Here is a 131,426-nt window from a genome sequence, read left to right on the forward strand (position 1 = left end):
ATTACCAGCGAACAAGTTAGAAGAAGGTCGAAATATGGGCATGTATCTCCGCACTATTCGCTAGCGCGATGGACGTTCAGTCAGCCACATTTCGTCTCCTTGTTCGTGTGCGCGTGCCTGGCACGTGTTGCCTGGTGCTATTTCCAATCCGACCGCAATGTGTTCGTGTAGACGCTGTGACGCCAAGCAAATGTGCTGCTTTTCGCTCTCGTAAATTTCGGTGTTTATAGTGCCTGTGTTACGATTAATTCAACACCAAGTGCTGCGAAAATGGATACCTGTATTACAGCGAGAGCAATTCCACCGTACGCAAAACGAACTCGGGGGTGAGTGATCTTACGAACTGAAGAGTGCGAGAAATATAGGACTTATTTCGTCATCAAGAATACGTTTCCAAACTACCCTGCACTACATGGGCATTGCAACGTACTTAGGAGTGAAGATTTGGGTGAGGCGATGTGACAAAGATAATTATTTTTTCACGAACTGAAAAATCTTTCAAGTAACTAGCTTGGCGGACTTGGAAAACGTTTTTTTATTTTTGCATTGTGTGCAACCTTCTTTATTGATTGATTATATTAAGAGTGCATTTCAATTTTAGCCGCCGTACTTGCAGCTTTATTTGTTAAGTATTGAGTGTAATGAACGGCTTCCGAGTGCTCTTTTTTTTCTGTGGACTACCGAGTACCTGTAGGTATTTGTGTCTCGGCGGGCGTCCGCAGAGATTGGGCCGCGTAGTGTGGCTGTCGAGCGAGTAACGTAAAGCGTGAGCCAGAGTGTTGGAATGCATGTGCTGTGTGTATCGATCGACGTATGTGAACAATATTTTACTGGCGCCGAAGTGGCGAAGACAGTAGCCCTGTATGCAATGAATTGGATAAATAAACCCCTTGGGTTTACTTTCCTTGGATGCTATGTTTAAGCCTTTTGGGAATGAAAACTGGCGAAGTGTTACCAATCACAACCTTGTACTCCCCCCATTTCGCTGAAATGTTCACGGGGCAATTTTACGGCATGCAGCGAGGCACACAACCGAAGAAGTACCACCAGATCAGTTCTAGAAATCCGTAAGACTGCATGCCGGCATGGCAGCGTGCTGGTAATTTCTCAGCGGCTGCTGTCGCTGTGTTTTAAGTAGCGGTTGCAGTGATTCTCTTCTGGCATGCAGCAGCCCATGCAAACATATCGTATGATCGTCTATTGAAAGTCCTTTTTATTGTTGGCTTTAGCTATTTGGCACAATAAACTACAGCCGTTTCTATGGCTGTCTTTATCTATTCGTATCGAAATTCCCATGTGTGTCTTAAGCCTCTTCTATAGCCGGTCCTATGGCTATCTTTAGCTATGACATACCACAGAAATGTCTTCAGCCTCCTATAGAAAGAGTTAAAGATTACTATAGAGAGACACTGATAGGATCATAGAAGGCACTAAAGACATCGATAGGGATGTCGATAAGAAGAGCTAAAGACAGCCACACAGCTGTTTATAAAGGAAGCTAAAGACACCCATAGGCATGTCGGTACAAATAGCTAAAGGCAACCAAAGAACCGGTTAGAGAAGAAGCTAAAGACACCCATAGGAATGTCCATATATGAATAACTAAATACAGCCATATAACCGGCTATAGAAGAAGCTAAAGACACCCATAGGAACGCCGATACGAATAGCTAAAGACGCCCATAGGAATGTCGATACGAATAGCTAAAGACAGCCATAGAACCGGCTACAGAAGAAGCTAAAGACGCCCATAGGAATTTTGATACGAATCGCTAAAGACAGCCATAGAAACATCGATAGCTAATTGGGCCAAATAGCTAAAGGCAACCATAAAATGATTCACTACAGCCGACCATACGATATTTTTGTGTGGGGACATGGTGAAATTACGCATTTATATCTGTCCCATATATATTCACATGTGAGTCACGCGTTGGGGACCTCCTTCGTTCAAAAAACTATAACATCTTTCATTGGGAACATTTGACCGGCGTAAGCGGTTGTTTATCGGTTTCGGCAACGACGTGTCCGCTGCAGCAGTGGCCGTCCCACACCGAAGGATACGTCCGCGCTCAGACTGTAATTGCTACACAGCCATTTACACTCATTGGTGCTTACCTGGAGCCAGGGTCGGCCTTTGATGCTTCCAGACTAGAAAGCATAATCACCAGCAAGCCCACGCCTCACATAATCTGCGGTGATTTTAACACAGACACAGAAATTTGGGGGAGGGCTTCGACGAACTCTCGCAGAGCAAGACTCGCTGAGCTGATGATGAAACGCTCTATTAAACCGCTCAATGACGGCAGCGTTATACAGCATGGTGTTGGGCTAGTTTGTACTGCATTTCAAGAGTAGAAAAAGCTACTCATCAAAGAAAAAAACCTCCGCAGATGGGACAGGACGGGCGCAGTCCTGCACCCGCCTTTCCCCTTTGTAGTGGTCTTGTCTTTGATGCGCAGTTTTTTCTACTCTGGAAATGGCAGTGTAGTGTTATTAAGAAACCCTGGAGACACAAGCTGCATTGATATTTCCGACATGTCAAGCCATTTTATCCAAAAATTCGCTCGCTGCACAGAATTCAAAACGAGAGGGAGTGATCACTACCCATTCTTATATCCTCTCTCAGCGCAGCTATGTTTCGCGTGAAATGAGGGTCAAATGCACGGACTGGGAAAGCTACAGGGCGTCTGTAGACTTTGGAATCGCAGCAGCAACTGCGGACGAAGACCCCATACCATCTTTAACGAACTGCTTTCAGGGATCCACCCGAACAGTGACCAAACGACTCAACGTGAAGAGCGACCAAGACTACGAAAGATCACGAGCCGTTTCATGTGGGCAGAACGAAGGCGCAAAGCGCTAAGGCGTTAAAAAACGCACGAGAGGCTCGAAGAGCACAGAGGCAGGTGAGATGTCGCTTAGACAAGTTGAGGAGGCAGCCACGGCGGGATTTCTGCTCGACACTAAGCATCCGCAAACCTCTGTCGCGCATTTAGCGCGTTGTTAAGGGAATGCGCTGCAATGTTCAGCAGCTATACGCCTCAAGCGTTCATGTAGGGTCGCCACTGAAATCTCCCCAGCGGCACGTTTGTGGGAGGCTCCGGCCCCTTCCCCACTGCCGCCGCTGCTTTCGCGGCACGTTCACGACTGAGATTTACCGTTCGCATGCGTTGGGAATACGTAGTTATGTAGAGCAGTCACTGTGTTCGCAAATGTGGCGCATGTTTTAGAGTGGGAATGGTTCTGTCGCCGTCTTAGTGTGGTGCATTCTGTCGTGATAAGTGTCAGGTGTGTGTCACAGGTAGGAGTCGCGACACCGACATATGCATAAAGCTTATTGTAGTGCCACCCCCTGAAATTTACCAACAATGTCTTCGTAAGCAGCGTTTCCTCAGGTGGCCATGCTACAGTAATATACTTCGATGTAAATCGGTTTTGTGGGCTTACATAATCTAGCGGAGCACTCAAACCTGACCGCACGCCAGCTACGCCTGTCAATATCATACATCAGAAATTGATCAGTATACAAGCCAATGTGGCCTGAATTTCACGAACATTCTGCGAAACAAGTACGATGAATAATACAAAATTACACTCGTCAATCAGCCCACGACAAAGATATTATGCTGGGTCGTGTTGTCGCGAGGTGAGCACTGACAAACATTCTTCTGCTACATATATCCTCCGCGAGCAGTGCGGAGACGGGCTTACAGAGTAATCCGCGCCCACGACTAAACGCTTTTAGGGCGCATTTTTTTGGCGGCCGTCTCTACACTCTAAGCTGGGTAACCCTTAATAGAGGTATACATTTTCGAATTTTTGTAACCTATAATTTATAAGGTACAAATGTAACCTATATCTTCGTAACCTTTATATACGTATACACGTAAGGGTTACTCAGTTATGGGTTACTTTGCAGCTTTCAGCATGTATACCTTTATATAAGTTACATGTACCGCCGTCCAAGGCCACACACCTGGAAGCTGTCATGTTGCGCGCCCAGCGCGCTTTCGCCGGCGCCGCTGTGGCGGCACCGCGAAGGCGCCTTTCCCGCGTGGTAAACAAACATCGCGTTAGTGGAAGACGATATGTGCGACCTTGCTGTCCATTGCGCCGTCTAAACTTTTGCGTCGGGTTTCTTTTGTGCGTTCCTTGAATAAACTTTTATACTTTTATAATTCCAGAAATTGCGGCGCCAGAAAGCTTGAAAATGTTCTCTTAATATATATGCATTGCATTATCTGTTCGATAATCGTTACCCAGGTTGTCACCCAGAAATCGTAGTGAGCATTGGCAACGCTTAAGTCTTATAAACAGGCCTAACTAAATTTGATATTTGTATCAGCTTTGTGCCGTTTAAGAAACCAGTATCAAACATGCATGATAGGTCTTTTAGAAAATTGCGGGTATGAATTTGAGCTTTAGTTAAACAACATTAGGTTTTAGTGAAAGCAAGCTTTAGTGGAAACATGCACTTGATAGCATACTTCAAAAGGACGCTAAAGTTGTGATAACATAGCCTTAAGCCAAGAATTCTTGTCTGACAACTTGGGCCATGATTATCAAAAGAGAATTGCAGTACATGCACACATGTTCGCGCATTTAACAGGAGCACATTTCCAGAAGTTTGGCATCAGTAGTTTTGAACATTCACATTTATTATTATGAAACACCTGTGGACTATTTATTAAAAAAGCGAAGCTGCGAATCACCCCAATGTTATTATCGTTCCTTAATGAGTATTAGACGAGTGCGGATTCCTGGGCGAATTGGTGTTTCCTATAATGCTTTAGACTTCCAGGTAAAACTCAGTTTATTCATATATCCTTATTAAACCAATTTAATAAATGTTGCGTGAAAAGCTTCACAAACATGGCCAAGTATACAGATTCTTCGCCTCAATAATTGCACGGATGTATGCAAAGTATTTCGAATTGTTTGGTACTGCAATTGAACAATTTCAGACGAATTCGAGTTTGAGCTACATTTATAAGATGGTTCTCAGAGGTGCACTTTCCCAGTACAGCGTTATTGTCATGGTTCCCCACAGAAAAAAACGCAGAATGTCGGAAAGTAGAAACAACATTTATTACAAATTCACTGGTTCATACAAAGCAGTGTTTATGGCTATGTTCCCTACATTCTCCGTTCCACTCAGAGTCTAATATTACACTTGGAATTCACTCGTCTTTACATCTTTACACTTTCCTCTTGGGTTCCTCTTTACAGTTCCACCTGAGTTGTGATTCCCACGTTAAGTTACCGTTTTTTATGCAGCACTAACACGTTTCTAAGCAGATTGCATTCTGTCTTTTGGACAAACTTTAAATGGGATCTATAATTTTCTGCATGAAAAAGGCGCTTGGAAAAATTCAGAGATAAGCTTCGCAATTTACTTGGTACAGAAGCAGGTACAAAATCAGGGCACGCTGAAGATTTCCCGAAGTCGTCTGAATAACTTGTTCACTGCGCCGCAGATGGAGGTATATATGTGAGGGGCCGTCACTTGGATTTCCCCACCTTGAAGAGCCATCTACAGAAAATTTCAGAAAAAGAACAAAATCCAGTGCAACTATAAGCCCCTCACACCAAACTACAGGCATGAAGTACAAAAAATATATTGCACGGAGACCAGATAATGAAATGAAAGGCCACACCAGAGAAGGAGTGATTTACGGCCTTTCGAATAATTTCACATCATTTCAGTAATCGTTACAGAGAGTAATTTGGCCGCATTGTTCAGGACAACGCGAAGCCACTATAGTCATACCGGCCAACCTTCCCGAATTTTAATCGTGCCGTGTTCCAGTTTATCTCACGAAATGTTTCTGCAGGCTCACCCAGAACAGGCAGAAACTTTGGGCTACGAGATAAACTCACATACATTTGCAAAAGAGAAAACAAAAACATTTCCGCGCCTTCATGTCGAATCACTAGTACACGCAACAGAGCGAACGTCGCACTAAACTCAGGAAACGCACTAAATGTCGCACTAAACTGAGGCCTTCGCGCCTTGAAGGTACAATAAATGAAATGAAATGAAATGAAACGTGCTTTCACGATGCTGACGCCGTCTGCTTCGCATTTTTGGCTGTACTTATACATCTCCCTTACCTTTCCCCCTCCCCCCCCCCCCCCCCTTGTACTGGCAGTTTCATTTTGAACAAGGATCCCACGTGGAAGCCGAAACGTTTTCCATTTCAGTAAAATGTTCTTATCGGTGGTTTCTTCCTCGGCTATCAGTAAAAAGGAATCGCCAACTTACATTTTTTCTTCGTCCAGATGTGTTGTGGCAGAGGATACATCTAGAACTTGCACCGATCTTCAAGTGGCATTCCCAGGAGGTTTGTGCCTGTAATGACTCGAAGGGTTATTTGAGTTAAAATGTAATAGGCTTTACAGCTGGGCAGTTGGTATACATTCATAATGAAAGAACACCTCAAATTTGACTAGGCGAAGAAAAGAACACAGTACAAGCACCCACTAACAACTGGAGCTTACTTAAAGAGCTCTTTTCGAAAAAGAGTTCTTCTTGTTGGCTCTGCAAAACCACGCATCTTATAGAATAGCTAGAGTTGCTGAAAAACTACAAAACTCCATGCGGAGGAAATCATTATGTGAATTCATAAAGTTCCTGTAGTAACGAAAAAAAGAGTCACTAAATATGAGGCAAAATAAGCTACGAAATATAACATCATAACACTTGAATAAAAGCCTCGAATTTTTACAAGTGAATCATACTTTTTTCTGTGCAGGCCTGGGTGCCATCTTTATAAAGAATATTTGAATGAATGAGTTTTAGTTATTGCATTTTCATACCGTTGTTTCCACGGAAATCAGACTTCATTTCAACTTGTGTCATACGCAGGGGAGTCCTGGTTGTCAGCTCAAGGAACACTGACTGCAAGAAAAACAGTAGTGTTGATAAGTCATAGCATAGTTAGCCATATGCAACCACACGTTCCGAACAGCCAGGAACCGATGAGGGTGCAGCACCCATTTTTACACCTGCACCTGTCTCTGTGTAATTCGTCACAATTTCTGTATCATCAAAAAAACAACAACAATCAAGCAGCCTGCATGCCGGCTCATACATACCACCAATCTGTAAAGTCGCTTTACTGCACTACCCTAGGATCACGCGAAACAACCATTTGCCCTGCAATACCACGCGAATAAATAAACGACTGGTTTGTGCGAATGAGAATAATAAACCCACTTAACATGGTGAAAATGGCCCGCTGTCTCAAAATGACCAACGCTAAGTTTACCCACTGAAGGAAAAGAATTACAAAAATGAAGAGTGTTGTACATATGAAAACTTTTTATTGTACGGTAGGACAAACTTTCACAAAAAAGAGGCTTGTGCTGGACAAAAGGGAGTTTAGAAATTTCGGGCAGCATTTAGTGGACTACTTGTGTTTATCCGAATATATTACTACAAGACCAATAAACTCGACACCATTCCGAACATATGCAGCGAGAAAAATGAACATTTCCCAACGGCTGAAACAAAATGGTAATACCTAGAGAATATCGCGATAATATAAGACTTTAATGGGAAAAAATTCAATTATTCAAACAGAGCTACCTGACAATTACATGGGCCAATAGCTCGTCAAGTGCGCCCGATGCAGCCAACAGCGTAAATAAAACGCTCAACACATGACTAAGGCGCGCAAACAGAGCAGAAAGCAGGTCACGAGCGCCGTTACCTGTTATAATGTACGGGCTTTCCCGATCGTCCGCTCTAGTCTGACGCAACGAACGCAAGCCCGTGATTTCATTCCGTTGCCGTCGAGGACAACAGAAAACGTCCAGCGAAGCAACCAGTCAGGTAACGAAAATCCCTCTCGAATGCTGCAATTTCAAATTGAAAAGCCCCCAGCGAAAATATACATCCAATGAAAACACGGAAACCGTTACGGGAATATACTCACCGAGTTCGCTTTCACTGGCACCGGGGCATTGCGAACTTGATACTGGTCGTAGAAGAACGGGCCGTGTAGCGCTGCCAGTCACAAATGGGCTCGCCGCAGCCTCCCGGACTCACGCCGGCAAATAAGTCTTGTAACAGCAATCCTCGCGTCATCGTAGGGGTATCACAGCGGTAAAAAGGCTCGAGCGGCGCGAAAACGCGGCCACCGGGCCTGCGGGCGCCGCCATTTCTCTATATCCCGTCATGCAACAGAGAAATCAACGGCCGTCTGGAGAGAAGGCGCGACGAGCATCTCTTATAGGTTACAGGGCGGTTTATAGGTTACAACGTAAAGGTTACATGTCAGATTTTGTTGATGTAACCTATATGTCATTAATGTAACCTATAAACCGCTTTTAACTTCACGCTTGTAACCCTTAGAATGGACTGGGATAAAGAAAACATTAAAATGGATCCGTTGTAACCGTTATTTTATAGGTTATTTCCGTTTAGAAGTTACATTATGGGTTACCAGGATTAGAGTGTACACTCTAAGCTGGGTAACCCTTAATAGAGGTATACATTTTCGAATTTTTGTAACCTATAATTTATAAGGTACAAATGTAACCTATATCTTCGTAACCTTTATATACGTATACACGTAAGGGTTACTCACTTATGGGTTACTTTGCAGCTTTCAGCATGTATACCTTTATATAAGTTACATCTACCGCCGTCCAAGGCCACACACCCGGAAGGTGCCATGTTGCGCGCCAGGCGCGCTTTCGCCGGCGCCTCTGTGGCGACACCCTGAAGGCGCCTTTCCCGCGTGGTAAACAAACATCGCGTTACTGGAAGACGATATGTGCGACCATGCTGTCCATTGCGCGGTCTAAACTTTTGCGTCGGGTGTCTTTTGTTCGTCCATTGAATAAAGTGCCGGCCACACAGCTGGGGCTAAAAGAGAAGGTACTTTTATAATTCCTAAAATTGTGGTTCCAAAAAGCTTGAAAATGTCCTCTTAGTATATATGCATTGCATTGCCTGTTCGATAATCGTTACCTAGGTTGTCACCCAAAAATCTTCGTGAGTATTGGCAACACTTGTCTTATAAACAGGCATAACTAAATATGATGTTTGCATCAGCTTTGTGCCGTTTAAGAAACCAGTATCAAACATGCATGATAGTCTTTTGGTAAATTGCTGGCATGAATTTGAGCTTTAGTTAAACAACATTAGGCTTTAGTGAAACCAAGCTTTAGTGGAAACATGCACTTGATAGCATACTTCAAAAGGACGCCAAAGTTATGATAGCATAGCCTTCAGTCGAAAATTCTTGCTGACAACTTAGGCCATGACTATCAAAAGACAATTGCAGTACATACACACATATTTGCGCATTTAACAGGGCCACATTTCCAGAAGTTTGGCATCAGTAGTTTTGAACATTCACATTTATTATTATGAAACACCTGTGGGGTATTTATTAAAAAGTAAAGCTGCGAACCACCCAATGTTATTATTGTTCCTTAATGGGTATTAGACGAGTGCGGATTCCTGGGCGAATTGGTGTTTCCTATATTGCTTTAGACTTCCAGGTAAAATTCGGTTTATTCATATATCCTTATTAAACCTATTTAATAAATGTTGCGTGAACAGCTTCACAAACATGGCCAAATATACAGATTCTTTACCTCAATATTTGCATGGATGTATGCAAAGTATTTCGAATTGTTTGGATACTGCCATTGAACAATTTCAGACGAATTCGAGTTTGAGCTACAATTATAAGATGGTTCTCAGAGGTGCACTTTTCCAGTACAGCGTTATTGCCATGGTTCCCCACAGAAAAAACGCAGAATGTGGGAAAGTAGAAAGAACATTTATTACAAAGTCACTGTTTCATACAAAGCAGTGTTTATGGCTATGTGCCCTACATTCTGCGTTTCACTCAGTCCAATATTACACTTGGAATTCACTCGTCTTTACGAAATAATCTTTACACTTCCCTCTTAGGTTCCTCTTTACAGTTCCACCTGTGTTGTGATTCCCACGCCAAGTTATCGTTTTTATGCAGCACTAACAAGTTTCCAGGCCGATTGCAATCTGTCTTTTGGACAAACTTTAAATGGGATCTTTAATTTCCTGCATGAAAAAATGCGCTTGGGAAAATTCAGAGAAAAGCTTCGCAATTCACGTAGTACACAAGCAAGCACAAAATCAGGGCACGCTGAAGATTTCCCGCGGTCGTCGAATAACTTGTTCCCTGATGCTGCAGATGGAGGTATATATGTGAGGGGCCGTCACTTGGATTTCCCCGTCTTGAAGAGCCATCTACAGAAAATTTTAGAAAAAGAACAAAATCCAGTGCAACCATAAGCCCCTCAAACCAAACCATAGGCATGTGAAGTACGAAAAATATATTGCACGAAAAAGAAGACGGAGACCAGAGAATGAAATGAAAGGCCACACCAGAGGAGTGATTTACGGCCTTTCCTAATAATTTCACATCATTTCAGTAATCGTTACACAGAGTAATTTGGCCGCATTGTTCAGAACGCGAAGCCACTATAGTCGTACCTGCCAACCTTACCGAATTTTAATCGTTCCGTGTTCCAGTTTATCTCGCGAAATGTTTCTGCATGCTCACCCAGAACAGGCAGAAACATTGGGCTACGAGATAAACTGACATACATTTGCAAAAGAGAAAACAAAAACATTTCCGCGCCTTCATGTGGAATCACTAGTACACGCCACAGAACGAATGTCGCACTAAACCCAGGAAACGTGCTTTCACGATTCTGACGCCATCCTCGTCATATTTTTGGCTGTACTTAAACATCTCTTTCCCCCCCTTGTACTGGCAGTTTCATTTTGAACAAGGATCCCACATGGAAGCCGAAACGTTTTTCATTTCAGTAAAGTGTTCTTATCGGTGGTTTCTTCCTCGGCTATCAGTAAAAAGGAATCGCCAACTTACATTTTTTTCTGCGTCCAGATGTGTTGTGGGAGAGGATACATCTAGAACTTGCACCGATCTTCAAGTGGCATTCCCAGGAGGTTTGTACCTGTAATGACTCGAAGGGTTATTTGGGTTACAATGTAATATGCTTGAGAGCTGGGCAGTTGGTATGCATTCATAATAAAAGAACACCTCAAACTTGACAAGACGAAGAAAAGATCGATTTGATTGATTGTAGTGTTTAACGCGCCGACGCAACGCAGCCGATGAGGCGCGCCGTAGTGGAGGGCTCCGGATCACCTGGGGATCTTTAACGTGCACCGAAATCTCGTTCACACGGGCGTTTTTGCTTTTCGGCTCCATCAGAAAAGGGGCCGCCGCGGCCGGGAATCGAACCCGCGACCTTGTGCTCAGCAGCGCAACCAGCCACCGCGGCGGGTAAGACGAAGAAAACATCACAGCACAAGCACTCACTAACAACTGCAGCTTTCTTAAAGAGCTCTCTTCGAAAAAGAGTTATTCTTGTTGGCTCTGCAAAACCACGCATCTTATAGAATAGCTAGAGTTGCTAAAAAACTACAAAGCTCCATGCTGGGGAAATCGTTATGTGAATTCATAACGTTCATGTAGTAACGAACTGATAGAAAGAATCACTAAACATGAGGCAAAATAAGATACGAAATGTAACATCATAACACTTGAAGAAAGGCCTCGCATTTTTACAAGTGAATCACACTTTTGTCTGTGCAGGCCTGGGTGCCATGTTTACAAAGAATATTGGAATGAATGTGTTTTAGTTATTGTATTTTCATACCGTTGTTTCCACTGAAATCAGACTTCATTTCAACTAGTGTCATACGCAGGGGAGTCCTGGTTGTCAGCTCAAGGAACACTGCCTGCAAGAAAAACAGTAGTGCTCATAAGTCATAGCATAGGTAGCCAGATGCAACCACACTTTTCGAACAACCAGGAACCGATGAGGGTGCAGCACCAATTTTTACACCTGCACCTGTCTCTATGTAATTCGGCACAATATCTTTATCATCAAAAAAAAAAACAATCAAGCAGCCTGCATGCTGGCTCATACATACCACCATTCTGTAAAGTCGCTTTACTGCACTACACTAGGATCACGCGAGACAACCATTTGCCCTGCAATACCACGCGAATAAATAAATGACTGATTTATGCGAATGAGAATAATAAACCCACTTGACATGGTGAAAATGTCCCGCTGTCTCAAAATGGCTAACACGAAATTTACCGACTCAAGGAAAAGATTGACAAAAATTAAGAGTGTTGTACATATGAAAATTTTTTATTGTGCGGTAGGGCAAACATTCACAAAAAAAAGAGGCTTGAACTGGACAAAAGTGAGTTTAGAAATATCGGGCAGCATTTAGTGGACTACGTTTCTGCAGCACACACCTTGTGTTTATCCGGATATATTACTACAAGACCAATAAACTAGACACCATTCCGAACATATGCAGCGAGAAAAATGAACATTTCCTGACGGCTGAAACAAAATGATAATACCCAGAGAATAGCGCGATAATATAAAACTTTAATGGGAAAAATTCAATTATTCAAAACAGAGCTACCTGACAATTACATGGGCCAATAACTCGTCAAGTGCGCCCGATGCAGCCAATAGCGTAAACAAAACGCTCGACACATGACGAAGGCGCGCAAACAGAGCAGAAAGCAGGTCACGACGAGCGCCGTTATCTGTTATAATGTACGGGCTTTCCCGATCGTCCGCTATATATAGTCTGACGCAACGAACGCAAGCCCGTGATTTCATTCAATTGCCGTCGCGGACAACAGAAAACGTCCAGCGAAGCAACCAGTCAGGTAACGAAAATCCCTCTCGAATGCTGCAATTTCAAATTGAAAAGCCTCCAGCGAAAAGATACATCCAATGAAAACACGGAAACCGTTACGGGAATATACTCACCGAGTTCGCTTTCACTGGCGCCGGGGCATTGTTCCAACATGCGAACTTGATGCTGGTCGTAGAAGAACGGGCCGTGTAGCGCTGCCAGTCACAAATGGGCTCGCCGCAGCCTCTGCGACTCACGCCGACAAATAAGTCTTGTAACAGCAATCCTCGCTTTATCGTAGGGATATCACAGCGGTAAAAAGGCTCGAGTGGCGCGAAAACGCGGCCACCGTGCCTGCGGGCGCCGCCATTTCTCTATATCCCGTCATGCAACGGAGAAATCAACGGCCGCCTGGAGAGAAGGCGCGACGTGCATCTCTTAGAGGTTACAGAGCGTTTTATAGGTTACAACGTAAAGGTTACATGTCAGATTTTGTTGATGTAACCTATAAATTATTAATGTAACCTATAAACCGCTTTTAACTTCACGCTTGTAACCCTTAGAATGGACTGGGATAAAGAAAACATCAAAATGGATCCATTGTAACCTTTATTTTATAGGTTACTTCCGTTTAGAAGTTACATTAAGGGTTACCAGGATTAGAGTGTAGGTTGAGCCGCGTTGTCGGCGTAACCGCGTGAACGTTGGCAAGACCGACGAGTGAAAGAAAAAGTGAACAATGAAAAAAAAGCAAAGTAGGAGAGTGTCGCGAAATTGGAAGGGGAGGGCGGTTCGCCGTGGCGGCGCGAGCCAGCGCTCTCCGAAAGTGTGCGGTGGGGGGGTGTAGAGGGCGGTATATGCTGTGCCCGCACGAGGCGCTCGACGGCGTGAGAGAAAGAGAGAGAGAGTTAGCCGCGGAAGCGCAGCTCTGAGGGCCCGAGCCCTGTCGACCAGGGCGCACTGGCATCCGAGCGCGCGACCGCAGACAGCCAGGAGTCGGGGGGGGGGGAGGGGCAGGAGAAGAGGAAGCAGGGCGGGGCAGTGCCAGATGGCGGGAGGGGGTGTCTTCGTAGTCCCCACAGGGTGGACAAGCGGGGGTTGGAAAGAGGGATGACAACATGTGGGTGAGGATGGATAGAGTGAGGAGGAGGGAGTGGGTTTAGATCTGCTTCCAGAGTGCTGATACAACGGAGGAAAAGGAGAGGTGAGGTACTGGAAGGGTGGTGCGTGAAAGCCCTTGATGGAGGGTGATATCACGGAAGTTGAGCAGTGGTTCTAGGGGAGGAGGTGGTTGGGAAGCGGGGAGGGGGCTCTGTCGAGGGTGTATCAAAGCTCGGGCCGCCTCGTGAGCCTTCTCCGAGCCGCCAAAGCCCATACGGCCAGGAGTCCACAAAGGGGAGATGGTGCGTTCAGGAGGGCAGTGGGAGCAGAGAATTTTGCGGGCGAGGGGCAAAATGATGTCCCAGCAGAAATTTCTAACGGCTGTTTGTCAGTCCTTTAATATGAGAGTAGGGGTGGTGTGGAGGGTGCTGGCTTCCACCGCCTCGTGGGGATGGACAGCGCGGATGGTGGCTGAGGTAGAGGGGGTTGGGGTGCGGTTTACTGCTGCTATGAAGTATGGCGGGGTTGCTGTACTGCAGCATCAACGTATACCGTGTTCGAGGAGGGAGGGAAGTTTTTGGTATTGTGCTCACGACAGGCGGTTTGTGTGATAGGTGGGGTGCATGATGTGGGAGATGAGCAGGGGGTAGAGAACCTCACGTATTCTGGAGGGATGGGGAAGGGGTGGGGAGTGGTGAATGGGCGGGTTAATTTTGAGGGAGGATAGGCTGGCTCTGCCGGTGTGGGTTAGGGCAAGGCGGTATAGTTGGGCTTGTCGGTGTGCTTCTATAATCTCGGATGGCGTGTTAAAGGTGCCCGTGTGGAGGAGAGCGTCGGAAGCAGCGCTGGGGGGTAGCTGCAGCGTAGGGCTATATAGTGCGCGTTGTATGGCCTCTGTTCGTATCATTTCGGTGCAGGTGATGGCGAGATATGGTAGGGTATACGTGATGCGTTGGGTGAAAAGGGCGGGGGTAATCTTGAGGTGGTCTGACTCCCTAGGGCCATGTGCTCGCGCGGTGACGCGCCGTAGGAGTACCGATAGTTGGTCTGCGTGGTTCTTGAGTTGGTGGATGGTGTGTGTGTTGAGTCGATTTTGTTGGATAGTGAGCCCTAGTAGTTTAATCTGATTTGCTAGTGGTATGGCAGAGCCCGACAAAACGACTTCGATGTTGGGTGTCCATTGTTTGTTTCGGTTTTCGGTGGGTGGGTGGGAGTCGATGGAGCTGTGATTTGGGGGGGCGGCAGGGTAGCCCGGCTGGCGCCGCTGTCGCTGTGATTGTTGTGGCCGCGAGTTGGAGTGTGTGCTGGATCGACGGCGTGACGCTCGGCGAAAACGTGAGGGGGGCATGCGCGTGCCTATGATGTGCGTTCGCTTAAGACGCAGTTCGCGGTCCTTTCCTGAGACGCACTTCTTGTTGCCGACTCAGAGGCTCATCATCGCTGCCGTCGAGAGAACCCACGAGTGAGTGCAGCCTTAGCACACTGCTTCTGCGCCCAAATATCGCATTAGGGAGTATCGTAATCGCCAGCCAATTTTTTTCGAAACATCGTCATATGGCAAATGGAGACTGCAGAGTCTAGCCCAAGCTGGAACCAGAGGGCCTTATCAGATACCACACTCTTCCAACGACACATTTTATCGCTTGTGAACTGCCTACTCTGCATACTTCAAATAGCGCGTCCGTGGAGTGATCATTGAAGTCGAAAAACAAAAGGAAAGTAAACGCGCAGCTTGGGTGCGCGATTACTAAAGAGTTCATTCGTTGATATCGCTCAGCGTTTGTGCACTACGATAGTTATGCGTCCTCCTCCTACTACACTCCCCCCATCCGCGGCCATGTTTCGCATCTCGTTTGTCTGGTGAGTCGTACCTGGCTTAAATTTAGTCGAACGTCTTTAGCATTTCCGGCGCTGCACTGTTTTTTTAACATGACAGTGTTTTATTCCCGGACACAGAAAGATTTCGCTGACGTCATATCCGTTACGGAAGTGACGCTAGTACAACGAAGCAAGCGGCCTGTAAAGGGTGCAACCCTGCACGCAGGGTCTTCTTGCGGAGAAGCAACCTTTAGTACTAAAGAGTACATTATACTTAGTATTGTTCGTCTTCGGGTTTAATATTTTAACACGAACGTCTGGGATAGACCACGATTTCACGGACGTTATATCAGTCACAGAAATGACGTCCAGTACACATTTTCTGAAGCGACCCGCCAGCATGACGCCGCTCGCCAAGCACACCCTCAAAACAGCCGCCAACCCGGAGATCATCCTCACCTGGAGATTTCGCTGCACATTTCACTTTCGTGTTTTACCGATTCCTATGACACAGGAATCAACCACAGTTTTTTTTTTCATTCCAGTACGAGCTAGTCTGTTCCTTCCGGACTTGAAGACCATTTGAGGCGTTTTTTTTTCGAAATTAGCCAGATACAGAAACCGAAACTAACCCGAATAAAACTGAACTGACAAGAAAAACTCGGCAACTTTCCCCTAAAAAAGGAGTGGCACCAAAATAGTAGAGATAAAACGCACTGAGAATCCGTACGCAGATCGTAGTTCGCATCGAAAATGTGCCAGATCCTGCGGTTTCACGGATCAAAGTGAGTCAAATCCCTTTGCCCAGTGGAAGTTTGCTTTTCGCTTGACTGTTCAGACTGTTTTGTGGGCGTTTCCGGAAGATTTTTTTTTTTTTGCTCTTCTGAGCTTGCTTATAAGAAATTCCGACGGCAATTACGAGATCGGCAAAATATCGGTCACCAGATGTCAATGACGAAATGAACGGAGGAAAAAGTGAACATGTAACTGAGAGATGGCAAACAATGATTTCATTTCGTCTCATCCGTCTCAACAAAAAAACTCTGGTTATATTTATGTTTTACTCCCATATCATTTTGCTACTTAACTATGATAGCCGCCGCTTGCAAGCGCTGGCAACCCCCCCCCCTCCCCCTCCCTCTGAAAGTACGAACCCCTTTATTGAGGTGAAAAAGATATGAGGAGCCTCCCTGTGAAGCGCTCTATAAATTCAAGACAAAGCAATGAAGACCTTGCTTAGTTCGTGGGGGCCAAGCGTGCCCAAGAAAGGTATCCTAGGAAAAATTCGAAGAGTTGCGAATGGTGCCAAGAGGATTCACCTGCTCTCCTGGTATAATTTTGCGAGTATTGAGGCCCTGCTGCATATTTTTAATGCATCTTTCACCTAAACTCAATCGCTCCATGCTTGAAAGTCAATTTAAATAAAGTTTTCTTAAGAATGCCGCATTTACTTGAGAATTTCAATTCAATATGAGCCAGCTCCAAAGTTGTCACGCCAAAATTGCTGAAATTTACGGCATAATTTTTAATTACTAGTAGCCACAAACTTCCCCTAGCTGACGAGTAAAATATATCATACAATAGCTTGGACGGCGCTGCATGTCGGTTCGGCAACAAACTACCGATTGTGTCTCGAATTCCCGTTAGGTGGATCTGGCTCATTTTGAAAAAAAAAAAAAAAAAAACGCCTCATTTATTTTTCCCGGGATTCATTAACTTTCCTTAGTTCCTGCTATAAGACGGAAGAAGGGAAATATTAAACGAAATGCTGCCTTTGAATATACCTAACATTTTGCGTGGATTACATACACATAACAGGCACAAGTGGTTGTCAGGTATTCGGGAATCACATCCAGAAACATATTTTTGTACGACGTAGATATTCGAACCAAAGCCGCATTCGTTGTCCGCGCTGCTAAACGAAACCAACCTCTTGCTGTGCCAGTGTCAGTATCAGGTCTAAGCGGGGCGGCAATAGAATTCACTTGTGCCTGATGTATTCGGAGGTGACAGTGGTGATATGCTGCTTCCGTCGCCGACGCCCGTAAGAGCGTCTAAGAAACGCGCAGAACCGCGTGCCCGGATAGCCCTTGTTAACGTTGGATCCCTCTAACAAGCCCTACTTTTTTTGAATGGCCCTAAACGCACTATTTCCTTAGAGATGTCAGCAATACAAGTTGTTTAGTTCGCCTAAAGGCAAAAAGAAGCAAAAGAGAACCAAAACACTGCATGAGCCGCTATCAGCCGCGCAGCGCTCATCCCGTAAGCGCCGCGGAGAAGTGGCGGTGGGCGGCGCAGCGATCACGAAGCTCGAGGCGTATAGGGACCGGGCAGCTGGACGGGTGGCGCCACCACTCGGCGCTCCCCTCGTCAGTGGAATGAGCCGGTGCATTGGACTACACAGCCTCCCGTTATTTTTGTCGTGTTTGCTTCGGTGCTTTGTATGTTTTGGTGGCGTTGTTAGCAGACATGTGAGATGAAACGAAGTCTAAACAGATGTGTTGGGTTCTTAGATGCAGTAATGACTACGTAAATTTGTCGGACGCGTCTAAAGTTGGGTATCGGCTGCAATGGCATGAGCGCTTTTTGCAGCGATCTGCGCTTGGCTCCACCCGTTCTGAGTACGAATAAAACTACTATTATTAGTATTATTTTCTTCTTAAATACACTCACGGCTACGGAAACTTATTGGATGCTTGAAGGCTGGGGAAGGGCTACATTGACACGAGCGCTTTTTGCAGCGCTCTGCGCCTGGCTGCGCGCGATCTGAGTAGGAATAAAACTATTAGCAATATTACAATTGTTTTCTACCACTTTAAATTATCTTCACTGGTTTCAATGACTACGGTTTCCACGCCAGCCTCAGCGCTGGGATACCTCGATACGTGCGCTTTAAATAGAAAGGCACCTGCATACGAGATGGATTTCCGTGTAGCCGTAGAAATGTTGCGGTAGTTTACACTTTCTGTAACCGTGATCTTTGTACCTTCGGTTTTGGTGGGCGACACTGTGACAGCATAGGAGCCTGAATGCCGAAGTGGAAATCCCACGTTTGTGGCGGTCATTTTATCAAGAGCCAAAGTTATTCCCCAACTCAACAGCCCAAGCTACAAATCATCCCTCCTCCCCTTCCCGTTTTACCCCCTGCGTAGAATAAAGGCTGGCACCGATAGTTAAAAAATGTGGCAGTGTTAACGTCAGTCGGTGTTTTTTAATGCTTAAGTATTCTTTACAGATTACCTATAAAAATCGGGTAATGTCTGGTGAAGACACCAAAAACGCGCGATTAGTTGCCTCAAATATAGGTGCATGAGCCCGAGTCCTCCACCACAGACACATTTCCGATACACTGGAAAAAGTTTAGATTTGGAGAGGGGGCATGGAAGTTCAAAATTAAACAGCAAACTCATCTAGCCCTCGGTCTAATGATTATGGTGGTTGAACACAAAGCTTTCTTTGTGCGAAATCGAATGGTAAATGGTCAAAGTCAAAGACGCTGCGATCAAAAGACCAAACTGCGTGCTGGTCAAATTCGACGCTTATCTAGTCAAAGTTTAAATCCAGAAGGCAACCAAGGAAACCCATACGATAGAGCTTTGCGATAAACAATCATCGTCGTTAGAAGGAGGTGTGCATGATTTTTCAAGCGTAGGTAGCAGCTTGTAAACCGACCGCAGCATTCAGTTGTGATGCTGAGTACAGGTTTCGGGCACCCTCCTGTCTTGCGTCCTTCAGGCACGCAGGAATTGGTTTTTGAAAAACCATTTAACAACTAGCCAGTGACCATTGCAATTCTTGTAAAGCAATGCTTATCCACGACAAGCAATAACATTCTACTATCATGCGGTGTTTATTCTATCAATGATTCCCGATGACTGTAGTAAGAGCATTTCTGTGAAATTAAACACGTTTCAGCCGTAGGTAAAGAAGATACGGAAGCGTCGTCCGTCACAATTTCTGTTTTGAGGTAAATCTTCGAAGACACCCTCCAACTTTGTCTTTCGCTTATGCACGACGTCGGCGCCGTTTCGTCATCAACTGCCAAAGGCCAGCGCCGCAGCATTCCTAGATCGGTTGCACACACCGGCTTTGTGGGAGCATTTAGCGGCAATATACTCCTCGATTCGCGAAACTGCATGCAGCATGAAAAAATTACATGAAGCAACGAACTTTCACTTCCAGCTTGACTTCCAGCTTGGCGCATTGAGCGTCGTCTGCTATTTGTAAATACTGAGTATGGGCGTAAATAACACACGTGGCATGCCTCGTAAACATCACATCCACACTCAAGATTTACTGATCTGAAAAATGCACGTGGGGTTACGTTCGCTTTGCAATATGCACCGAAAAAAAAAAAAAAAAAACGAAAGAAAGCCATGCACAACTACGCTGCGCTGACCGCCACCGGCATTCCACTGACGAGCGGTTCGCCACGGGCGGCGCTGTTTGCTGAAACGACGGTGGTGCCATACAACGGCCGCCCGGTCCCTATACCCATTCAGAGCGCTGTCGTTGCACGATGGCAGTTCCCCGAAAGAGGCGGCTGGAAAGTACTGTAGGCTCCTGTCCACAAGATTAGCACCTCCGACATGCCGTAGAAGTGGCCCCTCCGAAATACCGCCAGCTGCTTGCCCCGCCATCGATTTCCGCTTTTCCGTGCAAGATCTCAACGCAGCGATTTCCCGTGCCAAAAAACATTCTGCGCCAGGTCGAGACGAAGTCTCCTATGAGGCCATTTCTCGCCTCTCCTACCACTTCTAATTCTATCTCCTAGAATAGTGCTATTCAATTTGGCTCGCTGGCACCGTACCTTCTGAATGGAAACTAGCAAAACCAGTGGCCCTTCTTGAAGCCTGGAAAATCTCCGGCGAGGCATGATTCCCTCCGACCTATAGCTTTGGTAAGCTGTGTCAGACAAATTAGGGAAAATTTTCACAATCTTCCTGTAGGGGAACCCTGAGAATTATGCGAAGCAACCATGGGGTCGACTCAAGTTCCCATTAGTTTTCAGTTCGATCGCGGCGTTGCGGGAGGAGAATGAGGGGAGTGGAGCGCGCGCGCGCGTCAGTTATACCGCGGAGCTACAGTGGCGCCCCCAGCGGAATATGCAGCGGATACCGTCGCTTCTCTAACCCTAAGCTGCTTCGCATTATCGCGCGCGGAACCGCAGGTGTTGCCATTCATTGCGCAATCCCGGAGAGGAGAGGAGAAATGCCGAAGAGAAGAGCGGCATCGGAGAGGAGAGGAGAAATGCCTCGCATAATACTCAGTGTTTCCCTACGGGAGGATGACGATGGTGGTTGAACGTGAACCTATCGCGTGATGGATTGTTTGGTTGGCCAATCCCTAGGGGCATCCTGCCACAATCATCATCAGCGGTGCCTGGCCAGACACGCGCAGTGGGGATGCGGACGGCGGACAACGACGAGAGAGGTAGGGACACAGCCCCAAGCATGAGATGCTCATCTAAAAATGATATTCAGGAGAATGTCCTGGTACCTTCGGAGCAAAACATTTTATTCACTTCATATGAATGGTTTTCCGAGAATAGAGCAGTCGTCGACAACGTAATTTGACTGGTGTAGTCTCTAGAAGGTGACTTGCTTAACGGATGGGTCACCATTGCAGTATTCTTGGACATACCCCTTACGCCGACATGGATTCACAGGCGCACTTTCCTCTCTCGTATACTTGCGGAGAAACTCTATGGTCTATATATGCCGCAGATTTCGGGATCAGCAGCGGCGCTGCGGCAGGGCTGATCGCAGATTCCGTGGTTTGTGCGGGGGAATGACGCCACGTGGTAAAAGTGGCGCTGCAAGCGTTAGTTCTCGCCTCTGCGCGCTGGAGAAAATGCTATACCCGTCCTTGGGCCCCTTGAGCGGATTTGCAACAGCTCGTTCTTTCTTTATATCAGCCTGTGGCGCTGATGCGCTGGATGCATGTGCTATACAGAGACGCTGCTCTGGAGTCGTGTTTCATCCATCACCACGCAACCCAGCTTCTATGAATAGCTTACTTAGCTATAGCACTGCTAACGGCACGCATTCATTCATTCCTTTCTTATATCGGCGTGGCCTTTTTAATGAACTCTGTTCCTACATTAGCTCCTGGTGGGCACGTATCGTCAAGATATAAAAGTGCGCTTTCCCGCTGAGCTCCTCGCTGACACCCTAAAAATACTAAGCAGAAGCTCACAGAGCTTCTATATCAGGTGACGGGTTCATTTTGGGCGCCTGGGAAATTTCAAGCCGTGGTTCAGAAACACTAACTTCCTTTTAAAACTTACTCGTTTTTAAACGTATAAATGTGTCTCATTGCAGCGAGCAGTCTTTTTAGGCACGTGGTTGGACAAAAGCAAAGAACAAGTGAACGCTACGATTTAAATTCCTCGTGTATTTTGAAACCCTGGAAGCAGGGACGTTTTTTAAGTACGCGTTCCAGGGCACCATCCAGGGACGTTTTTTACAGTTTTTAGAGAAACTATAGCTCCAATTCAGGAGACACTTGAATACGCTGTCGAGGATAACAAGCTGTGCTTTCATCAAAGTTTCATGTGGTCGAAACCATTAAATTTTTACACTCGTCAGAGCCACGTCCATTTCTAAAGGCATGTGTCTTTTTCAGTATTATCCGCCCGCCCATTAGCTTTTACCCCTAAAGAATAACGCGGAGTTCGTTATTTTTTTTCTTCCTGGTGGGAGCTTTCAAAATCCACCCTTGTTTTTCTTCAAAGTGGCTGCGTGCACTATAGCTAAATAAAAAGCTAGTTGCCTGGCGTAGGCAACTAAATGCAGTGCTGCAATTGCTCACTCGAAGCTTGGGGAGACGAAAATGAATACTCGAATGCAGACAAAAACAAAAACGTTGGTAGTTTGCGTTCTTTATACTCGTCCTAATGACCCGTGCGTTTGCTAAGTGCAGTGTTTAGAGTTTTAAAACTGCTACTCTACCTTAGTTATATCTTCTGGTCTGCGTTATTGACAAAAGAAGCCCAGCTTACTTTATTTGAAAAAAGAAAAATCCTTGTTGGGGAGGCTGAAGCTCCGCCGTGGCCTATTTTGTCTGTGCCGTTTGTGAAGATAATTAGACGCGTGACGGTTAGAGCTCTGTGTACGCATTTGCCCTGCGTCTCTGGGTTGCTTAGTTGAAATAACAGGGCTTTCATCACGCAAAGTGGATTATTTATGTGGTGCTTATCCATTAATGTCGAGCGCTTCATTATTTCGAAGATGGAGTATTTAGATCCACGTCACTGACGTCGTGTCGTATTCAGAAGGGATCTAAATGGTTAGAAAGGCGGGTCGTGATTCCATTTCCCGACTGCAACGGTCTAAATAGTTTCACTGCTATCAACAACGAAGTATTTGAGCAAATTGTTTGTGTATGGTATCCGCATTTTTAACCGAGCGCTCGTGCTTCTGTGCCTCGAGCGCACGTTCGTCAAGCCAAGCATACCACTTAGGGAGATTTGCCAACCTTGGCCACGGAAAAAAAAACTCCAGCGTTCGCCGTCTTGGGCCAACAACGAAGCTGTTGAACAAATCGTTTCTGTATGGTGTCCGCAGTTTTAACCGAGCACTCGTGCACGTGTCGCTCGAGCGCACGTTCGTCAAGACAAGCATATTCACTTAGGGAAATTTGCCAACATTGGCCGTGTTATAAAAACTCCAGCGTTCGCCGTACTGTGCCAACAACGAAGCTGTTAAGCAAATCGTTTGTGTATGGTGTCCGCAGTTTTATCCGGGCGCTCGTGCACGTGTGCCTCGATCGCACGTTCGTCAAGCCAAGCATATCCTCTTAGGGAGATTGGACAACATTGGCCACAAAAAAAAAAACTCCAGCGTTCGCCGCATTGTGCCAACACTTCCTCGGTACGAGATAGAGCCATCCTAGTGTATGCCTCTCGTTCGTTCGTCCACGTGTCATCGTGCGCATGCGCTCTGTACGATAGAAGAGCCGCGACGTGAATGTCAAAGCTGCTGTAGGCGACCATTGACTCCACATTGCCCGGCCGCGGATAGTTCGCCCGGCCGAAGAGGCCGCGCTTCGAGAGGCTCGGCTTGCAACGCATCCGCTAGACGAGAAGTTGCGCTTCCAGAGTGGCGTACCAAAACATCGACGAAAACGACGAGCTCACTCTGGCCTTGGTCAACATAACTTCATTGGAATTCCATGCCGCCGACGTCAGCCACGACACCACAACGATACTCAAACTCACATTTGTGTCCGTCAATGATCACCTACAACAGCATCGCCATTCAAGTCTTGCGCGTGAGTGCAGGCTTCCCCGAATTTGTTTTAAATGCAGAGCATTTCAGTAACTCACGATGTCACCCGCGTGGACGTCCGTAATCGTAGTCCGCACGCACCCCCCCCCCCCCCCCTGCACCATATAAGAAAAATACTATCCGGCGCCTGGTTTCGATCCCTCGACCCTGCGGGCGGAACGCAATGTACATGGTGCTCTACCCACTGCGCCACAAAGCCGACACAGAATGGGAGGCTATGAACACGCCTTATATCCTTGACTCATTCAAACTACGTCAAGAAGCTGCTGATACAACGCATTCACTACCACCAACTCCAAAAAAACTAAACGTTAACGCAATGCACCCACCCCTTATGCGACGCATTTACTCGAGTCCCCCTCGCGGGGAGATGGGCCCAATTTACAAGCTTCACCGTTTTCAACAATGTCAAATAAAAAAACATGAGGCTATGGTTGTATTTAGCTGTTTACAAAGCCATATTTTTATTTTATTCTTCACATTTGTATTTCCTCCCTGGTGTGGGCAGCCATATATAAGGTTCATCGGAGTCTATTGAGGGAGTTAAAAAAAGTTGATGTCTGCGGAGTCCACAACTATAAAATCCAAATAAAAACGTTTAAAACCGCATGTTTAATTACGAGTGCTTGTGCATTTTTTTTCAGCGCCTGTCGAGATTCGCCTTCCGATCACAGTTGGGTTTCCTGCCACATTATCGATCAAAGCCGGTTCACGGTACAACATCGTGTCATCCCTGCCCTATAAGTAATTCTAACTCTTCCTCTTAACCCACTATTGCTTGAGGCAATCGATAAATCTTACCCAAAATTAATAAAGGCAAAGTATGAAAGTGTTCATTTCATCAATTATATAGGTGGTTTAATTATTAAACATTTACGAGATAAATAGATCGATGCATTTTAGCTCTTCGTCGTAACCTTACGAATTGAAGCAATTAAACGTCATGGTTAAGGGCTTTTTTCTTTAGCACTTAGGACTGAGTCCTGGCATGATTCTCTCCTACTGAGCTCAGTATTTTTTAAATGCTATGTTGACACACCGTGAAAAATGCTGCCGCCTTCGTCCTAATTGTGGGGGAATTTACTTAGGCTGGTTCGTGTTTTTTTACGCTTTCCAAACAGGCATCTCTGTTGCACCCGGACGCAACCAGAGGCGTTACGCCGAAGGTTCTGCAGACTGAGGTGACTCTAACTGCACGGAGCCGGCAGAGCAGCGCACCATCCCGGCGCCACCGTTAGTGAAGCGGCGACGCCAGAAGCCTCTGCATCGGGCAGTAGCCATCTGTCTGAAGCTTCTCATGAGCCTACTGGCAACTCCTAAGGGGACACAACCGGCAGCGAAGCTCAGTCCTAGGAGGTTAGCATTCCCTTCCCGGTGACAGATCAAATAAACCAAACACAAGTGCTGACGATGGACGCCTAGGCCAATCTCTCCCGCGCTTTCCCGTTATTGGTGACGGACGACATAAACGCCACGGAGGTACTGACGACACACGGAGACGTCAATGTCTCAACGGCCTTTCCCGTACTCGTGACCGACGGGCTAACCGTTGAGGAGCAGGTGGGTACAAACTGCGCCGGAGCGGGCTCGGAGGCCATCATTCCGGTCACAGCTACAGACTCGATTACGCTGACAGAGCCGTTGCCGACGGGTACTTCCGGGTCTACTGGGGAGACCACGGAAGATGTTATTCTCATCCTCCCGACTGAGAACATCTCGGTTACGGAGATCCTGAATGGTAACTTAGCCGCGACTCCTCACACAGCATCGTCCATTGTGTGTGTACACCGCGCGTATCCCTTAGAACGTGGAAAGCAGAGTGAAGTGTCTCATATTTACGGAATATTTCTAATGACAAGATGTGACGCGCTATCTTTTAAGGCCTCCTCACTAGAATGGGCGCTGTGGTTAGCTCAGAGGGAAATAACTTGTCCAAAAAAGGTGTTGCTTTAGAATCATGGAATTGTTGGCCTCGAGAGACGCAATTAACCTTGCAAACAACGTGTTTTTAAGCGTGAAAATCGTAACGTTTGCAGGCAATGTAGTAGCCCCTACGATTTTCGCAAGTTCGAATATCTGCTCCACCGAGTCCGTAAACGAAAAACGCATCATCTAGTGCAAGCCTTAGTTGGACATTGCTCTGGTAATAGCCTGGAGGGTGAAATTTATAAAAGTCATTCAATTGTTAGACACGATTATGAGTAATATTAGAATAAAAAAATTCAAATGAACAAATTTGGGGGCTGTATGCATAAGAAGGCGTTCTTTCAGACGTTATAATTATATGTAGCGAGGACTGAACTTCATAAAAACTGAAATTAGTGTTTAGGCATGTTCATGTGGAGCGTTTAGACGCAAAAACCATTTACACATTACCTAATCTTTCGCAAGGAAAATATATATGGCGTATGCATTAAACTCTAATTCACTGGCTAGGACAGAAACTTGTAGAAATACTGGAATCTGTCTACATACATTTCTACATGTTATGTTTAAAGTACAAGTGAATGGGATAACATAGTGGGCGTAAGAAATATCGGTTATCAGCTGAATTTCGTTTAGGCCTTTTTTTATAGTCGTATTGCTTGAAATCTCCAAATAAACCCGCCGCAGTCAGTCTCTTCATCAGAGGAGGAGCGTACTCTTCCCATTTGGCACTTTCGCGGGCAAACTGATTTGACCGCGGTGATGATGACTCAGTCTCTCAGTCAATGACCCCCGTATTCTGAATCCCTCCTCCACTCAAAGTGCTTCCTCCACTCCGTTGAGTGGAGGATAGGGCAACACCTCCACTCGAGGTCTCCAGGCATTTCATAAACGTGCTGACGCCGACCCTCCGAGGAAATCCTTCGTTTGGAGGGACCCTCGAGATCGCAGTTTCGGAGGAGCAGCGAAAGGCATCTGGGGGCGAGGTTATGGCAATTTTTTTATTCAAGACATGAAAGTACGCCTAAGAAATATAACTTTTTAATGTTTTTATTTATTGTTAAGTAATTATACAGCTCTTTTAAGAAATATTAGTTTGTATGGTTGAGAGGAGCACGAAAATAACATGAACCAGGTAGACACAACTAGAAATAACTGTTTTCTGGTCTGGCCACACTGCACACACACTTCGGTAGCAGACGATAAATCTGTTTTGTTTTTGTGCACGCTGCCCCATGTCTGCACGTATCCCGTTGTGTCTCCTGTTCTTTCTGATCCTATCGATTACTATAAGTTTCAGGGCCCCCCCCTCTGGATGACAGCCAAGATAACGATATGTCAGCGGAAGGGCTGGAGGTATTGGCGGTGAGATCTTTGAGTGGCGCCCCCTGGCTCTGACGTCGGCTTAGGGATTCGCGCCGCAGTCGTCTGCTACACTCCGCTTGTGAGGGGCAACAGTGCCTGGGCTAGAAATCGCCCGCTTCGTTGCTGTAGTGCGTTAAAAAGCGTATTTCTAGCGACTCAGTTATTTTGCCAGCTTCTGACGCATCTGAATAATTTGAAGCTGTATCCCCCACAAGTTTGCAACACACGAAGAGATAGAGAACAACTTTCTTCAGAGTATCGGTCAGAAGATCGTGTGTAACTCGTCCTTTCTTGCTTATTCGCGAGGATCAGCGATCAGAGCTTCTCGATAAGTATTCAAAATGCGTAGGCTTCCCTGCAGTATTTTTGAAATGCTCCTATGAAGACTCAACAGTCTAATACTACGTACCAAGCAGCGGCCTCTGCACGCTCATCGCACAGCAGGAAATAAAGCGGCTTTCTTCTGTTTCTTTCGTTGTTGTCTTGTATCGGATTAATGTTTCTTGTTTTTTTTTTCTGCCCAACGCATTAATTTTTCTTCGCCGTCACCAACTTCTTATTAGGAGGTTTCGGGATGTTTGGGAGCCTCACAAAGGTCGTATGGATATTTCCTTCATTTTGTATGGCATACATTCCCTTCTTCACAAATTGTCTTTCATTACGGCTGCGTGCAAGAAGGTGCATATCCGCAGCGTGCTTTGTTTATTCACGTGCAAATACAATGAGAAGGTATGTGCTACGCCACCGCGATCGCGCCCTAAACAACGTGGTCCACAGTACTCGAAGGCGGCTTTTGCGCTCCGAATTTCTATCGTAATTATATCGTTATCATAACGAACTGACTCTCAACTCGAACAATGATGACATGATTACGGTGTTGAAGGCATGATATACTCGCTAACTAACGTAATAAATAGTATACCTGCATATATTACAAGACTCGAAACCGAAGAAGAATTCCAAGTAGCTCTTTATTGCTTTTCAACCCTTCCAGGCGCGAAGAACAAATCCAATTCTACTCGGGATGGCGTTCTATGATTTGAAGAAAATTACTTTTACTCTCTTGTCCTGGACTGAGGACCCGGCCCACTAACCAGATCGATTTAATTGTTAAACAAAGTTTTCCCCTCCTCCCCTTACTCCTCTTCCTCCTCTTGAGTGCAGTTTTCCTATAACGCATATCCGAATATCGGGAAGATATGGCTGTGCAAAATGTTCCGAAATATCCCTCCAGGTCTTAACAAACATATATGTGTTACTATAAATTTAACGAAGACGTGACTCGTTTTGCTCAATAAACCTTCATACTGGTTAGATGCCTGCTATAGAATCAGCACGCGCGTATATACACACTGGGTTATTTGGAACTCAACCTACAGTTTTTGCAGCCTATAGTGCATGTCGGCAAACTTTCATGCCTTGACAACGTAAAGTGATGTGACAAAAGGCGTTCGAGCGTTCGGCAAGGTTGCAAAAACTGTTTTACCTTACATATGATTACCGGGAGTCGTGATGCCTTCTGCCAAAGCCGACAGCCCTGAAGGCCTAGAATTTGTTTTGGTCTTCCATTTTCGCTGTTGTCGGTTATTAGCAGCTGACTGTTCCTTTTGTTCGAATGCTTACATGAGAAGCTGACGCCTAGCTCTGACTCTTCGCGCTCCGCGCAGGACCGGCTTCGCAAGGAATGGGGTGGCGCCGGCAATGTTTCTCCCGTAGCGGTATCCAAAACTATACTTTAATTGACACCATGAGCTAGTGTATGCGATTTTAAGCCTATTATTAGGATAAAAAAGTTACCCACACGCCAATTCTGGTGCGGACAAGCATCAGAAGTTGACCGAGCGCAAAGAAACAGCAGGGGGAGCGGAGCGCTCCTGAGTGAAGCAGACGACAAATGCGAGAATCCCTAAGCTGACGTCACGGAGGCGCGCTTCGCAGCGCCGCCTGTGTTCGCGCTCACCGCCAATAGGGCGGTTTGCTTCCATGCGTGACGAGCGCATATCATAGACCGGAATTGCCGACACAGTGAGCGCCTAATTATTTGTTCTTTTCGGTTCACGCCACTATCGGCAGCTCAAAGCCGACATAAAGTTCAAATTACAAAGTAGTGCGTGTGTAATTTTACAGGCACCACGGTGAACCCGGTAGAAATGTCCCCCTTCGACAGCACGCAAGCGCGAGGTAGCAGGCGAGCACAAAGCGACGGGCACTTGGAGAGGGGCGGAGCCTCGCAGCGCCGGCGGCTCGAAGAAAAAATAAAAAAAGAAAACTGGGCTTTGGAGCAGACGACCCGCTCGCTCGCTTCCATACGGCGATCGTCTGCTTCATACGCACTGGAAGCAGCTTACGGTAGGCCGTGTCATAGGTTAGTGTGACACCTTCATTACAGAGCGATGACTTTCGGTACATGACAGCGATAACCTTGTCATTGCGAGGATAAAGACAAGTCCGCACAGATATCTCGGAGCTCGCCCGCCGTCGCAGAAAACATCACGACGCTTCGAATTACGAGTTCCAACCAACGCCTGACGACGCGGATTGTCGGCGGCGAAACGTTGACGAAGGCACCCATCACAACTTGAAATGTCCCGGTGCCATAACATCGCAACGTAACCAGCAGCCGGAACGCAGGGAGCAGTGGGTGGCCGCGGTTGCTGGCGTTTGGCTCGGCAGCTCGGCGTTTGGCTCGGCAGCCACCTCGGCAGCTCCAGCAGTGACCGATTTGGTAAAGAGGCACCGCGACACGAATTCGCCCTTGCTGAAGTGCTCAAGCGTATTCAGCCAGTACCTGATGCGCTGACACGGCAAATTCACGGTGCGGAAATCCCCTGAAACTTCAGTATATGCCTTGTCAATGCGGGATACATGCTCTGCGAAAGAGGTGAGCGAGCACAGCCGGCTCGAACCGAGAGGAGCGTAGGCGGCCATCTTGGAAATAGTACTGGAGGGCTGCTTCAAGGTAGCACAGACGACACCTTGGAGTTGCTCCTCCAAATCGTGAGCGGCTCCTCCAAATCGCTGAGCGGCTCCTCCGTTGGAGGAGACACTCGAGTGGAGGTTAGTTTATGAAACCGAAACTCGCTTTCAAGGGTCTTCTCGAGCGGAGGCTCGAGTGGAGGAGGGACTCAGAATACGGGGGTGAGTCTCGCTATCTGGAGGAGCACTTAAAGAACCAGGAAGTGGTTACTCGTTGATACTCGTGGTATCCCTGGAGGGTGCAAACAGTACCATGTGGTGTTCCGAACTGCTCGATCGCGTTAGGTTAAGAAAACAGATTTGCATCAATGAAAACCAGGCTTCTAATTGCCTATTACCGGCTTGAACTACCACTGGCCCTTACCACATCCCGCACCTGCCGTGTTCTTTGTAATGGTTACTTCGGGCATTTATCGAAGTAACTCATCATTTACTCTGGTGCACATGACAAAGAAACAAAGTCCCGTGTGTTGAGAGTTCGGCGCATGTTAAACGTCATCAGCAGGTCAAAATTAAGCAACAAGCTGTTTTCCCGATTCATTCCAGGGGTGGTGCGGCGAAGGTAGCGTATGCAATTTTGTGAATAGGGAGCCACTCTCATCAAGCGCGTTTCGCGCCGACATGCATCGGAACAAAAGTTCTCCAACTCCCGCTGCTTCCATTGGGTTATGCGGCAGTCTATTGATAATGCAATATAATGCCAGCAGATGCATGGAGTGCGACGAAGGAATGCCAAAATTGGGATTCATCACAATTACATAGCAACTTTTTTGGATACTGGAGGAACCAGAAGTGTGTTTGCATGATGAGATACAGGGAGTGACAGCCTGGAAATGTCCCATTCGGCTCCCCTCCCCCCGTCACCATGGTAGCTTGCCCTCCATCTCCTACCTGGTCAGCATGTCCGGCTCCTCCTATCGTCTCTTTAACGCCACTTTTATTGCCCTCCAACCCAACCTTCCTTCCTTCTATCTTCCCCGAGACGTAATCACCCTCTCTCCTCTATTATTTCCTCTTCCATCGATTCTCCACCCCACTCCATCTCCTCCAATTCACTCATTTTAGCATCCCTTTCCCTGGTTTCATTTCTCTACCCCTACCAGTGGCTTTTATTTCCCTCTTTGCGATTTCCTGGTATATCCCTCCTCTATAATCGGTGTGTACGCGTGCATGTGTTACACTAAGGCCATTGTTTAGAATTTTATTGCGACAGCATTACGTTCCCCTTTACGCGAAAACGCGGCACCGAGCGTCTGCTTGACCAACGCATGGTCCAAAAACATGCCGAAAACGCGAACACAATAAACGTAAAGAAAGAAAGTGGCATGATCCCTGCCTGGGATTCCAACCACATGTGCGTTGAATACGCATCGCCTGCGCTTATCTGCCTACGAATACGCATCGCCTGCAGCCGATGCTTAGCTGTAGCAAGCAAAGTTGGACCAAGTGATATTGTTGTGGCTTTCGACTTACAAATGTGTGTAATGGGCGTACATTGAGGCCTACAAAAATAATTAAAACATGGTAAATGCAGAACTGTAAAGCAATGGGATAAAATGAGCGCGTTAACCAGACCATTGCCGGAGCAACAGCAAGCTCTCACGGTTATAGAGCCCTAGAAGCAGCGCAGGCTCGCAGCGTTGGGGACTAAGCAACATGAACCCACGCCCCTACCCTCATACTTACGTCAATAAAGGTTTATAACTGCTACTATAAAACACGTTGATACTAATATAGAAAGTGCAGGACTTTCAAGAGTGTGCATGAAGAAAACACAAAATAGGCCAAAATGGCGCAAAAGGGAAAAAAGCCATGAAGATGCCAACACGGTAACACAGTCACACCACTGGAGACGTACGCGAGTAAATTGAGCGTGCTCATTCCTTTGTTTCCTTGGGCACACTTGGGAAACTATTATATTTAAAGGAATGTTTACCAGGGAATGGGGAACGAGACAGCAGAACACCAAGAATTCGATGGGGGGATGAACTAACAAACTTCGGGAGGATACACGGACTCGGCAAATTAGCTACATAGGAGTGACTGAAAATATCTGGGAGAGACCTCCGTCCCGCAGTGGGCACTGAATGGATTGTGATGATGATGATAATAATGATTACTAAGATGACAATGTTGATGGCAGAATGTGATTATGCTAATAGTGTATCTGTGCTAATAATGGGATTGTCCAAGCCTCTGAGGCATTATAAAAAGAAAAGAAAACGACGGAATCGGCAAATGACAATGCGGACAGAAATGAGGCAAAATACTCCTTTCAAAACACCTACTGAATGTCTATGCCGTGTCTAGTGCGATGGGCTCAGAAGCATCTCCCTCAACGCAGGTGTGGCACGTGGTTACCTAGTCAAGTAGTCATCAGAAACAGATGCAGGCAACACAAAATTGTCGCACGCTGAGAGCATAGGCAGGCGCTCGCTGCACCAGGAAACTCGGCACCATTCCAACCATTACGACGCGAAGATTACATGCCAGACGTAGATCCCTCTATGCACAAAGACAACAGGTGACAATTACAACAGACATTCCATTCAACATTCAGGATCGCATAGCTTAAAATTAAATGAAGTGCTTTCGCATTCTAACTCGGGAGAAGTTCTTTAGCCACAAGAAAGACCACGGGGCCCAAAACCTTGCCCTGAAAAAAAAAAAAACAATTACGACATGACTCGACAGGTGGATCGTCGCGTTTCACTGAATTCGAATAGCAGTGCAGTCGAGAGTTCGCTACCTTTCATTTTTTGTTCGCGGTACGAAATCAGTGAAGTATAACATTGACATTCCTCGAAAAGAACATCAGAGAGAAGTGAGTCGCGGGATTTGTCACTGTGCGCTGGATTAGCGTCAGTGATGTTGCATCTTGTATCCACTGGCATAGCCAGGGGGGGCACACTGGGCCCGTGCCCCCCCCCCCCGAAATGTTTCGTGCCAGGAGGGGGTGCGGTTCAAGTAGCCTGAAGAACCGCCTGATGTCGCCTGCAGGCGTGGAACCTGCAGTTTTATACACATTCTTGCTCATTTAAATCTGAAAACAAGGGCTACGTCAACGTCTGATCCCTGTGCCCGCTCTGGATGCTGTACATGTCAACATATAAAGCCCGGATTCATTTCGCGCCGGATACACCTAGCTGCGCCGGGAACCTACCGCGAGCCGATCGAGGCAGTCCCACTGTTTCGCAGGCGGAACAGCACGGCCGGGAGATGACGGAACAGCAGGAAAAGCCTCATATAGGCATACATGTGGTCAGGACTTTAGCGTGTTGTTCCTTGTCTTTACACTGGTACAAAGTGTGATAACATGACAGAGCATTCCACTGTATTTTGTTCAGTCAACTATCAATCCTTGATGTGTTTATTTTTCTACCGACATCGCATTTCATTGACTATTGCAGTTCCATAATTTGTGCTATATGAAAGCATTCCTCTGCCACGCTTGGTGACACGCTTGGCAGCTCGATGCTAGCGCGATAACCTTCAAATAACACCCAGTGTTGGCCTCCACTTCCGCCTGACGAACTTCGGGCACCGCGCGCCACTTCCGAGGACACTCATGATCACGCTCACGAGCACGTGCCCGCATAACCGCCTGCTGTACGGACGAACGAATCACCCGTGGCGTACCAATAGACCGGCGAACGGGAATTTAGGCCATCATCATCATCATCTAGGCTCCTTAAGGTGGGCTTTACTGTTAGCGCTCAGCATACACAAATCGCATGTTGAAGTGAGTTATTTGAAACCTCGTCTGAAAAACAATGCGCAAGAAGCCTTGCCTACATATTTCCCCCTCCCACCTTTTAGTCGACCGCGCCCCCACCCCCCCCCCCCCCCAGAAAAAAATTCCTGGCTACGCCCCTGCTTGTATCAGCTGCATTACCTGCATACTGTACAAATCACAGGCACCAACTACCAAAATGCCCACTTCAAACACCCTTAATTGATGTGTTTGCTTAAAGCGACACGGGGAATTTCGGGGTGCGCGTGAAAATTACAGAATGATTTGGAATAGATAGGTTCTTGTAATGCACGTTCTTGTTTAATATTGAGGTATGTGATCGTACTTAGAACACTACCATGCGTGCATACCATGCGCTTGGTAGTTTCCAACACCTTCTATGATATTGAGGAGTAACAAGACGCCTGTTATTCTACAGTACTTGATGTCTATAGGGCTACGAAGTAGATTTGTGATGGCATGGGGTGGTCCTGAAAATCAGTCGCATCGGGCTAAGACGGCTACCGCTCAAGCTTGCGCGAGTTCCCGTGCGGTGGTGTTTTGTCCTTCTTAATCAACGAAGACGGAATACCGTCAAGAACACACCTAGAAGGCGATAGTGTCATTAAAATGGCCTACATTGTGACGGGATGACGAACACTAAACAAGTAGTGTAAAGAATACGCGCTTATTGATATTGGACGCTGAAATCATTGGCACACAAACGTTTTCCAAAATTTGTTTTTAGGTTGCCGTACCCCATTCTCATTTATTTTCTGAATTAAAGAAAGTTTCGACTACAGAATATGACGGTGTCGGCAGCTGAAGAAAACTCAAGCCAACTAGTAGGCCTAGGCGGTGATTGGGCGATGGCACTGCCGCAAAAACTTAGATAAAAAAAATTCAGTGAAGCTTGCACTCACGCGCATGACTTAAATGGCGAAACTGCTATAGTTGATCAATGACGGACGCAAAGGTGAGTTTTAGCGTCGTTATGGTGTCGCGCTACACGTCGGCGGCATGGAATTTCAGTGACCCTAAGTTGAGCAAGGCCAGACTGCGCTCGTCCTCTTGGTCGACGTTTTCGTGCGCCACTCGGCAAGCGCGACTTATCGCCTCTAGCGGACGCGTTGCACGCCGAGACTCTCGAAGCGCGGCAACTTCTTCGGCCGTGCAAACTAACCGCGGCCGGGCCATGTGGAGCCAATGACCCCCTACAGCAGCTTCAACATTCTAGTCGCGGCTCTTCTACCGTACAGATCGCTTGCGCACGACGATACGAGGATGAACAAACGAGGGGCGTACGCTATGACGTGTATTTCTCGTTCCGATCAAGTGCTGCCATGATACGGCTAACGCTGGAGCCAATGTTGGTCAATCCCCGTAAGTGAATATGCTTAGCTCGACGAGCGTGTCCCGGAGGCACTCGTGCACGAGCGCTCGGCATTTTCAATGCAGAGCATTTCTTAGCCTCGCCTCTTCCTGCGTCGGACGGCGTCCACAGCTCCGCGTCCGCAGCAGGTGCGCCTCTCCTCCTTCCCTCCTCTCTCTCAACAGCAGCTGGCGCGCGCATGCGTCGTAGTCAGCCCGTTCGCTCCGTCGCGGTCTCGGCGTAACAGGTGCGTGATAGCAGCGCGGTGGGGCGTGGAAGGGCGCGCGCTGCTTGCGCATGCGCGCTCTCCCCCCCGTACTGCTCTCCCTCTACTGCGCGCGCTGCAAATATAAAGCGGCTAGCGGTCACTCGTGCTTCAGTCACTGCGTTGCTCCTTCCTTCCTTGGTTGACGCTCGCTCCCACGTCTACTCGTGTCTGCTACTCCAGCATCACGGAAGAAGCGATGGAAGCAACACTGCCTTCAACCAGTACTGAGGCCGCAATGCTCTGCATTTACTCGTGTTCCCTTCGCGGGAAGGCGCGGGAATTTTTTTAAATGCAGAGCATTTCAGTAACTCACGATGTCACCCGCGTTGACGTCCGTAGTCGTAGCCCGCACCCTCCCCCTACACTATATAAAAAAAATACTGTCCGGCGCCTGGTTTCGAACCCTCGACCCTGCGGGTGGAACGCAATGTACACGGTGCTCTACCCACTGCGCCACAAAGCCGACACAGAATGGGACGCTACGAACACGCCTTATATCCTTGACTCATTCAAACTACGTCAAGAAGCTGCTGATACAACGCGTTCACTACCACCAACTACCCAAACACTAAACGTTAACGCAATACACCCACCCCCTATGTGACGCATTTACTCGAGTCCCTCTCGCGGGGAGATGGGCCCAATTTTTTTCTTGGTATTTTTACCTGCGGCCGCCATACACAAATAATTTCCTCGACCGTTTCGCTGTTAAAAATTGGCCTCGTATCTGCTCCTTCAGTTGCAGTTTTCGACAAAAGACGATTGTCTTTGTCGACATTTGCCACGCAAATCCCTCCCTTCGCTTTCCCGCTCACATCTCATGCTGTTCATCTTCCGTCGGGCTCATTCCAAGGTAAACACACCGAAGGTTTGCTCAAGTAAATTTAAATTTACCGCGTTCCACTTCTCCAGGCCGAGTGCCTCGATGTCAGCGCTGCTGTACGGCGGAGACGCGCGTGAATCGAGCGCGCTACTTCAACGTTTATAGAACCTAGTTGCCGTACTCCCCTGTGCGTTCCAAGCAGAACGTGGAACCTATCTAGTGGAACCTTTCGAACTGTTGCCGCTTGATTTCTTAAAATGCCGCCAGAAGCTATAGTGGCGCGGACAACAGCAGGCGACGGAGTGAATTTTTTTTTTCTGCAGTGGATGTAGTAATTTCTTTCGTAAAAATCAAGCAGCAAAAATCAAGTATAAATAAATACACAAATTAATATGATTTTTATATCAACAAACGCTGCAAATGTCGCTCTTGTATTGAATTTCTGTCTCATATTTGCGTAATGTCTGGTTCTTCAACAATGTTGACAAGTATGAATACTGAAACCGGACTTAGACGTTTACATTTGCCAGTGAGTATATAAGACTATTGCGCGGATTTCGTTTCGCTTTGGCCGGCTGGCTGAATCAAGTCACAGACACACAGACAGACATACAGACAGACCAAAATTTCTACGTTTAAGTAGCCCAAGAAAGACTATCGTCTTTATGAAAGGCTATCGTCTTTAAAAAAGCCCTTAACCATGATGTTTAATTGCTTCAATTCGTAATCGTACGACGAAGAGCTAAAATGCATCGATCTATTTATCTTTTTATTGCTCGCGTAAGTGTTGAATACTTAAACCACCTATATAATTGATAAAAGGAACACTTTCATACTTTGCCTTTATTAATTTTGGGTAAGATTTATCGATTGCCTCACGCAATAGTGGGTTAAGAGGAAGAGTTACAATTATTTATATGGCATGGAATACACGATGTTGTACCGTGAACCGGCTTTGATCGATAATGTGGCAGGAAACCCAACTGTGATCGGACGGAGAATCTCGCCAGGTGCTGAAAAAAATGCACAAGCACTTGTAATTTGGATTTTATAGTTGTGGACTCAGCAGACATCAACTTTTTTTTTTACTCCCTCAATAGACTCCGATGAACCTTATATATAGCTGCCCGCACCAGGGAGGAAATACAAATGTAAAAACATCCCCCTCGCGAGGGGCACGATCAAATGCAGAGCATTTCCGCGGGGGGCGTGCCTGCAAGTCTTATGGTTTACGTATTGGTTGTTGTTGTTGTAATTGTTGTCTTCCAGCGTAGACATTGTCGATGAAGTCGATGGTGAAACGTGAAACGTGCCGTGAACCCCCTGCCGCGGCTATTACGCAACGTGGAGACGCTACGACGCAACGTGGCGCGGCTATGACGCAATACAATCCACTTTAATCCAACCCAATCCAAATCCAATCCAAGCCATGCCAAGCCAAGCCAAGCCAAGCCAAGCCAAGCCAAGCCAATCCAAGCCAATCCAATCGAATCCAATCCAATGCCCTTCGCGAGAGAGTGTTATAGCGCCGAAATCGCGCCACCACATGAACGCGAACCGAACGCGGCGAGAGAGGGTGTTGCGAGCGGAGAGAAGGCGAGGAGGACGCGGGGGAGAGGACGCACCTGTGGCCGACGGTTGAATGAGTCAAGGATATAAGGCGCGTGCGTAACCTTCCATTCTGTATCGGCTCCGTGGAGCAGTTTCCGCCTACCGCCACGTCACTTTCCTTGGCAGGAGGCTTCGTCATACCGGTAGTTGCCGAAGCAGCAAGCTCGGCCTCTTCGTCGTCCATGACTTCTGGGAGGACCTCAGCCTCCTCAGGATTGCCAGTCACATTCGCGTAGGTGCGTACGCATTCTTCAGCCAGGTGGCCAAACGTTTTGCATTTTGAGCACCGCGGGGTGCGACAGTCCTTACGAATGTGGCCGGTACGTCGGCAGCGAAGGCACTGAGGCGCCCGACCGGGCACGACGACCAGGATGGAACCTCCGTAAAAACGGAGCATGTGCGGGAGGTCATCCGGTGTTAAGTCCTCACGCAACATCATACGTACGAGGCGCGTAGTCGACTCGGCGGCTTCAAAACCGGCCGCACCCCAGGTGTCTTGTCGGACGTCTTTCACTTCGCCGAAGTCAGCGAACGCTCTCGCTAAGGCAGCGTCGGCGACGTGGAACGGCACCCAATGAACTTTCACAGTAATTTCTTGTTGTATCGGGTCGATAACTGCGCAGTACCGCCCCTTTACTTGAAGTCCGCCCGAGTCCAAAAGTCGTTGACGAGCCTCGGGAGTCTTCAACTTAATGAGCCAGACGTGACCCATTTGAAAAGGCCCTATACCGGCGATGTCCTTCAGCACGCCCAACAGAAGGAACGGCGTGCGAAAGTCGTCAATCCGGTAGGGCCGTCCGCCAAGGTCGCAGTGCAGAATTAGGCACGCCCTCATCGAGTCTTCGGACGGTATCGAGGGTAGAAGGAACCGGTAGCCCGAAGGCGCACCAGCAAACCGGGCACCGCGGCTGGACATAGCCGCTGAAACACCTGGCTCGGAGCCAGCCATCGCACAACCGCTCCGCTCGGAAGCCGGAAGTGGCTTCCCTTCGACGCCCCACCGAACACCAAGGACGTCGCCATCAACGAGGCAGCAGGAAAAACCAAGACGATACACGGCGAAGGCAACGGCGCCGAGGAAAAAGAAGGCAACCACTCCACCCAGAAACTGCTGGACTCCAACGATGACGAAGACCAGGCAACTCCACGAGCCGCCACTTCGACGGAGACGCAACAGAGCGACGGTTTTCCAGCGGTGGCGGCTACCGCTGGCGACGACTCCACCACGTCACAGGCTACCACTGCTGCCGCAGTTGCAAAGCGGCCGCGAGAATCACCGGGGCTCAACGACGAACAACGCCTGAAGCAGCTCGAACGTGAGTGGTCTGTAGTGGCCAGCAAAAACAAAAAAAAAGCAAACTACCGGCGCAGCAGAACCGCTCTGCTAGCGTATCCCGCCCCTTTAGAATGTAGATGTAACCTCGAATGTAAACGCCTTGGTGTCTGTGTTAGTGACTCCCCTTTTTCAAATGCCCCTCTATGTAGCAACTATTAACGTCAGAGGATTAGGCTCGAAGAAGCGACAAATGCAGCTGCGAAATGTACTGCAACAAAAGCAAATTAACGTCCTGGCAGTCCAAGAAACAAAGGTTGAGGGCGAGGAACACACAGATACCATGGTGCAACCATTTATTGAAGGGTATTACGTTTGCGTAAGTCATGCGGTTGGAACAGCTGGCGGTTGTTGTATATTTGTTAAAAAAGAACCGATATGTGTCGTAGAAAGTGTGACATCATGGTTAGGGGGGCGTTTTGTTTGCTGCGATTTTCGTCATGGGGAGCAGCCGTATAGGGCAGTTTGTGTGTATGCGCCAACTGTGCCTAAGCAGAGACGCCTTTTTTTTGAAAGTGTCCTTCAGATGCTGGAATGTGACCGGCCGATATTCTTCATGGGTGACTTCAATTGTGTCTGTAGCCAAGATGACCGATCTAACGAAAACGCTCCTATTGACCCCAGTGCACTCTTTTTAAATGATGCCTTGAGCAGCTTGTGTTTGGAAGATGCTGCGTCTCTAGGTGATACTTCGAGTAATATCAAATTCACCCACTATCAAGGAAAAAGCCATGCTCGCCTTGATAGAATATATGTGTCGTCGCAGCTTGCTCCGGTTTGCAACAATTACGCGGTAGAACCCGTTTCTTATTCTGACCACTGCCTGGTATCTGTGTGGGTGGGGGAAAAACAAGATAGCCGTGTTAAATTTAACTGGGAACTCTGGAAGCTGAATGATAAACTTCTGAATGACAACAAGTTTTGCGACTCGGTAGCAACCATGAAGGGCGATTTAGATAAGGCTGATGACAGTAACTGTACCGAACGTTGGGAGCGATTTAAACAAGATGTAAAGTTGTTAGCTATCGAGCGGTCAACAGAAATAAAACTTAAAGAAAGGAAGGAGGAAAAAGAACTTCGAAATTTATTACTGTTGCTTACGGCTGAGGAGGAGAAGGCGCCAGGATTGTTTTCTAATGATATCCGTGATGTCAAATTGAAACTGGAAAGCATAGAGGTAGAAAAATATAAAGGCGCTGCAATAAGGGCCCGTACAGAAAGACTGTTAGCTGGGGAGGCGCCCACGAAACGGTCTTGGGCGGATGAAAAGCGCCATGCTAAAAAGAAAGAAATTTCTCGAATTGTCTACGAGGGCGTGGAAATACAGGAACGGTCAGATATTGAAAACGCTTTTGTACAGCACTACCAGAGCCTCTTTGCCTACATTCACCCAAGGAAGGGATTCGAACGGTCCTTCCTAAATTTGTTACCCCGTCTCGATGAGGACATAACAGAGCACTTGGAAAGCCCCATCAGCTTAAAGGAAGTTGATGAAGCAATAGATAGCTTAAATAATGGTAAATCGCCGGGGCCACACGGGCTGGGCTCGGCCTTTTATAAAACGTTTAAAGTTGTCCTGGCACCTGTCTTGCACAATCTTTTCAGAGTATCTTTCCAAAAAGGGGCCCTTCCCCCATCTTTCTCGAAAGCGCACACGATTCTCATACCCAAGAGCGACGACACTGAACTGCTTGCTAGAGTCACGGGGTACAGACCAATTACCTTAACTAACACTGACTATAAGATCTTCATGAAGGTTTTAGCTAAGAGGTTCCAAGATGGCATAAAGAATATAGTGGGACCTCACCAAACATGCGGTATTAGGGGAAGGAGTATCTTTACTAACATCCACATAGCACGCAGTATCTTAGAAACATGTGATATGGATTTCAGAAAGGTAGCAATGGTGCAGGTAGACTTTGAAAAGGCATTCGACAAGGTGTCTCATGACGTCCTTTTCAAAATACTGGAACATGTAGGAATAGGCAAAACAATTCTAGACGGGGTAAAAATGGCCTACCAACAGTGCACGACTAAATTCATTATTAATGGGAACCTGTCCCGCCCTGTCGATGTGCATGCTTCAGTGCGTCAGGGCTGTGCCCTGTCGTCACTGCTCTTTGCGCTTTACCTTGAGCCTTTGTGTGTAAAAATTATTCAAAGTCCTCTCGTGCAAGGTTTTTGCCTTGAATCCTGTGAGACTAAAGTAATGGCTTACGCCGATGATGTTGCCTTTTTTTGTAATAACCAAGAGAGTGTTACTAATGCAATGAGAATCATGCAAGAATATTGCGATATGACGTGTAGCGCAGTCAATCTTAAAAAATGTGTCGGGCTTTGGCACGGTGAGTGGGTCGAAACCCCGCGAATCTTCAACAGCATCTCATGGTCAACAGAACCGGCCACTTATCTCGGAGTACCCTTAGGCAACTATCGAGATAGTAACGGGTACTGGACTGAAAGAGCTCAGACAATGCGCGCGCAAACGGCCAACTGGGAGGGCCGCAGCCTTTCTATCTTTGCGCGTGCAACAGTTTGTAACGTGTTTCTGGTATCAAAACTTTGGTATATCATGCAGGCCCTTGCTTGCGCTCGATTAAATGTTCAAAAGTTCCACCGCATTTTTGCAGTTTTTGTCTGGCAATCAACTTTTGAGAGGACGAGTAGAAGCAACTTGTTTAGGAAAGTTCAACGGGGAGGGCTTTCACTCCCACATCTATTTGTTAGACAACTTGTTTCCCGTTTCTTATTCTTGAGAGATCAGGGCGATCCGTTTATACGTACCTTCTTGCAGCACACGCTTGCAAGTGCTTTACCCAACTTCGTAGTGTCGTCAGCGGATGTGACCCGTTACTCAGTTAGTCTCTTTTTGAGAGAAGTTGTTTCCTCTTGCCGTTTTAATGACCCGTTTTTCTATTGAATTTTTGTCTGCTGTAAACGGTAAAAAACTGTCCTGTGACCTTATCGACTGTCTGTTCCCTGAGCCGATGTATAGATCATTGTATAAGGTTGGCTCCGGACATGATGTGCTACGAAGAGTACTGGTGCTGTTAAACGTTCTTTTTTAAACTGCATACTAATACACTCCCCGTTAAAACATGGATGTTAGAGAGGGGTTTATTTTTGCCATGGGGTACTGAATGTTCATTGTGTAAAAAACCAGAAAGTGTTGAACACGTATTTATCGACTGCTGGGACGCCGTTTTCTTTTGGGATGTCTTGCAACGTACCTTAAAAAAAGACCTTCCAATCACTGCAAGGGGAATCCGCTTCCTTAATGTGAAAACTGATGTTTTACCTTACGATTTGTTGTTTCTTTTGGGTTTACATAGCATCTGGAGAAGCAGAATGGATGTAAGAAATGCAGATGTTAATGCAAAATCGGTGGGCAATCATTTTATAGAGCACGTGTGTAAACTGCGCGAAGTATTTGTTAAGCTGGAGTATGATGATGATGTGATCACTGTTATGAACGAACTATCTGTACTAAAAGTTCACTAAAACGTAACCGCCAGCTAAAAGCGCGGCGGTTTTGATGTATCTTCCTTTCTTTTCTCAGCCCTAAAGGCTGATTGTGTAGTACTTGTTTTGTTGTGCCCAGACGGCAATAAAGAAAAAAAAAAATCGGCTCCGTGGAGCAGTCGGTAAAGTGCCGTGTACCTCGCGTTCCGCCCGCAGAGTCGTGGGATCGAAACCTGGCGCCGGAAGGTATTATTTCTTTAAATGGTGTAGGGTGCGGACTACGTAGTGATGCGGACTACGGACGCCAACGCGGGTGACATCGTGAGTTACTAAAATGCTCTGCATTTAAAAAACATTGTGACTGTTTCACTCATGTCAACGCCTGGTGTTAGTGTACTTCATTGAAGACGCCGTCGGGGAACCAGTAGTTCGGGTTCTTCTTAGCTTTCTCACCGAGTCATTCGCGGTCTTTCATGCTGCTCGCTCTACAAACATCTTTTTTCTGCTGCTGCTGCTGTTGCTGCTCACGATGATGATAATGATTACTACAATGTTGAAGATAACATCCTAAATCAAAATGACGCGGCGTCGCTAGAAGCGGCTGACCAGTACTTTGCGGTTAGAGCACAGGAATTCTAAAATTGTCTACCAGATCTTTACAAAGAGCAATGTAGGTGGTGCTCGGAACGAGCTAACCTGCAGCACATCGTATGAGCCTGTCCCCAGAAACCACAACACACATCGTAAGAAATTATGATAAGGAATCTAGAGCAATGGAAGACCGTGTTGCTCAGCTCCGACCAAGAGACTCAACGCAGCCTTGTCCAACTGGCCGAAGATTCCGCTATACGCCTCGAGCGCGGCCTGTAGGGGCGCCACTGAAATCCCCCTAGCGGCCCGTTTCGAAAGCAGCCGCGGGAGTCCGCGTCCCGCTCCCCACTGTCGCCGCTGCTTTTGCGGCACGTTTACGACCGGGATTTACCGTTTGCGGGCGTTTGAAATCCATGTTTACGTGGAGCACTAACTCTGTTCGCAAATGGGGTGTGTTTAAGTGAGTGTAAATGTTTGTGACGCGATCTCAGTGTGGTATATTCGGTCTGTATAAGCGCCAGGAGTGTGTCACATGCCAGCGTAGCGGAACCGGAGTATGATGGAGCCAATTGTAGTTACACTGCCCTGAAATTTACTAACACTGTCTTCTTAACCACCGGTTCCTCAGATGTTCATGCTACGGCACTACGATGTAAATCAGTTTTGTGCGCCTACATAATCAGCGGAGCACTCATACCTGACAGCACACCAGTTACGTTTGCAATATTATACCTCAGATATTGATCACCACCATTTACAAGCCAGTCTGTGTTAATTTCGGGAATATTCAACAAAAGTACGATGGACAATGCATAATTATACTCGGGGATCAGCTCACGACAGAGTCGTCTTGCCGTGAGGTGAGCGCCCGCAAACATTCATCTGCTACATATATCCTATGCGAGCAGCGCGTGAGACAGGCTTAGAATATAATCCGCGTTCGCGACTAAATTCTTATTCGAAATATCGTCATATGGCTTAGGGAGCCTGCAGAATAAAGCAGAAAGTGAAATCAGAGGGCCTTATCACATACCACACTCTTCCAACGACACCTTTCATCGCTTGTTGGTCTGCCTACCCTGTATACTCCCAATTACAAATGTAAAAACATCCCCCTCGCGAGGGGCACGATCAAATGCAGAGCATTTCCGCGGGGGGCGTGCCTGCAAGTCTTATGGATTACGTATTGGTTGTTGTTGTTGTAATTGTTGTCTTCCAGCGTAGACATTGTCGATGAAGTCGATGGTGAAACGTGAAACGTGCCGTGAACCCCCTGCCGCGGCTATTACGCAACGTGGAGAGGCTACGACGCAACGTGGCGCGGCTATGACGCAATACAATCCACTTTAATCCAACCCAATCCAAATCCAATCCAAGCCATGCCAAGCCAAGCCAAGCCAAGCCAAGCCAAGCCAATCCAATCCAATCGAATCCAATCCAATGCCCTTCGCGAGAGAGTGCTATAGCGCCGAAATCGCGCCACCACATGAACGCGAACCGAGCGGCGAGAGAGGGTGTTGCGAGCGGAGAGAAGGCGAGGAGCACGCGGGGGAGAGGACGCACCTGTGGCCGACGGTTGAATGAGTCAAGGATATAAGGCGCGTGCGTCACCTTACATTCTGTGTCGGCTCCGTGGAGCAGTCGGTAAAGTGCCGTGTACCTCGCGTTCCGCCCGCAGAGTCGTGGGATCGAAACCTGGCGCCGGAAGGTATTATTTCTTTATATGGTGTAGGGTGCGGACTACGTAGTGATGCGGACTACGGACGCCAACGCGGGTGACATCGTGAGTTACTAAAATGCTCTGCATTTAAAATGCGTCCGCCGTACGATCAGCTGTTCGTCGAAGTCGAAAAACAGGAGGAAAGTGAACGCAAGATTTGTGTGCGTGATTACTAAAACGTTCATTGCTTGATTCCGCTCCGCATTTGTACACAGCGTCCCCCTCCCCCCTACCGATGTCTCGCGAAATAGCAGAGCATTTCGCGTACAGTTGGTCTGATGAACCCTACCTGGCTTAAGTTTCGACGAACGTCTTTAGCATGTCAGAAGCTGCACTGTTTTTTTTTTTTTTCATTTCCGTTAGAGCTATTATGTTTCTGCCGCACTTGCACAGCATTTATTTTTCCGTGGTTTCATTAGCTTGCCTTGGTTCTTGCTAGGGCGTGTGTGGGCAAATATTTAACGACGCACAGGCTTGGAATATACTTAACATTTTCGCGTGGTTTATATTCTTATAAAAGGCATAAGTGATCACATTACTCGGGATTGGTAATCCGGGATAAGGTAACCGCATCCCCGAAACATATTTTACTACGACGTATATTTGAAACGAAGCCGCGTTCGTTGTCCACGCTGCAAAATGAAGCCACCCTCTCCCTGTGCCAGTATCAGGTCTAAATGAGGCGACAGTTGAATTCATTTGTGCTTGGCGTATTTAGAGGTGACAGCGGTGATATGCTGCAACCGTCGCCGACGCCCGGAAGAGCGGCGACGAAGCGCGCAGAACCGCGTCCCCGGGTAGCTCTTGCAGGCGATCGCGTACTCTACGAAGACGCAGCTGCTTTTTAAGTGACCGAAACGTACTGTTTGCTTATAGACGTCACCATAACAAGTTTTTTTAGGGCGCGGAAAGGCGAAAAGAAGCAAAACAGAACCAAAACGCTACACGACCCCCTATCAGCCACGCAGCGCAAATCCCGTCAACGCCGTGGAGAAGCGGCGGCAGGCAGCGCAGCGATCGCAAAGCTCGAGGCGTGTAGGGCTCACGGGCTCCTGGCCGTCATCTGACGGGGAAGGACCGGCGAACGCTCCTTTTCGTCTCCTTCCCACCCCCATGAAGTTTTCTCATCATCATCATATTCATCATCATCATCATCATCATCTACCAACAGTTAATTCAACCAGTGGAATAGTGAAAAAACACAACACATCGGCTTCTGCTAGTCTATATAAAATATTCTGGGCAGCATGCATACAGTATCTTAAGTGAGCCCTTGGACGTCCCATTGATGGACAACAGGAGCCGTTTTCTGGATTTGTTCAAGAATTTGTTCCAGAAATTTGTTCTGGATTATTTCCAGCTTTCGCTCTAACGCAACCAGAACTGAAAGTTTTATTTATCGCGCTAGCCGCCACACGGTGAACGACAACTTGCTGTTGTTGTTTTTGTTGTTGTAAACTTTATTTCGAGTTTGGTCATGTGGGAGTGGTCCCTCATTCCAGGAGGCAAACTGGAATCGCGATTATTGTCGCGCTCATTTTTGCCGGCTATGCCGTCGTCATCGTCATCGTCATCATCATCATCATCATCATGATTACTACGAGCAGCATCCGTGCAGCATTTCTTTTCGTAAAAAGTCCGGGACTCTCATACTCGGGGGAATTTCGCGTCCTCACAATATAGGTATACACAATATCCCAGTTTCGCGTGGGGCTGACCGCTTTCTCAAAGCGTAATTCTTTCCTTCTGGGGCCATTTGTCTTTCCTGTGCGCGCCCCGAGATACGTGCACTTGTTCACAATATTGTTCCCGCAACACGCCCCAATTTGTACTGACATTATTCCTTTCTTTCTTTCATTGGCAAATTTCACATTTTATCGCAATATACCTTAATAAATATTTACAACTTTTCATATAAGTATTACCGATCTCTGGCTAGGTCTTTCTCTTTGGGTATGCTCCGGTAGAAAGAGAAGAAGAAGAAGACGAAGACGAAGACGAAGCAATAGTAGTTGAAAGCTGTTGACATAGCAGGCTGGAATGGCGTTTGAAAGTTCTTCCGGCGCAACTACAATCCTATACAACCCAAACTTTTGGGACCCCATGGAGTACGACTTCGAACAGCCATCCCCACAGGCCCTGGCGAGAGCAAAACGGCAAGTTTCCTTCATCTTATCCACTTCTACGGTGGCATTGCAATTGCACCACCGTGGCCTGAACTGTTCTGAGCGGCAGATTACAAGGTTGTCCAGTAGCGCTTGGAATTTCAAATCCGACAAAGCATCCGAAAAAGCTTCGAATAACATGCTCATTTAGGTTACGCATCATCATAATCTTAAGCGCAATTTTCGAAAAACTGCATGCCTTTCAAATATAGGATGTGGATAAAGGAGTGTTTAGCGCCATCTGCGAAGCAAACGGTTCCTAGGTATGTCACTCGCTTTTTTAGCGACTCGCCATTGGTGCCCATTGCCCGGAATTTTGAACGCCATCAAAGAATAACACCAACTTTCTTAGATCTGCAGAGGTGAGCTTTCTAAACAAATTGAAGGTCGTATCTTAATTTGTCAGCGTCATGAGCTGTGCAAAAACTATCGGGTCTTCGCGTATTTGTGTGTACCTGTGTTCGATGCGCGATCACAATACCTTTGTTATGTCCGCGCTGTCAGTGTTGAGCGGACGCACCGGCACACCTAAAAATGCGTTTTTTTTTAGAACCCGAAGAGCACCGCTATTTTTTTTTTTAACACAAAAGTGTTTCATACCGGCGTACACAAAACCTCGCCGACGTCACATCCGTCATGGAAATAACATCACCAGATAAAAGTTCCATTGGCGCGGCGGCGCTAGGTTTCGAACCCACCGTTTCACTCGGGCCGGATGGGGAGGTGTGAAACGTTCTAACAACTGAGCCATGAGACCATGCCCGCCTATTAGTACGAACGCGCCTTATGTCCTTCCCTCTTACTTGTTCATGTAGATGGCGCTGCCATCTAGGGGAGCTGGAGCGAAGTAGTGCGTCATGACGCTAATGAGCGCCGATAGTGGGCGCCTCGATAGGGCAGCGTGTAGCTGCGGAAGCTGCTGTGTTTACCCGTCCGCCGCTTATATGCAACGCCGCTCAGCTTGTGGAACGCCGCCGCGTCCCACACGCTGAGCGGTCGCAACGCAAGCGTCTGGCGCACACGCCGCGGAGCAGGGCCGATGTGGTCGCACCATTGCCTAAACGGCCCTCCAGCAGGACGTCGCTCGCCAAGCACACCCACAAGAATGCTGCCGACCCGCAAATCATGCTCCTTTCGCTGTAGCGTACTGTTACTTCACCAAACGATTCGCTGACAACCCGTTCGGTTTCGTTCGCACGGTTTGCGAGCGCGTGGGGTTTCAATCAAATTTATGCAATGCCCCCGCGCATGTAATCCAGTATTTAATTTTGATACGCCTAACGGTGCCATACCGACGAAATATAAATAGCGATGTGCAAGTTAATATACATGCACAATAAACATTCAAATGCTCCTGTGAAGGCACATTTTACAAGTTCGTGTTTTACCGATTCGTATGAAAGAGGGATCAACCACATTTTTTACTGGTTTGATTCTCGGCCGTGGCGGCCGCTTTTCTGATGGAGACGAAAACCAGAAATGCCCGTGTGTACGAGATTTCGGCGCACGTTAAAGATCACCAGGTGGTCAAAATGAATCTGGAGACCTCCACTACGGCGCACCTCATCGCCTGCATTGCGTCGGCGCGTTAAACCCTACAATCAAGCAATTTTTTGACTGGGTTGCAGCCTGGTCCCAAAGCGTCTCGGTCCATTGTCAATCTCCCTTGTAAATCTCCATTGTCAACGCCACCCCGCGGAGTACGGGGCGGCGTTGGCGATGCAGAGGTTGGCGACACTAATTCACGTGGTGCCTGGAAGCGCAGAACACAGAACTGTGCTTCCGCTGAGGAGCACAGACACAACATTTCTGTCCCCTCAGAAGAGCGCCTGGTAATGGTCAGGTGGTTGTCGCTACCGTGTGGACTTGCGTTGGTCCAGGGCCTGGAGGTGCAACGAGGGCTGGAGCTGGCTGCCTGCACGGGTGGCTGTCGGCATCGCTTTCCGCGTCTGTGCTCGGGCGGCGCTTTCCATTAGGAGAAGCGGGGCCCGGTTGGCGGGTGGACGCAGAACCATCTTCGGAAAGGCCTGGCTTGCTTGAAGACGGCCTTAGCTGGTGGAGAGGAGATGATTGACGTGCCTCCGACGTCGCTCCGGCAATTTTAGCGAACGAAGACCGCAGACCAATTCGTTTTTTCACGGTCGCGGGCACCCACTCTGGCTTCTGTTGAAATTGGCGGGCGCAAACACGGTCTCCCTTTTGTATCCCGCGGCTGCGCGGTGGGGTCCAGGCGTCCTGTGCCGCCTGTGACGATGGCTGTGGCACGGCCGCTGAATGAAAGGCGCACTGACGTGCGCTCTCTCTTGCGTGCGCTCTCATCCAGCGGCCGTGGCCGTGGTATACCAGCCTTGAAAGGCGTTCTCATTTCACGTGTAAAAATTACCTTCGCAGGGGTCCTACCCGTGGTATGTTCCACTGTTGTGTGCTGCTTGAAAAAGCAGTGGGCCAATCGTCGCTGTATTGATGCTGTCTCGTCCTTAGAAAGTGCGTCTTCAGCTCGGCCACGCAGTGTTCAGCCTGGCCATTTCTTGCTGGGTGGACGGGGCAAAGGTGATAGCTCTGATGCTGTTGTCTTGGTAGAATCGACTGACTGCTGCGGACACCAATGCCGTCCCATTGTGCGATACTCTTTTTTGAGGTAGTCCAAACGTTCCGAACAACGCACGCAAGGCGTCGATGACTGCCGATAAACGATGAGTATTTGAGTCTGGGACGTAAGACTATTTTCAATATCAAATATAACAAATGGGACAAGGCGAACACATTAACCAAGGGCTTTATTAAAGCTGGTACAAAGGTTTCAGAGCCCACTCGGTTCCTCCATTAAAGGGTGACCGTGGTTAACCAGAAGCACCAGTTATGTTATGCTTCACCCAACCAGACAAAGTTGTATCAGGGATGTCCACAATAAAATGTAACTAATTAACTTAGAACAAGAAACGGTCTCCTCGCATCTTACAGAGACATCAAGGACATTTACGAGCAACCACCTCCCGGAGTTTTCATCGCACCGAAGGAGAATAACGTAACAAAGGTGCGTTGCTCTTTCGTACTTTCACAACTGTGTTTTCACAATCTTTTCGTGTGTGTTGGTGTTTGTGTGCCTGTGTGTGTGCGTGCGTGAGTACGTGCGTTTGTGCCTCCCTGGAGCGACGATATGTTATAATACGCATCGTAGCCACAAACATTTTGTAATACAAATGTTGGCCTACGACCGAAACATCGCTTAACAAGCATTTTGTATTGGTTGCTTGGTAATTTATTAAACGTATAGGGTCTGGACCGCAACGCATATGTACACACATCAACCAGATTGATAGAGGAGGAAAGTTCGTGGCACTCAGAAGGTGTAGCGCACGCAGAAGCGTTACATAAAAACACCTTCAGTTAAATCTATAAGCCGTACTGTTTCCTCGCCTCGTGTTGTATGGTTAAATGAACCGCTCGTGCCGCGACGTTTAGGGCGCCATATGAACGCTTGCCAATAATAATCTTTTCGCAGATCCACGCTCTGGTGATCGGCCCGCTCGGCACGCCTTACGAAGGCGGCTTCTTTCATTTCTTCATCAAGTGTCCGACCGACTACCCGATCGCGCCTCCCAAAGTTCGTCTGATGACCACAGACCGCGGACGAGTTCGCTTCAATCCGAACCTCTACGCGTGCGGCAAAGTCTGCCTGAGCATCCTTGGGTGAGCAAGAGTCTTTCAACAATATTGTATATCCTATTTATAGGAGTAACCAAGACATGAGTTTGTAATAGCGCTATTTAGGAATGAGGAACTATTTTACGTGCACTAGGAATTGTGTAAATGAAGGCTAGAAATTTTCAAGCCCCTATGTGTCCCGTCATAAAGTCGGCCTTCTACTCCCTTGATGTCCACACGTATAGGGCGCGCTGCTCCGCCGTGTCAGCGCCACCATCGGCCGCACCGCCGACCCGTAGTGGGATAGGTACACCGCAACTGCCTACTAAACAGGCGTTTGCGAATGCGAAAAATGTGATGCAGTGAGCTTAATAAGGAGAAAGACATGAAAGGAAAAAGGAAAAGGGCATGAAAATGAATATTCAACAGCAAGCACGTTTTTGACGCATCTGGGTAATACGGCGCCGTACAGAACACTGTCAAAGGTCGCTGCACCCGTCAAGCAAACGTAAACCCCCTATCTTATGCCGTTGACATTCAGTTTTTTTTTCCTACGTTGATTAAAATGTAGAGCTGTCTACGTGGAAATATCAAATATCTACGTGGAAATAACTGCAGAAACCAGCTCGCCCTGTCTTTGGTTTCCGTTTATAGAACTTATCAATGTTATACTTGCTCAATTTTGATGCCGGGACGGACTCGCCCTCGCCTCAATTTGGCATCGTGTCTTTTGTTTGCAGCACGTGGTCTGGACCGGCCTAACCAGTCTAACATTAAAAAGTAGCAAAAAGGACGAGTTAACGCACGCTAGTACATTCTTGCGTTCCTGCATCTATGAACCAGGAGATGCTTACCTCAGAATAAAAAGACGTGCGTCTGTTTTTATGAAATTGTCTTAACAGATTGTCTTAACGGATGATATAAATCACATTCTCAGGGAGAAAGGTGTATAATGCGTGCGGAAGCAATCTCAAAAGACGTGACTCCTAAATCCGCCGCTTACAGTTTGTACAAAAAACGAATACAACGCTTCTTCACAACCGTTCCTGTATCTGTTCAGGTGTGTGCGCAAAAGCTGTCCTTGCTTTTCGGCCCAGCGAATTGCGCTTGGGCAAAAACAAAATGTTATAGATAGCAGGGCATTGACAAGCGCTGTGATGGCTACGCTCATTTCGTCTCTAAACTCCCTGTCTGAATGCGTTTTGTGCTCTTCTCTGTCCTCCCACAAGCGCAAGCCAAGTATAGTATTCTCACGTTTCAATCACACGACTAAGTCTGTTAGAACGGATGTGTAACTGGCTGAAACTGGCAATCAACTATTTGAGTTGATATTTTTCTTCTCTCTCATGTTCGAACCACGCGAGTTTGAGTTTTCATCTTTCCTTTTTTTTTTCTCTTCCACTTCTCTAATTTTTTTAGTTGCAGTGCAACCAAGATAAGATTGTACGAACTTCCCCTTCCCTGTCACTGCCCTCTCTCTTGCTACATTTTACATGAGTATTTCGGCTCCAAACGAACACAAACGATGCCTTAAAGGTATGGTGAAAATCTCAACATGGACTCTGTGCTTGGAGCTGCAGGCGACGACCGGCGGCAATCTGCACACATGTTTCATAGTTGGAACCCGGGAAGAGGACCACGTTACACAACAATAGCCTGAAACTGCGGGGTAGTCATCAGCCAGTCATCAACCATAAATAGATCAGAGTACTCGTAGCGAAGGGGACTTACCTGGGCTGTTGCGGAATGGTTTCATGGTTCTGTTGCGGGAACCACCCGTTACGCACGTAGGAGCCGCCGAAGGAGCGCACCTTTGGCGCGGTGCATACGTGCGCCTTGGCCAGTTGCTGCGGAGAAAACACTTGTCCGCGCAGGATACATTTACGCGCCCTTGCTGGCCACTCCTGTAGCTCGTGGGATATAGACGCGCAACTCTTTTTCCCCTTTGGGAAACACATGAAGGATATCTAACGTTGATGGTGGTGTCTTGACTCTCGGACAGCCATTAATTGCCTAACGAGTAGCATATGAGCGTTTGACATTCAAAACAGAATCACTGCAGTGTGCGCGACTAGTATAAGAGGTATTCATTGCCTTGGAATGCATGCAGACAACTATGCGTGTGCGTCGCCATATCCGTGGCCAAGCGTTTGTTGCTAGGCGACATTTTGAGCCCGGCCCGCAGATCGGGCACCCCTCATCTCCTCCATGCCTTCATGGCGGCCAGGCAGGTCGCGAGTCGCGACGTGACCTTGTGTTTTCGTGAAAGGCGTGTGCGAGTGATTCGATAGTCAGTTGTACCGCGATAGCGTTGGTTACGCGAAAATTCGTGGTTCTGCCAATGAATGTGACAACCTTACCTACAATTCAACCCCAGTTTCTGCGCACACCTATGAGCGAGCGCGAGTCGGTCCTGGCACAAAGGTTGCAACGTGAGCGCAGTGTCTGTTTGACAGCAGGAACTGCATCATTTCCAAACCGTTGCCCACTGAACACCAAGTAGTACCTCGACGCCACGTACTGTTGAGTACAGTACGGTGAGTTCTACCTATCGCCAGACGCGTATGAAGTCGCCGCCGCAGGTCAGGTGATTGCCAGCCACCGCGCTCTAATATCGGAGGTGAGTTATTTTGCTGAGTGTGAAACGCTTAGCGAACGAGAAAGCCGGCGCTAAGTGGGCGTACGCGTGCAATATTTCTCCAAGGAAATTATTCGGTTGTTTTACTCAACCACGTATTAGAGGGCACTTACCACACATAAAGTCGTAGTTACGGTGCGGGTGCACCTACGTCGAAATCCGCGACGGCAGCAAACTGCAGCGTAAAACTTATGCGCGCCGTTCGCAGCAGAGGTTTCATCCTCCGATGATGCGAAGTTCTGGAGGGCATGTAGAGCGCCACCACATAATGTGAGTGCGATCAATAATACATCTGTTGGCGCTACTACCGATAATCATGTTGAAACGCAGCAAATGATGGAAGCTGTTTTTTTTTTCTTTTCTGCGAGATGCGGGCGTAAAGCGCATACGCTTGCACAGTGGCCACAGACATGGCGGTTTTGAGTGTTGCCAAGTGAAGAAATCGCCCGCTAAACTTTTCAATGAATACCACCTATAACACCTTCCTTTCTGTGGCAAGAGGAGACAAAATACTGCCTGAAGATTGCGTCAACATTTGTGCATGAAGCTTCGTTGCAACGAAGTCTCAGAGAGAGGACGTAACTGGGTTCGTTATAAAGGTACTTCGTTATAGGCCGACATTATTTTCACTTCTGGCAAATTAGTTGGAACAGTTTAAAACTTTTATACAGCGGTATTTTGAATAAATTGACTGGCATATAACCATGGTTTACTGTATACCGCTGTTATCCAGTGATACACTGAATGAGCAGAGAATAAGGAACCGGGCCTCTTAGTGTAACTGCAGAAACCAGCTCGCCCTGTCTTTGGCTTCCGTTTATAGAACTTATCAATGGTATACTTGCTCAATTTTGAAGCCGGGACGGACTCGCCCTCGCCTCATTTTGACATCGTGTCTTTTGTTTGCAGCACGTGGTCTGGACCGGCCTGGAGCGCAGCCCAGGGCCTGGGAAGTGTGCTCGTGTCCATCCAGTCGCTGATGAACGACAAGCCCTACCACAACGAGCCAGGATTTCACAAGGTTAGTTCTCGGTCCATTTTGCTTTCTCGCAATCTTCCCAGCGTGCATTAGTTCTTCAACGTCTAATGGTATACCACGCAGGAAGTGGGAGAAACAATCATTTTCAACTTAAAGTTCGAATGGTCTTGAAACTGTACGTTGCTATTTACCAGGAACTAAGAATCTTCTTTCGGACTCACCCTCAAGGGGAACAAATAAAAAAAAAAAACTTGCGCCACAACAAAAAATATTTGGAGAAGCAAGCAAACGTCATGTTAAGGACGCTTTAAACATCCCCTCTTGCACTGCGCTGTCTGGTGCCGGCACGCAGCTTCAGGCATCGCTCAGGCGTGTCATTTGGGTGCATGGCAGTAACTTCGTAATTTTGTTACAGCTGTGTACTTCTGGAGGGGCAACCTGCGGCCTGAAGTAAAGATTTTGTAGGCACATTCATGACATCAATCACATAATGCTAATGAAATCGACATAATGACGTCAAAACCATGGTTGCGGATGCCCCGATAGGCCGTTTTTGGAGTGAAGACAGCAGTCATTGTAAGCCTACGTCCAGTGACCGCGGTCACTGTAAGCGTTTATCTCAACAGTCCGATATCACCCCTGACGGCTGAAGACCTTCATGTAGGTCGCCATGGAGTGCAAATAATACAAGAATCGAAGGCGGATGTTGCCTGCACAATTCCGGCCCTGTACCTGGCGATAAAACCGCACAATCGTTTCAGTCGTATACTGAGACAAAAAGATAGCCTTGACCTACGTCAAAGTCTTCATTCTTAGCTTTGTTGTAGCTGGTTAATACTCCCATTTTGTTCCCCGCGCCATATACTGCTTGAAGGAGGTCTACTGTAAATCCAGCTTTTTGTAACGAAGCGCCTTTGTCGACATGAGCTGTTAAAATAAAGCCCACAAGAAAAGTGCTCTGTCGATTTCTTGCGGACTTCCCCGCAGGCGATCTGCAGAAGATGGGTGAAACGCATCGACATCAGAAATAACGTAGATGTGTGCAGTAAAGCTCCGCAATAGCGACCTTCTCGGTGCCCTTTCAGGAGAGACATCCCGGTGACGCAGCCCGCTACAACGCCATCATCCAGCACGAGACCGTCAGGGTGGCAGTGTGCGACACCGTCGAATCGTGCTTCCTGGAGGACTGCACCTTGCCACCGGCTTTGAGGTAGGTCGGATGCAAACGGTAATACTTCCCAACGTCACGGCTAAACCCCGTTTTCTTTGTCATACAGGGAAAAGGTTTTCGAAAATTTCCTAGAGTACTATGACTGCTATCAAAACAACATCCGATCCCAACGACAGCTTCATGGCACCGCTATGGCTGTGAGTACCATTCATTCTGTGGAGATGAATGTGCGAGAAAATTGTCGAAGAGTTCGAACCTACGTCGACCATTCTTAACGTCGGAGACGGAAGGGGGCTGATGCCTACTCCGCTGGCGCCGTTGGGTCGCCTTATGGATTGCCTACGTGGCACCGTAGACTGCGACATTTGCAACGGCAGGGGCCAGGGTTGCGGTCGTCTTTTTATCAAATATACAATGACGTCAGCTCCCTCAGGTTTGATTGATTGATTGTAGGGTTTAACGCGCCGACGCAACGCAGGCGATGAGGCGCGCCGTAGTGGAGGGCTCCGGATTAATTTTGACCACCTGGGGATCTTTATCGTGCGCCGAAATCTCGTACACACGGGCGTTTTTGCTTATAGCCTCCATCAGAAAAGCGGCCGCCGCGGCCGGGAATCGAACCCGCGACCTCGTGCTCAGCAGCGCAACGCCTTAGCCACTGAGCCACCGCGGCGGGTTCCCTCAGGTTTCGGTAGCAGCACATGGACACCAAATTTGTTCTCTTATAGCGCGTAATTCAACGCCGTTTACGTGTTGTAATTTAGACGCACTTTACTGGTTAAATATCAGGTGCGTCGCATTAATTTTAGTGGCCTCGCTCTTTACTGGTACTGCTTTACAATCAAGCGTTACTTCGTTAAACTTAACATACCGTCAAAGAAGATACTTGTTTCAGTGTGAACTGCAAAGCCAGAGTTTGCAATAACTGCAGAGGCATGAAAAGACAGTCTGGTTGTTGCAACGTAAGGCGGTATTATGCGAAATGAACGCCCCTGTCCTCCAAAAAAAACCGTATCGGCACATGATGTTCACCCAGCGCTATTCGTTTCTTACAAGCCTTGCGAATGATGGAAAGAAACTCCGTTCACGCCCATTTATCTCGTATCGGCTCAGTTTCTCGCCGCGAGACACAAGTATCTTTATTTGGTACAAATGTTTCAACTTCAGATATCCGGGAGCTTAACTAAAGTCGTAGAATTATTTATATGACGGCCAGAAAGAAACGCTGAGTTAACTCCCGCGAGAAAGGATCCGATGCTCCTCACCGATTGGTTACCCCGAAAGCGTGCCCGACTTGTTGAACAAATTGGCAAGACACACTCTAAACAAGCTCGCGTCTTACCAGTTAATGTAGAGCAGATTTAAATGGCAATGCAGTTCTCAATATCTTCGGAAGTCACCAGCCCAATCATCCAGCCAATCAACCTCCATAATTCATGAGTGAGCAGGCGTGGTTTAAAATAATCTCGGAATTCAGCTGGAACTGCCGTGGTGTTTTTTCGAGCATGTAGCTACGATACCAGGACCATTGCAAAACGGACTTCTAGACCCTGGATTTTTAACCTAACAAAGTCATTTTATTGCTTAATCATTAACTGTCCCATTAAGCGAGAAAGCTGGTGGCCGGCGTCGGTAGCGATGAAACAGTACCTAAATCCGTCGTGACTATGACCGATGGTGCGAAAAGTTAAGTAACTTATTTGAAAGAAAAGGTAGGCATATTCGTTGTAGAGCACGAAATCCCAACACCACTATGGTTTCGTGGCTAAAGCTGACGAAAGGTGAACGTACTGAATACGTTGTGGCCTTCGAATTGGAAAAGTTCTAGTGACTATACTGAGACATGAATAAGTAAACAGAACTACCAATTAGGCGAGCACAAAAATACATTCCCAATAAACTCTTATTCGCCTTGCGACCTGAACGCGTTTTATTTTTTATTTTTATTTATTAATACTGTCAACCCTCGCTTGAGGGTCAAAACAGGGAGGGAGTACAAGAGTAAGTACAAACAGAAAACCAAAAAACAACAACGGGCACTCACAAAGCAATGCACACAGGAAAACAAATTTGGCAGTAGCTCAACCATCACCAAAATAAGCATCAATTTCTCTGTCAAAAGTTTGCACGTCGGTACTATTAACAACATGGTGGAGTAAAGAATTCCATTGTTCTATAGCATCCGGAAAAAATGACCACCGAGAGATGTCAGTGCGAGCGTTGAAAGGTTTTATGGGGACATCATGATTCAATCTGGCGCTACGTTTTTCGGGAAGGCGTTTATGTGCCGGCTTGAAGTTGGTAGGGCCACCATGCGGCATACACTGAAAACTGTTATTGTACGGCACTGCCTTAACATACGGCGTGTGAGTAGCTCGAACGTGGGTAGCGGCCTCACGTTAGGCCTAACGACACGCTGTAAACGATTGCGCCATAAGGCAGACAGTGGTTGTAAAGCGTTGCTCGTCATGTCTGCACAGCGTCATTGCTACGGGCGCTTCCATCGCCTAGGCGTGCTCAAGGCCCTAAGATTGCGGCGCATTTATGCTTTTCGGTGTGGTCTGTAGTCGAAGAAGATGATTTCTGTCAAGCCAGGATTAACAACTCCCAATATTCACATTTATATAGGCTGCATTCAGATGTGGTGCATTTATCTTTTCAGGATCCCTTCCACGAACCGAGGGGCACGTTTCAGCACGAGAAGCTGCTGACGCGACTGGAAAATTTGAAGAAACGACTGTTGGAGAGGAACAAGGCAGCGTCTGGACAGGGCGAAGACTGAATGTTTGATGTAGAAGTCCATGTCCGCAGTTAATCATATCAGTGATCGTCTGTTATAGTACCACCGTTGCCCGGCGGGCGTTCCCTGCATATACGTTCGAAGAGCATATAAATTTTATTTTTTTTATTTCGTTGCTGTACTTAGTCAATGGGACCGTCTTACATTTCTTTTTTTACGTCGCTGTAAGAACCGGAAAATGGTACACTGGCGAAAAATTGTTCACAGGATTAGTAAATGTGCAAAATTGTACGTCACTGAACCCTAAACATTACTCGCGTGCAAGCCTTCTTTTTATTGTATTTGCTTCGGTGTCATCAGTAAATGCAGTGAAACCAGTGTTGCTATGTGTTTGCAATTTTCTGCCATTGAAGTCATGTCGCCTGAATTGGTCTGGAGGCGATGTTCACTTGAAGACCCTAGGGAAGAAAAATCAGCTCATGAATAGGCAGACAGGATTGGTCGACTCCGCCTAAACACTCTTTGCTAGTCGAAAGGTCAGAGCGGAAATCAGGGTCGTCGAGTGTCGCGGGGTTGGGGTTATGTCGGTTTGATTGGTATAGGGCGTTCAGCAGAATTGGGCTCAAGGACTGGAAAGCGGAGCAGTGCCAATAAGGTGTCTCAGATTTGGTTGTGTAGCAGTAATACAACATTTGTCCCCCGTGGACTTCCTGTATCACCTGGCGCAACCTACGGGTTTTGCTTTCCACACACCCGCTAGTCGCTTGAACAGCTCCTAATAGGATGTTGCCGTTCCTGCTAAAACGATCCCGCCGTTCGGGCTCTGTAGCCTCAAGATAGAGTTCTGGGTTGTTGCACTAACGACCTGGGGTCGAGCATCAGTGGGTCTTTTACTGCTATTTTTTTCTAAACTGGTTTCTTTTTTTTATTGCGCTAGAACTCAATTCTCCGTGTTGTTTTTGTTATAAATACTGATTTTGTATGTGGTAGGTCACTTTAGGTTCGGGGCGCAACCTATGACCATGTTTAACGTTCTATAACACGTGAAGACATGTCACGTGGGGTGCTGGGAAGCGAAGCGTTTAAAAATACGTTCCCGGGTTTAAAATGGCGCAACTCGGGCCAAAGCACCCTTGAAAAGAAACAGTGTGTACACGGGGTCAAGAAAATGAGTTTCAAAATACTGTGTCAAAATTTTCTTGGTATTTGTTTTTGCCAACGCCCCCGGATGAAGCTAAAGCTAAAAAAGCTCAGCGGCTTCAACGAAAATAAAAACGTTACTGGGCTGGAACCCAGATAGCACATAGCCAGAAGATAGAACTTCGAATAATTGCAGCTACTAGATAGCGCTCAATGCATCGGGCACGTTTAATTCGAGAACTATAGCAGTGTGGAGAACCGGTCCCGGTATGGCACGGGGTACGCGGTCGGTGCACCTGTGCATGCGCCCAGCCGGTCTCTCCCTCTCAGCGCACGCGCAGTGGCTCCGGTCGGCTACCGGGTACCGCACCTACACCGGCTATCCGTTCTGCTATAACTCTCTATTGCTCCTGCGTAAAAAAGCCGCAGGGTTAGGGCAAATTATTGTTGCCCTTCAGGAAATTACCATAATCATTCAGGGGATCGGCCAAACATCTGTGGTTATATTTTTAAAAAAGTCACTGTTGAGTCACTGTATACACATAATTATAGGTGGTTTAGAGGCATTTTAGGTCCATAAACACGAAAAGAACAATGAAAAGAATTCAATGTGACGGTAAAGATTGAAAATTTTAATGGCAATCGATTAGTATTTCCACTGAAGGTCAAACATCCCGGCGGCTGAACCACGTAGGATGGTTGATTTAGCCCCCGCTCAAAGACACTGTATCGAGACCTCTCCAATTCCCAAGAATATGGACCCCACTCACAATAAGGGCAGAAGATTGGCAAGAACTCGCTACATTCGAAAAACATATCAGGACAATCCAAACACAATCTACACCGATGCGGCTGTAAATAAGCAAGGCAATTCATGAGCCTTAGCTACCAACGAACATGGGAAGATGCTGGATATCATCATTACCAAACAACTAAATATTCAAGAAGCAGAAACTGCTGCCGTCATACTAGCAATCAGATGGGCTGAATTCAAGAATAAGGACTCAATAATTATCACTGACTCGACCAGGGCCATAAGGAACTTCATCTGCGGCATCGCCCAAAGGAATGCTCAAAGACTTCTTACAAAAATTCTAAAACAGAACCACAGACTTGTCTGGACTCCCGCCCATCAGGAGCTAGAGGGTAACGAGGCGGCCGATTTTCTTGCGAGGACTACCATACACCGCAGAGACCCGGAACATTCGTACGCCCTCCCTGCTTACTGTCAAGGCACAGACAAATTAACATCCTGTAGGCTTCACCGAAAATCAATGCTTACGCCACACCCCCGCCTAACTGCTGAAGAAGCGAGAAATCTTAGAAAAGTACAGACGAACACCTACTTACATAAGTCCAGACTATCACTTATGTTCCCAGCAAAGTATAATGAGGACTGCAAGCAATGTCACCAGAAGGCCGATTTGTTCCATACAGTCTGGAATTGCCCAATTACTTGGGACAAAAATAGCCACCAAACCTCATTAGAGTCCTGGGAGGAAGCCTTGTCCAGCTCGGACCCTGCACAGCAGCTTGCTCTGCTTAGTAGGGCCAGGGATGGCCAAATAGCTTCTGGGGTCCTGGAATTTGGATTCCACCCTTGATCTCTCCCCCTTTTCCCTCACCCCTTTTCACAAACCAAAGTTTACTACTACTACTACTACTGCTACTATCAAAGCCCCGAATGAAAGCAATGGTAAATGTTGTTGCTGCTGCTGGTGGTGTTGTATCTGTTTTCGGCGCGTACCCAATGGGGGGATTGGCGAAACATGCTCGTTATAGAAAAGGATCGTTTTATAATTACGTTACTTAAGGGAAATTATTTAGAGAAATTTGAATTTTTTTATGATCTAGGGAACAAGCTAGATACGAAAGTATTAATGGTAAAATAAAAGGGAAAAATATGTATAAATGTATACATGAGGGGTCACATGAAAAGACCCGAATTATGTTGTACATCTATTGGAATTTTCAATGAAGCACACGAGGTCACAGCAAAGAATCCAGCGCACAACCCCGTTTCTAAAGCCCCGAATGATAAAAGAACCGGCACTGATAAGGCTTTCCCAAGACTATGAAGCGGCACCTCAAGGAGCTTACCTTTGAGGCTTGGAAATCATCGACAGGTCAAAGGGTACTGGTCGACAGACTCGTCTTCATTGCAGTAACTGCCCAAAACACTTTTCGCCAGACGAGACCTGTGTAAATACCTATTCAGCAGCAGTACACGACAACGAAAGCTCGTAATAATCACCTACAGCTCGAGTGAAGGACATCAAACAGGTTTCCACGAGAACTTAAATTGAAAAAATACCTCAACGACAATAAAAGTAATTCTTGCTGCCTTTGAAGCTTCAACAGCCTACGGTACTTTGCTGCCGTTATTAAAGCAGTTGGCTCAATAACGTCTACAACCGTCCTGGAGGCTGCTATCATTGCTAGTGAGACTGCGGCTTCGTTAAAAAGTCATCCTCGCATCCGCAGGAACTCAAAAAAAAGTGAAATTCTTCGGACAGAGAATCTCCAATTATGATTGGAGACTATATCGATGTAGCACCAAGACAAATTGCAATAATTGGGCATAGAATAAATTCATCAAACCAACACGCCGAACCGAAAAAGACCAGTTGAGAGAGGAAGAAAATATACCTATTCCGTATTTTTTATCACGTTGAGAAGAATCTGTGTATATAGTAGTACCTTGCTGAATTGAGGCCAAATGATCTTGGAGGAGACGATTGAGCAGTCGGACCGGTAAATAAATTTGCGTTTTGGGGAATGATATTCCGTAAGTCGCTGAATAGTGGATTACCCCTGTCAAGACATGGAATAACCCAATTGAAGACAACACCTACTGGAAACGGAAAGCATTGTGCAGTCATATCTTGTTAATATGGACGGCTCTGTTCCCCAGAAAAATCTTTCATAATGTGAGTTGTCCATAATAACGAATCAAGGAAAAAACACAAACATCAGGGAACACATGCTGAAGTAGTCGGACTTTCGAAAAAAATTTTTTTTCAGCTGAGTGGAAATCTCGGCCCATTTACGCTTAACACCAGCCATTGCCTCCGTCGAACTGGCGAGAGAAGCGTACACTTTTGCCTTTCATGCGCATCAAATACTGGCACGAACAATTATCGTCCTCTCATCGTGTGCTGAGCCTCAGGATTTGCTCTTTCCCGCGTATGCCGCACCGGAAATCTTGTTCGATAGAAATAGGACGTCAGCCTGTAATCACTACCCAAGATTATTGTTCGCTGCTCATGAATGTTCCCGCTCTAATTCGATGGTACTGAAAGGAAGAGAGTACCGGGATAAATGCATGCCCCGGCTTTGTATGCTTCGACCAGCGGTGTATGATTCGGCCAACAGAGGCCCCAGTGTACCCTCTGGGGCCTCTAGGGGTCTCCAATCATTGTTTCTATTTTTGCTTTGTGGACGCGCGACAAAAATGCCTGTATTTACCCACTTCGCCACCAAAATGGCCATCCACAGTCCGGACTGCGGGTTCCTATATTATGGAGCATAATTACGTGGTGAGAGACCGGTGGCAGAAAATTTCGTTCATATTGCGGGGTGTCTATATTAGCGGGGTCCATATTACGAGACAGGACTGTAGCTAACATTGCATAAATATAAGGTCTTTTCTTTGCCGTCATCTTGTTATGCATTACCTAATATTGCATAATTAGAAGCCAGCTTGTTCATCAGCCAACTTACTCATCAGCCACCTCAGTGCCTGTGATCCCAACGTCGTCTAGAACCCAGCACAGAACCAGTTAGAGATTTTTGGCCTATGAAGACATGATGGTGTTACAAACCAGATTGACATTGCCGTTTTTGCACGACTTGTGAGATGACAAAGCGCGGACAACGCCCAAAGAATATACATATATGATGGAATTTGGAGTTTTGTGTTCATGAATGTGGGCCATGAGTAATATGCCATATGCTTCTGCTGAGAAAATCATGATGTGTGTGTGCTCATGGTTCAACACGCATCAAAGTTTTGTCCATGACCAGCACAAGACACCACAGTGGAAGTTTTCGGTGGGTCACTGTAAAACTGCGTCTCTTATATTTGTGCTGCAAAGACAAGAAGTTTTGCAAAATCGTGCTTCTTGGCACTCGGTTTATATTAAGTTTCTTAAAATATATGTCACACCAGGCAACAGTTTCCATGGTGGTAAAATTTTAGTAAACAGTGATGTGCACCCATCTAAAAAGCAAATGGAAAGACGAGAAGTTTCCTCTCTCATCCTCAGTGAGAAGGACAGAAAACCGATGGACAATTTAATAAGAGCTGTGTTGAGGATGTATCGTTAAACACTGGTTTAGAAGGATGAGTATGCAATGATTAAAACCTAGAAGCATATAACAAATTTGTGTACATTCCTTGATGTTCCAGGCACGGTAAGTTACATTCATTATACGGACTGTGGGCAGGGCTCAAGCACCCAACGCAAGGCGAAGACCGAAGCAAAGCACTGGATCAAGTATCTTTTGTGTTGTTTTTGTGGCTGACCCATAAATGACACTCTCTTAGTCAAACCTACTTCCGACCAAGGCAGTATAGGCCCGCGGAAGGAGTTCTTCGTCTGCACCATTAGACTGCATTGCGTGAGAAGGCCTTCAGAATGTTTGTTTTTAAGCATATTTGTTTGCGTTCCTTGATGTTTGGAATAAATGCGAGTTTTTACCAAAGAGTACACCTAAAAACTTGTGTTCCTTTTGGACAGGAATCAAGTCACCATTTAAATTTAGTTCAGGATCGTTTCAGATACTTCACTTCTTGTAGAGTGCACTTGTACTTACAGGATCAATTGTAAAACCGTTTCATGTGCCCAGCGAGCAATTGATTGACCCCAAGCTATACTTGTCGTTTTCATATGGACATATTACATGTGTGTAATATATGGAATTCCGTATATTGCTAGACCTACTTTTTGACAGCTCGAAAAATGGAGCTTGGGTATGTGCGAGCGGAATGCGTGCTGATTTCGCCTTCCGAAGGCGCCGGTTTCCATCCACACCCAGACAAAATGTACGCCAATTTCAGTTCCACTGGATTACTTTACTTTGTTTACAAGACTAATCCTGGGACAGAATGCATCAATTCGGACTTTTTTCACCTGTTGTTCATTCTTTTAGCCATCCGTCATTTCCTGAATAATCTTCCTGCACGTATGATCGACCTACCTAGGTGACTAATGGTTTGGTATTACTACGAGTCTATTTCATAGAGCTAACCTCCTGAGTTTTATTTTTAGTCCTCTTAACGAAAACATCCATCACATCGGAAATCTCAACCACGATGTCGTGCGTGGCAACACAATACTTTAGCCTCCACGCAATCGTGCCCTTATTAAAACTGTTGGGTCCCGCCCCCAGTAGAGTTTTGTGGCATAGCAAAGTAATAAGGTGCCAAAGTTATCCTCGTCGTTCAAATGCAACAATGGTCTTCAGCGCACACTAGTTGCGAAAGCGAAAGTTTTTACTTATACCCTTCGAGGGCTTCAATCCGATCCTGGACCTACTGCATAGCTTCCGCACGCTTTAGCCGCCAGCACTGCTCTATTGCATTAGCCGGCATAGCACAACGACCAGCATGATAGGACTGTCTTGTTTTCAGTACTTGCATAGTATTTTGGTTTTTACGTAAGCACAGATCAACACAATTTTGCCAAGAACATCGAATAGACCACATTCTGCCATTGCCACCTGCCGGAACCCATTTGACGGATGATCTTACGCAACGGTGCAAGAAAACTGTGCTTCTGTAAGAAGCAATGCCGATTTTTGAGTAGGTCATAGGTGCGTTTTCTCCTACTTTTCTCTAACCCCAGCAGAGGAGAAAGCGGCAGTCACGTTATAATCTAGCACCTCAGAAGAAACACTTGCGTGTCATTCCGGAGGCTTTCTAGCGTGGGCAGTCGAGTAAGCAGGTGATGATAGTCTCGCTATTCGTGGAAGACCACGGCACTTCATTGCACTTGTGGCAAGGTTGGGGAGCAGGATCAGAACAGGGATTGCAGTATGAACAATTTATTTAGATGACTTGATAATAACTATAATTATTTTTGCTTCTTGGGCTTATTCAACTTCGGGGTCCAACGTGCGTTTTTTCCAATACAAAGGAAACTTGAGGAGTGCTCTGTGCAAAAGCAGACACCTATCACCACAACCCCCAATGTAACTTGTTGGCAGAGAACGCATTACAAGTCTTATAAACAATCAAATTTTTAAGCCGATAGCGAGTCAATTCCCGAGAGCGTCTGGTACAGCAAGCATATAACTGCGGAAAGTCCAACCACAAGAAGAACACTACTGGCGCAGGGGAGATGTACCTCTCCCGTTTCACCCTTTGCAGATTTATTATACTGAGCGTACACCCTAACCGCACCGCTAAATATCTTGCACATTGATAAGCCAGGGATACAAGGAAATCGTGGATGACCTTGGCGCAATGAAAATACACTAGATAGACATGGTACCGCTGGCTGCCTAGTAGTCCTACTGACTGCGTCGTCACGTCAGTGCATGAAAAAAGGTATGCACCAGTGCTATTTGTCTACCCTCATCGTACTCCTGCACCATATACGAGCCGGGCACCCCTTCCTGTGGCTTCAGTTGTCAAATAAGAAACGTGACTCATTTATGACAGTGTAATTATATTACCGCAATCTAAAGAATTTTATACAGCGCCCCGGGCTCTGCAAACTTCCGTGTAGAGCGAGGCAGCCACCATATATCGTTGCGTTCTGCAGCAGCCACACGAGCGCAGATAACCATCCATGCGGAATTTGGGAAAATTTGTGCCAGAGGGCTTCGGACTCAGTCAATTTTCTGCTTCTGTATAGGCCGTGTTGTTTCTTTCCATCACTCGTTGCTTCAGATCTTGCAGTCGTTGCAGCAGCGCATCGTGCTGAAACTTGCCCCTATTGCCACCGAAGGGATCCTGAAAGTCAGGTAAATACACCAGGTGCAAATGAATTCCATTAAAAAACCAAGATAGATATAATGCCGATCGTTATTAAAATTAGTAACAGAATGCTATTGCCTCATTTTGAAAAGAACCAAGTATAGTGACCGAAGTATCGCTAGGGAGTCCGGGTGTTTGACATGCATTGGTATAACAGAGCATTAACACATTGGGATTGCAGAAATTTATCGCGCGTGTTTGAGGTAGTGCTACGAACTAGAACAAAGAAAAGAGGCAATCTGTGCTGCATGAACATAGCGTCCAATAACGCATTTTCTGCTTGTTGGCACTACGATACAGTGTTTGTAGCCGTTTTTTTACGTGGAAGAGTTCTCTCTAAAGGGAACTTTAACCGGATAGGTTAAAAAACTCCCGAAGTGCTGAGGTTAATTGCTCCAGGATGACTAGCCCCCAATGTCCGTTTCAAAAGCAGCAGAATGCTCACACGTATTACGCTATGTTGCCCCACTTTTTGTGGGCATATGAGAAATTCCCGTCGTCCTTTGTGCCCCGTTTACGCAATGATCAGTCCGATTTTTTGCGCACTTGCGCCAGCGAAAAGAGCCATTCTTGCAGACTCTGCTGACAACGACTTCGACACTTTCCGCTTATTAGTGCTTCCTGTAAACGTTTAGGAACTATCTTCTTAGTGTAGGTTGTGTCTTATTTTAATGCATATAGTCATGCGCCGTGCTCAACACATACAAACGGTTTCGGAGGGAATTTTTGGCATCTCTGCTGCACCTCTGCCTCTATCTTCTTAGTGTAGGTTGTGCCTTATTTTAATGCATATTGTCATGCGCCGTGCTCAACACATACAAACGGTTTCGGAGGGAATTTTTGGCATCTCTGTTGCACCTCTGCAGGTGTCGGCAGCTGATCGTCCATATAAACGTTTGCGAAATCCAGTTTCCATAGTTATTTAATTGTGGAGCTGACGAGATCTAAACAAAAAGTTGACAGGGCCTTAGCTCGGCTATGCCCGGATATACGTGGCGTGAGCTAAGGTTCAACTGGTTATTCTTAGGTTTCCTGGTTGTCTAGGATTAGCTGATTATCATGCTTACTACTGCTAAAACGATTTCCAATCCAATCCAATACATTTCCAATACAATCCAATCCAAGTTGTGCGCCGTGAGACGTCACTGCTCCTCGCGCATGCGCAGCACAGCTCTCCAGGAGCCACGCGAAACAGCTCAACCTCGGCCAATGTAGCTCACGCTACAAAAGTTTTTCATGTTTAGTGTGACGCCAATGTTGCGAGGAAATGCTTTATAGAAACACCAAAAACCCTAGCTGAATTAGAGAGAACGCGTGATGGACGCCTTACCCTGAATATTTGGCATGTGGTACAGGCTACACTGGGAGATATTTTAATGACAATTTGGGAGAGCGTCACAATAATTTGAAAGGAAAGCGGCTGGGCATCTTGTCATTTACAGCGACGGACCTGCCTGCGGACCACCCTTCGATAGTTGCATGTAATTTCCAGGAGTTCGGACACTCTGAAGCGGTAAATACAGGCGCACCCATTTGAGTGCCTGAGAGAGAAATCGCCAGCGTGGCATCAATTGCACTAACAAAGAAAACTGCTGCACCGAAACAGTGATATCGCTCGTCCCACCATATCAATGGTGGGCCGTCACAGGAATTTTTTCTAAATGACGCGCCTGGCGAGGCGAAGAGGCCTAAGAGGTGATGTCAACGCCAAGCCAAAATACTGGTTGAAAAGGCTTAAGGTTTATGAATACGTTGTAATTATGCTGTAGGGCGTCGATATTGCTGAAAATTTTAAACATTACATTACGGAGAGAGTGAAAAGTGGTGAAATTATTTTTCAGATATTTATTTTTTTATCGAAGGCCATTTGAGGTATCTAACTGGTTTTTGATGATATAGGTAACTTACTCGGGCATCTAAACACGGTTGTACGAGATTTTTCGATAACACTCCCTGAATGGGGAGAATCTGAACTTTGGGAAAACTGCAGATTTTTACAAATTACTCAATAAGTATACAGCGCGCTGATATATCCAAATTGTTTTTTTTAAAACAATAGTCTTCCTTGGACTACCTAAACGCGAAAATTTTGGTCTGTCTGTATGTCCATCTGTCTGTGGCTCGATTCAGATACTCGACCAAAATGAAACAGCAGGTGCACAGTATACGTTTATATACCCACAGCAAAATCTAAACTTCCTACTTGTGAACATTGTTGAACAAGAACAAAAGATTACGCAAATGTGAAGCAGGAAATCAGTACGTAACTGATATTTGCAGTGTTCCTTTATAAAAATAATGGTTGCTTAATTTTTGCGATAGCAAACGAAATACTGCATCTATTGCACAATGATTGTGCACAAATTCACGGTGAACTACTTAATTATGGAGAGTAAGAAATACCTAAACATGTGTTGTACCCATTAGTATCATTAGTATAGTGGCCCATCCGGGCTTCGCAAGGTACTACCGCTTGTCCTCTTATAGCGGTATACAGGCAAAACCGGAAAATAGTACCGTTATTATACCCTGCTATCTATACATATAAAGAGAAGTGCCCGAATGACTGACTGACTGACTGACTGACTGACTGACTGACTGACTGACTGACTGACTGACTGACTGACTGACTGACCGACCGACCGACCGACCGACCGACCGACCGACCGACCGACCGACCGACCGACCGACCGACCGACTGACTGACTGACTCATATACGGAAATTGCACTGGTAACCGAGGAAAAGGGCGAAATTGTGTTTTTGTAAATTCGGGATTATGTCGGTCACCCGTTCACTTATCAAAGTGTTTCTTACTGATATGTGTAGGCTTTAAGAGTATCTAAAATGTAGTTTTAGCATTTCGCCCTAACCAACACTATCGAGGTGATTCCTCATTCCGGAACAAAATTGGTGTTCTTAAAGATTCCCCAAAAATGTTTCAGTTATTCTTTCATCCAATTGATTTTTGCTAGTATAGGTTACTCATACAAATGCAGAAATCAGTTTTTAGGATTTCGTCCTGCGAAGCCGGCGAAAGGGCCAAATTCTTTTTTACAAATGACGCCTGACGAGCCGACAAGGCCAACAGGTCATGTCCACGCCTAGCCAAACTGCTGGTTCAAACGGCTTCAAATTTCATGAGCACATTGTGATTACGGTGTTGGAACTCAACGTTGCTAAAATTTTCAAAAATTCCACCATGGGAAGAGTGGAAAGCGGTGCAATAGTTTTTCAGGTATTAATTTCTGATACTTTAATTTGAGATACTGAGCTGTTTTTTGTTGAGCTAGGTAACTTACTCAGGTATCTAAACACTATTTTACAACATTTTTTATGACACCCACCTAATACAGGCATGCCGGATTTCGGGTAAACGTTGTTTTTACACATCCCTCAATACCTACCCAGCCCATTGATATATTCAATTCGTATTTGCTTGCAAATTCTGCCAATCCAGTTGCCCAAAAATTGTTTTGAGAGTTTTGCCCTAGCATGCAGATAAAGAGGCCACCATTTTTTTTTACTTTGCATCCCTATGGACATGGAATTCAGTTGAATTTTCCCGCGTTCGCATAGCGCTCGCCGTTTGTTGGCACTTGCTCCGTATGTTGGCACTCGCCGTATCTTGGCACCACACGCCTCCCGTGGTAGCCAGAGTCATTTATCATAAAAGTGATAAAGGTGGGCATCGCTCGTACACTCTTAATCTGGTTCCACGTAAGATCCACTTAGTAACTGGAACTTTTTTGCAAAAAAGTTCCAGTTATATAATTGGAACCGTGTTCCACATATCCTGAAAATTAAGTGGAACAGTGCACCACATATTTTTGCAACGCAATTATGTGGATCCGTGTTCCAAATAAAAGTATGCGGATCACTGTTCCAAATAAAAGGGTACTTTAAGTTACTGGAACATTGATCCATGTAAAATCATTATGGAATTTATCCGGTGCGCCGTTCCAGGTACCTTCAGACCAGCTGTTTATATAAAACGGTGTTCCTATAGGCATTGGGAAGCTGTCTATGGGACTCCACTTTTCCAATATTTCTGCTTTCCTGTCGGTATACACCGAGGTCATATGCCAGGCTGGCGGATGCATTGGTATCAGCAGGAAACCGCAAGCACCATTTTAACACAGCCTTGATATATGACCCGCAGTGATACCAACAATTGGAAAGCAGAAACCACCGCAGCAGTGTAGTCCCTGACAGTTCCCAACAGTTGCCTATCGGAGCACAGTTCCATATAAAAGTTGGTCTGAGGCACCTAGAGCGGCACACAGTCTTTAGCTTCACCCGCAGAATCCTGTTCTGGGTTTCAGCTGCATGTAAAAGAAACAATATACTTACATTAAAATACGCACGAAACAAACTATTATGACTCATACACTGCTTTTCAACATACTATACAACTTTATTGGGTGTTAGTATTCATACATTTCAGATTTGAATAGCTGTCTATTTTAAATTGCACAGAAAATGACCAACGTACAAGCAATAAATACCATAACGATAACACTCATAACGATAACACTAGGCTCCAAGTGGCATTTTCACATATTCACTTGTACTCAAAAACATGGTTAATAAAGACGGTATTAAGGTCAACTGCTTCACAAATAAATAGACGTGTGCGTCTACCGCGGCACTGACACAGACATTATACAACAGTGAGCGTCAAATATGCTGTCTTATCAGATAAACCAAGGTAATTCAAAGGTGGAATTACTCATTGCGCTTGCCATACTATGTTTACGCATAACTGTTTGGGAAAATGCAGTTTGCTATTAAATTGTAGGGAAAGGCCTAAAAACAAGCCATACACGGTTGTATTATCACAAACCTACAACAGTGCAGTGCAAGAGTTTAGGAAAACAACGCTCGAGCCAAGATTAACGATAAAACATTTTGACACGAGAGGTCACATGCGGCAGTATGCCACAATTAAAACATGATCATTAAAGATAGTAGTTTCCTGACACCAGACGTAAGTGTAACATCAAGCTATTTGTAGGCAAAATAGACTTTATGAGCGTCCTGAAAAGGCCTTTGACTTAAGGGACGTTACTTTACTTAGCAATTTTTAGTTGTTTAAAATAATCCATCCCAGGAAATCTCACAAAATCCAGCGTGAATCTCATATAATTTTGCAAACCAGGTAGCCGGAAGCATGTTACACATATTAAAATTTAACAAGCAGACTAATTATATACGTCATCGATTCAAGCGGGATCAAGTCAGACATCCTTAAGAAGCAAACAAGCCAGCGTTGAATCATACAGGGGACCAGTTTTACAAAGCAGACTTGAAAGCATTTTTTCGAGCTTCAACGTTTTACCTTAGGTAAAATTCACAGTTGCGTGCTATAAAAACCCTCCCGTCTTGCTGTCAGTGTAATTGTGACCAAAGCCCTGCTTCTGCCAAGCAAGAAATGCAACTTTGTTCAAAGGAGAAGACTTGTTCAAGCCAAATACGCACATTTTAAATTCTTCTACGGCATGGGTGTCAGCTCACTTACAGTACTAAAATTTATCAATGAAGGCGGAAGCCATCTCCGTAAATAAGCACTGTCACTTTTGCATCAACAGCAGCACTGCCACGAAAAAAAAATCTCATGAGCTACACTTGAATAATAGGACGTTACAATGCGGTGCCATGAACTACATTAACACCCACTATAGATTCAAAGATAGCCTGCGCATTGTGCCAATGATGAAAAATAAGGCACGACTTCAGTGTTCAGTTGACATGAAACTTGCATGTGCCAGTAACTTAAACCTCTTCATCTGATTTCACCCCCTTCATGCCTTTCATCTGACCTCCTTCATGCCTTTCAAGAGATACTTTAACCTCTACCAATAATTTAAAATCCCAAGTAGAGCTGAACACTTGAAGTATTTCAACAGAGACTCCAACTTAAATGACACCAGGCCACTGTCAAATTTCTCATGCTTTCCAAGAACTCCCTGCAAAAGTCCCAAGAACTCTTCAAAGGCACACAACCATAAGAACATGATGACACGATGAAAAAGATGACATATACGGCGAAGAGGATGACCACATCCTGAAGTGACAATGCAGGCGGCGAATCCGTGATGTGTTTCTTGCGACCAATATTGATGGCGCCAGTCCCTTCTCAGAATAACCGGGCCTCGAGAAGACTTACTGCTCACCTCATGTACCTTCAAGGAAACAAGATTATTTTGTTACATGGTTGCTTTAAATGAGTGAGTTGCTTAGGCCCTTTTATAACACAGTAATTGATTTAAAATCAGTGATTTCTTGGGTTTTTTTCTGGAAGTGCTGCTAAAGGTGAAAGTGCGCTAAACAATATCACCACAGACAATCAATGAAATTGCCCTGATTCTGGAAAGTATCCCACCTTGCTGCCTCGGTATCCTGAATATAAGGTTTTTTATCCTTGAGAGATTTCGTTTATTAATCAAATAATAATTACTATAATCACCTTTTGGCATTATATTTTACACACCTTCTCTCTGCAAAAAATATTCTCTGTATTGTATAATGTACTCCCTAGAATGCTGTAGTGAGGCTGGCTTAATATAACTTAAAGCTAAACGATGTGTCTACCGCAAAGAAATAAATGGCCAGTCACAGGAAATCATAAATATCGCACTGTGGCAGAAATTTTTGGGGGAATTGATTCCACCTAAAATATTTGCCTCTCGATATGTATTACCTCCATGGTTCGTAGTGGTATGAGGCAGAAGATGAGCTGACTAATGCTGAACTAGGCTGTTGCACAATTTTCTTATAAATCACAACTATAGCACATTTTCTTGCCGACGACACTTTCTGTGCTCTAAACAATTCCCTTAAAAAACAATTACCCCTTATTTAACCACCTGTAAAAATCCAATGCAAGCATTACTCATGCTACGGCTGTATTTGGGAGTATTATTGGTGCTACGGGCGTATTAAAAGCGGGAAATTTAAATCGTCAGTTGCCACCGTATTGATGTAGCAGCAACCACGTTGGGCGTGTCCGTGGTGCTCGCAAATCACAGCAACAACTCTCAAGGCGTAAAAGCTGAATATTTACAAAACTTAAATACAAAATAGTGGGGTTTTTTTGCCAGTGTTGGAGCATCCGTCATAGGCGGAATGTGAACACAATGGCCAATATTGGCGTTCACGATAACTTGTTAACAGAGAGATTTTATTAGGATGAACAGCCCCAGAAATTGAGTCCCGCAAAAACAAAATGCCAGCTTACCCAACCAAAATTAAGACCCGGGTGTTTCTGCCAGGGACGTCTCAAAGTGCACTTCCAGGAAAGTTTCGCTAACGTGTTCCGAAAAGCTCCTACTGTCACCTTGAGCCACAGGCCAAGCTGTCACTGAAAAGAAGTTCAAGCTTCAAATCATTAGTTACAAAGAAACTACCTAACAACGCGCCATGAAAGACCAAAAAATGGCAGTGCGTACTTACTTGTAGAATGCAATGATTTCATCCCGTGCAAGAGCTTTAATGTGTTGCCTTCTGATGATACACTTCCAAGAAGGGATCCAAATACAATTAAAAAAGCCATATGCATTCCTTGTACAGCTGTTTCAGGTCTATCTTCGCCGTATTGCCTAGAAAATAAACAGCACAAAAATATCAGAGAATAAATTTATGCCTTGCTTTACCCAGGGAGCACGAGAAAATATTGAACAATGTCTGATTTGTTCCACGAAAGTCGAATGTCTTTTTTACAGCGGAAGCCCTGGTAACCTTTTCTTGCTAAACAATTTGAGATATAAAAATATTTGAACATACTTTGAGCTCACCTGTCCTTGGTCTAAGCGAACTGGTGAATATCTGCACAATATGCGCGACTCAAAAGGTACTCTTTTGTGGCTTATGAGCTCCACAGGGCATTCATAATCCGCCACACTCTCCCCGACGACCCTTCAGCATGCCGAAGATGTCTTCAGCCAGTAAATGCCACAGCCATGACTTCGCAGGAGCATGTAAAGAATGGAAATAATTTGTTTTCATTTTTTTTGCAGAGGAACAAAAACATTTGTCACAACCTATCAGTGGAGGGCCAAATGTCTCCACAGTCAGCCACAGACTCTTTCTGAACAGGTCATAGAGTATGAATACAGAATGTAGCAATCTACTTTTACAGCATAATTTCTACGTTCAAAGGAGAACAAAAATGGATTAATGTTTGGTGCACATCATGATTCAACAACTTTGCACCTGAGCGTTTCAAAAATTATTCCAACTCTCTAGCTGCCACTGACATTGATAGCATAAAATGGCAGGAATGAATTATTTTTAAACTTACTTTGTGACGTTAAAACTTCTAATAGTCCACACGTGAGCTTTATGGCTAATTATTCTGAGGTCTCAGGTTACCACTGACATTGACAGCATAGAAACGGCACCACACTTTCTGCGTGTTCCCACCTGCCTTCCCCTCCAAAAAAGGAACGTTTTGTCACTACGCTACTGCTCAGACAACCACTTTCCCTTGCATTTCACTACACGTCAGGGAGCCAACTAAAGTTGACTAGTGTAAATAGAACATCTGAATTCAGCGAAGGCATTGGAAGAAACCGGGAACAACTACACACACAGCACAGATAAACGTAAGCAGTGCTGCTGCTAACGCCTTGAACGCACATTAACATGAGGCGGAATAGCGCGATTAGCACAGTAAATTTATGGATCTCAGCAGACCAACACAACGCAATTAACACGAAAGTTTGAAAATGCCGATAAGTCTAAAGACAGGCGCTACAAGTTGTTCAGTGCGTGCGCGCGAGACAATAGCGAGCGACTAACCCGAGAAGATTTAGTACCGCTGACTGGAACAGCAACCGTCAATATACAACTAAGCAACACCACACCGTAAGGGGACATGCAGACTCGAGAAATGCGCGCAGCAGCAACTTTCTAAATAGCACTAGCCAACGTACGCAGTCAGAAATGTCAAGCCGACTCAGACCCACAAACACGCAGCAAACGTTTCTTGAACACGAACAACAGGCATGGGAGCGGCATGTTTATCGGACTCAGTGATGAACAAGTCAATGAACAACAACCGTTACCAGAACATAAATAAGCAGCACTGACCTTTTTTGAGCCTCCTGGCGAAACTACATTTTGTCGAACAGTAAATACAGCCCGAGGATATGAAGAAATCCGCAGTTTCACGCCACAACCAAACTGCAATAACGGTTCCCGCCACTGTGATTGCAATGCCTCTAGTACATCAGGCGCATAACGCGAGTAATCGAGAAAACTGCTGTAGAACGCCACTTGTGGCGCTGCATGCAGAAGAACGTAAAACTAGCGCAGTGAACGCTGAGAGATAGGGGCGCTGCTGCCGTTTAAATGGTTGACGCAGTCCTGTTTTTCACTCATCGTCGTTGTACCCGTTGCCTTCCCACTATACCATGCATTAACGCAAACGGCGTGACCTTGCGGCTGCCGACGCATGCGCACGGCATGCCGCACTGAAGTGGCGGTCGTTTCGTAATGGTTTCGGCCAACTTTTCCTTCCTCCGTGGTTTGGGCGATGCACGCCGTGGCCAGTGACCAGTCCGCGGAAGAGATCACAAACTCGGCACCCTTGATCGCTTTTATTTGCTTAGGAAAATGGGAGTAGGCCTCTAAGCGGACGTCTATGCGGCTCTGAGGCTGGAACAAAGAGCTCAGATATTACCCATTTTTAAAGTTGGGCTAAAATTTTTTCTCGCCGCGGGCCGTGAGTGCGTGCGGTATGTGTGCATAAACTTTGATGACAGCATTACTTCGTTGTTTGCAGTGAAAACAAAACGACGCTTCTTTATTGACTGCGTTCTCCTGACAACAAGCCTTTCCAATACCAATAATATATACTGCGACGCTCTTTGTACCCACGTTATAGAAAACTACTTCCGTATAGTGAATTCAGTGTGACATAGCTAATTAGCGAGTAATAATACATCTGCCCGTTTTCCAGCTGTTTTTCTTCATGAACACCAATAGTGCAGGAAAACAGCAACGGGGGGACCAGCAGGAGACGGCCGGTCATTCGGTGAACTTGAATTACTATGGCAAGTAACAACATTAGGGTAACACTGCGGATTTCCCGATACTGCAATGAATAATTTGAAATAAGAATGCCATTTAAGTATAAATATATAGAATGTAAGGCAGATGCCGCGGGGTAGATTTAGTTCTCCAGGTTTTGAGTCGTTCTCTTTCTGCAAAGAGGCTTTCGTTTTTGCTTGTGAAAATTAACAGCCGAGACGAGACAAAATACAAAAACGAACTTCTAAGCATATAACTGCATGCGTAGCATGATGTGTGCGGTGTAAAATGTGACGCAGTCGGTTACCATTATGTATGCACCCCATCAGAACACAAGTAACGTGGACTAAGTACCATTGAGCGCGTACTACACCACAGCGATATGATGACTGAGCGTTGAACAAAAACTGCTGTTTCTGCGAAGCTTTGTAAACCAGATGCATAACATGTAATAGCCTCAACAAGTATTTCGTTATGAAGGTGCTCACAAAAGCACCACGAATTCTTCAGCGCTATAGCAGCTATGGCTTTGCCCGAACGGCAGACGGGGGAAGGGAAGACGTTTAGTCCTTCTCAAATTGAAGTCACTGGTGATTTTGTACTTGACGCCTCAAATTAGAAAGATACGATGTTCACGAAAGCGGTTTGGGTGCCGCAGAACACCTGGAAATGGGTTCGTGCAATTTCTTCTTTTGCCTAAGATATCCTCCTCTCGACATTTTTAATGCTTTGTACGGCGTTGACAAAAAAGTGGGATTTCGTTTTCTGTCAAAGAACATCACTAAAACTACAGCTTAGCCGTATTATGAAAGTTAACTGCTGCAAGGCAGTTTCATAGATGTCGGCGAAGTTCATTAAATTTTATGTGCGGTGTGCGTGTGTATATTAAACGCGCACGTGCATCTTGGGTCAAGAAGCACCTAATGTATATGCTGGTCATTGTTCCAGTTGATGCATGAAAGAGTGCATACTTCACTGCCATGCACGAGTTATGTGGAACAAGACACGAGCAAAAAATATACAAACGCACTCTCCCCAACCGTTTACTGGGACATAAGTGGAACAGTAACCGGAACCGCCGACATCGCATGACCCCATTTCTTCGGTTCCAGATAAAAACCACGAACATAAAGAAAACAAGCTGACGGTTCCAGATAAGACCCACCTATATGCTTCGTTCCAGTTATTCTTTCGTTTGGATCCACATAAAATATATGGATCACCCTTTCTAACTGGAACTTATATGGAACCAGATTAAGAGTGTACCTGCGTTGATAACACTTCCCATGTGTAAGGATACGTACCGACACCGAGTCCGCCTGCGTCGTATGTTCCCAACCCAATATCCTGCCGAATGCTAGTTCTGTTTCAACTTGGCACTCCTGCTCCTATTATATTAGAGTGCAAGCAAAACACCAATCTCCCTTGATCAAATGTAGCGCAGCAGAAAAACACGGGACGGAAAGAATACACACAGACGAGCGCTGTGTGTATTACCAACTAGCCCAGTCTACAGCTTTACCAATCTCCCCCTCTTCCATCACCACTCTCCACCCCTGAGCTGTGGGAGAACCTGGTTACTAGCAGCGATCTGGATGTCCGGACACTTTTTGCCTCCAGAACGAAGGCTGCCCGCTCATCAAATGGCTGGCTGGAATAGGGAACCACTCCCACTTTACCGGCTCAATAAAACGTTTTCCACTCACTCACTCACTCGCTTGAGCGCACCATCTTGGTGCAATTCGTTCAGCGACAGTTGCAGTGAAACACGGGCCTCCGACGTTTCCCATTACCACGACACGCCTCCGGTCAGCGCCCATGTATTTACAGCAGGCAGGAGGTCTTAACTGTGTACCCCTTCACGATTAACTAGTCAACTATGACAACTAACAAATAACTGAAAACGCGTAATGCCAATTAATGTCCTTAGTATAATGGCCAACCCGGGCATCGCCGGGTACTCTAGTCGTTATATAAAGGCAATAGGAAAACTGAGAAATCTCATTATAAACAATATGTCGTTATATCTGTTATCGTTAAAGAGCACTACACTGCCTTAAACCCGCTTGCTCAGACACCTGAAAAGAAATCATTTGCGGTACTCACAGTCATATCGGTGCCACAAAGTAGCCTTTTGGCCCTCGTGTTGTTTTGATAGGAGTCGTAGTACTCGGGGAAGGCTTGCAACACCACTTCCCTGTATGTAGGGGAAAACGAGGTCAGGATGGTTGGCGTTAGCGGAGTGTCACCGTTTACATCGGAACTACCTCAAAGCCGGTGGCAAGACGCCCTGCCCGCTCAAGCACAATTCGACGGTGTCGCACACTGCCACCCTGATGGTCTCGTGCTGGATGATGGCATTGTAGCGGGCTGCGTCACCGGGGTGTCTCTCCTGGATAAGCGCACAAAGGCAAGTGCCCGAAATTGTCACAAAAATTGAGACAAGTTTAGTTTTCTCAACTGTGTTTTATCAAGTTTGTTTTATTCTATCAAATGTTCTTTTTCTATGCTCAAGAGTAAGCTTGTATTTGTGTGATTATGCCCGTCGCTGAGCCTTGTAGTGGCTTTTTGGGCTTCGTGAAGCTGCTTATGCGGCTTTACCCAAAAAAACCATCCAATGCTATATGGAAAGAAAATTGAATTGAATTGAATTGTTGCATTTAACGCCTTTATTTCTTTCTTTCGCGTACAACTGATGGCGCACATTTACGTCTCCAGGCTTCGGCCGCCTCAATGGCTTTCTTGTCCAAGGACCATTGTTTGTTGGCTGGCTGAGTTTTGACTTGATGCTAGTTCCTTTTATGGTGCGAAAATTATTACGCAAACGCAAGAATCGTCCCTTGAGCTAATAATGGTGGCTGCGACTGAAGTCGGACAGGACCGGTTATGCAAGCGAAAGCGATCGAAGCATAGTTTGCCAACCGAACGATATGGCTAGTCGAACGTTCCATACTTTCAGCACTCACTACCATCCTTGCCTTAGTTTCCGAAGCCTCCGTCGAAGTAGAAGCCGAGGCGTTCATTGCCGGCTTCAAAGCTCGTCGCTGACGTCTTTCTGGATACTTTTCCCGAATTCTCGCTCGACGAAGTTTTAAGGTGCGGAGTACCTTAGGACTGCACAATGTCCGTCCGCGTCAGTGCGCATAGCATTTACAATCGCAAAAATTCCACAGGCACCGGCAGGATTCGAGCCTGTGTCTGGTAGACCAGGCGGAGTTAGTGTCAGTCGTCTTACCCATTGGGATACGACCACGAGTTAGCACCCGAGAGTCAAACGGCTTACTCCCTTGCCTGTAACGGTGCGGAGTACCTTAAGACCTCCCATTGTCCGTCCACGTCCACCCGTGCGCACACCACCATCAAGCGAAAATCAAGCGAAATTCGATTCGAGCCGTGAGTTGCAGTTTCATTTAGGGAATAATCAAAGTGCAACTCACGGCTCAAACCGAATGACGGTCGGAGCGCCAATCGGATGTCACTCGGGGCGCAACTTGGATGTCATTTCGAGTCCCCGTACTCCGCACCCTCGCCATCATCGACGGAGTGGAGATGCTGCCATTTTTTCAGTCGCTTTGCGTGCTCGTGCTCACGTTTCCGCTTTAACTCATTAGCAAGCCAAGTGACATCTGCAGGATGGTCCGACTCAGTTGCCCTTTTGCCACTCGGACTACGCAGACAACGTCGTAGCAGATAAACCAGAGTCACCGCACATTTCTTCCATCGCACAACCGCTCAACTGAAGCACTGGCCCGGCTATAGCCAGAAGCTGCGAGGCGGCAGTGAAGGCGTCGCATCTCCCTTACAAACATTCCGTGATTTACGTCGTTAGCCACATATGCATGCGGCTGCGGTAGGTGCATCGGCGGTGGCGGTGAGTCACGTGGTATCACTTCAAGGTCAAATTATCACGCACGGCGAAACTCACTGGACAAGGTTAATACGGCTTTCGCCGGAAAACGCCGGGGCATGGCATCCCTGGTCTGTAGCAGCTAAATGTATCGTAGCCATTCCATAAGCTGCGATGCGTAGCGTATACCAGAGGAGGTGTGTTGGCAAACACTTGGCTACGGTATTTTTAGATTCGCGGAGGAGGAATATTAAACTGTATTTAGGCTTGCCTTAGGTGCTCATGTCTGTGCACTTGCCTGGTGGGGGGAGGGGGGGAAGGGGGAGCCCCAGAACACAACCACGAAGCATCCAATGGCCGTACAATACTACAGCGCCCGTAGGCTGCAACGGGCCGAGCTTGCCACTACTGCCACTGCTTACCCTAGCGGTGCTGGGGACACCAGCAATAAGGCTCGAAACGCTGAATATCCATTGGGCGATTGCATTAATCGCGTTGCCGCATTCCCGACACATAAGAATTATATCAACATTATCTTAATCGCATGAATATCTCGTAAGAAGGGCTCAGATTTCTTTGGAGCTTTTCAGTTGATTCCTCTGTGCTCAAAATCATCATATGACACCCTATGCCGAGTGGCGCGTGATTACTCGAACTTGTTCTAAAAACTGCGTGATTCATGACGCGGCTGTACTAACCGAAACGTCAATTGAAGGCCCATTGGTGGATGTTCAGAATACGCGATGAATCCGTACCTCTTCTCGCGAACTTGAGGCCCGGCCGTACAGTCCGAAGAAGTCCACAACAGGACTTCAAGAAGTCCACAAGAAGTCCACAACAGGGCGTTTCTCGCACGCGCATCTTACACCGTACCAACAGTGCTATGTTCTCTAACCGCCCCAGTGGTCGTGTGTGCTCGCTCTAGCAGCGTCTCTGGTAGGCTGTCGCTCCTTTTCTTGTCCACCGGTATCGTCATTTCTTCGCCGTCATTCCCAATCCTTATACTGTTGCCCCTCTGTGCTCTCCGAACACTTCCCTTTACAACGCGCTGACGAGCGGTCACGGCAGCCACGTTACCCCTCGAGATGGCGTCCGGTGGGAGCAACGGCCGAGGCAGGTTGTGAATCGCGGTTCAACTTGAAGTCCGCAAAGCAACATTGGCAACAAAGTCTAAGGCAGCGCCACCGCAACCATGTGTTCTGTCGTTTTGTGGTGCTCTAGTCTGCCGCTTTGGGGACGGATTGACGGAGAAAATATTAACAGCGTTGCTGTTTAGTGGCTTGCAATGTCTGTTGGTGATGCCCGTCACGCCAGGCGAAGGTCAAATGGTACCACAGCCTCTACGGCTGACCAGAGTAGCCCACTATTTGGGCACCAATAAACTACCAGACCTCCGTGGGTGGCCTTTGAGTATGTACAGAGGGCAGCAAAAGAAGCCGGGGCACGTGATCACGTGGCAATATGCATCGCCGCGACATCTGACGTTGCACTTCTGGTGTCGAGTCATCCATGAGCGCATGCGCATCCGACCACGTCCGCTGCCCCGTCTTTTCGTTCGCCTCAAGCAGCCAAGCTGATCACATTCTGCGTTTTGCCACAGGGGTCACTTTCTTTGCCAACATGCCTCGCTCGCACACACTTCAGCGGCGAACGGCAAGGGTGAAGTGTTCGTTGCTCGCTCTGCCCCGATCCAACAGATAGCATGTCTTGCCCGTCTCAGTGGCGATCTTGTGCCAAATATATCCCATCGCGTCTTTGCCTAATACATGCATTTTTTGCCTAATAGATGCAATCGATGTTTTATTGTAGGGTTTAACGCGGTGAAGCTAAGTAGGCGATGAAGCGCGCCAGGCTGCGGATTAATATTGACGACCCGGGGATCTTTAACATGCGCCGAAATCTCGTACGCACCGACAGTTTCGCTTCTAATATATGCTGTTGGTTGCTAACCAGAAGTGATAACACCAAAACGAAAAGGAATTGAGGTGAGAAATAGAATTTTCGAATAAAGTGTGATAAGAAGTCACCTTGCACAAGCACTAAAGCAGGTACAGGCGAAAAAAAAAAAACTCCAGCGGAGATCGGGATGGTTGTGGGTTAGACCAAAAAAAATTCCCGCGCCTTCCCGCGAGGGGAACATGAGTAAATGCAGAGCATTGGGGCCTCAGTAGTGATTGAAGGCAGTGTTGCTTCCATCGCTTCTTCCGTGATGCTGGAGTAGCAGACACGAGTAAACGTGGGCACGAGCGTCAACCAAGGAAGGAAGGAGCAACGCAGTGACTAAAACACGAGCGACCGCTAGCCGCTATATTTGCAGCGCGCGCAGTAGAGGGAGAGCAGAACGGGGGGGAGAGCACGCATGCGCAAGCAGCGCGCGCCCTTCCACGACCCACCACGCTGCTATCACGCACCTGTTAGGCCGAGATCGCGACGGAGCGAACGGGCTGACTACGACGCATGCGCGCGCCAGCTGCTGTTGAGAGAGAGGAGGGAAGGAGAGGCGCACCTGCTGCGGACGCGAAACTGTGAGGCTAAGAAATGCTCTGCATTTAAAACAAAACAAAATAGTAACAGGTGCGATACGCCTTACATTTATTGACAAAGACAGACCAAAAGTTTTCAGTTTCTACAGCGAATGAAGCTCTATCCCCCTTAAAACTAAGACATCGAAATCTCGTTGCAATGCGCCCTTTATCAGAGCCTAGCAGATAGAGCAAAGCAGTCTTCACCCTTGCCGTTCGCCGCCGAAGCGTGTTCCAGCGAGACGTGTGCAGCATAAAAAATGGCCGCGTATCTGCTCCTTTCGTTGCAAATGCCGTCAAATCTTTATCGGCTTTTGCCAAGTGAATGCCTCCCTTCGCTTTCCCGCTCACCTCTTATGTTGTTCCTCTTGCGTCGCGCTCCTCCCAAGGTAAAGACGCCAAAGGTTCGCTTGAATCATTTTAAACTTCCCGTGTTCCTCTGCTCCAAACCGGGTGTCTCGATGCGAACGCTGCCGTACGGCGAAGACGCGCGTTAATCGAGGCGCCCTACTTCAACGTTTATAGAACCGCGTTTCCCTACTCCACGTGCGTTGCAAGCAGAACGTGGAACCTATCTAGTGGAACCTTGCGTAACTGTTGCCGGTTGATTTCTTAAAATGGCGCCAGAAGCTATAGTGGCGCGGGCGACAGCAGGCGACGGCGGAGTGAATTCTTTTTCTGCAGTTGATGAAGTATTTAATTTCGCAAAAGTCAAGAATGTTTGATTTTTTTATAAAGGAACACTGCAAATATCACTTCTGTATTGATTTTTTGTGTCATATTTGCGTAATGTCTTGTTCTTCTTCAACAATGTTGACAAGTATGTACATTACACCGGACATAGATGGGTAGATTTAGCTGTGACTATATAAGACTATTGCGCAGGCATTGTTTTGCTTTGGCCGGGTGGCTGAATCGAGTCACAGACAGACAGACGGACAGACATACAGACAGACCAAAATTTCTGGGTTTAAGTAGCCCAAGAAAGACTATCGTCTTTAAAAGTTCCCCCTAGTGCCTAGCGCTCAATTCTGTCAGCTTTGCCACTTGAAGCGAAAGAAAAGACAGGGTTGTATACATGGGTTGGACGCGCACGGGCACATCGGTGTCTCGACACCAGAAGTGCAACGTCAGATGGCGCGGCAATGCATTTTGACACGCGCTCGCGTGCCCCGGCTTATTTTGCCGGCGGATGTGCATACCAACGTACTGGAATAGCTTCAGTTGTCAAACTCTGCGCCCGCGCCCCTAAGGCGGGCGTTTCCACTTACTGCCCGCCGCCAGGTGGCGGGGCCGCCGCTCCATCCAGCTCCGTATCAGACGCCCGCCGCAAGCAGCCGCAGTCTAAAGGCCCGTTCACAATTGCGACGAAAGCGAGCGAAAGCGACCGGAATTCCGTCGCTTTTCGCGGGAAGATCGTTTTTGTCGAATGGTCTGGACCAATTTCCGTCGCGCGACAGAATTCCAGTCGCTGTCGCTCGCTTTCGTCGCAAGTGTGAACGGGCCATCCCGTGCGGACGGATTGCTTGCGGGCGTTTCACGCATAGTTTCACGTGTGCTGGCGTTCCCCGTTGAATAATTTGTTATATCTCACGAAACCGATATCTTCAAACAGCGACTTGGTATGTCTCCTCACGTATCTTACTTCAAGACTGGGTCCCGACACTGATTCAGGAATCTTGCGTAAAGATTCACGAGGGAACATAAAGGGCGCGTGCGTCGCGTGCGGTCCAGTGCAAGATCTCGGCTCGTGCGATCGGGCACGCGGCGCACATCTACCCCCTACATATATACAACGATAAACTCTCCTTGTGTTAGCTTTGAGTACGTACACAGTGCGGCGAGTGGCGTTGTGAGCAACCCCTTCCCCCCCCCCTCCTCTTTTTTTATTCGGGAGGGGGCCGCAGCATGCGAAAGTCAGCTCCGCTGTTTCACCAGATTTCACAAGTATGGAACTGACTAATAGTTTTGCGCGCATGCCCCTGGCTCACGCAAAACAGCTGCATACGTTCGGAGGATGGAGAGAGAGAGGGAGAGAGGATGGAGCACTTTCTGCGCCTCTAGCCACCACTGACTTTGCTTCGGTATTAGCTGTTTTCGCTTTGATGACAATACCACATCGCACACGACATACTTGTCATTTCATCTAAGAGATCGAAAATTGTTAACTTGCGAACAGTCAGTAACTGCGCGGGTTGCTATCCCCGATTGTAACAGGGGGTTGCCGTTTTCCAGGAAGTATTTTCCGATTTGCCACCATTTTTGTTACAAACTATGCAAGGCGATCATATATGCTCTCTTTTCCGCCAACTTGATATGGCAACTCCCAGGCATTTCAGGAGACCGCTCCTGGTCTTAAAATGCAGGTCGGATTTCCCGTCAATGCATCCGCGTTTCTTTATTCGGTGATTTTATTATGAAATTCACTTCCTTACGATAAGTCGACTGCGAACTTATAGCCCTGGCAATAGCGTTCCGTGTGGCTATAGATGTATGAGAGCCGCTTCACTGCATTATGGAGAGGCAGTGATATAAAAATGTTCTTTGCGGAGGTTCTGTAAGCTTCACACGCAGATGCTAACAGGAGTAGCCAGGGGAGCGCCGAAACGGTCCGAAAATGCACGGCTCCTTGAGTGCCTCATTCGATGGCACTTGCTGTGCTCCATAGGATGGCAGATACAAGTTTTAAGGGCGTTAATATGCGAAACTCGTATGCGTAGCTATGCGTCGCCGCCGCAAAGAACCCTGCCTGTGTCGCAAACTTTCCGACAGATGGCACGACAACGACAGATGGCACGGAGATAGGCGTCCGCTCCGATGGCACCGATATCTTACGTATTTATATCACCTGAAATTCGACCAGCGCCATAAACTCTTACAATGTGAACACAGTTGTACAAACACCCATTTCGAAGTATTTATTGCCTGAATATTAACCCACACTCAGTGCTCCTTGGAATAATTAAATTGGGGCTACTGCAGGTGGTGGTGGTTGGTAGTTGTCAACAGGCACATCTATGTATACTTTCCAACCAAATCAGCACAAACAGAAAACGCTGCGACTTGTGTAACAGCGTTTTTTGAAATGTGGCTGATGCCATTGGAAAAAAGAATGATATCAGTGAATTTTGTATGCTTCTTCGAGGTACATTTTACGTATATCGACAGAAACCAGCGCTTGTCCTGCACAAGTTTTCTTTTTTTTAAATAACTGTTAATTCAACACCGCGCTTTTCAGTTACAAACTCGAGCAGTGTGGGGGACGATGTTTATAGCTGTATACGACCATGCACTGAGAGTCGATGCGCGGGCCACCAACAACACTGCGGGTGGGATACCCTGATCCTGCGAGCAAGCCGGTTTCTGATTACATAGTGCCCGCAGTAAACAGTGAGAAATGAAGAGGCAACATCACAGATCCGAAGCTGCCCCCTCTGTCCTCTGAAGCATTTTCAAGTGACAACACGAAGCACACACTTCATCTGGTTTGAATGAATCCTGAGACAGTTAGGGATTTATTTATAACGCCAAAGGCCCAGGTTTCTTTGCGAAAAGGCTTAGCTGTGGTCCATTTGGTACTGATGCGTGTTTAAGCGTGCTGAGTGCTTAAAATGACGAACAACAAAAACAGGAAATATGCATTTCTGATCGTATGAATTACTGTTCCAGAAAGAAGAACCACAGTTTCAGGATGGTTTACTCTGCTTGATAGCCCAAGACTGTAGAATTTCCGATGAGATGGTAAATGGTGCTTGAATAAATTAAGGCTCGGGGAGGATGACAAGCAAATAGGAAAGATAACGAGGAAATTGGCTCATAACTAACCTTTTCAAATCCTGGCTCGTTGTGGTAGGGGTTGTCGGACATGAGGGACTGAATGGAAACGAGCACGCTTCCTATGCCCTGGGCAGCGCTCCAGGCCGGTCCATACCATGTGCTGTCAAGAAAAGAATGAGCACTTAGATGAATTGACATTTTGATTACACAAGAACTGATATGGAACCAAGTGTGCCTGATATGCACTAGAATTACAAATCACATGGGTGTCGGCGAGCAGTTCTCTAGCACCTCCATAAAATGGCCATGAAGGAAAAATACAACTTTGGGTTTTTGATAAAACTACAATCTTTTGGCAACACGCTAAGTTCCATTTCAGCCGCGAAAGACTTTCTTAAGAGGAAAAATAGAAGAAATGTTGACAAACTTTCAAATTCCGCACTACCACGACGTGCTATGGGCGGGAGGGAAGCAATATGGGCAACCACAACAGAGTTTTAGGGCGCAGCCCTAGGGTCTATTCGTTTCACCTGCACCGCGTGAACCAGTTCAGGCGGTGCCGCACTTCGCCGTTCGTTTCAGCGGTGCAGCTCGCGGCACCTGAACCGCGCCGTTCGATTCACCGGTGGTGCCGACGGGTGCAGGACGGGTTCATGGCTTTGCCCGCACTCCCTGCCGAGGAGGTGCAGAAGCAGACGAAAAATGTGCAGGTCTGGTTCCGCGATGGCGGAACCCGCTTTGCACCGCTGTGAACTGGTTCAAGAGGTGCAGGCTGAATAGAATAGACCCCTAAACTCAGAGTTTTAGGGCGCAGCCTAGGGCGCAGCCCCCGTAGAAATAAAGTCATTTCTACGGGCAGTGTTATTTACTTTTACGGATCGGAGTTCGCATTTTTATAGTTTATGTGCTCCTGTCAGACGCAGCTGTGCGTGTTTTCTTGTGATATAACGCGGGAGTGAAAAGGACAGAAACCATCTTAATTATTCTTCACAGATTTCTACTCACCCGAGGATGCTGAGGCAGACTTTACCACAAGCGTACAGGTTCGGGTTGAAGCGAACTCGCCCGCCGTCTGTTGTCAACAGACGCACTCGGGGAGGCGCGATCGGGTAGTCGGTCGGACACTTGACGAAGAAATGGAAGAAGCCGCCTTCGTAAGGCGTGTCGAGTGGCCCAATCACCAGAGCGTGGATCTGCGAAGCGATTATTTTCATGGGTGTACAAGGCAGTGCTCAACGTGGCAGCAAGCATAGATTCATTAAAAAAAATCCCTGCCCCCCTCCATTAACGTGAAACCTGGGGAGGAGCGAAGCATGAAGTGTATAAGTGTTTTCAAACACGGCCGGACTCGACTCTCCCCCTCCCGCGCTCCCCGCGGGAGGAGGAGAGTCGAGTCCGGCCGTGATTCAAAGATTGTAATTCACTCTCTTGCCGACCCTGAGCGGCCTACCGGAATAGGATGGCCACCCACCGCTCCTAACTCTTTCTATCCCCCTCCCCTCTCCCTTTTTCTGAATAAACTTTTTCCAACAACAACAACAACAACACGGCGCGTGCAGATGGGGCGCCGGGGAAGCGCCGGTGGGGGGAGCAATCGCGCACTTGTGAGGCGGTGGCGCCGTCTCTTGCGTAGAACCGGATTTAAGTAGTTTGCATGCCCCGTCTGTCCCAGTTTGGGGAAGTGGCAGGGGTCAACGCGAGCGGAGTGCAATGCCCCTGCCTCGCCCTGGGGCTCGTCCTCGGTGCTCAAAGAGGCCCCGGCATCAGGTTAGTATGCCTTTCCGCCTGACCCGATCAGGCCCAGGGTCGAGAACCGGTTACACTTGAAGGTAACACAAATTGTAACCTGTCCACAAACGGCTTCTGCTTGCGTTTGACGGCTGCAGTGCTGAAGCGGACAGGGAGCGTTCTACGAGTCCTTAAATCATGTAGTTTATTTTTAGCAGGTTCTATCCACTATAAACTTTTCTTTTAGTACGCGTTGCGTTCTAGCGCGAGGCGTTGGAAAACGAGTGTACCGGTGTTTTAGTACCGTGACTGCGTGAGACGACGACGACAGGAGGCGCCGACAGCCCGAGCCCCTAAAACTTACAACTATGAGGGATGGAACAGCTAGGGGCAGAGTTATGGCTGGGCTTTTGAATGCCAGGCTTCTGCGCGTTGAACACAGAACCCACGCGCACGCACGCACGCGCGCACGCACGCACACCCATCGGTTACTTCACCCCCATCGTTGTTACTTCACTGATGGGACATACCGACGGGGAGGATTGGACAGGAAACGAGGTGGCTTTTTTGAGCCAATACGCCCATCTCATAATATATAAAGTGAGTACATAGAACTGAAGTGGAGAAAAAACCTGCAAAAAATTAAATAAAATATTAGGAGAAGAATTATAGATTGATGGCCGGTTAACAAAAAATCATTCGCCCCTCTATCAAACGACGACCATGGTTGAACGCGAAGCTTTCTCGTGAAATATTCTTTGGTTGTTTAGTTTTCTAAACCCCACGACCATGTCAAAATGGGGCGATGAAGAGACGCCGGCTTCGGAGTGCGAGGGACCGAGTTTCGATTGCGGCCACGAGAAGCTGTTTTTAGATGCGAAGGCATCTCATTCACCCGCCTTGTCCCTGCATCCGGCGTCGGCGTCGTCGTCGTTGGCGTCCGCCCCTCCCCCATTCTCCTCGCCGCGCGAGCTGCGCTCACCGCCGCTCACCCCCTCTCTTCTCCGATAGTGAACACTCTCTCGCGAGGGGCATTGGATTGGATTGGCTTGGCTTGGCTTGGCTTGGCTTGGCTTGGCTTGGATTGGATTTGGATTGGATTGGATTAAAGTGGATTGTGTTGGATTGTGTTGCGTCATAGCCGCGGCAGGCGCACTGGCGCCGGCGCGTCCCCTCACCGTTATGAGCGCTATAAAACGCGGTGCCTGCGCCGCTCCGCTCCATCGTTCCAGCGCCGTTCCTCCGCTGTCCAACGCTGCAACGTGAACCCCTATGCGTCGCATCTACACAGGGGTTCCCGCGAGGGGAGGTGGGAGTTTTTTTTCTTTCAGTTCGGTGCTTTCGCGTTACAGACACCATCAGTGAGAAAAGTAAATCTTCGCTTCAATAGGAATTTGGTCTCCAAATTTGCGCGTCAACGGTCCCAATCACACCTCAACGATAGAATCCCAGGGGTGTGGCACCGAGCGAAACATTATGTAAATACTAACGGCAAATGCTGTGCGACGCACTAGCTTCATCAAGACAATGCACGTTGAGGGTGCCGCATCAAGCTCCAGTCCCTTCCGGAAATATTGAAAGGGAGGTCGGCAAGCACGGAGTGGGAAAGCCACAGCACGATTGCGTAGAGAGAGTCTAAGGGTCGTTAGGGCTAGTCGCGGTGAATACCACGGCGTGTTGTACCCATTCGTGTTACCCGCTGGTGCACTGGTATCCTACAGTTATTCCGGGAGCATAAAAGCGCCGGTCTGTATTCTATGCGACCACCATACCTAAAAGAAGTACGGTTGCACCTAAGGACTCTATGATATGCCCAATTGCAGAACGGTCTTGTCGGTATTTTAGGCGCCGCCATAGTGCCGAATATATCTCGTGACTGCTGCGCCCCTGGGTGGGCAGCGGCGTATGTGCATAGCTCGGCGCGGCGGGTGTGAATGTCACGTAACCTCTCATTGCCATCATAATACTATTCGCTTTGTTTCCCTGTCTCCTTCTGTCTGTTACTACAGCTGAGAGCCTTGAAAAATGCGGCTCTTATCCCTATATGTAGGCTTGAGGTTAAGTACCTTTAAAGTTGATCCTGATTATGCGTCAAGCAGCATCACATTTTTATGAACAAAACTGCGAGAAACGTTTGACGACGTGACAGCTCAAACCGTACGTCTGACGTATCGTGCGGCCGGCGTACAGGTGCCCCCAAAAGTAAAATGAGCAGGACTTCATGAAATTAGAATGATTTCTATTTCATGGGGCTGCCAGCATCAATTGAATACCTGCGGCCCAGTTTTATTCAAGAATGACTTTCTTAAAAAGTCACTTAGAGGTTGCTGTCTAGGCACATGGCGGAGAAATCCCCACAAAATATCTAACCCGTGCTCGGTTTACTTTTTGGGGCACCTGTACATCCTTGTTCGCATCGCCAAGCAAAAGAGCCATTTACTAAATACTCACTCTGCTACTCGTAGAATTGATACTTTTGAAATTAACTTGCTCAAATGACTCATGTAGGCCTCAGTACGTGCACCTAATACACATTTATAACTGTAAGGATACAATGCATTCACTAAGTCCACCCTTAGTCAACTAGAGTCACCGCCGTCATGGCGTTGGTCCCGCGTGCTCGTCACGTATTCCGGTAACCCGATGCTCTTTGGCCATTTGCAGTGAAATTTAACAATGTTTCGTTTCAGTTCAACTGCTTTACAACGTTGTTCTTCACGCCAATTACAATATTGGTTGTCTGCATGTCAGGGATGCGAATTTTAGGGGCGAAGCCCTTCGGGGTTGGGGCTGTTAGCATCTCCTGTCATCGCCGCAATCGTCTTCTAATGTAGTCACGGTACTGAAACACCGGGAAACTCATTTACGCCTCGCGCTAGAACTTAACGCATACTAAAAAAACACCGGGACCCTCTTCTACGCCTCGCGCTAGAGAGCTTCGTGCTTCAAACACAAGAGACTTTTACAGAAAAGCTGCATACCTCAACCCCCCCCCCCCCCCCCCTTCCTAATGGTTTCACCTCCGTTGGCAAAAACGCCCGACGGCGCCAAGAATACATTTATACGCTGAAAGCTTCGCCCCACCTCAGGTTTTACGTTAGTGGAGATGGCCCGGAATTTTTTTTTTTTTATGTGCCGAGTCATCTAACCCTTTTGGTTTAAAACACAAGGCGGGAAACCCTCTGCATCTTTAGCAGACATTTTTCCCCTAATTTCGTAGACCATTTTCTATGTCAGCGGTATGCGAGATATCCCCGATTGAAAACGAGTATTTATTTACGCTGATATTTATTACCGCGATGTCACCACCTTCTCACCGTTTGCTTTGAATGGCGACGAAGCAACACCCGAGCCGGTTCTTCAAAGCCACTTGTACGACTTGTCTGCTACACGCCACCCACTTGTGAGAAAAACTACAGGTATGAAGCCGAAAGCCTAGTTGCACCTTTTGATGATCTCATGTTGCACTTTCTGTTGAATTTCGCTGCCCCTCCGGTGACCGCTTTACCAGCTCCCCGGACAGCCCCTTCCGAAGCTCGTTCCGCTCGCTTATACCGCCCGCAGTTCCGTTGTCACCACCTTAACTCTTGTGTTCTGTGTGCGCCAGTGTGTATTCGGCCTGTGCGATGGTGAATGGTGTGCCCTCTACTTCTCTCATTTCAAACCAAACTGTTATTTGCATCTTCTCCTGTAATTGCGGGCGCTGCTGCTGCTGTGTTGTCTTGCTCTTGTGAAGGTTTATTACAACGCTACCAGATGGCTTTCGCGCCCGCTTTTTACTCCTAATTAATTTCGTGGCACCAGCGTGCCAAAATGGCTGCTGGCCAAAAGAGAGGCCGGGCTTATTAGAGAGTTTTGGCTGACCGCTTCTGACGGTCCGGTACGCTCCGATAGCAAGCGGGAGCACCATTGCGCATGAGTGGCGCGCTAGGGCGCTATCGGCGACACCGGAACGGGGCCCGCTCCGCTAGCCGGGGCCCCTTAGCGGACCTTCGCGGCAGCTTACGCTACCGCGCGAAATTCCAACACGGCTGCCCCCTGCGTGACGAGTGCGCTATGGCGAACACCATGTCGTCAGTTCAAAAACACTAGCAACGAAACCGCGAAAGCGCTTCCGAATAGGCAAAGGTGCCACACACCTCAGCGAGCTTCACAACGGAAGCGAAAAACGTCGACCGAAGCGCGACCGTACTTCTGGGCACCGCCGGGAAAGATAGCCCTCTCTTGGCTATTCCAATGCTGAACCCGCCGCGGTGGCTCAGTGGCTAAGGCGTTGCGCTGCTGAGCACGAGGTCGCGGGTTCGATTCCCGGCCGCAGCGGCCGCTTTTCTGGTGGAGGCGAAAAGCAAAAAACGCCCGTGTGTACGAGATTTCGGCGCACGATAAAGATCCCCAGGTGGTCAAAATTAATCCGGAGCCCTCCACTACGGCGCGCCTCATCGCCTGCGTTGCGTCGGCGCGTTAAACCCCACAATCAATCATCATCCGATGTTGAACGGCTTCTTTTAACTTATTTAGGAACATTATACCGTGTCAGTGACTACATTATATTTAAATGGAGAAATAAGACACAGAACACGGTATTTTACTTTATTTGAGCGACCAAAATACCCTTTGTTGCCTGGCTGGCAGCGGTTCCTAGGGAACCTCCTGAGGCTAGGGAACCTAGCGATTTCCTAGCCGCCGCAGCTGGCAGCGCCGCTCGCCGTGCAAAAAATGAAAAAAAAAAAAAATACTAATAATAATAAATAAATAAAATTTAAAAAATAAAAAAATAATAATAAAAATGAAAAATACAAAGTAAAAATCATCAGAGGAAAATAAAAGGTAAAAAATAAAAATAAGTAACAGGAAAATAACAAATAAAAATAAAAAGACTAAAAAACAAAAATATAGAGACAATGTATATATAGAAGGGGCGGCTCGGTGGGATTCGTCGCGCAGGCTTCGTCGTCGGAGCGAAACCGAGAGGAGGCTGCGAGCCGAGGAGACGGAGGAAGAACGAACGGCCTCGAGAAGCGTCGTAACCGTACAGAGAACCAAGCTAAACAATAACAACATTAACCGTACCTCTCGCTACGCACACCCAGACATATATGAGTTAAGCCAGAGGCAATTTTTCAACACACAACTTCTGTGCTCTACGTCCATCCTCACCTGTGCGTGGGACACGGCGATTCTCACTCGCTGCATTGTTAGGCAAACGACTTAAAGGCAACTTACTGTGGTTATCTGGTTTTCTTCTGGTGAGATGAACACTCCCGGAGGTGGTTGATCGCAGATATCCTTGATATCCCTGGAGGGTGCAAAGAGTACCACTTGGTGTTCAGGACTGATTGATCGCGTTATGTTAAGTAAATACTCACATCAGCCAAATCCCGGGTTCTAATTGCCTAACACCCTTTTGAACTGCCACTGGCCCTTACCAAATGCCGTTCCTTCGTGTGTTATTTGTAATGGCTACTTGGGGAGTGTTGTGTGATGACGTTTTAACTTTTAATTTACGCTTGTGCACACCACAAAGAAACAAAGTCCCCTGTGTTGAAATTTCGCCGCATGTTAAAGGTACCCAGCAGGTCAAAATTAATCTGCAAGGTTTTCGCTTTTTTGTCCATTGAATCCAGGGATCGGGTGCCGGAGGTATCATATGGAATTCTGAGAAGATGGAGCCACTCTCATCCAGCGCGTTTTATGATGACATGCCATATAATGGAAGCGTTTTCTCGTTCCTGTCCTTCTATAGGGTTACGTGAGAGTGTAGTGATCAGGTCATACAGAATGCCAGTAGCTGCCCATTAGGTTAAGTCAGAGTAGTGATAAGGCCATACAGAATGCCAGTAGATGCCCATTGGTTTAAGTGAGTGTAATGATAAGGCCACACAGAATGCCAGTAGATGACCATTGGGTGAAGTGAGAGTGTAGTGATACGGCCATACAAAATGCCAGTAAATGCCCATTGGGTTAAGTGAGAGTGTACTGATAAGGCCATACACAATGCCAGTAGATGAATGGAATGCGATGAAGCAAGGCGAAACTTGGGATTCATCACAGACGCATAGCAACAGGAGGGGGCGCTTTTTTATGCTGGAAGAGTCAGAAGTGTGTTCACAATGAGACAGAGGAAGTGACAGCCTGGCAATGTCGCAATGCTCTGCTGTCTCACCCCCGTCCGATCTCTCACCCCCGTCGCAATCCTCTGCTCGCTCACCGTGCACCCTCTCACGTGGCCTGCACGTCCGACTCATATTTCCCTCCAACCCGACCTTCTACCTTCCCTGAGAAAAAATCCCCCCTCTCCTCTGTTAGTTCCTCTTCCGTAGATTCGCCGTCCCAATTGAGCCCCCGCCACCCTCCCCTCACCCTGCATTCTCTTTCATCTTGAAAACAGGCGCGGAAAGACGTTGACCAAGTCAAGAAATACACAGGACGACGCGCTTCTAGCAACTGGCAACATTTCTTAAGCAACAGAAATATATAGGGCAACAAACCGACATAGCCAAGCTCATCAAGACTTATACAGTGATTACCAATAAAAATTACCCCAGACAAAAAAAATCGCGCCAATCCACCCCGTGAATGTGGTTGGAAAGCAAAGCTGTAAACGGCACCCATAACGATTACCCATGTAACGTCACTTAAATTTATTCACATCGCTCTAAAAATAGTAAAACCAGAGAGAAGTGAAATGCACTTAACCACACTATTCATTACTTCAAAGAGATATTCTTGGTAAGGTTAAATCAATGCATGATGCATGAACGGTGTTTGGTTGAGTTGTATTGGTGTAGCAAGAGTGGAAACTTTTTTTTATAAAATCGAAGTAAGCTCCAACCCGGTGTTAGACGATCTGACTTCTTCTCTGCGCCGCGGACGGAGGCAAGGAGACTTGCGGCTGAGAAGGAGGAGGAAGAAATACTTCTGTTCCGATTTCTGAACGGCCCAGAGTGCAGCCTTGGGGAGTGATTCCTTCTTCTGTGGGGCCCATATGCAGTCCGCGCGGCCTGTGTTCTGTCCACCCGCTGAAGCTGGGTAGGTAGAGAGGGCCTGGGCAGCAGCATCTCCCATTGCTCTTGTTGGGTAGTTGACGGAAAGAGAGGAGGGTGCTCAGGGCTAAAGTCACACACCCCGATTACGGGGCGGAGTATTCCTACTTCTGAGAAAAATTTACATTCAGCGTCGTAGCGATTCGGATGCATTACGTGAAGACGCGTAGGCTGTGGGAAGGAGCCCGGATTGTATGAGCCGTAGGGTAGTTTGTTGTTCGCTGGAAACGTCAGGGTAAGGCGAAGGTACGGTCTGTCTCAGAAGGCGATAATGCTGGATTATCTCCCTGGACGTGACAAGCGGGTGACTGTCCTCGTGCAGCTCCATAGCACGGGAGGTAAAAGCGCAGGCTTGTTGGGTGGGCGTATTTGTTGCCCTCCATTGAAGCGTGAGGCGGTGTCCAGATGAGCTGAATGGAACCGTTTGGGGAGTGGTTTTTTAGCACGCACAGTGCAGGTCAGGACACCCAACCCGACTGGTAATTCCAGTATAGGCTTGCTGGGAATCGGTGACTACCCTCCTAACCCCTGGTTGAGTGAGAGCCAAGGTGATGGCTGCCTCTTCTGCTGCCGTCATTTGTTGGGTCCTAAGCGAGGTACACGCAAGGAGGTTGGTTCTCGAGGTAGCCACGATGATGGCGTATTGCTGCCCTCGATGCTTGGAGGCGTCTGTGTAGATAACTGCATGAGCCCCACCGAGGGTGCTGTTTAGCGCTTGAGCCCGTGCTTTTCGTTGACCCTCGTCATGTGAGGGGTTCATATTTCTAAGCAAAGGGAGCATCTTTAGTTTTAGTCGCCAAGAGTCTAGGAGTACGTCAAGCGGAGTGACATTTTGGGCTGCCCAGCCAATCTGGTGAAGCATGCGGTTACCCACCGCAGTTCTGAGTCAGACCTTCTGGTTAGAAAGATGGCCTTCTATCAGCTCTTCCACCGTGTTGTGGAGCCCGCGCTAAGCAGCCTCAGTGTGGACGCACTCATTAGAAGACCAATGGCCTGCTCAACCACCTTTGTAATCATTATGTGAAGCATCTCTATGTCTTCCTCGTCGAGAAGGAGATAGGGGTTTGTCGTAAGTAACTCTCGAGAGGACAAAAGCTTCAATTAATCGAAAGGTACCGGATTCTTTTAGGCCTCGCTTCATGGTGGCAACTCGCCTGGTCATGTGTATGATTAGATTAATGCTGTTTTTGAGGCGCTGCAAGGAGACGTCACTCTTGGTGTTGGCCTGGAAATGTAGGCCCAGGATCTTGATGCTGGGGTTTGGAGTGATGGCCTGGTCATCAAGGAGTATTTGAATGTATTCCTTGATTTGGCGTGAGGGCGGACGAGAAGGAGCTGTGATTTTTTACGTAAACACTGGAGGCCACAGGCTTTAGCACACTGGCGTACTAAAAATGAGATTCCATGGATTGGTGTGAGCTTCCTTTAATTTTTGTAACTCTTAGCACATGAGCAAGGTGCGCACAGGGCTGCTAGCCGGGCGTGAGTGGTCGTGTGACGCTTTCACGTGGCATTCAGCGAGAAGGCAGGGGGTAAACCCGTAGATGTGCTTGGTGACTACACCATTTGTCTTCCCGTGTTCGCGTGGGCTCGTAGCTGAATCGGTAAGACAGCGGGCTCTCGCTTTGTTAGTCTATTACTTCCAGGTTCGATTCCCGGCGGCGCCAGTAAATTCCTTTATTTGTTCGCTTGAGTTTTCTGGTGACACCAACGGTCGCGAAAGAACCCTTGGGGGGTAGAGGTAGAAAGCTTTGCTTTAAAATGAGATTCCATGGATTGGTGTGAGCTTCCTTTAATTTTTGTAACTCTTAGCACATGAGCAAGGTGCGCACAGGGCCGCTAGCCGGGCGTGAGTGGTCGTGTGACGCTTTCACGTGGCATTCAGCGAGAAGGCAGGGGGTAAACCCGTAGATCTGCTTGGTGAGTACACCATTTGTCTTCCCGTGTTCGCGTGGGCTCGTAGCTGAATCGGTAAGACAGCGGGCTCTCGCTTTGTTAGTCTATTAGTTCCAGGTTCGATTCCCGGCGGTGCCAGTAAATTCTTTTATTTGTTCGCTGGAGTTTTCTGGTGACACCAACGGTCGCGAAAGAACCCTTGGGGGGTAGAGGTAGAAAGCTTTGCTTTAAAAATAAACCTATACACCGCGCGTGTCGTCCCATAAACGCCAACTCTGCGTCTTGCAGATTGACGTAAGGATGATTTCTGGGACGACACGTGCGGTGATAGCAAATTATAGGTTGTATTTTTTATTGGTAATATCTGTATAAATCTTGATCAGCTTGGCTATGTCGGTTGGTTGCCCTATATATTTCTGTTTCTTAATAAATCTTGCCCGTTGCTAGTAGCGCGTCGTCCTGTGTATTTCCTTTTTGGTCAAAGTTTTTCCGCGCCAGTTGTTAAGTTGAATCGACACCAATTCACCCAACTTTCCATCCTGTTAAATTCTCTTTCCTTGAATTAATTTTACTTCTCCTACGAGGGACTCTTCGTTTCCCTCTATCCTAATTGCTGTTATCCTTCTCCCCTCCAACTCGCTGGGTGCGTGCGTGCATGCGTGCGTGTGTGTGATGCACTAAGGTTATTTTTTAGGATATTATATTGAAAGCATTGTGTGCCACATCACGCGAAAGTGCGGCATTCAGCATCTTCTTGACCAACACATGGTTCGAAAACAGGCTGCCATAGTAAACACAATGAATGTAAGGAGAACAAATGGAATGAATTCTGCCTTGGATTCCTACCATATAATCCCTTATGAATTAATTAATGAGTGAAGTAATGAATGATATGAATAATGAACATCACTAAAGCCTAGTCACGTGACCTAAATCACGTAACATACTGTAAACCTAGTCACGTGACCCAAATCAGGTAACAACTGTGCCTATTACGCGTAACTTAGATACCACTTGTATGACCACCAAACATCCCGTAAGTCACGGGACCAAATCACGTTCAGTCACGTGACCAAAGTCACGTAACAACACCTAAACCCAGTCACGCGAGTCGTTCCCGCCAAAATCACGTAACAAGAGGGAAAGCTGGCCATGTGACATGTTCCCTCCAGAACCACACAGCATTACGTAACTGGTCCCATGACATGTAAACCACGTAAAGCTACTCCAGTGGCGTGTTCCCGTCCAAGGCAAGTAAAGCCAGTCACATGACTCGGCCAAGCAACAGAGATTCCTCGCCAGCTACCTGCGATAATTCCGAGCGATGTAACCTAGTGACGCTAATGTAAACTACTCGTACCCCACGCCCATAAGGTGTGCGCTCTTCTCTCATCTCTCCGAGCCACGGACGACAAGTGTGAAGGCGGAGCTTGACAGTGACGTGACAGGCGATTAAAAGCGGTAAAGGCTCGGCACAGCGGGTGCGGCGGCAGACCTCTCGCCTTCTCTACTCCGTGCGTACGTGCTGCTGCCATGGAAGTAGCGAAGTCCAGACGTCCGAAAAAGCAGCAACTCACCAGGAACAGCGCGCAACCTCCGCTGCTGACTCCGGCCTTGCACCACTAGTGTAAGCTGCGCACATTTTTTAGATGCGACGCTCAGAGCATCTCCTGTCGGCGGCCCTGTCCTTCCTGCGTGCTTCCGCTGTTGTCCGCGTGCGTCCGTTGTCCGCAGCCACTTTCCCCCTCTCCTCCCGATAGCGAACACTCTCGCGAGGGGCATTGGATTGGATTCGATTGGATTGGATTGGATTGAATTGGATTGGCTTGGCTTGGCTTGGCTTGGCTTGGATTGGATTGGATTGGATTTGGACTGGATTGGATTAAAGTGGATTGTGTTGGATTGTGTTGCGTCATAGCCGCGGCAGACGCACTGGCGCTGGCGCGTGCCCAGGTGAGAGCGTGTGCGGCCCAGCGCGCTCTCACTACGCCGGTGGGCGGCGCTGCGCGCGGTGCTGCGCATGTGCAGTACTCTCTCTCTCCGCGGTCTCCTGTCCTTCGGGCGCGCTGAGCTCTCCGGTGGCCTTTCGGTCGACGGTTGCTCTCCGCTTGCGCTTGAACCCCCCTCAGCGTCGCATCACACCAGGGCTCCCGCGAGGGGAGGTGGGCGTAATTTTTTTTTTGCTTGTTTCTACGTAAGATATTCAATGGCATGTCACGTCTTTCCTGAGCTGGTTTCATCGCTTCCATTTTTTTTTCTCCGCGCTATATAGGCCAATTAGCAGTTAAGTAGAACATCGGTGTTCCTCACAAAGAATTAAAAAAAAACAATAGAAGAAAACGCATACTGTTACAAAGCACAGACACCGTCTGCAAAAATTTTCACATTTGCTTTGCTTCTTTATGGCGATACGCGAAATTTCTATGCGTGAAAATTATTGGACGTTCAAATTTTCGGCTTACAAATGCGTTCCCGAATGGGTTTTTGAGGTACCGTTCCACATTGTAAAAGATTTTTGAAGGAAGGAAAATTTTGACCACAGAATATAACGATGTCGGCAGCTCAAATAAACACGATCCAACCAGTAGGCCTACGCCGTGGTTCGGCGATGACAATTCCGCGAAGGGTGAGCTGAAAAGAAGCATCATTACCGTTTCACTCTTGCCAAGGCCTGTGGGGAGTGCACTTCATTTAAGACGCCGTCGGGGTCCCAGTAGTCCGCGTTCTTCTTAGCCTTGGCGCTGATTGATGCGTCGTCTTCCATGGCAGCTTGCTCTACAAACAGCTTTTTGCTGCTGCTCCTGCTGCTGCTGCTGCTGCTGCTGCTGCTGCTGCTGCTGCTGCTGATGATGATGATGGTGACGATGATGATGGTAACTAAAATGCTGAAGATTACATCCTTGGTCAAAATGACGCCGCTAACAGGGATTGAGCATGACTTCCCTGGCAGAGCTTAGTAATCATAAAATTGCAGGTCTGCACAGTTTGCGAACCAGTTGACTTCTCAAAACGTACAACGCATCGGCCTAAGCTAACCTAGTTAATATATGCTGGGCAGCATACATGAAGTTAGCAACTCAAGTTGGCTCTTGAACGTCAGATTGACGATGCGGGGAGTTCTCTGGGTTTGCACCAAGAGTAATATAGCTTTCGCTTTAAAATAACCGAAACTGAAAGGTTAGTTACTCGCGCTAGCCGCCAGACGGCGAGCGACGACTTGGGATCCCGAATAGGATTGCGTCCTTCTTGCCGGCTATGACATCGGCACCGTCATTATCATAAGTACGAGCAGCATTCGTGCACCTTTGTTTTCGCAAAAATTGCGGGAGGTACGGCACGTTAGCGACTCTCGTGCTCTGGAGCATTCCTCGTCCTGACATCTAGGTATACGGCATGTCACTGTTTCACGTGCGTGTTTACCGCTTGCTCCATGCGGAACTCTTTATTTCCGGGGCCATTGTCCTTGCTGTGTGCGCTTCGAGATATGCGCACTTCTTCAAGAGATTGTTCCCGCCACACGCCATGTTTTGTGCGGACATGCTTGCTTCCTGTCGTTTATTTGAAAATTTTATATTTTTTCGCATTATTCTTTAGGGAATATATGCAATTTTCGTATCAATAATGCCGATCTCTGGCGAGATCTTCCTATGTTGGTATGCTACAACACAGAGGAAAAGAAGAAGGCGAACCAGAAGAAGCGCTAGAAAGCTCAAGCTCAATGAGAGGGCGGACTCATTAGCGGGTTTCGCCTTAGGTGGCCCTGTACTAAATGTGTATGTCCAAATCTCACAGCTAAAACTGTGGCACGTCTTCTTACTCATGGGGCGGTCCAACGACATCCTCGATAAATCAGAGTATGCTAACCTAAAATTTGCATGGAGTTCATCGTTTTGTGTTTCCCGCCAGTGTGAAGTAGCGCTCACAGCCACGAGGTGTCGTGTTCCAAAACTAAACCTATATTTGAGCAGGTCAGGATTGGCATTACAGACGCATGCTTGGTTTGTAATCAAACGGAATCATTAGAACATTATTTATTTGAATGTCACTGTTTCACAGAGCAAACAAAACGCTACCTTACTGCCCCATTCGAACGTCTTAGACTTGAACTGAAAACTTCAGTTCTTCTTTCATTCGGTACTAGCTGCCTTGTCAAAGCAAGCAAAGAAATTTACTTCCTCCTTCCCGAATATATCATGGCTACCGGAAGACTTATATGCTAGCTTATTTGTATAATAATTTATCTGGCCCCGCCCCTAAGAAGCGTAGTTTTTTTGTCCATCATTAGTTTTCAATTCTGAAGAATACTTTTTGAAAAATTACACGAACCTCAAGCTATGGCCAACCCCCTCAGTGGGTACGAGCCATTACAAAATGAAGAAGAAGAAGAAGAAGAAGAAGAAAAAGCTTTCGGTAGGGCAGGCTGCAATGACACTTCAAAATTCTGTCGGCGCAAAAGTAATTAAATACAGCCCTAACTCCTGGGACCCCTTGAGCTATCAGTATGAACAGCCCAACGAGAGCAATGCAGCAAATTTCAGTCACTCTATCCTATATCACTTTGGCTTTGCTATTGCTCCGCTGTGGCCTAAACTGACCTGAGCGGCCGATTCCAGTTAATCAGTGCGTGGAATGTCAAATCCGAGAAAGCATTCGAAAAGGCATTGCATAAAATACTCAATTAAACTATGATTTGAGCATCGTCGTAATCTTTTGCGCAATTTTTGAAAAACTGTATGCCTTTGAGATGTAGGATGTGGATATCGAAGTGTTTATCGGCTTCTGCGAGATAAACCGCTCCTAGGTATGCCACTCGCTTCATTATAGCGGCTCGCGTTTGGAGCCCACTGCCTATAATTCTGAACGCAAGCAAACATTAACACTAATCTTAATTCATCTTCAGAGGTGCATCAGAACGGTCCAGAGGTGAGCTTTCCAAGCAATCTGCTTGTCCTATCTTAATTTATTAGCCTGAGGGGCTGTGCAGCAAAGTAACGGGTTTTCGTGTGTTCGTATGTCCCATTGTTCTATGTGCGATCACAATGCCTTAACTGTGTGTGTCTGCTTTTTCTTACAAATGAACACATAGTGGGGGAATAGGTGCCCGGGCAAAAAAAAGTGTGAATTGAAATTATTTACCGTACTACTTTGACGTGCCAACCGTTACAGGTTTTACCGTGTATCCATATACAGTCATAAATTAAAGTCCGGGAATGGGTTGGTCTTGATGGACCTAAAAATAAGAGAGCTGGAACATTTCTGGGCGAGATTCTCTAGTTCTCTCAGCAATATTGTTATGCTCAGTTGCAGCCAAGATAGGTTACATGGTTGTCACGTAATTTGCGGCCTAAGGCATCGTACATGTATTCACGAGGTCACTGGTCCGTTTCCCGGACGCGGCGGCCGCTTTTCTGATGGAGGCGAACAGCAAAAACGCCCGTGCGTACGAGATTTCGGCGCACGTTAAAAATCCCCAGGTAGTCAAAATTAATCCGGAGCTTTCCACTACGGCGCGCCTCATCGCCTGCGTTGCGTCGGCGCGTTAAACCCTAGAATCAATCAATCACGCAATTTGCGGCGCCAAATTTCCTATCCAACAAAGTTAAACCACGACGTCGATATTTAGTGCCGGTTCCAGCGCAGGCAATCGTTCTTTAGAGTGGGCACATTTCCTTTCGTAACTGTCATTACCTAAGACCAAACCAGCAGTTTCACTAATTGATGAGTATGAACTGTATTTTCATCATGAACATGCGGGTTACGTGGAGTATTTAGTGGAATCGAAATAAGTCATCTTAGAAGGTGAGAAAGATTACACAGGCACAACCAGTTTGGAAAGTTCCAAACCCCAAGCATTTTTTGTGTGTGAGCAATGTGAGCAGTCGATGTGCGCATTTCATTAGACGTGGGTTTTAGAAAACTTCAATTTGGCAAGAAAGGCCGTCGACCTTTCCTAAAGAAAATGGTCGATTGCAAGAAATAGGGAAATGAAGCGAGCCAGCCGGAAAGTCTGCATTTGCAGCTCGTGGCACAAAGCGTCTCTCCATTCGAGGTCAATCATCATTGTGAGTACGATACTCCGAGATGTGTGTTTATAGCTTAGTATGCGTCCAGAGAAGTGTTTATTGCGTGACTGCAGATAGCAGTGTTTATTGCGTGACTGCAGATAGCACTATAAATGTATGCAGCAACGGACTAGTCTTGCCATTTTGGCCCATCCTCTACATGCGTATCTGTCATGTGGGAGTACTTAGACTTGAATCTTAGGCAGAAACAATATTTTGTGTGCCCGTGCGTATGAATGTGGTTGTTGCTGTTTATAGGTTAGCTGAAATATACAATTAGTAAAAACATTTTCGTCCGATTTTAGGCATTCACACCATGGTTGGGAGGACAAAAATTTAGAAAATACTGATGGCCTAGCTACGATTTCCTCTTCCGGAATCCTAGGACTTAAAAATCTGGACTTTTATTATTAAGACTTGCAAACTAAAAAAATGCATTTGCAAGTTCTCCACGTTCCTACGCATGCACAGAAACGCAAAGGTCAGTTTGATACTGCCGAAGTATTATCATGCCTAACAGTACATCATGAAGTGCACGTTTTCAGAAACGGACCGTACGAGTAGTGCTACGGCCTATGCGGTTTTTCTCTCACCCCCATTTCCTCCCCTCCCACTTTGGTCTTTTTCGCAGTGCGTTCTTTTACGAGCCAACAAGGCCCAACATCACGCTTTACAATAACAGCTTCGTCAAGTATCTAATCGACGCACATATGCCCCATTTATTGGCCACGGACTGCGGCAGATCGGCTGGAGCGCTTCGTCAAGATGCGGAGGGAGAGCAACGTGACCTTCATCGTTTCCTTCGAGGCCGACGACCTGCTTCGGAAGCTGAGGGCGCGTATGAGCGGGGACAACATGAGGCTGTTCGCCAACAACGTGCACGTCTTCCTGCGCTACTACGACTTCGACGGGTTCGACGTCTACAAGGTGCACTTCACCGAAGACAACGTGGCTATGTGGACCCAGATGCTGCAGGCAAGCCGCGCCCACACTTCGATTCCACCTTCAATTAAACGCGATAGGCGGAGTAGGCATCTTCACTGTAAATAACGTTGGCAGCGTCCTCTTCCTGGTCAAAGGGACTGATTTCAGTCAGCCACAAATGTTCCCAAAAAACGAACTCCTCCATCTCCGTGCCTTAACAAGCATGCCGATCCTTTCGCAACAGAACTTCTTGTAATAGAAACAGGTGCACGACACTTCGTTCCTTTTCAAGGTGAACCGGTTGAGCCTGTTTATAGATTTTTTTTTACTTCTGCCTGTGGTAGCCGTGCACGTTTTCTTTTCTACTTCCCATTTGAGACTAAATTTTCCAGAAAATCAGTCGAGTTACGTTGAAGTATTTTATTGCGTTTTACTTTTATTGATATTACATTTTTATGTACGCATATTTGCCATACATCTCTACGGCGTGTAAGGAGCTTCCTGTATGCCGACGCGTTGTACATGTATTCAAAGTGAAGTTGATGTTACGCGACGCCAATCTTGTGACTGTTCACGTGAAGATCCTGAGCAAGGAGCTGCGCTCGGAAGACAAGTGACTGCTGTCCATCGGATTTACTTACGACGCCGACGTTCCCACTGACCGCTTAGTGGAAGCACTCAAGTGAGCACTGCTAATGCCTGGTAGCATTGCAACACGTCATGTAATGCGAATTCGGGCTTCTGTTCGACCAGAACCGAAACCTATATAGAGGACTCCACACTGCAGGACAGCGGGCTCCACGCTGCAGTAGTTGCACACTAGCGCACGTTGAGTTCTGCTGCACAATAACTGCGTTTACTCATGTAGCGCGCTGGCAACTCTCGTCAGGAAAATTCATCTGTTTCGACCAGCTACAATCAGCTTTCCTAGCTTGCTATACCACTAATAGCAAACCCAGAAGATGACATATGGATTTACGGTTGATGTTTGGAGTCCAATGCACCGTAGACCGGCCAGTTTGTAAGTGCGAGCTGTTTTTGAAGGCATACTTGTTAATCTATGCCATCAAACAGACGTTTTTTGACACGTGTTGGAATTTTGCGCAAAACATTTTTTGAAATCCGCTTTTTGACAACACAGCTGTTATAAGCTTTTAGTTCGGACGTGGAGCGTTATCAGAAAACTCAGCCTAGCCGAACGCACGAGAGCGTGCGCCTCCTGAAGACCTTCCGGCGTCATCCAGGCTTGCGCGTGGGCTTGCGCCACGTGAGGAGCTTGTGAAGAAATACCAAAAACATACCGAGTGCACGTGAGCGTGCGCCTAGTACGGAGCGACCGGCATCGTCCAGCTCGACCTTCTAGAACACTCAGCCCAGCGTTTGTGGCGTCATCTCTCGCGAGATCCTCCACTCACCAGTTCACGTGCGTTAGCGCCAGAAGTGGGAAGCACAGCCGCCGAGTTCGCGAAGCCGGTTGCCGCGGGTTCTTGTTGTAATATGTATTTATCAATCCTATATACACTCTGTGCCTTGACCTTTGTCACCGCCGGAGGGGGAGATGGGGGAAGGGAGTTGGAGGAAGGGGGGGGGGGCGGCGAGTGTCCCGACTAAATGTGGTCCTGTACGGCGGCTTCACTAACATATACGAGAAGAGAGTCGAGGACCATCTTCCTGAGTTCTGTAGACCCTTCGGGATGGGTCCACTCCCGCAGCGTTTGTGGCCTGACTTGAGGGGGAATGAGCGCGTGTTCGCGGTTTCTCTGGTCCTTCAAGGCAGGGCAGCTCCATCGAAGATGGTCAAGGTCAGCGACTTTTTGGCTGTCAGGTTATTCGCAGAGTTTGCAGGCACCGTCACCGCGGTGTAGACGAAAGCGTGTCATGATGTGCGGCGTTACGGCAGTGTTCGTCCGAACGCGTCGGAATGTGACCGTGCTAACGCGATCCGCTTTGGGCGAGTTGTGAGAGGCTGCCGATAAAATGAACCCGGCCTTTCAGTCATGGAGAACTTCCAGCGGCAAGTTCGGAAACCCATGTGGGGTGCAAAAGCAGGTTCTTCAACGAAGGGAGTGGGGCCACCAGCTGTGCTGTTTGTCCCCCCTTGCTCCACTAGGGCAAGCGGCACCGATTTTTTTAGAACATTAGACCGCGGCTTCATGCCCAGGAGGGGAGAGAGAGAGAGAAAAAAAAAACATTCATCTGCCCAACATGGTTTTGAAGCAAAGGAGGCGGAGCCTCTTCACCCCCTTCAGACGGCGGCCAGAAGTCCTTGGGCTCCGGCGGCGTCTTCATCCATTTGTACAGCCCGGATCTGCACGTCCGGGTCCGAGCTGCGCTGAACAGTCTCCCACTGCTCCTTGGTCTTAATTAATAACGATGCACCTGATGGATTCTTCTTCTGGGGACATTCCCAAATAATATGGCGTCGGTCTGCCCTGCCCGTACATATCTTACATTCGCTCGTGTAGAGCCTCGAGTAACAATGACTGCACATGGAATGTATTTGTCTGTAAGAGACGCCATGCTACAGACTGCCATTTGTTGAGAGTACAGTGAGTAGGAGGATACTTAACCCGTTCCAATCTGTAATGATTAATTATGTCTCTGTACGAGACATTGCGGTCCCTCCCCAGCCCAGCGCCTGACAAGTGCTCAGATGTTTCCTCGACGTGATCGGCTCGGTTGGCCAAACCTCGAGCCGCGTCTTGAGCGTTCTCGTTACCATATCGTGCTGCTCTCATCCCCAAACGTTAGTGTAGAGCACTGCGCGACCTATTTTGCTCCGGGGTACCAGCTACGGAATCAACATTGCAGAAACACGCTGCAGTGCTTCCTCAGTTCCATTGTACGCTTTGACACGCACGGTAGCTCATGTGAGCGCGGAGATGCCATTCAACTTTGGAATTGGGAGTCCTACAGAAAATGTAACTGCCGGTGAATCCGGATACATAAATCTCGAAGGTCAGAAAGCAGTTCCATATGTTGGATAACATCGCAAGCCGTATGCAGATGAGTCTAGAAAACTAATCATAGGTTGTTCTCACTGTAGGAAAGGGGATTTTTGAATATCCATGTTCTTTACAACTTACTTGTTCGTTTTCACAGTGAAGCACTTTAGAAGATCATAATTTTTTATGCCCGCAGTTACAAATATTAAGAAATTGCCGAGCGCGCGCACGAGAGCTCGGGCTTCGCCGCGGCTACCGCCCGGCAGTTAACGAAACAAGCAAAATGCCTAGCGCTCGTGTGTGCGCGACTCCCGCCGGCCGCCCAGCCCCCCTGCGCACGTTTTCAATCCATGCATACCCACTCAGGGAGATTGGCCAAGATTTCTGCGACCGCCCGGCAGTTAAAAAATACCCAAGAAAATGCTGAGTTCTCGTGTGTGCGTGCCTCGTGGCGACCGCCCAGTGTCCCAGACGCACGTTTGTCAAGCCAAGCATACCACTTCGGGAGATTGGCCAAGATTGGCAACGCTTGCTCGAAAAGCGGAGGGTATTGGTTTGGACGGGCTGGTACATAGCACAAAACAAAAAACAGAAACACAGAAGATGTCTTCGGTGTTTCTGCTCCTCGTCTTGTGCTGCGCTTGGTTACTTGAGCAAGAGAAAGCCTCCAGCGTTCGCCGTAATCGTGGCAACACTTGCTCGGAACGAGAAAGACACGTCATAGTGTACTTCCCTCGAAGGTGATGTCGAATGATTATCACATCAAAAAAAAAAAAAAAGAAGCTCACACAAGTAGCAGCAATGATGGAGTAAAGGTTGTTGCGGAAGCTAAGAAGAAGCAAATCGCTGGAATCGTGGACTTCAACCTTCGTGATGGTCGTGATGGTTGTGTACAGCTTCGCTACCTTCACTTCTTACGCGTTAATCTGAGCTTTCTTGAATTTCTTTCTATTTATTGAAGAAAAATGCAGGTGGTTTAGTTTTTGTACAGCTTATCTTGATCTTTTTAAAAAGCAAATGGCCCGCACTCTTTTTTCTCCACCTCCTCCTCATTCTTCGTCCTTTTTCTGTTTGCTGCCTTTTTGGTATTCGCCCTTCGAATTCGTAAATTTCGCGTTATTTATTTTTCTCATTTTGCGTTTCCCTTCAGTTCAATCGTCCTTACACTTTATTTTGGCTCTCTTTCTGTTCCTTCAATTCCTACGGCTGTTCGCCCCCTTCGTCTTGCAGTCCATGTGATTGACAGAGAAACTGTTTTTTTTTCGTAATCGAACAACACATGCATGCAGCGCCAGATGAAATGTTCTTCCGAGATAAACGTACGCTGTTTCAACAAACCAAACACAGCTTCCTTCATGAGTCCTCCGTGGGCCAGGTTCCAGGTTCCTCCAGGTTGTACTGGAGGAGCCAGGTTCCACCTGACTCCTCCATGGCTCGCTTCACAATCCAGTTTCCAAATACGTCAACTATTAGGCCCTACAACACTTTGATATTCTGATCGACGATTTGTATTCTTCGGAGGCACTTGTCATTTTCGAACCTCGTCAAGCAGGTCTTGAATAGACATAGACATCTTGAATACAACAAGGCCGCAACCACCGAACCATTTTGGTAAACTTGTGAGTAGTGCTCGAGATAACCCTGATCTGTGTAACTCGTTTTTGCAACATCAGGCGTGAAATATTCCACACCAAAAGGATTCCAGATCGGGCTGGTTGCTGAAGCTTAATGGGAGGAACCGGCACAAAAGACCTCCGAGGACACATGAACAGGTTTTATGAGTTGGTAGTGGAAAAGCATTAACGTCCTATTTAAAGTTACCGAGAGCTCCTTGCAGTCCTGCGCTGCGAGTAATTGTGGCTGGGGCGCCGCTGTACGAGGTCAACGGGGTCTTTGATGTGCTGCCAAACACCGCACTCATAGCCACAGCTGCACTCACCGCTGCCCACGTGACTCTGCGCAGACCCAGACGTTGCTTAAAGTGCGGCCCTATACTAATATTTTATTATTGCGAAGGATGTTCTATTGAACGCATTGCAGTAATGTGGCAGCTGTTTCTCGGTTTCCGAGTCTAACTTCGACACGAGAATAAACGCCGCTTTTTTCGCTCAGTACGCCATGTAATGTTTTCTCATTAAAACAATAAACGCGAAGCTGAGAGAAAAACTCGGTACACACAACATACAAAAAGTATTTAGTTCAGACACGCCGGCAAAAGCGTAGAATTGTTTCTTGCTCGTAAGGCGTACCTACTCATGTAAACAGTGTCAGTGTTCGTGGCCGCAACCTACATCCTTTTAAGTGACTACATGCGAAAATCATTCTTGAAACCGAAAACAGGCATCCGGGGCCGTTATTTCTGCATTTCTCGCGTCAAGCGTACTGAGTGTGCGTTTGGTGTACACGATTGTGTACTTCAGACATTTCACTTTGCAATAACAACAACAAAAACCGTCAAATGCACCCGTCAAACATCCCCTGACTAGTTCAACGCGGTATCAGCTTTCTATTAAGGCGAAACTTTCTATGTCTCACCTGTGTCGGTGTCGGAAAAAAAAACACACTGCCGAAAGCAAACTTTGGTGCAGGAAAGTTAAATTTACACAATGCGTTCGAACAATGCGGGCATGAATTGCCCACCGTATAGACAATGAGGTATCTTTACATGCATAACGGGTTTCATTGTGGCAGACAGATGCAGTCTAGCGTCATACGGTTGAGCGATGGCGATGTTGATGAAAGGAGTTTTTTAGAGGCGCACTGATGGCACGTTGATCCCCTCCACACGCTTAACCAATGGGAAGCCCAGTTTAACAACATGCTGAGCTAATCGAACCAGGATATTCAGAACACCCAATCCCAAACTAACAAATGGAAAATCATTTCATCACATTCGGTAAGGTCGTCGTTGTCGTAGATTCGGCTTTTGCTGATTGGATTGTGGACTTCGAATTTCTATCAGAGAAAGCTTGGTGTTTGAGCCATCTTTCTTCTTTAGAGGAGCCGTGAAGACAAATTACAAGTTGGGTTTATTAGAAAGACTGCTTAGTCCCGATAACAATGATACCAATATCATCGCAATCTTCGAACAAATAACGGAGATATTAAAGAAAACGTGTGAAGCAGTCGCGACCCCCTAGCCAATTTCCCGCAACTTATCTATAACGTCACGGAACCTTGTTTGTGCGATTGGCGGCCGCCAAACTGGCCTGTCGTGACGACACATGACTGGACGTCTGTAATGGGGCCTCTAGTTCCATTTGACCACATCACTTGAATGCTAACGTGCAGTTAACGCACTGAAAATCATGTTTTATTGTTGGCCCGTATACGACGTAATTCTTGCTCATAACACGTCACTGTTGCGCAAAATTTGAAAGTTTTTAAATATTTCTTGCTTTTTTTTCGCTGAAAAACACCTTTTGTGGATGTAATGGAGCTGAGTGAGATACTGAATTCTAGTTCTTTCAAATTAAACGAAGTTGTATTTTCTCTTCATGGCTCCTTTAAAGGAGTCTGAATTTTTTTCGTGGTGCACATAATATTGGGATCCAGCTAATTTGGTGCTATGTCGGGTGCGGTCAGGTCGAAATAGCATTGGCTGAAAAGCTCGACATGGTGGAGCCATTGCTTTTACTTATGCTGATCCTGATGTTGGTCCACGAAGTGACCCCTTATAACGCCGTCCGAGGGAAATTCTTGAACTTCCACGAAATGGTGAGCAGTGAAGGGGGGCCAAACCGATGCGGCCACTTCGCGCATTCTTCTACAGCTTTCTTGCCTGATAGATGGGCGTTATTTTTTTAAACGGAGGATCAGGTTACGCTTGGAGCCAACCCAAATCAGCTGATGCGAACGCGCGAACATCGTAAACCCATGGCTAACTAAAACCTTAAATGGAGGAACGCTCGATTTAATTTGACTTTTCGAGCAGGCTAAAGGATATAAGGCATTAATGCTTCTTAATTGAATGATTTGCAGTCAGTTGTTGGTATTTTTTCGCGCTATTGTTTGTTATTGTCGTTTTGATTTATGAGCGAATATCGAGGCGCCACTTCGGTTGCTTAAAACCAGGACCTCTTCCTCTTTTACCCCGTGGGTATCCCGCCCAGTGCCATCCGCATCCGCTGACTTGGAGCAAACCCACGGTACCAGGTGGTGCTTGTGGTACTTGTTTGAGCTGTTGAGTTATCCTGTATACCACTGAACAGACCTGTGTCAGCAAAAACACCTGGATATATCCTCAGAGAAACTGTACAATCACAGGATGACACGAGCCCTTGAACATCGGCATCTAAGACTTTCTCATGATCAGTTTTTTATTGCTTTTTAAGGAGCCAGAGTGGTACGGTAAAATTTGTCATAAAATTCGAGCGAGTCTGACAGCGCCCGTATACAGGACAGTATAGCGTCATCCCGGCACCACATAATACATACAGGATCCCGTTCAATGTACATTGTTTCTTACAGGACATGTATAGAATTTGTTGGTTGTGTGCAATGTCAGGCAGCAGTTTATGACCGCGAGGATCTTTTCCACGACGGCTCCGTATGGGGTGAATCCGCATTCACCACTACGCACGCAAGTGCCCAACGGCGATGAAAAACTCATTTTATAGCGACTGCTGCTACCGGCGCTGTTCACGTAGTAAGCTTGATGAAATGCTGCTCGGTTGTGTGTGCCGTAATTCGGAACTTTTTAGCATAGTCATTCAGACAAAATTTCACGTCTGTCTCTTGCAATTATTAGTTTACCGCTATTCTTTATTTATACGCCGTTAAATAGGTTTACCTAGGAACTTGGTGCAACGTTCCTGTTTAGGCTGCTGTCAAAATTTGCTGGCCTCTCGGATTGTCGCATAATTTTTATACCGTCAGAAGCAATTGAATCGTCAGACACGCGCCAGCTTTATTCTTCCATTTCAAACAAGCAGTGCGGCGGGTGTTTTTCAGAAAACCCTTGCTTTAACGCCACCAAGCGCCCTTAATCCTCTTTCGCCGTCTGGAATAATTGCTCGGCGTCATGAATATGCGCATTGCACATAAAAAAGTAAATAACTTAAAGCAATGTGTTTTGCAATTCTAAAAGTTATTGAGCTCAAGCATTGCGTTTGCTCAAAGGCACCAGGACAAGAAATCAAATTCCTGTGTCCCTCCGGACACAATTCCTGGTACTGACGTGCTTGATTGGAAATTAATGGCGGACTTGTGTTGTACGTGCGTGCGTGTGTGCGTGCGTGAGTGTTTAAAGATACACAATTTCCAGCAGACAGACTACCGCTTCGAAGTATTTGTGACAGAACAATCAGCGGAGGGAATTGTTTTTACACTTATTAATCTCTTGCATTCGGCATTACCGTTTTTTTAGAAAGTCGGCGGTAAAAAGAAAAGCATGATTTTGTAAATACCGATTAAAACGGCGTCACTGGCTTTTACATGGCAGTACTTTGTCGTATGTCGTCGACAGTATGTCGTCGGTGTAGAGCGCGTGCCCCAAACTTTCGACTACCCCGAGCGCCTTGAGTAGGCCCAAGAGTGCCATATTAAAGAGAAGATGCAACAGGGCGGATCGCGGTGGGGTCGCCTTACTTCCCAACACTATGGGTGGAGATACCTCTTCCCCTACTTTCATTCGAGCGCTGCAGCAGGTCAGGAAATCCCGCACATAGTTGTACGCCCGCTCTCCACAGCCTGTGGCCTGCAGGTTGGCTAGGATGCTGGCGTGGGGGAGACGTTGTGAAACGCTCCCTTGAGGTCCAGTGCAGAGATGGCTCTAGGAAATGGCTTTGCGGCTTGTTTCATTACCTCTTCTTTCAGTTGCAGCAGTGCGTCATGCGTGCTTAAGTGCCCCTAAAATCTGAACCTAGAGTCCGGCATCTGATCAGTGCTGTCCAAATGTTTTTTTTTTTTTCAGCCTATTAAACAACATTCTTTCCATAACCTCGTTCACGCAGGACGTGCGGGAGATAGGCCGTAAGTTATCTATGTGTGGTGACATTCCAGCGTTTGGGATGAACCTCACATCTGCCTCCTTCCAGCTGCTTGGTAACACGCCGCTTTCCCAGGCACTGTTCATGTGTCCAAGGAACTGTTTTCTGGCTTTGTCGTTAAGGTTATGGAAGAGTCTGTAAGTAATAGCGGCCGGCCCTGGCTAACTGCGTCTACTACTTTCAGAAATGGCCGTTCGTAATTGAGAGTCGACGAAGGGCCTGTCCAAGACCTCATTGGAGGTGCCTCTGTACGGTCCAGGTTGCTCTACACTCTTCCACTTTTCAGGTACCTGTCTTTGAGGTCTTCGATGAGTTTCTTCACGTCTGCTGCGTAGTTTGTTGTTTAACGTGCGCGCCATGCTTCGGTTTGTCGCGCTTTTGCTGGCGAGTGGGTCTATGAGGTAGCGGAGCAATTGCGAAGTCTTTCAGGTAGGAGGCGTCCCCCGCAGACCGTCACAAAGGCTGAGCCAAGTCTCGTTACATAGACGACGGCATACTCAGTTGCTTTCCTGCTAATTTCATTAATCTTCTTCCGCAATTTATTATTATGTCGCTGCCGCTTCCACCGCTTCGCGAGGCCGCGTCTGGCTTCCCACAGGTGTGCCAGCCGCGCGTCGATGCGTGGAGTCTGCTGCGTCGTGGCAATCTTCTGTGTGTGCTTGTCCACCGGCACCAGCTGCTCCTTTTCCCAGTTCTCGTACGGCCGGCCCTCCACCTCCTCCTCTGAAAGGTCTTCCTGCTCTTTTCTTAGCTTGTCCCAGTTCGTGATCCGTGCCGTCCCCATCCTCGCCTTAAACGCCGGTCCTTTGATAGTGATACGGCGTACATCGTGGTCCGAGCCAAGGTTCACCCCCGAATCCTGCCATGTAGCATCGAGGGTCCCAGCTAAGAATGATAAATCTGATATCTGATGTGGTGTCCCTTGAAGAGCTTGTGCCTGTACGGGTAGAAGTGTATGGTTGAGTGAGGAGGGTGAGGTAAAATTGGTCAAACAGGTTAGACTCTTAGAGCAAAACTTTTATCCCCACGTCGTGTGAGGAGCGTTAGTCCCCCAGGAAAAGCAATGGTCGAGAGCCCGCCTTCGTCGCGGTGTCTTGAGGTGTACCGGCGATATTGAGACCCTTCTTGATTGTTCGGCAATACGCATTGAGCACAAACACGTGCTCTGCACTTTCGATACTTCTGCTACGTACCTCAATCAGGGTGTGCTCACAGCCCTTCTGGGCAGTCAAGTGTTGGATAGCTGCGATGGTGTTAGGCAATAAGACGGCCGTGCTTCCCTCTGTAGGTTCTGTGTAGGTGATAAATCCGGGGAGTCCGGGTCTTTCATTCGTCTATGACATCTGGCTTGCACTCCAGAGAGTCCACGTACTATTGTAACTCCCGCAGCTTTTCCCTGATGCCACGGCAGTTCCACTGAAGAACTACCGTGACGTCAACTTTTTCTTAGTTCAGCGCTCCATCTTGGTTCGGACTGTGATTCATTGCTGTGTGACTCCCTTCCGTCCCTGTCTTCATGTAAGGTACCCTTTTTCTGGTTTTGTGAGAAAGTAAGACTTGACTCAACGACCAACAAAATCCATTGTGAGGATATTTTTTAGTAGTCGCAACCATTGGTGGAAAGCTAAGAACCAAACTTCAAAGGGGCCCTAAACAGGGTTCCAAATGTTGAGATTTTACGTGCGCACTCATTGGAGTACTAAAAAAAATGGGCCCATCTCCCCGCGAGGGGGACTCGAGTAAATGCGTCGCATAGGGGGTGGGTGTATTGCGTTAACGTTTAGTGTTTGGGGGTTGGTGCTATCACGTGTACACCCCGCAGCTATCACGCCGCTAGCACGCCGCTGAGTCACCAACGCACGCCGCTGACGACGTAGTTTGAATGAGTCAAGGATATAAGGCGCGTTCGTAGCCTTTGATTCTGTGTCGGTTTTGTGGCGCAGTGGGAAGAGCACCATGTACCTCGCGTTCCGCCCACAGGTAGTGAATGCGTTGTATCAGCAGCTTCTTGACGTAGTTTGAATGAGTCAAGGATATAAGGCGCGTTCGTAGCCTTTTATTCTGTGTCGGTTTTGTGGCACAGTGGGTAGAGCACCATGTACCTTGCGTTCCGCCCGCAGGGTCGTGGGATCGAAACCAGGCGCCGGTAACTGTTTTTTTTTTAGATAGTGTAGGGGGAGGCTGGCTGCTGCGGACGCCGACGCACGGGTGACATCGTGAGTTATACAAATGCTCTACATTTAAAGTATCCTGTCGCAAAAATGATTTAAAAGCGTCCAGTATTCGCCGAGCTATCGTTCATTAAAAAAGGGCTCGCAACAAGGCCTGGCGCATTCCCTCTTTAACCGCTCCTCCAAAGCAGTGTGGAAGCGGAGACGCCACCGACCAGGCGCAAGACCTGATCGGTGACACCTATGGAAACAGGGTTGCGTCGAGAAGCGCGCAGCCATTGGCTCCACTCGGCGGTACGTCACGTTTGTAGCAGACGACGGCCAAGCTCCGCCTACTACCGCTCAGCGGGGTCGGTCGGTGGCCGGCCCGCATCGAACGGCTCCTCGCGCCGGCCGTGCTCGCGTCGGCGGAAAGGAGCGCAAACGAGTGTTTGAAGGCAAGATAGGGGGCTTCCTAACTCAACATGCTCGCTAACGACAATAATTGAAGATTGCCACCGACGGCTATAGCGGCTCGCTAGCGGCTCGCTAGCGTTAGCGTTTCGCGGTGAACTTGTCCCACCGAGGTCGGTGAAAAGGCTTAGCATCGCCGCAGTTATCCAGACACTGCTTTGCGAGGCCGCGACGACGACGACCCCCCGCGCAATCTTTCACTGCGCTATCCCTTTCGCGTATTTGCAAACTGATTTTCAGCAATAGTCCCGTACTGGCGGGCGGTGACAAGTTTTAGCTGCTGCGGTGTATGCGTTATCGTGCGTACACCGCACAGTGGGCTGCTTGCCGACCGAGCAGGCAGATGCTTGCCGCGGTCGCGCGTGTAGCGGCCGTTTGTGCCCGCAGAGATTTTCCGGGTTTTTCAGCGTTATTAATACCTTGTAAACGACTACAAACTCAGCTACGCTCGTGTAACGAATGGCGACGATAAACATTCGCCCGTGCCGCCGGTGCAGGAGCGCTGCGCGCAACCGCGTTTCTCCCAGAGCCGGGAACGCTGACTGGCTACAGCACTTAACGGGGCCCACCAATAGTACTGTTGAGAGCTTCGTGCGTCACACGGGTGCGTCACAACCGCTCTGTCGCACGTCACAGCGCGCAAGTGTGGCGGCAAGGAAGCGGTAGGTGAGCAAGGAAGAAAGAAAGCATCTTTCTTGCGTGTTTGTGCTGCCCCTGCTTTACGCAGAGGTGTAATATTTGGTATACATTGTCGTGAAGGGGTACTCTAGCGATTGCGCGATTTAAATGGCGACCTTCAGAAACCTATTTAGGGCCCCTTTAAAATGTTACACATGGACAGATCTTGTGGTCACGAATAATTTAGACTGCGTTCCTGGACTGAAAACCTAGCCGACATTTCGGGCCTATGAATAGGATAAAACTGCAACCCAGATGTCTCTGGCTATCATCCGAAATGCAGGCGCGTCGGCAGTGAATCAAACTTAATATTGCACTATAGGCAGTGAACACTGTTATTTTCAACGCATTAAAGGGAGCGAGAGAGAGAGAGAGAGAGAGAGAGAGAGAGAGATTGAACAACTTTATTAAAGGGGTCCTGAAATACCTTCCGCCGATGCGTGGATGTACATGTAACCAAATAAAGCAATGTATTAGCAATCTCCTCCCGCAAGAATTTTGTTGAAGCGATGAGTATTAGCTGAGAAATCGTAAATCAAAAACCGCGCATTATCATCGCGCCGCGTTTCCTCCTCTCAACTTACTCTCCGCTGTTGACGGCGAGCGAGCCTTCCCTCCCATGATGCTGCGCTCCTCGGCGGTGACGTACTTCCGCTATTGCGCTGCTCACAGAGCCGTCTGCTACGGGCAAGCTTTGTTGACACCATGAATCCCGCACTCCGCTCAAGGCTGGAAAAGCGAACGAAAAATCTGGTCCCATGTGTGCGGCGGCCTGGCCTTGCCCTTTCGCGGTGTACGTTACTGCAGAACTTTGCTATCGACGGCACGCGACTCTTTATCGGCGGCGAACTCGCAGCCGCACGGGGAGGATCCTGCGCTCGCTCCCTCGGATGCACAGCGCACTGTTTATCCAAAAAGCGCCGTATCAGATGTGGCTCCGCTGGTGCCGGGTCTTATTTTGTGGCGGTGGTAATTCCTGGCAGCGGCATGTGACAAAGACATTTTAAACCGATACAGAACCCGTGCACAAAGCACCAGTTCAGCTTGGGGCGACGCGTGGTGGAGAGCGGCAACGTTGGCAAAACATGCTCCGCCGCGGCTCTGAGCTTTCTAGCGCTGCAGCGAGCACCATTTATTTGACAATATCAAACATCGGTTGCCCTGGCAACAAGGCACAAACCGCTCTAGAAGTCAGTTACGGTTGCGTGATCCCGGTTCAGCTTGGGGCCCCACCTCGCGGCATATGGGCACTGCAGGAATACTACTCACTCCCATTTGGAAGTGCGAGATGCGTTTGGCATTACAGGAGGCGATGGTGTGTGTGTTGTGGACGCCTTTGTTTCGCGATGAAATGCGACGTTGTGCTTCTGCGGGTGGATATGCATGGTCTGGATTATCTTTCTCAAGCAGCGTACGACTCAACCTCGCATGGCGTATGTGCAGTGTGCGTGGCTAAAAGCCATTCGGCTTGTGCGCCAGAGTTAAGTGACTTGCTGTTCGTCCCCGCAAACCGCGCGCGAGGTGAGTGCCGAATTTACGAGGGCAACCCATCGTCTGTCAATCGCGGTTCGTACTTGCAACGCATGTTGTGACGTTGTGTTCGTTCGAAACGCATCTCTGGATTGTTTGGAAGTTGAATAAAATGTATGCGTCAAACCCGGGCATTCGGCTGAGGGCGTTCTCTGCGATTGCACGAAAGAAGTGCCACGGGGCTTCAACGCTTTCTTTATGGAACGTACTCAAGTAAGAGAATATTCATGTCGTGTTATGGCCCTGTTGCATTCAATACAAACGGTTAAGCGTTTGTTTACACTTGTTTTGTTTGTCGTAAAATGTCCAAGCACTCCGGCACTCCGCTTGCAGATCAGCCGGCGAGCCGACGCTGAGCAGACGACTCATCTCTTTGCGGAAGTGCGTTAAAAAGCCGCCCAATAGCAGGATGTCTAGCTCATGACGAACATCTGGGAATCGATGATGTAGACATGTGAAGATGGCGGCGTCCAAAAACACGAAGGAAAGAGTGAGAAAAAAGCGACAAACTTTGCAACAAAAGTGTGAGTTTTCCGCTGCGCGTAAAAGAGTAATACTTGGCACAGATGATGTTGACGACCCAATCTAACGATTGCGCTAGTCAATTTAGTGTGCTCAAAACGCCTTTCAGGGCCCCTTTAAAGTGCCTGCAGCTCGGTTAGATCCCCCTCGCGTGGGAGTATTTCCGCGATGAGGCCTTGACGTATTCTAGACTTCTTGGCCCTCCTGCGGCTTCGGCCTCGCTACTCCCTTCGGCCGGCTTCGCCGGCCTCTTCTTTGGGGCGGTGACCTTCCGTCAGTTTCGCTGGGTCATTATCTTTCGAGCGGCGCCGAGATCTGCTGGACGGCCTTGGCCTGCTCTTCCTGGTCGTAGCTTCCGGCAGCGGCTGTGAGTTGCGGTGGGATCACAGTCTCTTTCGACGCTTCGCGTGAGTTCTTGACACAGTCCCAGAAGATGTGACCCGCGGTGGCTCTCTCCTTCTGGCATACTCGGAACAAGTCATTTTCGTGCACGCGCGGACACAAGTGCCCCATCAGCACCGGGGTGAGTAGCTACCCCGTCTGCACCTGCCGGTATATCACTGTTTCCTCTCAGGTCAGGCCCGGGTGGGGTGGTGGTACCTTTCGTCTACTCAGTCTGTACCACTTCACGATCTCGTTGTAGGTGGTCATGCTGTCCTTGGTCTCCCTCCACCACCGCGACGGGCCCGCTTCTGCCGCGACGGCGCGGTTGGTTAGTCCTCGCTCCGCCGCGTTTGCGCCTCGTTGTGGTTGGTGTTCCCCGGTCCGACACATCGCTGCCCATGAGTGCCGCGAACTGCTTGATCGCACGCACCTTCTCTCGCAGTCGAGGTCTACCGCGCGTAGTACTCGCGCGGCCTCCTTGCACACTCTTCATCTGGTTAGTTTCTCACCGCCGTTCTTGAGTCGCACAGCACCGTCGTGCACGCGGGGTCGACGATGGCCAAGGCGATGGCCACCTCCACCCTTTGGTGCGCATTCTGGGTTCTCACGCTCGCGGCCGTTCTCGTTTCGCCGGTCGACGCCCCGAAAACCGCCGCGGCGTAGGCCCCCTCGCTCTCCTGCTGCTCCGCCGCGTCCACAGATGTCTCTGGCGTGGAGGTCGACCGGTGCCTTGGCCCTCACCGCCCTTCGCTCCTTGTTGAACTTGGAATTCATGCTTCTCGGCACCCGGCATACTCGTAACCGTCTGCCTGTAGAGCCCGTCACGAGTACCTGTTTGTTCTCGGCTCCCTTCTCGCTAGGTGTCAGACCCATGTGATGCAGTATCTGTATGCCTCTCCTCGTTTCCGATAGCCTTCAAATCGGGTGGTCCTCTGCGCCTCCGCGATCTTCTCCAGGGTGTTGTGCACAGAAAAAATGACGTCAAAATTGTTAACCGTCAACAGGTGTATTCGGTTCATTGTTAACATTTTTTGGGTTGCCACGGTAGTTTTCATTTCTTTGTGCAGCCTGTAACTGCTTATATCATTTTCAATACCACATTGCGAGCTGCCATGGGGTAATGAAACTATTTGGAAATAATAGAATAGAACCACCCAAGCAAAACAACGGCGTTTATTAGCTATAACGACAAATTCGTCCGGCGTGCAAAACTTGACAAAATGAAAACACTCCACTGTGTGGTTCACGCTTCCCGATGTCCCTATCTTAACTAGTTTGATAATCCCCATTCCATTCTTCGGAAATGCGTGGGAAGCTCGACAAATCATTAAAAATTACACCATCTTCCCGCGGGGAACCCTGAGGTGATGCGAAGCATCGCGGAGTTCCCTTCATTTTCACTTGCGTTGGTTACCCACATCGCGTGAACGTTGTTGGAAACTCCGCGATGTTTCACATCACCTCAGGGTTCCCCTCTGACAAACAGCTCTGTTAACTGGTTGGCTGATGCTGGCTGAACTTGTGTCAGCCAATCCGCTAGCAGGACTGTCGGTACTCATCAGACGCCGGAGCGAGACTCATCCGACGAAGCAACTGGGGCAGCGGCGCGGGCACGCGGTTATATATAGCGCTGGCGTGGAGGGGAGGACGGCGGGGGCAACGCGCTATCGCACAGCTGGCGTGGAGAGGAGGAGGGAGGGAGTAGCGCGCTATCGCGCAGCTGGCGTGGAGAGGAGGACGGAGTGCGAAGCGCATTATCGCACAGCTGGCATGGAGAGGGGTATGAGGAGGAGAGGTGCGGACGCCAACGGACAACGGACAATGGACATAGCCCCGAGCAAAAGATGCTTTGCATCCAAAACAACAATTTCTAGGCTTGAACGGGTCAGCTATGTAGCTTGCTGTGGCTGAATAACGGGAATTGAGGATTAGATGGTATGTATGCTTGTCTCGACCACCAGTTTTATCGAGAAACCTTGAGTTGTGCTCTCGCTACAGTAGGAACCACTGGACGTTTATAGTTGTTAAACAAAGACTTGGGAGCAAAGCTCGGGGATCTTGAATAAAATGAACCTATTTGCCTTCACCTCTTTTCTATCTGGGAACTTCGTCATTACTACGCGCAAAAGGTCCAAGGTTGGTTGGGGTTAGCGTGGGAGGGATAGGTTTCGCGAGCAATCAGTCTGAAATTCTTATTTTTAGAGCTGAGCGCAGGTTACGTATGGTTTTCCATCTGGCAAAACGTTTTAGCGGGATTTCTACGTTCTTTATTATTGGAAATGAAACACATTACACGGCGAACCTACGAATACAAACTTCCCCACTTCATGCCCTAAGCTTCTTCAAGGATTTCGCCGCAAACAAGATATTACCTTCCTCATCGTGCGTGCCCGTGCACTTCTTCTGCATTCAAATATATACAAAATGAGTTGGAGGAAAGTGATTTAATCAGGTGGAACCCAATTAACTGCATTCTTTCTACAACTTCATCTATAAGCGGCGCACACCGACTTGTAAGGGTTCCGATTGAGTCGCAATGCGTTCTGAAAGGCCGAAAAGTGGCGCTGTCGGTGTCCCGTATATACTAATTGGTTTTACCATCTGGATTGATGGGGCAGGGTCGTCAGCCGCTCCATTTTGTCGCATTTCGGTAATCTGGGATAAATCCCTGGGGTCATAGTTTTTTCCGACTAAAGGGCGGAAGTAGGAAGGTAGTCAGGTGCGTCCACGTGCGTTCGCACTTGAAAACCCACGCGACGAAGAGTGCGATTTCAGCTGACGTGGTTCGGGCGCTAAACCGCTTTGCCGACCCACGCGTAATTTCTGAAGGAAGCTTCCTATCATGATCTATGTCTAGTGGACAGGGATATTTTCCTTTTTTGTTTGTGCCATACCGCTAATCTGTATTCGCCTGCTCTCAGGAGAATCGGCAATTGTCAGTCCTCTTTCATCCCGATTTGTTTTGTAAATTTCGTGAGAACTGATAGCAGCCGGTGGCTATAAAATTTGTAATTTGCAATCTATATTTCTTATTGTGTATACACTGCCTTCTATCGACAACCGTCGAATGTCAGTTTGAACGATAAATGTCAACTCTAATAGAAAATGTTGATTGATTGTAGGGTCTAACTCGCGGACGCAACGCAGGTGACGAGGCGCGCCGTAGTGGAGTGTTCTGGATTAATTTTGACCGCCTGGGGATTTGTAACGTGCGCCGAAATCTCGTACACACGAGGATTTTTGCTTTGCGAACCATCAGAAAAGAGGCCGCTGCGGCCGGGAATCGAACCCGCGTCCTTGTGCTCAACAGCGCAACACCTTCGCCACTGAGCAACCGCGGCGGGTGATTTCAGTCGTCTACGTGGCAGTGTGTAAATTTTGCTGTTGTGGGCAAATTTAATTATATCTGCTCGTTGCGGGAGGGTTTCTCCAACTCTGAGGCAGTAGTTCACTCCCACGATTATTCTTGAGCGGAAATAATCTAGCTGTTTCTCTCTCTCATTGTCTCTGTGTGCGTCTCTGATCTTTTCCCCCGTATTTTCCTTCTTTGCTTTCTTGAATTCTAGGAGCGCCAGAGACGAAGAGGCGCGGGTGTATGCGAAGAAAAACTTCTGTGCTATAGGGCATTTTTGTAATTTTTCTTTGTTTAAATAGACATGTGCTTCTAGTGTTTCCATTAAGCCTGGTCCTCAAATGACCACTGGCTGGGGTATTTCTTTTCTTGTTTTGCCCAACGAAGCGATTTTACTTGCGACGTTTCTCCTAATTGAAGGGTGAGTCGGGGCATTAATTTGTTTCGCAGAAAGCACATTTGATTGGACCGTTCTGATGTTCTTGGATATTCATGTGTAAGTGTTGCCCAATTATGAGCACAGATATTACGGCGGTTTATAGAATGAATGACTGCCACGAACTCTATTGCGTTTCAGAAAATAGGTCGAAGAATATGGGGGAATGACCGTTGGATTTTAGACGGTGGTGGGTAGTACGTAGTAAAGTACAACATTTATTGTTCTACTTACAGTGAATTTAAGGGGAAGCCATTAATTGCCTAGCAAATAAGACATGATTTTGGGGACACAATCTTGTAGCTTCTGTTTTTGTTACCCATCCATTAGATTCACATCTCCCCTAATTTTCGCCGGTTGTGCAAAGTGCCCGCGTCATAGTTACCGCCTACTCCGCTTGAAAAATCAAAGCACAAATTTATTAAGAGAAAGATGGTTAAAACGCGACGCTTTCACCCGTGCAACCTGAGTCAAAGTCAAAGTCCGAAATACAGACGGCTTAGACTGTGTCGAAAGGGCGCATTCGCACAGACGTCGGTTTTATAGCGCGAGGGAGCCAGGTTCGATTCTGAACACGGGTGGCGTTTTTTCTTCAGGTACTTGATGTGCCTTCGCTTATCATCGTCATCGTTTTGTGAAACGCATTGCGCAGTTTGTCTTTCCTTCAGTGTGCTTTGGCGCGACATGGAACGCCTTCAGTGAGGCTTAGAAAGGTTCGGCAAAATATACACTGATTAAAAGTCACCCCTCTCATTGGAACACGCACGAATTTCGTGGAAAGGAGAATTACTGTCGCCTAAAAATCGACTTCCTTGTTGAGCATGTCGATCACGATTGTGTACGCAGCAATTTGTATTTTTTGAGTGCACCGACACTCGGCCGACTGGAGCGTGGTAGTCAGCCTTATCAAACCCAATAAATGGAGGCTCTGGTTGACATGTGTCAAGGGCACCCCCAGAGAGTGGATGCATCAAAACTCCCAGAGAAAAAAAAAAGAACAAAGAAACAGAAATTTGAAGTGCGCGCCAGGAAGGCACCAGTGAATGAACGCCACGCCTAAATACCGAGGCATCATGGCCAAATATGGTAGCGCACTGGTCAGCCAGTCAGAGAACGCCACCCAGAAGACAAGCGGCGAGATGACAAAAAAAATTCCCCGCATTTCCCCGCGGGGAAGAATGTGAAAGTGCGCATGCACGAGTTGAATTTGCGCGGTTCGGTAATGTTCGCGAAAGAGAGATCACACACACACACACACAACTACAAAGAAAGAAAGATGCATTTATTCACAGACACCTATTTGTGTTGTCATTGTACTTGATTGCTAGAGCGGATCTCAGCTTTGAAATTTCGTGTCAGTACTCCTTTAAGCGGGTGCATTAGCCCTTCTCACGCCCGATTCCTGGCCAATCCCCAACGTGGGTATGTGCCATGTCAGCGGCCAGGCAGCGCGCGCCCATCTCCCCCCGTTGCCAAGGAAGACGAGGAGATTCCTGGCCAATCCCCCACGTGGGTACGTGCCATGTCAGCGGCCAGGCAGCGCGCGCCCATCTCCCCCCGTTGCCAAGGAAGACGAGGAGCGCGCGCACCCGCAGCTGTTGCTATGCGGACGGACGGCGGTCGCCGGAATTCAGGGTCGCTTATAAAGTGCATTCGCACTTAATACGGACACGAAAAGGCAAGGAGCCAATCAGAGTGTGCCGTGACAAATCCCAGAGGGCTGGAAAGCAGGGCGCACAAGGAGGAGGGAGGAAGCACGGAACAAGGAGGCGGAAGAAGCACGTGAGGAACGAGCCAGGGGGACGTGGCGAGGCCATCGACCATGCCTTTCGAGCCTGGAGAGAAGCGGGCCGACCTCGCATCGGCTGCGGTGTCCTGGGCGCTCCACCAACCTGTGTCTTGGCGGCCCAAGAGGCATCGGTCGGGAACCAGCTGTTCTTCGTCCACGCTTCGTCGACCTTCGCTTCGACGGTCCTGAAGGGCTACATTCGTGCCGAGACCTACCTGGGACCTCCAGCGGTAGCGGGTACCAGGGGTTAGCCACCGAGGAAAGACGTCGGTACGCGCGGAGTCCACGCCGTCCAAGGAACGACCGCGCGCATCGAACGCCGGCATCAACAAAGACGACGACGCCTACCACCGAGTGGCGACCACGCAAGGGTGCGACGATTACTGTAAGGATAGCAGAATTTCACCCTCCTAGCCGATATTAAAATTCAAGAGCTCCTCGTGGCACAGTCACCTACAGTGCCAATGACGATAGCTTCGGGGCCCATTCGGGGCGGCACCGTTTCTCCCCGTCGCTTGTGCCGAGTGCTCTCCCACTGGTCCGGCTTGGATGGTTCCCAAGCGACAACATATATGCAACTCCTAGCCCTCATATTCCTGCATATCCGATGGGGGAAGATGACCTCCGAAAGCAGACGACATCGCTACATGCATGGTGCGGGTCGACAAAGTTGGACCTTTCGCGTACGCAGTACTTGTACGTTTGTTGGGTTCAGGCCGACGTCGGCCTCCCTGCCGCGTGGCAAGGCCGCAATGGGACGCAGATTCCACCTCCGTGAATGGCTTAAAGTGCACTGAGATTTTTTTAAATGCAGAGCATTTCAGTAACACACGATGTCACCCGCGTTGACGTCCGTAGTCCGCATCGCTGCCCCTACACTATATAAAAAATAATGCTTACCGGCGCCAGGTTTAGATCCCACGACTCTGCGGGAGGAACCCAAGGTACATGGTGCTCTACCCACTGCGCCACAAAACCGACACAGAAAGGAAGGTTACGAACGTGCCTTATATCCTTGACTCATTCAACCGTCGGCCACAGGTGCGCCCTCTTCCCCGCGTCCTCCTCGCCTTCTCTCCGCTCGCAACACCCTCTCTCGCCGCGTTCGGTTCGGGCGCACAACAGGTGGGGACGTGCGCAACACCCTCTCTCGCCGCGTTGGGTTCGCGCTGAGCAACAGCGGTTCGCGCGCAAGAACAGGTGGGGGCGCTCGCATCGCGCTCTCTCGCCGCGGTCGGTTCGCGCTTAAACCACATATGTCGTTCGCGCGCGCTCAGGTCGCTAACATCTGTGGCGTGATCGTGACATCAACATCACGCGGTCGTGTGGTGGCGCGATTTCGGCGCTATAACACTCTCTCGCGAGGGGCATTGGATTGGATTCGATTGGATTGCCTTGGATTGGCTTGGCTTGGCTTGGCTTGGCTTGGCTTGGATTGGATTGGTTTGGTTTGGATTTGGATTGGATTGGATTGGATTAAAGTGGAGTGTGTTGGATTGTGTTGCGTCATAGCCGCGGCAGGGGGTTCACGGCACGTTTCCCGTTTCACCATCGACTTCATCGACAATGTCTACGCTGGAAGACAACAATTACAACAACAACAACCAATACGTAATCCATACGACTTGCAGGCGCACCTCCCGCGCAAATGCTCTGCATTTGATCGTGCCCCTCGCGAGGGGGATGTTTACTTTTGATTTACGATTTCTCAGCTAATACTCATCGCTTTAACAAAACTCTTGCGGGAGGAGATTGCAAATACATTTTTTTAGGGCGCGGAAAGGCGAAAAGAAGTAAACCAGAACCAAAACACTGCACGAGCCAATATAAGCCACGCAGCGCAAATCCCGCCAACGCCGCGGAGAAGCGGCGGCAGGCGGCGCAGCGATCGCGAAGCTCGAGGCGTATATGCTTATGGCCACTAATAGACCTTTTTAATCCGGGGGTCCACACAAGAGAAACAAAGAGGCGTTCTATTCTCTCAATACGAAGCTCCGTTCATCGTTGAAAGTTTTCTCTCGAGCGATTTCTGTTGTCATTTCGGTGCAATGAATCTGTGTGAGTTCCTTTCATCTTGTTTTATCTACAATGTCTACAATATTTCACTCATTTTATCTACATTCATTTTATCTATTCATTCATTCATTCATTCAATTTATCTACAATACTCAAGTATTTGCGTACAAATCAATTTGTCGAGGTAGCCGCAGATTTAGTTACAGTAAAGAGTGTTAATTCCAACCACAGAGGTACGCATCTCAGTTCAAATTGATGGAAGTTCAGAATAGGGAGGGTGAAAAAATTCCCCGCATTTCCCGAGGGGAAGAATGTGAAAGTGCGAATGCACGAGTTGAATTTGCGCGGTTCGGTAATGTTCGCGAAAGAGAGATCACACACACACACAACTACAAAGAAAGAAAGATGCATTTATTCACATACACCTATTTGTGTTGTCGTTGTACTTGATTGCTAGAGCGGATCTCAGCTTTGAAATTTCGTGCCAGTACTCCTTAAGCGGGTGCATTAGCCCTTCTCACGCCCGATTCCTGGCCAATCCCCCACGTGGGTATGTGCATGTCAGCGGCCAGGCAGCGCGCGCCATCTCCCCCCGTTGCTAAGGAAGACGAGGAGCGCGCGCACCCGCAGCTGTTGCTATGCGGACTACGGCGGCGGACGATTCAGGCTCGCTTAAGAAGTGCATTCGCACTTAAAATGACAACAGTAGACTGCAGTTGAGATGCAGAAGGGCATGTCAACACTTTGATGCTTGGAAAAGCCTGCGATTGCGATCGGCCTTTTGTCCCTACAGGCGAGAGTCTGCGCTACTTGGTCTATCAAACGAATATAGCAGAATAGTTCACACGAAGTCCTCGTTATGTTCGCGATCGTTATCCCGCTTCCAGTTAACTTTTTAGTGCCAAGTGTAGTCATGACTTCACCCGAAGTTGTTGTGAGGTCACGCCATTGCTATTGGAGCGTAATTATGTTCACCTAAATTATGCCTAATCATGAGACAATATTCCCAGCCACGAGCCCACTGAAAGCAGACCGGCGGCATCAAATTCTTGATATATTTTTATATTATTTCCCCCTTGGCAGAGTTTTTTTTTTTCGAATTCGAGGCTTTCTTCTTTGGGGGAACGTCAGTCGTACAGAATTGTGTCGCCATCAAAGCTTTCGTTCCGGCTATTGTTGGGCAAGTCTTTTACTCGCTGTCGTTGTGAGCAAAGCACTCAAGAAGTGCTTTATTAGCTACACATGAATACTTGCATTAACTAAGCCTCTTTTGGTACAGGTCCTGGAAAAATTGGTTTAACTATCGCTCACTTTGGCTCCTTCGGCGAGTGTTTACACCGGTTAGGGAGCAGCGACTGCATTTGGCGCAAGTTAATATATATTTGGCGGCGGTATACGTGGCCCCCGGGGAAGTCGTAGCTCTTCTCATGGTAAAAAAAAAAGCTCTGGGGAAGTGGAGGGAGGAGCATCTCCAACCTCTTCCTTTTCCCTAGACCTCATACCGGGCACACAATAAAGTTATTCTCTCTCTCTCTCTCTCTCTCTCTCTCTCTCTCTCTCTCTCTCTCTCTCTCTCTCTCTCTCTCTCTCTCTCTCTCTCTCTCTCTCTCTCTCTCTCTCTCTCTCTCTCTCTCTCTCTCTTCTCTCTCTCTCTGCGACATCAAAGTTTCGTAGCGAGTTATCCACTTAACCACGACGACACGTACTCATCCGTGTGTAAGCGTTCTGACCTCCTCTTGTGTAGGACGCTGCACAGGCAAGCGCGGCTACTGACACAAAAGGTCCAATTTTGCCTGATTGCACAAGTGTTAACAGAAGCATTAGAGCGCCAAGCTTCGTGTTGTCGCCAATGAGTTGTCCTTTCGCATGTATGTACAAGCGTGCTTACACATCTTGCACCTGGGCGTCTCTGTGGTGGGTGTGCGCCAAGGGAACCATAAGCAATATAAGCGAATTTTAACCACGGTCCCAGAATCCCTGTATCTCTAGAACCGCGCGGGCCGGCTGTTTGTAGTGGGCGAGGTCTCGCGTGCGTGCAGAGAAACGCAGCTGCACCAATTTCTCAATTCACCAAGGGACCGAAACGTATGTGGCTTGTTCGAGAAGCTTATACGGGGAAGCCACAAGAAGCCTGCACCATCCCGCTGTACAGCGGAAGCTATATATATATAAAAAAAAGCCCACGGGTACGAGGAACATGAGAAGACAGCTAAGGTCATCACCCGACTTCAATGGTGTCATCGAGCCTGATTTAGGAAGAACTTCGCATGCGGCAACCTCAGTATACCGCGTCTGTCCAAAGAATTCTCGGAATAAAGACGCTAGTGTCGGTTACATGTCGCTTTTAAGTCGGTCTTGGTTACAGCTGGGGCGTTTGCGGTGAGTCGCCGGATATTGCATCAACGTTGATAAGGTAAAGCCAGCGACATGTGTCTACATTAGAGGACGACGAAGGTCGATACGGCTCATTTTTATAAGGATGGTTGCCTCATCCATTTTGCTGGCACAAATGACGGTCTGTCTCCAATTGTTCTATGTTTAACGTTTCTGGACGTCGTGGACATTTCGTGACCAACTGCTGAAAAATCATTGTGTGTTGCACAAAGTTCTGATGTGCATTTAGCTCTGAAGGAAAAAATATGTTCTGCGCAATGTCATGTGTAACAGATGCTTCGGTTATAGTCCCAGAAGCTGTCATGCGTGTATTGCTGTATAAACAGAAACTTGTCACCGCAAAATGTTCAAAAGACCTTGAGACTTCGAGAAAGTTCCCTTGTTACGTAACTGCTCGTTGTGAAAGCCGGCTGTATGCGGTGTATCTGTTTGACAGGATGATTTTACTAGGCTTCTGAGAGAAGCACACCGTGTCCCCAAATGTTCAGTATTACATGTGTTTACGCTGCCGTCGGTTTGGCGCCCCCGCCTTATCGCCTTATGTATTACGACAATTTTCTCCAGCAACTTTTGGTCACCTAAAGATATGCCTAAGCTCGCCTTAGTTGCCAGACTGTTAGAAGAGTGCGCACTTCCCATACTTGAAATAGGGTCTGCCCTAATGATGCGAAACTTCTAATACTACCGCTGCTGTCGTCAGCCAAATTATGTAAAATAGCGAAAACAAAGGTTGAACGATGAACTCCACCCTAGTCAACGTTGAACACTTCCCTTACTTGCAAAAGCCAAACGTCTGCACGCTAGCATTCATTTGAATTTCCGCCACGTGGTTTGGCGGCACGTTTTGGAAACAGCGACTTCCTCAAGCTTTGCCTATGCTTACGGGGTGAAAGTTACACCTTACATTAAAGAGACCCTGCAACACCTGCAAGCACGTTTTTATATCCTAAATGCTTCAAGATCGTAGTCAACAAACACACTCGATACTTAAAATAAGAGGTCACAAAATGCATCTGCCGAAACCACTACTCTAGGCCCATCGGATAATTTAGATACTTGCTTTAAAGAAGTTTTTCCCTCTCCCGCTCTTGGCGTTCTTCTAGCGCTTTAATTACGACATTACTGCGGCGTAGCGGACATTGCCTGCTCCGCAGCCAAGTTTGAGTTATTCTTCCGACCCACAAAAAACAACTCCGATCCAACAGCAACCTCCACATCGAAGGGAGAGAGACCCCTGAGGTCACATCCCTCGGAGTTCTGGGACTCTAGATAAAATGTACTAGACTTAAATCCCAACTTTCTAGAGGCGATAGAACGGCATGTAAACCAAACTTTTATTGTCTGCTCAAGAGTGTCACCAGTAAGCACTCAGGCCTGACCGAGCAGGACAGCGTCCGCCTACTCCAAGCGTGCGTCGTGAGCAGAATAGTTTATTCCATCCCATACCTTAAGCTGACAACGGCATAAACGCACAACATAGGCGCCCCATTAGACGCGCCTACAAGGCGGCGCTACGTCTGCACCCTGGCACATCTACTGCCGCGCTACAAGTGTTACGCCTTCACAGCAAGGGCAGCGAACTTGTCGAAGCCAACCTAATGGACAATACGAACGCCTCGCTCGTAGCCCCACAGGAAGGCACATCCTACAAAACCTAAGAATAGGTTACCACACCCTATATCAGGATGAACAACTATTCCCCATAATATCCACACTCACATCATAGCCATACCACTCTCCCGCAACATGAATCCCACGTACCACACAGATTGTAGGGAACAATCAGCCCGCGCCTTCCACAGAAGCACAAAAACGACACACTAGTCGTGTACGTAGACGCAGCGAAATACAGATACCAGGGAGCCTTCACCGCAATCGCTGTTTGCAATTACCCCAACAAAAACACAAACACAAAAAATAGCGTCTTCGAATGCCGCTGGAAGGCTACAGCCGCGCAAGAAAAAAATGGCGCGTTCAAAATGGCGCAGAAAGGCACCAGCCGCTCAGAACTCCTTTAATCTCCTTTCTTTTTCTACTAGCTAATGGTGCCGATAGTCCCAAGCTCGTCATCGTCTTCTTCCTCGAATTACTTTCTCCCGCGACACTGGTTCTTGCGAAGTCATGCAGATAACCTGAGGAGGAAACACCACAAAAATAAATGACGACAGTTTAGCCTCCTGGTCGTGATCCTTTCATCCGAGCGATCTCAGCTCGGACCCCACTTACTTTTCCACCGGTGCTTTGATGAGGGATGTAGCTTCCTTGTCCCGGCTCTGTTTAGGCCTGGCAAGGAAAGTCCAACAAAATTCGCTTCGAGAGCCGGAGTTAGATACCGGGTGATCTTGCGAGGAGGTGCTTTGCAACGTTCGAC

The 131,426-nt window shown here is 47.6% G+C and overlaps 2 protein-coding genes and 3 long non-coding RNA genes across 5 annotated transcripts; 1 reads left to right on the plus strand and 4 right to left on the minus strand.

Moving 5' to 3' along the window:
• Window positions 1-6,279: 6,279 nt before the first annotated feature.
• LOC144180517 (uncharacterized) lies at window positions 6,280-8,119 on the minus strand. Its single transcript, XR_013324447.1, has 3 exons — window positions 7,944-8,119; window positions 6,823-6,904; window positions 6,280-6,355 (listed from the first exon to the last, which is right to left on the minus strand). It is a non-coding gene; the product is annotated as an uncharacterized LOC144180517 (long non-coding RNA).
• Window positions 8,120-9,035: 916 nt separating this feature from the next.
• Window positions 9,036-13,187, minus strand: LOC144180518 (uncharacterized). Its single transcript, XR_013324448.1, has 4 exons — window positions 12,844-13,187; window positions 11,698-11,779; window positions 10,902-10,989; window positions 9,036-10,255 (listed from the first exon to the last, which is right to left on the minus strand). It is a non-coding gene; the product is annotated as an uncharacterized LOC144180518 (long non-coding RNA).
• A 21,693-nt stretch (window positions 13,188-34,880) lies between these two features.
• Window positions 34,881-58,710, plus strand: LOC144179958 (ubiquitin-conjugating enzyme E2 Z-like). The gene is made up of 9 exons (XM_077708372.1): window positions 34,881-34,895; window positions 39,006-39,309; window positions 40,976-41,033; window positions 50,226-50,298; window positions 50,767-50,954; window positions 54,457-54,568; window positions 55,612-55,736; window positions 55,804-55,894; window positions 58,360-58,710. Exons 1-9 carry the CDS (start codon window positions 34,881-34,883, stop codon window positions 58,477-58,479), a joined length of 1,086 nt encoding a protein of 361 aa, XP_077564498.1. The 3' UTR covers window positions 58,480-58,710.
• Window positions 58,711-70,900: 12,190 nt separating this feature from the next.
• Window positions 70,901-75,749, minus strand: LOC144179305 (uncharacterized). Its single transcript, XR_013324200.1, has 4 exons — window positions 74,358-75,749; window positions 74,017-74,162; window positions 73,802-73,924; window positions 70,901-72,746 (listed from the first exon to the last, which is right to left on the minus strand). It is a non-coding gene; the product is annotated as an uncharacterized LOC144179305 (long non-coding RNA).
• Window positions 75,750-78,235: 2,486 nt separating this feature from the next.
• LOC144179959 (ubiquitin-conjugating enzyme E2 Z-like) lies at window positions 78,236-100,173 on the minus strand. Its single transcript, XM_077708374.1, has 7 exons — window positions 100,061-100,173; window positions 93,694-93,766; window positions 87,748-87,935; window positions 86,791-86,902; window positions 78,864-78,988; window positions 78,703-78,793; window positions 78,236-78,247 (listed from the first exon to the last, which is right to left on the minus strand). The coding sequence occupies exons 1-7, from the start codon at window positions 100,171-100,173 to the stop codon at window positions 78,236-78,238; spliced, it is 714 nt and encodes a 237-aa protein (XP_077564500.1).
• Window positions 100,174-131,426: the final 31,253 nt, after the last annotated feature.

This window comes from Haemaphysalis longicornis, unplaced genomic scaffold, assembly GCF_048455015.1.
Source record: "Haemaphysalis longicornis isolate Haplotype H1 unplaced genomic scaffold, Haemaphysalis longicornis Haplotype H1 scaffold_4, whole genome shotgun sequence".
Taxonomy (NCBI): Eukaryota; Metazoa; Arthropoda; class Arachnida; order Ixodida; family Ixodidae; genus Haemaphysalis; species Haemaphysalis longicornis.

What these genes read in the sequence shown, in the direction of transcription:
- LOC144179958 (XM_077708372.1), top strand. An exon ending in GTCTGCCTGAGCATCCTTGG is followed by an intron (nt 50,955 to 54,456) that starts GTGAGCAAGAGT and finishes TTTTGTTTGCAG; the next exon opens with CACGTGGTCTGGACCGGCCT. An exon ending in ACGAGCCAGGATTTCACAAG is followed by an intron (nt 54,569 to 55,611) that starts GTTAGTTCTCGG and finishes GTGCCCTTTCAG; the next exon opens with GAGAGACATCCCGGTGACGC.
- LOC144179959 (XM_077708374.1), bottom strand. Translation starts at nt 100,173, where the DNA reads ATGGAAGACGACGCATCAATCAGCGCCAAGGCTAAGAAGAACGCGGAC. An exon ending in ACGAGCCAGGATTTGAAAAG is followed by an intron (nt 78,989 to 86,790) that starts GTTAGTTATGAG and finishes GCGCTTATCCAG; the next exon opens with GAGAGACACCCCGGTGACGC. An exon ending in GTCTTGCCACCGGCTTTGAG is followed by an intron (nt 78,794 to 78,863) that starts GTAGTTCCGATG and finishes CCCTACATACAG; the next exon opens with GGAAGTGGTGTTGCAAGCCT.